The sequence below is a fragment of the Plutella xylostella genome, chromosome 9 (genome assembly GCF_932276165.1).
Source record: "Plutella xylostella chromosome 9, ilPluXylo3.1, whole genome shotgun sequence".
In the NCBI taxonomy this organism is placed as follows: Eukaryota; Metazoa; Arthropoda; class Insecta; order Lepidoptera; family Plutellidae; genus Plutella; species Plutella xylostella.
In genome coordinates this window covers 7,625,934-7,770,112 of record NC_063989.1, presented here as the reverse complement: position 1 = coordinate 7,770,112, position 144,179 = coordinate 7,625,934, and the positions used below count along the sequence as shown (strand labels likewise).

The window sequence follows — 144,179 nt, the reverse complement described above, 5'->3', positions numbered from 1 at the left end:
CACTCTTAACTAGGTACCACTTTGTCAGTAGCGCCGCTGCAGTATCCATTACTGGCGTAACGTTGACTTTTTTCTTTACATTTTATGAATATGGTGTTTGTACCAATGGAGGGTGTTTCCAAATGCAGATGTGTTTTGACGCTCTGCCAGTAATATGCAAGTGAAAATTGTGTAGGCTTAAAACTATTTTTTAAAGAGCTCCACCGAAATGAAATGGTGTGGAAATATGACTTGTTTCGGTTCCGTGCCAAGAAATATTGTTGACTTTATAAAATATTTACGTGGGCTTTTTACTTTTATTTTACTTATATTAAAGAACTATAAAGAAACAGAGCAGTCTCCATAAAGTGCTATAAAGAAACAGAGCAGTCTCCATAAAGAGCATAAAGTGCTTATATATATTATACAGGTTTAGTCGCTTTAGTCGCTGTAGTCTGCAAAAGATATATGTATACATATTTTATCATCGCAAACACTTTAATTTAAGTAACAAGGACGTGTGATGAAAAGTAATCAATCAATACCTTGATCTTGTTTGTACCTATGTATCGATAAAATAGTATTTGATTCATCTATCATCTACCCCTGAGTCTTGGGATTAAACTGTTCACGATGGGTGTGGTTCTTTATCTTTTTGCTGGCTGTACCATGCGATTTAGTAAATCCACATCCCGGAATGCCCGTGGGAGAAATTTATAATTTGCTGGCAGCTTACTTTGTTATTTCATCAGTTGGTATGTAAAACGCTTCCCCTCTCTGGAGGCCGCAAATTTTGTAACACAAAATATAATAATTGGCCACAAGTTCTCGGTACTAGGATGTTCATGTTTAAATTGTTTAATCCAGTGTTTTTCAACCTGTGGGTCGCGACCCCCTGGGGGGTCGCGAAGCCTCTGTTGGGGGTCGCCAGGTCTCAGCTGTTACCTATAGCGAAAATTTAAAATAAACTTTAAAAAAATAATCTTCAAACAATTTTAGATTGAGGTCTTTGAAATTAATGAAGTATCGTTTATTTTGACGTACAATTTAACAATTACTTGTCAATAGTCATAAAACATACAGCATTACTCGTTATTTCTTGGACTGTGATGTAGGATTATACAGGCAAGACATGGAAGACATGCAACATCAAAAACACCTCAATATGGAATTTTGTACCGGCGCGGCGGCACGCAAAAACCGAGGTGACGATTTTCAGCAAATTTATATTTATATATATATACTTAGTGTCAATATATCGAAAATTATGGATTTTTTACTAAGAATATGTTCTGGCCACTCCTGAGCTGGTCTATCAGCCGTTCAAGGCATGACGTTGACTTTTGGAACAACCTGTATATGCCTTGATGTTCTCACAACAACCGACTTCTTCAGTAAAAGATTATGACGACGAAAAAGCATCAAAATTATTTTGGATATAAGACGACGACCACAAGTTTTATTGATAAAGCTATTTATTTTGTCTTTTGTAGTGATGACATTGCCTTTGAAGACTTAATTGTAAAATAATGTGTTTTTATATCCGATAAGTATGTACTCATATCCGAATCCTTATCATGGATACCATAAATACGTCGTATGGAATGAATATTGGTAAATACTGTAACATAAATAAGTACACATACATGATTAAAAAAAACCGAAGGGTCAAGGGGGTCGCGAAATATTTTTTTACACTAGGGGGATCGCATCACGAAAAAGGTTGAAAAACACTGGTTTAATCTATCAAAATATTATGGATGCTGTCGGTTTCTTTGTGAAATTATAACGTGCGCGAAACCTTCCCGACCCCAAAATAATACGGCTCATTTCCGTATCTCCAAGTTTAGTTCCCATATATATGTAGGTGCTTAGAGGTATATGGTATGGTAGGTATGGGTACCCTCCGCTTTTCAATAACAATAACTATATTATGATACCGCCTATAATAGCGGAGTTGCCCATATTTCTGGATCAACTTGTTACTCTGCAAGATAGTTTAGATTGCAAGTTGACAATTGGTAACGATTCTGTCAAAACATAAAATTCGAATCTATGCGTGTTTTCGTGAATCTCATTTTTACAGTGGCAAAATGTATAGCTTGACATTGATAGAATTTAATTTTGTGTCTTAATTAACATCTACGTCATCTGTCTGTCTTTAGTGCATATAAAAAAAATACAGATACTTGGAACTCGCGAATATTGAAGTAGTTGGTGATAACAATGACGATAAAATAATTTTAAAGGCATTTCGGTTCTAGTAGGTATGATAAAAATAAAAATGTTTAACTAGTAATCGAAATCTCAATGTAACCGTATGTATGTATTATTTCCCGCAACAAAGCCAACACTCTCTCCAAACCCCATTAACGAAACGCTGAAATAATAAACAAGCACATAAATAAAGGCAACACGAAAAACACACAATAATCAGTTAGTACCGGAGCTTTAGCCCGGCTTAACCCAAATCCTGTAATCGTGACATATCTCCGAAGGGCAAAGTTGGTGAAGTCACACATTTATAATTAATATATCGGTCCTGAGAGTCGCGTGCGCGGGGACTGCTGTATACTTTCTAATGAGAATGAACGAGAAAAGACATAGGAAAGAGATAATGTTTGTCCTTAAAGTGTCGGAGATACTGCTAAGTGATTTATTTCCGCTTCCAAGTAAGCGTGCAAGAGTATCTTGCAGTTTTTCACATCGACTTTAACTTAAACACTATACAGGCTTCCATGCAAACTCTCTGTGTAGTATAGGTATACACCTAGTACTTAAGCAATTTATTAATAAATTCCTACTATTTTCATTACACATAAACAAATTAAATGAAACAAAGGCTACAATTCCGAGCCAGCAATACTGAAACTAATCTGTATTCCGGATCGCGTGACTAAAAGAAAACTTTAATCAATTTATTCGCTCGATCACTTCTTATCCTGTGACACGTTTAGATTAACCGGCTGAGTTGAAATGTACACTGAATATAAGGCGCTGTTTCAAGGCTTAACATATAATTAAAATAACGCAAAAGTTTTGTTATTGTTGTATAGCAATTATTTATGTTACGAGTATATCATGTTGTCACGAGTTATGTTGGTTTGAATTCGATGTATTCAGTTAAATTCGCGGACTTGCAAAATAGGTATTGACTCATCCAAAACCTACAGTTGGAGTTGATGGTATGTATGTTTTTAACTTTATTTATATTTCAGGATTCATAAAAGAGTTAGGGCGTCGTCTTAGGGATCGAGGACATGACAAGCGCTCTGGGGCGTACTTGATGCAGAGGATCTCCCTCGCAGTGCAGCGCGGTAATGCTGCCAGCGTGATGGGAACCTTTGGGTCGGGTGCGTCCTGGGGCGGGCTATTTGTATAATTTTGTATACTATCTATAATTATGTTTTTCTATGTCTTTCAGGATTAATATAAATTAATGGAAAGTTTAATGGAGCTCTTGCTGGTTATTTATAAATAACCGCAGATACACGTTATAACCCATGTAAAGCAATGATTCTTTTGATATTATACACAGACTTTGAATAGCCTTTCCACATAAACAAGACTATGTATTTTTTATTCAGTTTATACGTAGGTACGCCATAATTTCAGCAGCTATGAAACGCGCCCTAGGAATAAGTTAAAGTGTACATGTAATTTGTCCACGCTAAGTTGTCACACGCAGCGCTCTCAACTTGCCGACTACTGAAGGGCTGGCGCGAGTCTGGCGATATAAGTTCTCGCTACACTTTGCAAAGGCCAATGTTGCTACAACTTTCCGTTCCGACCCATACTTTGTTGTGATACACTTTTGAGATCATATTTTCCTTTGAACGAGAATTTTCCTTGAATGTCGGGCCTCAACGTCAATTAGGCAATGAAATAGATATTGGTACTTAGTAAAGTATAAATTCACAGTATAGTAGAGGTACTGCGCGCATTTTTCGCCAGTGACCAACTTGGCATCTTCAAAGTGAAAACTACAAATTCCCTTAGGTATACATATACAATTATACATATAAATAAATTCTTCGTGTTACCAAATTTGGAATATTGTTAATAACGCCGTTAACACAATATTTGTTAACACAACCATTTCAATAAAACATGACAAATGAAAACGTGACGAAACCCCAAAACGTTGGCGCGATATCAATAAACACTCGTACTCCGATCCGTGGTTAACCAATCGAATTATTTAATTTAATTTGAACCATACCCAGAACTCGTTGAACTAAGTATTACACTGTCGGGCAATGAAAAAGTTCCACTCACAAAATGCCAATAACAACTTACCCAAAATTTTACAAAGATTTAATTTAAAATTACAACAAAATATTACGAATATTAGCTGGTAATATCCTGATACTCTGTTATATGTACTTCAGTGTTGCAGAAGACGGCATTAAGCTATACTTTTCCATTTAGAAGTAATTTGGTGCCTTTCTCAGTGGAACCTTTTCATTGCCCGTGAGTGTATCATATACATATTTATGCCATGCATCTCTATCATTCCAGGGATAAAGAATAAGTTCTACAAAGTGCTGATATGACGGCCGAATGGCGTAGTGGTTAGTGACCCTGACACTGAGCTGATGGTCCCGGGTTCGATTCCCGGCTGGGGCAGATATTTGTTTAAACACAGATATTTGTTCTCGGGTCTTGGATGTGCCCGTAAAATGGCAATAGGCCCGCCCCCTATTACATCGGGACTAACATAACACTCTGGCGAAAAGTGGGTGCAGCAATGCACCTCTGCCTACCCCGCAAGGGAGTACATTAGTACAAGGCGTGAGTGCGTGTAAAAAAAAAGTGCTGATATTAAATGAAAAGCAATAACAATTTCATCCAAAAATATATTATAATGACGACTGAATGGCGTAGTGGTTAGTGACCCTGACTACTGAGCCGAAGATCCCGGGTTCGATTCCCGGCTGGGGCAGATATTTGTTTAAACACAGATAATTGTTTTCAGGTCTTGGATGTGCCCATGAAATGGAAATAGGCCCGCCCACTATTAATAATAATAATAATAAAGCCTTTATTCAATCATAAGTTTTACATACATTGACATTAGTTTAGACACTATTACATTATTTTAAATATGGGTGTATATGTACGTATTTTAGTTCGCATATGTGCGTCGATCATAACTATGGCTCACATCCATTTAAAAATAGCGTATAATATATTCACAACATTGTACGGCTCATTTTCTTCAACCTCTTAACTCAAGCAATCATGAAACGGCGAGCAGAGCTATCGTAAAAGTGAAATTTTTTTTTTTTATCTTATCTTTAAAATTATTCTACTAATAGAATTCCCAAGTATCTAAAACTTTCGTGGCCAACTTTTTTAATAAGTGCTACGACTAGTTTGGGCGTAAAAAGTGAGAATAAACGGGACCGTTTCAGTTCATCGCGTATTCAGTAAATCATTGTTCGGTAAATGTTGGAGCCCAGACACGTTGTTTATGTATGAACGTGCGCCGAGGGAGCGATATCAATACAGACTTGTAAGCGCTACAAAAAATCCTGTTTCTCGGAGCGAGGCTCTTGGTATACCTACCCTCACCTTCACTGGCCGATTACAGCGGCCTATTTTGTAAGCCTTTGTACCTGCTGACCTTTCAGTAATGGCTAAACTTATAGATAAATATTGAAAGGTTTTTTTTTTGTTGTAATATACCTGTGGATATACTGCTTTTATTCACGTGGTACTAGCTATTTACATTTAGATCGCTTATATTATGATAGTAATAATGTGGAAATAATAAAAAGGTACCTATAACAGTTCATTAATGTGTAGGTCACAATTTATTTGTTCCACGTGTATTCATAAATTCATAAAGGTAAAAGTAGCAGTAATCTGACGTGAAAAAAATTGGTAATATAATTAATTCTATACGGAAGCCAAATTTTATTTCTAATATTTTTTATCAAATTAATTAACTGTTGTAATATTATGTGATAGACATCAAAGACATTAATATCTAAGTTCATTCAAATGCTGAGACGCTCTAGAAAATTCCCGCACTGTAGTGAAGTAACATTGTAAAATCTACGAGTACATGGCAACACTCTTTGTTCAGAAAGCGAACAAAAACTATTTTCCCGGAAAAAAGTTCCGTTAATTATATTCGCGAACCAACTTTGACCGAACCACTTCTGACTTTAGTTAGCCTGCGTATCATAAAAACTTGGCTACCTGCATAAAATCTGATTAAAACCCGATGAATCCGTTGAAAGTGTAGACAGAATAAGTTCGTTAGCGAATAATACTGTGAAGTTTCTGTGGGGCAGAGCGAGGCAGAGCGAGGCGGAGCGAGGAGACGTGAGGTGGAGCGAGGTATGTCAAGGCAGAGCTCGGCAAACTTTATAATTTTTCTTCCCCCTGTATAACCGCACGAAGTTCTCTCACGCTGTGAGACGGAAACTTTTGTATTAATTCTAACTGTAATACGTTAACTGGTGTCGGTTTGTAGCTCAAAGAGAAATGCGCCATGCGGAGTCTGCGTGTGAAACTACTGAGTGAGATCTGTTGACTGAGATGTGTTTTCAAATTTACAATGTAAAAGCAATTTTACTTGTCTTTCTAGTAAGTATCAGGCGTTTTACAATATTAACTCTAAGTAAAGCGTTCTTGGTACGACGAAATACATACATACATACATACATCCATCCTGACGTCCCTCAGCAGGGAAAAAGGACTTTGAGAAGATTTCTCCATCTGGCTCGATCTTGGGCAGCGGCTGCGAGATCCTCCCACTCCATCCTCATAACCTTTGCCTCACTCTCCACAGAACGTCGCCAGGTTGTGTTTTTGGGCGGCCTCTTTTACGGCTTCCAGGTGGCTGCCAGGTGAGTATGCGCTTCGAAGGAGTTTCTCCAGGTCTTCTAAGGGTATGCCCCAGCCACCTCCATTTTCTAATGAGGATTTCTTGGTCGATAGGTTTTTGCTTAGTCAGTCTCCACAGTTCCGCGTTCGAAATGGTTCGTGGCCAGTAAATCCGCAGGATTTGCCTTAAGCATTTGTTGACAAATACTTGTAGCTTGCTGGATAGGTCTTTCCGAACGAACCATGTCTCGCAACCGTATAACAGGACTGACTTCACGTTAGACTCGAAAATCTTCACTTTTGTTCGCCGGGTGATGACGCTGGAGCTCCACACTGGTTTCAACTGGGCAAACGCGCCTCTTGCCTTGTTCAGACGACTCTCTATGTCCAAGTCTGTCCCACCTGTTGGATCTACTACTCCCCCTAGGTAAGTGAATTTGTTAACCCTTTCAACGTCGACGCCATTGATTTGGAGCGGCTGGTCATCAAGGGACATCAAGGGACGAAATAGACTTATATATATTAGACGAAGTATACTAGACTTATAGATACGGTACGACGAAGAAGACTTATAATTATGTACGTATACGCACATGATTTTATACACATTTAAAAAACTTAATATGCAAGTTCATCACTGTGCTACCACAAAAAACTTTAAACACTGTTTAACTAGTGTTTAAAACGATTTTTTTTTTTTTTTTCATTTTCCATTGTATCTGCAATCAGTCCCAGAACTATGAGCAGATTTCTTTTAAGTTTAGTGGCATTGAAAAGAGTCCCCCAGTGGGGACCCCTCTTTATTTCATCGCTAGGAGTGTGCTAGCTCCATAGGTTCCCTTCTCTTCAAACGACGCTGGAAGTTTGGTGTGGTCAGCTGAGCAGCTAGTTCGTTCGGGTGGTTACAGAGACGGTTTCTATAAGATCCAGCCTGAGTGCGAATTTCTTCAGCTACTGTAGGTATCCCCAAGTGCTCATGTAGTTCGCTGATCCTTATAAACCAGGGTGCCTTACCAATTGCCCTCAAGATGGCATTCTGTATCCTCTGAATGATGTTTACATTGGAGATGGCTGCGCTACCCCAGAGCTGGATTCCATACGACCATACAGGTTTTAGCACTGTTTTATAGACAAGCAATTTGTTTTCCACTGAGAGCCTAGAGTTTCTTCCAAGAAGCCAATTCAGATTCCTATATTTCAGATTGATTTCGTCTCTCGTAGTCTTCAGGTGTTTCTGCCAGGTTAATCTACGATCAAGATGCATTCCGAGATATTTAACTGTGTCATGGTGTGGTAGCTCCGTTTCTCCAAGTTTTACAGGAGGACAGTTTCCCTTGCGTAGTGTGAATGTAATCTGCACTGATTTTGTTGCACTAGCTCTAATTCGCCACTTTTCAAGCCACTTGTGAATATCATTCAGACTTTCTTGCAGATTAAGTGAAGCCTTTTCAGGGATTTTATCACTTGCCAGAATTGCCGTATCATCCGCATACGTTGCTGTCGTAACACCTTTCCTTTGAGGGAGATCTGATGTAAATATTAAGTAAAGTATTGGGCCAAGCACAGATCCTTGAGGAACTCCCGCATTTATCTCATAAAACTGGGACATACTGTCTTCTTCCTTTACGTAGAAAATTCTATCCTCAATGTTAGATTTTATAATGTGGAAGAATGAGTGCGGCAGGAGCATTTTTATCTTACACAGCAGTCCAGTGTGCCATACTCGATCAAACGCCTGCTGGACGTCAAGAAAAGCTGCTGCACAGTATTCTTTTTCTTCAAGAGCACATCTGATGGCACTACAGACTCTGTGGACTTGCTCAGTAGTAGCATGCTGTTTTCTGAAGCCAAACTGGTGCTTGGGTATCACTGATCGTTCAGTAAGGACAGGAGTTATCCTTCGCAGGATTACTTTTTCAAAAAGTTTTGATACCACTGGTAGGAGACTGATTGGTCTGTATGATGTAATCTCATTTGGAGGTTTGCCGTCTTTGTGTATCATTGTGATTTCAGCTATCTTCCAAACAGATGGGAAATATCCTGTTCGAAATTTGACAAATGTTGTAGGCGTTTGACAGCGCTAAACATCTGTTAAATACTGTTTAAGTTTTTGTGGTAAGGCCCTCAGTGTTTAAAAGATTGACACTAAACTACCGACACCGAAATAGAAAGTCCCGAGTCAGCAAAAACAAAAAATGATCAATTCAAACATTTATAGTACCTATACCTAATTACCTACACAAAATAACATTATACGAAGTTATTAGTGTCAAATTCAATACATGTCATTTTGATTCGAAAATCGTTGTCAAAACCAGTTTGCCACAGATACAAAGTACAAAGGTACAAACGTCTGTAATAACAACAAAATAAACATTTTCCGTTAACTCATTATCGTGTCGGGTGCTAGGGACTAGGGACCGACAGACAATCAATACAACAATACTTTGTGTATTCATCTCACGCACAACTTTCGCAGAAATATTTACTAAATTCTGTTGCTATCATTTCGTTATTTATCGTTGTTTCAAAATTCGTTCCTAAGAAATTTGCCATTCTGTCATAGTTCGAAGAATGCCTAATTATTATCATTTCAACATTAAAATATTTTTTTACCTTTCATAGGTTTTCTTAGCAACTTACATATTGGTAAATATCCTGTATCTGGTACTTAAAATGTTTAAAATAACGGTACATACGCATAAGGGCACACGCATAAATTGATGCCACATAATAAATAATTACGTACGTTGAGAAGAGTTTATTAATTGGTGTATATACATTAAAATGCCTTTAATTCTTATCAAACCCAGTGTGGAGACAGATGGTTTATTTTTTCGTCAATCTAGTGTACCTAACCCTGCTGCCCCACCCCGCCGACACCTCCGTGCACTGTCTCGGGTCACTACACCCAGACGCCTCTTGAAAAGTATTCGGAAAACACCGCACGCGCGAGGGTAAATGTGTTGCAGAAAAAACACTTTACGCCCACTGTACCTATGTGATTTGGAAATTTTCCTTTACGGTATTGTTTTGAATAGAAAATGATTGTTTTCTAATACTACTTAAGTATGTACGAGTATAATATTTACAAAATAAATGAGTTTTGCTACTTCTTAAATCGTGCAATCGATCTGTCTGCCATTATATTTCTTATTGTGTATATGACGAACACTAGAGCTGTAAACTAGGATTTGTCAACGTGGTCACAGGATTGGCTAATCAGATTAGCTTGATTCGGTGACCGTTCAGAAGATTCATTCGTGCACTGTTGCACTCCCTAATAAATCAAAAAACTAACCGGCATTTTACCGGTTTACGTAGCTATTTCTGTAGTCGAATTGCATTGAACACATTCATATAGGTGTTTACGTCTTTCAGCTTTATCACGGTACAGTTAACAAGGCGGCGTTTATCGCGGGATCGTGCGCCGCATACCGAGGCACCGTCATAGGCGGCGCGATAAACTTAGCGGGTTCATAGTACTGGGTTACGTACACTGTGAATCACTGTGTACCTACCACAGTCTGTGATAGTATGTGCAAGTGTGCAACACGAAAGTAGCTGAGAATCAAGGAAGCAGGAGAAGTTCGAGTATGGACTCGTTAAAGGTATTTTAAGTGTATATGAATGCCGAGTTTCAAAAAAGAGCTTTAAGGTAATTTATTTATTTTTATTTATTATTTTTCATGGAGAATCAACAGCATGTTCTTATTTATAATAACTTAAAATAGCAATTTAATATAATATTAGACAGGCCATTAACAGATTCCCACATATAGAAACAAACTTAAAGTATACAGATAAAAAACTACGCTAGTTACAAACTAACAGCGGCAAGCGCCACTACGCCTAGTTAGAATTAAGTGCCTACTGACTTATTATTATTGGCAACATAATATTAGAAGAAAATAATAAAACAGAAAGCTACAATATTTGTGGCATTTGAATATTAAATACCAAATGCAAGTATGACCCCAGATAATTGAATTAAAAATAAATGAAAATATTTTATAAAGTTATTCACTTAACTAACTAACTACCTAAATACTTATATTAGTAGTGTACTATTTTAGTTCAACCGACTCATCAATGAAAAAGTTTTTAATTTTAGAGAGACTACTGCAGAATAGGTCAATTTCCGATTCGGTGAAAATTCTGTTGTACGTGTTGCATGCCCTTACCAAGAAACTATTTTGCCGGTAGTTACAGTTAGCGGAGGGTACATGTAACAGTGGCCTTTTACGAGTCAAGTGATAAGGAACCCTTAATGCTATCTTGGATAATATTTCCGGACTATCAATGATTCCCCTTAGAATTTTTGCAAGAAAGAGTACATCGGAGATATCCCGTCTCACATACAGAGGCAGTAAATGCAGCTTTGTGCATCTCTGCTCGTAAGGTAGACGAGGTAATTTAAATTTAAAACCTAGGAACCGAGTAAATCTCCGCTGTACTCTTTCGAGCCGATCAATATACATATTGTATCTAGGGTTCCAAATTTCGCTCGCATATTCGAGATGACTCCGGACATATGCACAGTATAGAATTTTGATAGTCTTCATTGATCTGAACGGCTGTGATACCCTAATTAAGAAACCCATGGCCTTGCATGCTTTACCAATAATGTTGTTTATATGGATATCAAATAGTAACTTACTGTCATGCGTTACTCCTAGGTCTTTGGTGTGCAAAACTTGGTTCAATGCCTTATCTTTTAAACTTAGACTAATGTGAAAGTGATGGCGTTTGCGTGTAAAATTAATAAAAAAACATTTATCCACATTTAGGTCTAGTTTGTTAGCACTGCAGTAATCATCCAGCCTATGGAGATCATCTTGAAGGAGCATCGCATCAGGTGCGTCATTCACGACTCTAAACACCTTCATATCATCTGCAAATAAGAGATATTCTGAATTTAGAAAACAGGATTCGATGTCATTGATAAAAATTATGAAGAGTATAGGTCCCAACAGGGAACCTTGCGGCACACCTGATGGGATGCTCATCCAAGATGAAGAGAACCCATTCAGTACGACTGCTTGACTACGGTTCTGAACATAGGAGACAAACCACTTCAATAAGTTACCTCTCACACCTACGTTCCGCAGCTTTTTAATAAGCAATTTGTGATCAATCCTATCAAAGGCCTTGCTGTAGTCAGTGTAGACAGCAACTACCTGATTTCCGGAATCCATTTGCTCAGTAATAAAGTTATTAAAAAGTATAAGATTGGAAACTGTAGACCGACCCCGAAGAAAACCATGCTGCGCCGGACTGAAAGAGGTTTTTAGTTGATTGTATAGTTGCCTATATACTATACGCTCAAATACTTTAGCGACTAAGCAGAGTTTCGAGATCGGTCTATAATTCCCAACGCGGTCTTTAGGTCCTGCTTTATGAATAGGTGATATGAAAGCGGATTTCCATTTCCGAGGTACCACACCTTCATTCAACGATCTGCGGAAAATAATAGCAATAGGAAGTGATAATTCTGTAGCACAGTTAGTAATAAATGAAGCTGGGAGATCATCAGGTCCTGCTGCTTTGGATAAGTCGAGTGACTTAAGTAGTCTTTCAATTTCAGCTATGTCAATGTCAATAGAAGCTATGTCACAAACAGAAGGAATATCAAGGTGATTGTCAATATCATTGTCTGAAGTGTCAACTACATTATTGAAGGTTGAATGAAAAAATTTAGAAAATAGCTCACTAATACCTTGTCCTGAATCGCTCACTACTCCTGCATAAGACATACAGGAAGGAAAAGAGCTACTCCCACGTTTATCCTTCATATATGACCAAAACATTTTAGGATTTTTCGCTATGGAGGACTCGATACCCCTTATATAACTTATATAACAATCCTTCTCCACCTTCTTAGCTCGATCTCTTAAAATTTTAAAAGAGTGGTAGTCTGAGTTATTTCCGTGTGTTTTATATTTTCTCCAATGTTTATACTTCTCTTTTAGAACCTTAATGAGTGCTGTATTAAACCAAGGTGGATGACACTGTTTAACAGATGGTCGCATAGGTACATGTTTATTCCTGAGATCATATATAAGTCGATAAAAGGTATCAGTGGCCGTGTCTACGTCACCATGTGAAAGTTTATCAGTCCAGTCTATTTGTGCAATATCCTTAGAGATTGATTCGTAATTAGCGCGGGAGTATGCAAACTTTTTCCGAGGCTTAACTGGGAGTGAGCTAGAAATAGGAATTACTAATTGTACACATATTGACTTATGATACTTATCCTCAGTTACCAGTGGGTCGGGACACTCTATGACCTTAACATCAATATTAGAAAGCACTAAATCCAATATGCGACCAAAACCATTACTAATACTATTGTATTGTCGAAGATTGCACAAATTAAGCGTATCAATGAAGTCAAGTAAATAGTTCTGGGACAAGACGGAGGGTGACATTGCGTCACCTTCGCTTGCCAGCCAAGTTATATCACTCATATTAAAATCACCGACGATGAGAAAAGTGTCATTACAGTTAGAGTTTATTAATGATGTCATTTTATCCGAAAAAATATTTAATTGTTCAATAAAACTATTGCCTAGATTCTGTTTACAAAGATACAAAGTACAAATGTTCAGTTTACAGTTTAAATTGGAACGTCCGTCGTGATACTTTAATGTCACCCATATGTCTTCGGCCGAGGATTGCCATTCATAACAGCAAGACGAATTCAAACTACGCTTTACGGCGATCAGAACACCACCACCCATGGACTGTCCAGTAGCCGCGTAGTCGCGGTCCCGGCGGTATACCACATACCTACTGTCTAGGATCTCTGAGTCTGCAATACCACTGACGAGCCAAGATTCAGTTATAGTAATTATGTCGTAGTCATTGAGTAGCACGTTGCGAAGGCACTCCTCGGTTTTAGTTCTGAGTCCACGTACGTTCTGGTAATAAATACTTAAATTAGTCATTTATGGATAATAACCCGAAATCTGAATAACAATACGGCACACTATTGCAGGTGAAAGGCTTAGTAACACTCAACTCGGATAATCGACTAAAAACTGCAGCAATCTTTACAAATATATAGTACTTAACTACACATACATTAAACACCATAAATATGTTAAAAGCATTTGTTGATCTGCGTATATAATAATACAATACACAGTCTTTGTATACAAAAACACAACGATTGTATACTTGTATTGCAGAAGCAGGCATTATCACTGCCATCTTATATAAGCGGCACACAATACAATACAATACAACACAAAACACTTTATTTGCACCAAGAATAAAAATTACAAAAAACAAAACTTAAAAATAAAACAGTACAAAAAGGCGGCCTTATTGCTTATAGCAATCTCTACCAGACAACCTTACACATTTATTCTTAAAATAATAATAGTTATTAAATGATAAAAACCCAGCAAATATGTATATATTTTAGATCTAAATAGCGCCCTAGTTATTAAGATAGTATATGCAATACAGACAATAAGAATCATCAACAGCAGTAAGCATAGCGGAATGCGCAAGCAAGAGCGAGACAGATGATTAACCATATGCGACACGGCAGGTGTGTGTGAGCAGGCTAAACGATAACCGGCCAGCGACCGGCACTGATAACAGTAGCGGGGGAAGTACATTTTATAAATTCTAACAAAAAATGGCAATGCAGGGGAGTTTAACCCATTACACGCATTTCTAGACAGAGGGAGGCACACGTTATAAGTAAACAGCATAACCCATAGTGGTAAGCAGGCTAAGTAAGCTTGTTTAAATCACTAGCCGAATTAATGACATAAACCGGAGAAGTGTCATTTTTCCTGACATGAATTTTTGCAAATTTGACCCATACAAATTGATATCCTTTGTTTTTAGCAATGTTTTTGGAGTCGTTCAAAAGTTTTTTCTGCGTAGATGACAGGTGATCGTTGACATAGATCCGGTTATTGGAGTCCGCAAAGCCTATGTCGCGCGCCTGGATGGTTTTCACACTCCTTGCTGCGGCGACAAAGTCCTCCTTCGCGTAGCGATTCACGAAGCTTACGAGTATGGACTTCTCATTAGAGTTGAAAGTTGGTAGCCTGGAGACGTAATTGATTTGCGTAACTGGGATGCTACACTTGACGTGGGCACCAATAGCTCCAACCAGCTGGAAGAGATTCTCCGACTTCCTCATGGGCACCCCTTTGATCTCCACATTGTTAGCTCTGGACCACTGATCACGCGCTTGGAGATTCCGCTGGATGATTAAGAGTTGCTCCTTGGTAGATGCAAGCTCGACCTTCGTAGCCTCTAGGGCTTGAACTCGCTCGTCGACCAGCTTAAGCTTACCAACAAAGTCATCCAGCTGTGAACTCATGAAGGAACAAGATGACCTCACATCCTGAAGTTCTTGCTTTACGCTTTTCACGTCCTCGACCAAGGCAGGCAGGGCCGTGAGCTGGGCAGTGAGGCCGTTCAGCCTCTCCATGATAGCCTCGAGCGTTACCGGCTCGCCTTTTTTCGCAACGGGCGAGGAGCTCCCGCGGCTGCATGCTGCGCACCGCCAGGACAACCTCTTCATCTTCCGGTAGTTGGCCTCGGAGATACCGGCACAGTTAAAATCGTAGGTCTTTTTACACGCGCCGCACTGTGACCCATCAGTGAAGTCATGGTTACACTCCGCACAACGCATATTGATTTGGCCCGCGAACGCAAGGGTTGACAACCACTGGATGAAGACAGCAGGTAGTGGACGCGACGTTTAGAGACGGGTGCTTGCGCGCTACTGTCGACATTAGATCTATTTATGTCTCTTTCTGCCCGTATACAGTCAAAGCATGGCAGAAATACATTTAAGATCAACATTAACTTCCAACGTTTTTGCAATTCAGCGACATTTTTTGTTTTAATATTACTGTGATTTTAATAATTACCATTAAAAATAGGTTTACGTTCTTAATTTGCTTAGACATCTCTAATTTAGGTTAGGGTTGTAGAAGAGCGGTGGTAGCTCAGTCGGGTTAGCGCCCACTTCTCACTCCAGAGATGCGGGTTCGAATCCCGGCGCTGACATGTACCAATGAGTTCTTTTTTTAATTTCTTACAATGTATACCATCGCTATTACGGTGAAGGAAAACATTGTGAGAAACCTGCATAGTAGTAGTGGGTTCACATATCTAGATTTAGCACATCTAGATATGTGAACCCACCAACCCGCAGTGGACCAGCGTGGTGGGAAATTGTCCAAGCTTAGGAAGGCAGTTTAAACCTTGGGGATATGCACAAAGGTTCCACTCGAGAGAGCCAGGTGCTGGTACTTTCATCCCCACAGAAAATAGAATAGGTTAGGTTTTTTTGAAATTCAATTGTCTCTCACTAAATATATATGTAGGTAGGTATACGCAAGTACATATTTAATCATTTTCTTCTTTCCTAAATACCTATTTACAAATAATATAAAAACATATTTCACCTATCCATCCTCAGGTACCTTACCGCACATAACATGTAAGCTACGTTCGCGAATAACAAAGAAACATGAAAGGGGGTCAATAAAAAACTTATTTCTCCCGGCTAAATCATGGAACTAAACTATGAGATACAATAATCTTCGGTTGGAAGCACAGTGAAAGATATTCGCGTCGCATAGAGATCGCTACGTGATCGCATATCGCCCGGTCGTGACCAGAATAAGGAGTCGGCCGACTCGATACATTCGTCTATTAACTTCTTATAAAATCGCGTCAGTTAGTTAATTAAGTTGATGAAGTTTATTGCTTTTGATATAGAACTATTCTGAGTGATATAATAAATATGTTAGGAGACAAAATTTGTGAAATGGGGGAAATCAAATGATGGTTAGGTAGCGTCTGATGGGTATGCAATAGTATGCATGTTGTGTTTTTTTTATTGGACTACACATTGGTAAACGTTCCTCCCACAACGTAATGTTTAATGATAAATAAAAAAATAATAGAAACTACAGACTTTAAAATAATAATGTCAATTTTCAATAATATAACGTACTAGAGACTATTTTATGTATAATGTGAATTAAACGCATTTCAAACGCGTTTAACATAAATCAAAATTGTAATTAAGCATACCTATACTAATTTATTTATTTTATCGCTCAATTGAGCTTTATTCAACTGTATGAATGCATTTAAAAGTTCGCCATAAATTGTTGTAGGTACATCAATCTTATTTTTATTTAATTTTAATCCATTCTTTTCTGTATACGGATCCCAAATACATCGATTTACGTCTGCTTAGGTGGTTGGCACCAACCCTATAAATATAATAGTATAGAATCATCTCTTTATCACGATTCGTCATAAATTCAGCGCAGTGATTAGTGGAACGTGCATTAAACGTGTTTATCGACATCGATAACAGACCTGTGAAGTGGCTGCAGAATAGCCGCGTATTTTAGGCGGACCCTAGACGTACAATAATATTGTGCAATATATTTATTGTGTGTGTGCAATAAGTTTTTAATCCAAATGACGTTTGCGACGTATCTTCAATATTAGCCCTAGACGATAAATTATATTGCACAATTGCCAATATTGCGCAATATAATTGATCGTGTAGGGGCCGCCTTACGCGCATATGCAGTCGTTTCATAAGCATGTATCAAAAGAAGCGCGTATACGTGCGCTGATACTCGTATACGCTTTAAAATACGAGCTTATTGAATACGTTAGTCTGAAACCGCTCATAAGGTTGGTGCAACCTTGGGTGCTAACCCTTAAATGTAAATAAACAATACCGCCTATCACATTTCTCAAAGGCTTCGGATTATGATTAGGATTATAATAATTATTATGTGTTCTTTCGAAACACACAGCGTTGAGTGAAGAAGCAATTATTTGATTTCTTAGTATAAATAGGAGAAAATGGGTTTTTACATACCAATCTGCTGTATTTTCCTCTCTTTCACTTTAGCCAGTGGACAGTGCAGTCTAGAATCTGGATTCTACTCTGTGACGCGCTGTCAAATTTCTGACATAGCTTTTTGATTTCTTGAATCAAACGCGTTTATATATTTTTGGAAATGGATTTTTTACTAATAATCCATGATAATATTCGTGTTTGTGGAATAAAACAATCAATAAAAGTGTTAATTCACTTAATGTATAAAAAACTCTGTATGAGACATCGTACTTTTCGTAAATGTACAAAAAAAAAAAAATTTCGCGCCGCTACCGACGACGCTCCGCCCGCGGGCCGGTATTAATATTTTTTTCAGAAAACCGAGAAGATCACAAGATTAAATGAAGATATTATGATAAATCTCTGTGATAGTGTGAAATATGCTATCCAGCAATTGGATTCATACCTACCTTCGAAGTCTGAACTGAGTAAGTCAGAAAACTATTTCACGCATGAATCTTTTTCGGTACAAAAACATTGCAATTTACAAATGATATTTTATCTTTGTGCTTATACCTTTAAACCAGAAACCAGCTCTGTTCAATGGTGTTTCTTTATTCAAATAGTATTTACGTTGTTACATACTGTATTTACATAGTTTAACTCCATTTGGTAAAGCTAAAAATTCTCATAAGAGAATGCTTACTTATATGAGAACATTTAATTTTGTTCCTATTCATTTAATGCCATGTTATCTAGCATTAGGAAGCCTCTCAGATGGGCTACAGATGCTTGTTAGACCTTTGGTTGTTGGGTTTATAACCTTTACACTGCTTACTTTGAATTTAAATGTTTCAATTCTAAACATGGTATTGATTCTTGGTTTCACAAGTTTGAAAATATTTTTACATCTGGTATTAATTAGTTAAAATGTACCTACCTATCTACATAATATACCAACCTTTTGATTGCTGCATGCATAGATGTGTTGTCGCAAAATATTTGTAATTTGTTGATTACATTATTTATTTACCAAGTGTTTATGAAGGGTGACACAATGAAAATAAGTCACTATTTATGCCCTTATGTGGGTCACCTCTGACTACCCCTTCGGGGATTTGCAGTCGTGTGTATATTATACAGAGAACTTTACACTTATATTAGCAGTTTCACTATTGAGACTGTCATCTTAAAATAAATTAAATATGACATGCAGTGCTGTGGTTGACAATATTGACTTGCAACCAATGGCTTAAGCCAGTAGCATAGTTTGACCTAGCGGATGGGTTGATGAGATTATAATTTATAAAATCTCTTGGCTAATATTTATCCCTATATTTACTATATATACTTTTGTTGTCTTATAGGTTTTTTACCATAATACCTTCTTACAACTTATATGTATACATGTTGTTTTATGCTCACATAGCATTTAAAACTGGCTCGGGGCCCCTATTTACCATATTGACTTAGTTATTAACCATAATAACTTCTTACAACATGTATGTATACATATAAATATGTTGTTTTTGCTCACCCACAGGATTTAAACTGGCTCGTGGCCTTTTTATTCCTATTTACCTATTACCTAGGTATACATATTATGTCCTTTTACATGCGGGTGTAATGGACAGAGCAACAAAATACATTGCCAGTCTAAATGCTGATAGGCACTGGCTATGATGAACTCATGGATCATCTCATAATGTATTTTAACTTTGCATAATTTCATTAAACTTTCGGAAAGTTAAATGTAGCAGTTACTAACTGCAATATTATTGATGACACACACATTGGTGGTGTCGGACCCATCTTCAAGTACCTAATTATTGGGGATTTTATGCAAAGTTTATGAAGGTTTGAACTTATAAGTTCATTGTAATACATTGACCAGTCGAAATGCTGTTTATGGCACTGGTGAAGTAAAATGTATTATATTATATTTGCATAATTGCTGGAACCTTCCTCGCGGAGAGGTAAAATCTTATATGGTATCTGCAATTATTCACACACATTGTTCATGGGATACCTATATATGCGAAGTTTATGATGGTTCACAACCGCTTTATATAGCATTTAACCAGTCGAAAAGCCATGGGCTCTGGTAAACTAAAATGCATTGCCACCAAGTTTTTGCAATTATATATGCAAATATTATGATGTTTAACAACCATTTGTATAGCTTTTAACCAGTCGAAAAGCCATGGGCTCTGGTGAACTTAACTGTACTTATTTTATTATTACATAAAGATAATTAACTATTTACTTTCTATCTGTAATATTTTTTCATGATTATAACTTTTTCAAAGTTGTTCATGTCATACCCTTGACTTTGTAGCTATTTGGGGTTTTTAAGCAAGAATTTATGGGAGTTTCAATACTTAATGCTCAATCATTTATTGCATCCATAAGTCTTACAGTTTAAAACTGATAATAGGCATAATCCACTCATAAAAAGGTGAATTACCAATTTTTTCTCCTGTTTACCAAAGCAGCTGCCCGCCAGAACAAAGCACAGCCCAAACAGGTTGGGAGATCCTCCCTTTCCAGTGGGGATAGCATGGGACCACCATCACATCCCTATTTATTTTTACAAATAACACCACTTAACGGTTTCTGGCTAAACCCATAATGACAAGATTGTTGCCGCGGAGGCCATGTGCTATTGGGACATTTGATTATTGTTATGCAGTGGCCAAACATAATGAAAGCTGATGAAGCAGCTTTCTAGGCCCAAGCCCTTCCTTCATTGGAAGGAGACCCGTTCCCCAGCAGTAGGGACGTGATGGGTTGATGTTGAAGCGTCTGCGCCTTGGCAGCTAGAGTTACACATTTTCAATCTAATATATTGTGTTGTAACTTGCTTACTTTTTCAGGGGTCTTTTCTTGAAAGACATAACCTGAGATCTCATATCTTCTATCTTAAAGGTGAGCTCTTGTATTGTGCCTATACTTAATATTGCATACAATACATATTTTTTCTGAATTTAATTTGGTCTTAATAGCTGACACAGGCTTGCCATAAGGAAGAGCTCAGTGATTACAACAGTAAAGTTGACTTCAGAATGAATGTTTATTCAGTAGACATTGGCATTAATATCACCTATACAAGGTGTACGCCACGGTTCTACCTTTTTTGGCATAAGATTTTTTTGCCTAATCTCGTATTGCATAGTAACGTTTGGTCAAAGTCTCGTTACGCCGAAAATCGTATGGCATAAATCTCGTTTAGTAAAAAGTTATTTCGCATAACATTGTTTAGCCTAATAATGGTATGGCCAAATCTTGAATAGCCTAATAATGCTATGGCATAGGTATATATACAAAGTAATAATATTTGTTTGGCTTTAACTTTGACGGAGCGTCTCCCTACATAGCGCAAACTGGTGCCTTGTATTGTTTCCGCTGTTTGGAAAACGCTCCGCTCCGCTTCGCTGCGCTCCGCTTTGGTTTTGATGAACATGTGCACCTAACACGCTCCTCCTCGCTTTGCTCGTCGTCGCACCTATTTTTAGGTTTCGATCTCATGGGGTTTGTAATAATTATATTGGTCGTTAACTTTCGATTTTTTGATCATACAATATCGTAATTTTCGGGATGTAGGAGAAAAATACCACAATTTGTACATTTACTACATAGTTAATATATTATTTATTAAGATAACATTAGGAGAAACAAGATTATACATAGGTATAGACGAACATATATTTGAGCAAACGAAACTTAGGTGTTTAAAGATTGTGCCTAAAGAGTTTTAGACGAAACGAGCCTTATGCCACATAAGTCTTGGCAAAGTAATGGTTCGGCCAAAAAAGTTTAGACCATACGAGTTATGCGAAATTAGTTTTGGTCAATAAAGATTATGCCAGATGAGCGGAACCCGTATGCCACAGCACATATTTTACCACTATGTTGGCTGATATTGTTTGAGCCCGGATTTGAGTACTCCTCATCTAGTGTACCCACATGGCAGGTGGTTGTCAAATGATTTTGCCCAGGTAGCTTTCTATTACCCACATTGCACAAGTTTGTAGTCTCTGGAGAGTACAAACATGAGATAGCTACAAGTCTAAGTGCCTATTATTGTCCTGGACTTTTGTTCACCAAGTTGTGTTAACATTTGGCCTTTATGAGCCTTTCTAAGGATCTATCTGGTAAGGTGCCTATATTATATTGATTTTAATATGTATACCATATACCTACATCATGTGGAGCCTATGACTGATGGCTGTGAAAATACCTATCCAATTATCCATATTGGTTGGGCTATTGAATAGTCCCTATAAAGTGTTTACTTGCATTTATGGTGGATTATATTGCAGTAGTAAATTGTTTATCAAGTATAGATAGAGATGATGTGCGGCTCTGAAACTTAGAGAGAGAGAGAGAGAGAGAGAGAAGGGTGTAAGCCTAATAGCTGTACAAAAGCTGTTTCTATTCTAACTGGCCCTTTACTTAAGTAGGTTGCTACCTACATGCAGGCTTGACTTTTTAAAGACTGTTGGTCCTGTAAATTCTTGGTAAAATTAGTCATGTTTGATTGAAATTGGTACATCTATAAATTTTTCCGTGTACCTAGAGACTAGTCATCAATCACCCATGTATATCTCAAAAGGAAAATTATGATAGTGTACACATAGACAGCTGTCATGTAATCCTATAGCAGTAGGCTATTCAACTACCTAGCAAGGGTGGTGCAGTGACATAAGTCTAATACAATCCATATTTCTGTGCTTTATAAAGTTCAATTTTACTTCAACTAAAAAGGAATACTACGTAATAATATGTATGACTACCTAATAGGTACAAATTACCTATGGTTATGTATTACCTAGAGGGCCTATGTAATACAAATTGATAGGTACTTATATAAAGACAATGATGTAAAATTTTATATTTTCTATTGTCTGTTTCTATGCTATTAGGTATTCCTCACACCTGGATTGGTCCTTTACTAGTTCTAACTTTAATTTGATAAGAAATTGGCTTATTTATGTTATACTTACTTACTTAAATTAATAATGGTATGATTTATGATCCCATTAGCAACATACTTACAGATCATAAGTGTAGGTAAGTATGTGACATGTTGTGTATCACACTAGGTATGTAGTGGATACACACCTATTGATCATTAACTAGAGTACCTATGTACTTATAAATTTTGTTTTTAATTAATTTTCTTTCTTTTAGGTGCAAGTACCTTTATGATGAAGGTGCATTTTAAGTATGTTTCCTTTACAACTAAGATGTTGTCTAACAGGAATCTTTATTATATTTTAGGTATATTTTACCTAAACAGGAGATCACATAGCGTTTAGATTTTCTAATCTCTTTCACCAGCAGATAACAAACAAGTCTTCACTCAACGCTGTGTGTTTCGAAAGAACACATAATAGACCTGTTTTGCATTACAACAAAACAGATATTATGTGTATGAAGAAACACACAGCGTTGCAGCAACGGCTTGCAGGTGAGTTTTGAAGACTACTATGTCAGAAATTTGACAGCGCGTCACAGAGTAGAATCCAGATTCTAGACTGCACTGTCCACTGGCTAAAGTGAAAGAGAGGAAAATACAGCAGATTGGTATGTAAAAACCCATTTTCTCCTATTTATACTAAGAAATCAAATAATTGCTTCTTCACTCAATGCTGTGTGTTTCTTCATACACATAATATCTGTTTTGTTGTAATGCAAAACAGGTCTATTATGGTTTGTGATCTATCATATTGCAAAGTGCAACATAGATACCCTTATTATAGAAGGACATCCTAGGTTTCCTCTTGAATGCTTGTTACTATAGAAGTATAACTAGAAATCACTATATTGGCATATTCTAGAACACTATCATAGGTTTCTAATATTGTGCTTACCATAGTCAAGAAAAAATGGAGGTGATGATAATTGATGAACAAATCGTCGCAGTCGTAGAACAATGACGGATCTGCAAAACAGCAACTTTACAGGAGAGCCAGTTAAAGTTTTTAAACAACGTTTTGTTCGATAAAATGAAAACGGCTGAAGCAATTCATTTGAAATTTGGTCTCATTATTATACGAATGGACTTTTGCAATATAGCCTGTATAATTTGTCTGTAATTAGTCTAGGTTTAATGAAAAATCAGATAGGTCATTGTTCTATGTATCCTACTATGTCGCATTATATGATACGTCGTTTTTTTACGGACTTTTATTGCGTATCTAATGGCGTATTATACTTTTTGTCATTGTTTTAGGGAATATATGGAAAAATTCAAAGACGGATCTTTAAATAACCTATTTAGAAGGGTGCTGATTGCGCTACATTAGGTCCTAATTTTTTTTTCAAAATACAATTATTTTATAAAATGTTTTTTGAAGACCCCATTGTGTCCAAGCATCAGTCAATAATCATCCAATGCTAAACATAGGCCTCTCCCAAGGAGCTCCACAACACTCGGTCCTCGGGCTTCCTCATCCAGTCACTACTGGCTACCAGCCTACGGTTGTCCTTATTTGTGACTCGAGAATTCGTCGACCCCAACGGTTATCAGTTCTTCGGCAGATATAGCCAGCCCACTGCCACTTCAGCTTGCACATTTTGACAGCTATGTCGGTAACCTTAGTCCTCTGACGGATACCGTCATTTCTGATACGATCCATCAGAGAAACCCCAAGCATAGCACGCTGAGCGACTTTAAATCGGTGGACCAGTACTACCGTCAGTGCCCACCAATCTGCCCCATACGTCATCACTAGCAAGATGCACTGGTTGAAGAAGACTTTTGTCTTCAGGCTCTAATGATAAAAGTCTTCTTCTCTGATCAGGGATGGCCGAGGAGAATATGTGACGGAGTTTCCCAACTCAATTGCGACATTTGTGATGCTTTGCTGCGCAAAGGTCTCTTCCTGGGTCTTCCAGCTATCCCTGTTCATGGCCTCCTCATTCCAGTTCCTACTACTCGTAAACACGTCTAGGTCATTCCGTTATCTTCTTCTGGGTCTGCCCCTGTGCCGGCGGCCGTTATCGGCTACCCACTTGGTAGCATTTTTACCCTACCTATCCGGCTGCATACGACAGACGTGCGCCGCCCAGTCTCATTTCAGTTCGGCGGTCTTAGCACCCACGACGAAGGACGCTATCTCGCCCAAATAAATTACTCATTGACATATTGTATTTCCTGCCTATCTACCTCAATCCTACGTTTCGTGCTGTTGGTCATGTCTGTTGTCTTCGAACGGTTCACCTTTAGTCCAACTTCAAGGCTTGCCGTGGATAGCTCTCGCAACATTTGTTGGAGCTCTGAGCTGGAGTGGGAGAATAGGGCAATATCGTCCGCAAAACCGAGGTTTGACTATTTTTTACTTCCGAAATTGATGTGCTTGTCCTCCCAGGACTGTGTCAACTTCTTGAAGACCGCTTTGAGGAAAATTGTAAAGCGTGTACAGCGAGGGTCGCCTTGTATCACACCCTTTTCAATCGGAAACGTTGGACCAGTACCAGGTGTTTTCCAATTTCACGTTGGCTGAGCTGTTTATGTAGATAGTACCAACGATTTCGATGTAGGTTGGATGAATTTTGTGGTGTTAAGGGCGGAAAGTATTGCTTGATGTTAGATACTGTCGAAACCTTTTGTATAGTCAATAAATACATGGTAAAGTGGTGTGTTAAGCTCTATGAACTTTTCAATAATCTGATTGACCGTGTATAGAGGGTTCGCGGTAGAATAACTAGGTCGGAAACCGGCTTGTTCTGGTGGTTGATGTTAGTTCAGCAGAGAACGGATGCGATTGTGAATTATTTATACATGTGTGTTGTCAAGCTAACGGGTCTATAGTTTCCGAGGGCGGATTTCTTACCCTTTTTATGGAGAAGTAAGTATAATGTGAGAATTACAGAATTTACGGGGAATTTTTACTGAAATTAATACGTGAATAAAGTGGGCTCACCTATTTTTAAGAGGAAAAGCCCCAGTATCAATCGAATGCTGATGATTGTGAAACAGCTGAGGAAAATTATCATCCCCAAGCAGTTCAAGATGATCCTTACATAGCTACGGATAATATGATACCAATTTCCTTAATTATTTACTGCCCGCAAACAGTAAATTCACTGCTGTACGATCACGTTGACTCCCCCGCGATGCCATTCACCCCTAGAACTAGAGAATTTACTGATTGTGGTCAGTCAATGAAGGAAATTGCTGTCATCTTATCCGTAGCCATGTAAGGATCCTCTCAAACTGCTTCGCGATGGTCATTATCCTCAGCTGTTTGAAAAGCACCAGCATTCGGTTGATGCTAGGACTTTCCCTTTGCAGTTGATGTAACGGTAGCTGTTAATACAGAAATTTAATGTTTGATGTGGATTCTGCGGCTGACTTGGTTTGTATGTTTGGTAACTCATGCAAATGGCTGGAAAAACATAATTCCAAACCTACCCGCATGGTACCGTGCTCCCATCGTCACCTGCCTCTGGCAGTAGAGTTGATGAACAAAAAAAGTACTTAAGTACATAATTTTACATTGTTTTTTAGCACATAGTTTTAAAAACATAATAAATTAGCAAAAATATACTGAAAAATCATAAATTTATTTATTTTCCATTGAAAATTCGTAATATTATGAAAGAACAACGACGTATCCTAAAATAATTCCAAAGAATAACGACGGTTATCTACACACGTCTACCACTTATCCATAGAACAATGACGGTATATACAAAACACCGATAGTTAGGACAAAGAACATAGTCGCATTTGAAATACCGTCACTAAATTTAACAAACAAACAATATTGTTTTTTTAATACACCGTACCTAATTATAACTAACTTCTCAATGATTTTAGCGAAAACTAGGGCTTTTATTTTTTTTAAACAAAGTTCCAAGAATAACGACGGATTTAAGAGACCGTCTTTGTTCTATGGGAGAAGTATTAAAAAAATATTTACTTGGAAAACAGAACTTTTTAAATAATAATTATAGCAAAAAAACATTTTAAGTACTCATTACGTGTTCCATGTGCTCCTACAGAGAACACTGACATAACAAATAAACCGTCGCGCGGGAGCGGGTTGCGGGGGGTGAGGTTCACCGCAGAACATCGACGAAACAGCACAAGCGCCCATGTTCTACGCGAAAAAATCAAAACCGTCAGTGTTCGACTCTGTATTTCGCTTATTATAAAAGATTTAAAAAAAAACTTTTGTTGTATAGGTAAATAATGAAATTTTAAAGAAGAATCTGCAATAATCCGAAAATCGAAAAAAATCAGATCCGTCACTGTTCTACGACTGCGACGAAATGATAGATGTCCGAACCCACCAACCCGCAGTAGACCAGCGTCGTGCAAAGTGGTCCAAGCTTATATGGGACACGTACTAACTAACACCCCCACAGAATAGACTAGAATAGGATATTTATTACTACTGGTCCCTAAGGTTAAGAGGTTAAAATCACTCAAAAGTCCGGCTAAAGACGAAACCACAAAACTCGATTTGTAAAGGTAGAAACATGAAGAAAGTTTTACACCTTGGCCAAATTACACCTTTTAACTTATTATCTAAGTACTTAACTGCTTGACTTTGTAGTCAAGTCACAAGACTTAGTACTTAAATAAAACTTTTATGCTAACTTCTCTTTAAGGACGACTGTTGTTCTGGTAGAAAAAACAGAAGCTAACAATAAAATAACATGATGAATCTACTCTATAGGGAAGTCTGCTGAAAAATATTTCAAAGTATAACTTCTGTAAAGCCTTGTTTCAAGTTTTATCGCTTTTGTTACAATAACCATAAATAACTGAACAAATAAACTAGGACAGAAATACAAATATATCTATGTATATTACGTACAAATATACATGCACAAACAATTGTGCCTACAATATTCTTTTAAGTGTAAATACAAGACAGATTTTTACCCATTTACGTTTATTTAAGTATGAACATACGTTTTGTTTTCTGTTTGAAATTTATAGTTATAGAGAAATATTCTATCATTCAGGTCTCAATACTTAGATAGTTTAACAAAAGAATAGACAAAACGATAAGATAGAGATTTTTCTATCAGTTTTCGTTTCGAAGTGTCTGAGAACTTTTTAAACTTAAATTGAATTTTGTGTAAAGTTTCAACAATTCCTACTGTTAATAAAGTTGAAAGTTGTATGCGATGAGCCCGAGCAACTCAAGTTATTATGAACTTCTACATTCTAGCAACACAAAGAATAATAACCCTTGACGCGTATGCAAGTGGGAGAAAATAATCTGCGAACTTGTAGAATAAATTTAAATTTTGTAAGAAGTTTTCCACAATTTTTTTCCTCACAAAATGTACGTAATTAATTTCAATCTTAACTTCGTGCTTTAATATTTTATTCCCGCTTTTGAGACTTGCTGGCGCAAAACAGACCTACAAAGCTTATTTAGTTGGCTAAGCACGTCATGAACACACAATAAATATCGACTTTATTGAATTCTTACGACATGTGTTGGTTATGTCGTCCACCCCCCTTACTCTAACCCCAAATGATAAACTAGGCAATACGACTTCGACTATAGTTTCTCCCTTAGAAATAAAATATTAGACTTTCAGTAAAATAAAATATTAAATTCAGTGTGCGGGTGAACAGACGACACAATAGCCAGAGGCAATCAGAAAATGCATCCCTCTGTAGTCTCCACAATTCACTCTTGATGTAATATTTTATATATAGGGTAGAATTTTATCCATGAACTCCCGGTCTTCAGCAATTTCAGAAACAACAAAATAATACTTACTACAATATTCGCTCCAACTATCGATGTTGCTATAGAAATAATTCGAAACATTCTTAAAGATTTCCTGAATAATGTTTTTTAGTTATTCATATTTTCATTGTTTTGGTACTGGTTTAGTTGCCGAACTATCACAAATTGATGCAAAAGTAGATTATAATGCCCAAGTGTGCGCACTGCAAAAAGGCACTATCAGTCCCATTAAGTCGTGAACACAATAACCTAATGGGACGTTTGATAGACACGACTAGAGAGCGCATGGATTTCAGGTATCGGGTGGGTAATTAATCAATATTTTTTTTATATAAGTATACTTTAAAACTAACCGAGCTGGAAAATAATAGAGGCGTGAGAACCACAATTTTTAAAGTGTGTAACCCTTTTCAAATCCCTGTCTAACATAAAAATATTACAAACTTTTACAATATTTGAGTGAAATACCAAGATATTAATCGAATTAGTATTCTAAAGAATTTTAAAATATTTAACTTCTTTAATTACTGGGATATCTTCTATTGATTACTTAAACTATTTCTACATTAACAGCCTTTATATTTTTGTCTTTGATTAACTTCTTGACAATTAAAACATTGATAAGAATGTAAAGTTTTGCGTTGCAGATTATAATACCATCTTTGAAACACCCTATTGAACGTTACAGTCATGTTAGGTAGTACATGAAGCGTTAGCAAAAGAGATCCACTCCGTTGTGGGAGTGGATGCCTTTTGCTAGCGCTTTCATATCTTATCCACACATTCCTGACAAAACGTTCTTGTCAGACGGATAGACGGATAGATAAACAGACGGACGTCCACAAAGATCCTATAAATAAGGGCTCATTTTAACCTTTGAGCCACGAAAACATTAGAACTCTAAAACTATAAGTGCACCGTATAGTTATTTTATTTTAAAAATTCCGTACTATATATTCTATGTACTGTACTAGCGATCTCTGATGATGAAGGGACCAGCTACATCTGTTATAAATCCGGGGACGTGTTGTGTGTGATGTGTGTAGCAGTGGTGTTATTGTGGATGCGCTTGAGCAGCATGTGAGCTTGAGATCGCTATTTTAAAAACTCCGCCTGTATACTTTTATGTGCAGGCCACCGTACATACTCTGTACACTTTTTTGCTGCCAGTACGTCATTGTCAGTGTATTTGAAACAACACTTGCTCGTTCCAAACATCCTTACCCGCTCGAAAACGACCGCAGTAAAGTGAAAAGTTGAAATACACCGGGCGTGTTAAATTAAACCACTCTATTTTATAATACAATACTATTATAACCGTGTTGTAATGCTATTTGTCTGAAAAAAGATACTATATTTGGCACTTAAAATTAATAAGTTAAAGATTTCTAATACTTCCAAAGTTTTAATAATGAATAGCGTTTTACCATCATAAAACCTTATTTAGCCGTACTTATTAGAATTTGGGTCTAATATTTTATGCACTGGCCCTTTATTTTACTACTATGGTTCATTAAATTCTAAATAAATAAGGTTTTAATGTTTACAACAGAATCAAGAACATGATTTTATGATTTCATATTTTTATTCTTCATGTCACTGTACCTATTGATGTTGTTTTGTAATTATGATGTGTATTTTTTCTAGTAAATAAATGATGTGTCTGTGTTTGTCTATGTCTATGTCTATTTTTCACTATCATGGCGCAAGGACACTGTACATGTACATTGTTATTTAAAAATATATATTTATGATTTCGCCATAACATGACTAGTGTATATCCTACCTGACCTATATCCTTGCGGTCTTAAAGCCTTTTATGAGTATCATATTATTTTGAATATTTTGTTCAAAATGTTTTCGGAACAATGTAGTTTCATATCTATTGAATCGTTTACCCAACTGCCACGAAGCGTAGTATCTAAGAAGGAGTCTTAAACTTACTTTGTTTCTCTACAAAATGTAATACTAATAAAGTAAGCTTATCTTTAACACTTTGGTTCTTAACTGTAACAAGGTAATATGAAAGTATCTGAATGGATGTAACGTTTTGTTGCACTTGAACTTTCTCAGAAATAGAAGAAATAATAATTACGAGCAACTAAAAAAAGTATTATTAAAGCCTGATGATTGTCTTGTAGACATTAAGTTCCCTATCATACACTCACGCACAATGAAATAGATCCACCCACAAAATGCTGACACCAATCGACCCCAATTTATGGTAATATTCTGATGCACTGTTAAATGCACTTTTATATCGCAGACGGCGTTAGAAGTAATTTCGTCCTATTGTCTTAATTTGGATCTTATTCACTGCTCGCGAGTGTATTAAATATTTGGTACTTAGTAGGAAAAAAAATGGAATTTAGAAGGTATACAATACATGTTAACAATGTTCTCAAGTGCTACTTTATGCATTGTTTTCAGCAACTCAATAAAGTTGGGTCCTTAGTACTGAACACTTACGATTAAATGAACTCTTAAACTGAGCTGTAAACTTTTGTTCTACATTTTAAATAGTTGTTGAACTTTGTTACAAGATTTTTACAAATTGTCTAGTGAAAATGATAAATTAATATGTATGAATCATCATCATCATCACGACCCATCAAGTCCCCACTGCTGGGGCACGGGTCTCCTTCCAATGAAATAGGGATTTTAGGCCTAGTCCACCACGCTGGCCTAGTGCGGGTTGGTGGACTCCAACACAAGCAAGACTGTGCTGGGAGAGTACCGAAGCACAGAAGCGTCCAGAAAAGAACCAATTGAAATCGGTCACCCATTCAATGACTGGCCGTGCCAGTTGTTGCTTAACTTATCCAAGGCCAGCCACAACACCCGGCTTGGTCGAGGGATCCTCTCTTTGCTACTAGGTGAGGTGCACCACCACTATTTCACATCTATAACGATGATATTGTAATACAAAAATAACTACTACTCAAATTAATAAAAAGCCCATATGTACTTTATTTTGAATTTAGATAAAGATAACAAAAATCTTTATTCGGTGTCCAGACCAAAAAATACAAAAACAAAGAAAAAAAAAGTTAAAGAAATAAAAAGAACTTATAATTAAAAACATAAAATGGTGTTTGTTGTCGAGCACCGATATAATATGTCGATGCAACGTTAATCTATAACTTTTATAGGTATACCTATTGTATAAAAGTTCTAAACGATAACATACTACGGCAAGCCTACGTCGTAGCATCGTAGCGCGCTACGATAAAGTGGCGTAGCAATGTAGCGCGACACGTAGCAACCAAAATATAAGGTATCATAAATAAAGAATTATGTTATAACATTTGGTCCTATTGATCTGCAGTGAGCACTGAGAACCATCTGTATTTCAGTGGAATAAAGGCTTAATCAGATTAGAAATAAAATACTTTCTAAGTAATGTCATAAGTGCCCGTAAGGTACATAGGTAATTAATGCAAAATAATAAAAGTATGCATCAGCATCATGCATGTTTAATCATCCTGTCATTGTGTCCCTTCGCTATCAGCTTTTACGGTTAGCCTGAGAACCTCACAGCACAGTTTCAATCTTACCATTCAACCCTATACATATCTAGCCAAGATTTCCTATCAAAATATTAAGTTGCACTCACTGCCAAAGTGTCCAAGTACTTTTCATAGTAGTGGATCTGACGTTGATTTCTCTTGGGTTTTCAAACTTATACCGTGCAACAATCTAAGTTGAAGTTGCCTCATAGTTGGGAACTGTTGCCGTCTCGCTTCGTTTTGTGGCAAAAGTGCACAGTCGTTAGCGGCCCCGGCTGACTCCGGCATCAAATCATGGAAATGGTCGCCGCAATGATAACGCTTTAAACTTGTATGAAACGAAATATTAAGTTTTTATTTTCCTTTTACTGTTATTCGGATGCACTCAGAGAAAATGGAATTTAAATTTTGAATTATTGTTATACTTACTTTGGGTTATTTAAATGTATATTAATTGTTTTAGGTCACAACAGCTAACGGCAGGATATTAGCACAAGTTTCCCTTGTGTCAATTATCACTACAATCTGATATATGAAATAAAGAGCTAAATATTATTATATACAAACTTTGCATAATATATTCTATTGGTTATATTTAATGCGCAGAGTCCACGGATCTAACAAAGAGTACTAAAACTGGGTGTTTGGCGATAAGCCAGCCACAGTGCTCTGCTCCATTCACTCTGTATTTTATATTTTATTTACTATTCCCGTCGGTTTCTAACCCAAACGAAATATTTATTGGCGCAACTTGAAATATTGGCTTGATCATTCGGTTCAATGGTGGAGTTGAAAATGTCTTTTAAACTCTTTCTAAAGTTGGTGTACGAATGTAAATGAACTGAGGACATGAATTACAGTTGTATATTTTTAAAGAAAAAAATCAATAAAAAAATATAGATATCTTTTATGAAATTATAATTTTGAATAATATAAAAAAATTGGTTTACACAGCCACTCGTTTATTTTTTACGGATTTCGAACAAATAAATTTGACGATTTGACATTGCTTAATATAAATTTGATTTGGTGCCTTCAGAATCACTACCTACGTGTAAAAGTTTATCTTAACTTTTACCGTGGAAAAGTTTAAAACTAATAAGTATTGCTACGAATATTTTACAAAAATCATAGATTTAATCTGCATTAGGTGTACGTGATTATTATTAAATATATTAAAAAATCTGTGGATGTGGTCCATTTTTACTTATAAAATCATTCCACCTTTCGCAATCAGCCTAGTCAAAGTAGAAGTAATTAGCTTAAGCTTAATCTAATAATATTCAAAGATTACCCGTGATGTGTTCGGCGTCGTCGGAATCAGAGATAATGGTCGTCGGATGAGGTGCCTCAGAACTGTAGGTTAATCGTCTTGCTCTAATGCGAGTGTCGGCTCGCGCACACTTAGCTAGATTATGTGCAATATTTTGGAAGTTATGTTTATTTATTTATTTCAACTGGATGTTATTTTAGTGATGTTGAAATTAATGTGATAATGTTCTCGCGAGCGATGAAAAAGTTCGTCATGCATGCCATATTGTTTCATATGTCATTGGAAATTGTTCATTGCTTGCGTGTGTAGTTAGTTTATTGAATGTAAAGCGTATGTTGTAGCAGCTGAACTTATATCGTTGTCAAGATCAAGAGTAATATACACTATCTAAAAAGTATAGTGCCATATTATATCAATTTCAAATAAAAAAATATTTGAATGTATGAATAGCCACGACGATGAAAATTCTGTTTTGAAGAATTAAGTAAAACATAGCCAGGTAATTTTACCTGATGTCATGTTTAATCGGAAACACATTTATAGCCATACAGTTTTATCGTTACAATTTTTTTTATAACTTCTTTTATATTTATTTTAGTAAAAAGTGTCAGTGAGCGTCTCTACCTTTCCTCTAATTACTGCAGACAAAAGCGGAACTTTTCAACAGAAGATTTGTGACTCAGACCTCTCTCTGCAAAGATATCGGCGTTAAACCTGGCTTCAAATAAGACGTTTGCACAGGGGGAAATTTTATCATTGTACATGTCATATACTATACTAAGGGCTGATTTTTCAATAGCCAGATAAACATTATCTGGGGAATAATTATGATGCTGTTGCGTCTGAATGTTTGTATTAGACAGTGACAGCAATAATTTTATCCGTCAGATAATAATTATCTGACTATTGAAAAATCAGCCCTTAGATATTTATTAACTCAGACTATCTCAATCATTCCATCTATTGATGTATACAGTTTGACTCTGCAAGTCTTGGTCTAATCGAAATAGGGTAGGGATAAAGGACATAATTATATTCGGGTGTCATTTAAACGATCGCCAATTAAATCCGTTTTGAATTTGCTAAATAATAGGTTTGAAGGCAAAATAGTAGATTTGCCAGCAAATTTTTGCCCCCAAACAATTTTAAATCAATTCAACAATTATTCACTTAAAATTGCCGGGATTTATGATCAAGTGGCAAGTTAACATTTATGTATATATTTTAATAGGTATGTCCACATAACTCGATGTTATGTTTAATATTTAAATGAAACAAAAAATTAAGTTTAAATCATCAATATTCTTAATTAAAAACAACATAAACAACCTTCTTCTAATTATAACTTAAACCTTAATCTTCTTCTAATCAAAAGCAATCTTATTGTAATTAAAACTTAAACTTCCTCTTTTCATCATCATCATCATCAGCCAATAATCATCCACTGGTGGAGATAGATCCGCTCCCAAGGAGTGCCACAACATTCGGTCCTCTGCCTTCCTCATCCAACCACTACCGGCTATCCGCCTAAGATCGTCAGTCCAGCGGGCAGGAGGGCGTCCTACGCTCCGTTTGCCTGTTCGTGGTCTCGACTCGAGAACTCGTCTACCCCAACGGTTATCGGTTCTTCGGCAGATATGACCAGCCCACTGCCTCTTCAGCTTGCATATTTTGACAGCTAAGTATGTCGGTAACCTTGGTCCTCTGACGGATAATCTCATTTCTGATACGATCCATCAGAGAAACTCCAAGCATAGCTCTCTCCATAGCACCGTCTCCGCTAATTTGTAAACTCATGTATTAAATTGCTAACGAATTATATTTTTTTAATAACTGGACTAATCATAATGTAACTACTGCAATGCTGATAAAATATGAATTAAAAAGAAATCGCAACATGCGACCTAGAGTCAATATATTTGCTGGCAAATCTACTATTCTGCGGGCGCAGTTATTATTTGAGGAGCAAAAATAATATTCTGCATACAAAGTTTTTATTTATGTAATGAACTCAATTTTTTTGGCAATCCATCTATTATTTTAGATTTTTGTATTGATATTATTTGCTGATTCATACCAGAGGACACTTTTTATTTATTTGAGGACAAAAATATATTGTTGCGGTTGATCTATTAATTTGTTGATACAAGTTGATGACAAAAATAAACTTTGCTGGCAAGAAATATAGTTCCCATTATATTCATAACAAGCAATTCATTATAGTACATCAGCATCTCTTGTACAATAATTCGGCTAACCTAGAAAGATGTTCGTCCGCCTAGCTCACTCGCTAGCTAGCTGGTTGTGTTACCTGCGCTAGGCTTTTCCACCAGAGATGTGCTATTATAGGATGCTATGGATGCGTTTGGTATCCACCAATCATATTCATTGGTGGACAAGCATATAATTGGATTCATTCTCTGGTAGAAAGGCACTCTTATACTCTGATTACACCTACCACCAGTATCTTAGGCCGGGCACTCGTTCATTGGCCGAGGATACTGTCCCGCCCCTCTACTCGGTGGGTATAATGGTAGGTGGATATGAAAACGACAGTCATAAGTCATAGCAGGCTCAAGCTGAGTTGTAACCGTCCTAACTCACGCTAAGCATAAGCCCCTTTATAGTTACAGGGCTAGGTAAATTAATTTATTGCCATTGTTTCGCTAATTTCCCCACTAGTACCTGAGCGAATACGGGTTGAATAACTACCTTCTCATATAGATTAACATGCTTTATGAATCTGGGTGGCTATTTTGGGCATAAATTGCTATTGTCATTTTTACATTAATACTCAGCTTTGTTGCAGTTTAATAATTAAGTGAAGTCCATTTCTTTTATCTCAGATACCTACTAAATTGACAGATTTTTAAACCGTAAATCAAAATTCGATTATCGCATCGAATGGTCGCGACTTCTGTTTTTGAATCTGTCAATTTAGTATCTTAGAAGATACTAAATTGACAGATTCAAAAACAGTTCATCAATAGTCGATGAATGGTCCTCCAATAGAACGATACGTCACTAAGTCGCGACCATTCGATGCGATAATCGAATTTTGATTTACGGTTTAAAAATCTGTCAATTTAGTAGGTATCTGAGATAAAAGAAATACTAAATTGACAGTAGGTATCTATACCTACTTATAATTAACAAACAGCCAGGTGGTTCATTCTCATTATCCTCCTTTCGGATTACAGCACTAATTCTGCAACACCCTCATATAATCGAGTAACACTGCTCTACAGTGATTACGCAGCAAATTGTTCAAATGATTCTTTCACATACCTCAACTTTCACACACATAAATTAACTTCGATTTATTTCGAAACTTGGGGGTTACTCTTTAAATGTGCGAATGAACGAATGAGAATGGTCATGAAATCGGAACGCTTAATACAACAAGATAGAGTCTTGGTTAGCTTTGCTAGCCGCCTAACCACGGGTCCATCAACGACAATTATCATTCGTTCGAAAGAGTGACCTCCCTGGTGTTAGCATACGCGTATACCTGTCAATAACTCTAGTTTACGAAAATTGACTCCACTAGGTAATTAATGCGAATTGGCAGGCTCAATATTGATCGTATGTCTGTAAATTATTAATATTAACACGGCTCGTACTTAGAACGTCATTGTACCCCTTGGCAATCGATTTAGGACTAATTAACAGATTAAGCGAAGCTGAAACGTGTTTACTAATTTCGCCAAGCGATACTAATGCGTTAAGATATATACTTAAGTACAACTACTATACTGTGAGTGAAATACCTACAGACATACATTAAGATAAACTTATTTGATGTTTGAATATGATGCGAAGCACTTCAGCCTGAAGCTTATTTGTTAGCTCAGGTCAGGTATAAGCGTTATGCGTAGTGCAGTGCATACATGTTGCAAAAGTGGTGCAGTAAGCCGTAAGGGGTCTCAGTAGGTCATTCTGAACAATTTTTGTCTTAATATGATGGTTTTTAAGGCGTTGATAGATCGAGATGGAGAGGGTGCTTGAGGTTATGGTGCCCCAGTATAGAGGGTTCAGCCCTTCAAATACCTTGACGACTGACTTACGGACCTCAGAGATGAACAAGATTTCGTGCGTGCAAGGAGAGTTTACAAACATGACTGTGTATTGTTTGTACTGTGTATTGGTTGAATCACTAGCGAGTTCATTGGATGACGACGTTCAGTCAAGACGTCGAACTTTACATTCAACGACTTGAAGTTGTCCTTCAGTCATACAATTGAATAGCGCCATCCAAAGATCGCGCTATTGATTCAACCAAAAATGAGAATCAACCAGATGCCTGCGACGTGTACATACACGTTGAAGAGATCTAGGTATGTAGGTACGTTGTACACTAGTAGACGAACGGATTAAAAGGATTGAGTCAAAACTCTTGTGATAGCCCTCGGATTTACGCATCTCTCATCAACCATCTATAAAGTCAGTCATTTTAATCAGTAACGTATTTTATTAATGGTAGGTGTAGGTACCTACCGTTATTAACAAGAAATAAAATATAACTTACTGTGATTGTTACTTTGTTGTGAATAAAAAATAAATAAAATTACATTATATTGAACCTCAGTCAATAAAATTAACTTACTTTACATGTTTGAATTATATATTTGTATATTTGATACGATTTTCTCATATTACGAACGTGGAATAGGCAAGGGCCGGATAAAATATACATACATTGTAAACTAATTAGGTTGTCTCGCAAACATAACCCTAGTTAAATTGGGTCTTCTGTTATGAGATTAGATAAATACCCACTAGTTTACGGACCACTATAGCTATACTCAAAAATGTATATGCACGTGTACATAACTATATAATAACATAACTATGTATACCTATAAATATTTCGGTAGTTTTTAGAGGCTGTGTAAAATCATACAAAACAAAAGCTTCAGTAAACAGAGAGTGATAATATAATACATTTTAAAAACACTCCCTTTTTGTTATTGACAAACGGTTTTTTATGATAAAAAATTGTTACAAATATGGAAGAAAACTTAATAAAACCTGATGAAAATACTCAAAGTGCTGGATATCAATCAAATTATGTACGATCCAAGATCGTAAAAGAAAACAGATCGTACTGGCATCATAAAACCAGCCTGGATCAATAAACAACATTCTTCGTATCCATTTCAATCAACCCTTTATTAATATTAAGTTCCAAACAAAATTTCATTAGGTATTTCAATATCATCCAAACAAAGCCAAAAGTGGCAAAAGAATCTTTTGAGTGATATTTAAATTACATTCTGCTTCGTCGATATGTAACATATTATATGTACTCGTATAACGTACATACGATGTGATCTGAAAATTCCACACAGTGGCCATATTCTAAGAAGACAATCTAGCGGAAATATGAAATCTTTCTTGTTTGAGCAACTTGTTGAGGAGTCATAAAAATCCTTTTACTTATTTATGATTCCTATAGATTAAATATTAATAAATAACATGATTAATAAATAAGTATGTAAGGTGCATCTCTGCACCAACTATTTAAGTACCCGTATTATGTTGGTATCACCATATAGGAGATCACATGCCAAGTCCTTGCCCCGAGAAATATATCTACTCAAGTACGCAATCAAATAAAAAAATCTGGTATGAGCGTTTTGTTGACTAGGAAGAAACCATAAAAAAATTATAGTCCACGTAAATCTTCTGCTTTGCTCCGATAGTTACGGATAGTAAGTGACAGTTGCCCATCTTTACAACTATGATAAAATGATGATAAACACTAAGCGTCAATTCACACGTACCACAACCACACCATGCACGTCGCAGCGACAAAATGTGGTCAAGCTGTGGTTACGTGTGAATTGTGTGACAGCGGCTTTTTGCAGTTGCGTTGTGGCAGCGACAAAATGTCGATGTGGTTGCGTTGTCGCTGTCATTGCGATGTGGTAACCACGTCGTCGTGTGCAGTTAATATGGAAAACAGGTTGCCGCGGTGCCGCCGCCGCGTGGCGGCGTTGCCGTTGCGATGTGGTTGCGTTGTGGTTGCGATGTGGTTGCGATGTGGTCGTATTACACAGGTGGTCGATAACAACGACAAAATGTAGCACGTGTGAATTGGATTATTCATTGTCAATACAAAATATACGCCCGACCACATCGCGTGGTTGTGGTGTGGTTGTGGCTGTGGTGTGGTTGTGGTACGTCTGAATTGACCCTAAGCGTCAATTCACACGTACCACAACCACACCACGTCGCAGCGACAAAATGTGGTCAAGCTGTGGTTACGTGTGAATTGTGTGACAGCGGCCTTTTGCAGTTGCGTTGTGGCAGCGACAAAATGTCGATGTGGTTGCGTTGTCGCTGTCATTGCGATGTGGTAACCACGTCGTCGTGTGCATTTAATAGGGAGAGGAGGTGGCCGCGGTGCCGCCGCCGCGTGGCGGCGTTGCCGTTGTGATGTGGTTGCGTTGTGGTTGCGATGTGGTTGCGATGTGGTCGTATTACACAGGTGGTCGATAACAACGGCAAAATGTGGCACGTGTGAATTGGATTATTCATTGTCGATACAAAATATACGCCCGACCACACCGCGTGGTTGTGGTGTGGTTGTGGTGTGCTTGTGGTACGTCTGAATTGACCCTAAATTGTCCATAGGCGAGAGACAGTTGGTCCATGGTTAGTACTTACCGTTGGTCCACTTCTGATCAACCAAACGATCTCTCATTTAAATTGATAGATATTACAGCATTTTGTACCCAAGCTATATACCTACACACTCTGAGGGACACAATATTGAAACTCATACAGTCTCATCATAGGTCTCATACCATAAACGCGTATCGTTACAAATAATAAAATTATACTTCTTCGCGCCATCTGTGTTATTTGTTCAGGATTAATACTAACTGTGTTGGACCTAGTAGGTACACAGAATGACTGAAATATTATTATAGTACACAAAAGATCTGGTAGATGGCGTTAAATCGTGTTTTCATATCAATTAGACGTTTCCAATTAGGCGGCCCCTTAAGCTGGGCTTCAGGTGTCCTAGAGGACCTAGACTACGCGGACGACATCGTGCTGATTTCGCCAACTCTCGACCTATTACAAGAGAAACTCGCACACCTGCAGGAGGAAGCCAGAGTAATGGGTCTGCGAATAAACCGACGCAAAACAGTCGATATGCGTATCAAGGCTAAAACCTCGGACGCCTTAATACTCGATGACCAACGCTTGGACTCGGTCGATGCATTTACTTACCTCGGAAGCACGGTCACCCATCAGGGAGGAGCAGATGAGGATATAGAGAGCAGGATCAAGAAGGCGAAGGCTGCGTTTGCCCAGCTCAAACCTGTTTGGGACTCGAATGTGCTCACAAGGCGGATAAAAATCTCCCTCTTCGACTCCATCGTGAAGTCCGTATTGCTCTTTGGTTGCGAAACGTGGAGAGTGACGAAAGGGCTGACGAACAAACTGCAAGTGTTCGTCAATAAGTCCCTCAGGTCGATTCTACGCGTTTTCTGGCCGAAGACAATACGTAACGAAAATCTGTGGAAGCTGTGCCGACAATCTCCCATCGGCAAGGAAATTGCGAAACGAAAGTGGAGATGGATTGGGCACACTGTACGAAGAGGAGCTACGAATGCCGCAACTTTTTAAACTTTGACTGGAGGCCACCAAATGGCAAGCGCTCCCGGGGACGGACGCCCTGTCCAAACATGGCGCCGAAGCGTCGATAACGAGCTGCGAACCGCTGGACTAAGCTGGAGTGAGGCCAAAAGTACAGCCGAAGATAGACGGAAGTGGCGGACGTTAGTGGAGACCCTCTGCACCTCTGGGGTGCCATAGGACTGCAACAACAATTAGGCGGCCCCTAGACCAACAATAACATTGTACTATATACTCGTTACTCGTATTTAATTGTGCAATAACATTGAAATTTGTTTTGAATCCGAACGGTAAATTATATTGTACAATAAAATAAGAACTACGCAAATTGTGCAATTTTTTTCTTGTTCAGACAGACAAAAGATTGATCCTGAAACACATTGAAATATTGCGCAATACTGAATGAGTACGGGGTACCAATTTTCATTAGATTTTCGATATCTCTTACGGTTTTCGAGAAAAAAAGAGAAAATGTGACAAGTGCCCAATGGGGACTACCGTTTTTTTGCTCACCAGTTGGCGCCACTGTCGACTGAGGTTAAGAGGTACCATAGCTGTCAAACTTATCAAAGGCGACTTTATCAAATTGGCGCGAAATAAAGTTTTAAAATCTTGAATCTTATAAGCTTATTAATTATAAAATAACTATCATCATATCGAGTTACTATGCCGCAATGTTGTGCAGATCCGTTATGTTCGGAAAGAAAAGGAGGACATATGTTATACCATTTTCCAGAACCAATGATATGGGGGACGTTTACATGACGTTTTGAGTTTGGCAGTTTTAGAGATGTCCGAGAGTAAAATTCTATCGACTTGTACCTATCGATATTTGTACGGGTCAATTTGTATGTGTCAGATTAAACACCGACATTGATGATCAGTTCATCTTGCAAACAATCTATCCGAGCCAAATAGTCACAGTCCTGTAATATAATTATTTTCGTTCTATCAACCAAACTCAAATGAATTACAAACTCACGACATTTCGAGTTTAAAACAGCCTTTCTCGGCATTTTGACAAAAATAACTAACAAAATGACAAAAAACAGACCGAAATTTTCCAACAACAATAGGATAAAAAACCATAAATTAAACTTTACTCAAATTATACGAAGGATATCGATGAACTACATGAAGGTAGATTATTAATAAAATATATTAAAATTGTTATTATTCTGAGAGGCAGCATGAGAGAGATATGCACTCTGATTAAAAACATCATAGTTTGTTTTAAAGCTGTTGATGAGAAAGTAAGTAAGAAATACTATATCCCTACTTACTATAATACAATGTAAAAATTCTAATATTTTATCGATTTCAGAACGTCGACTTTGATGTGTCCCGTCTCTAGTACGTTCCATTTTACCAAAGTGTGTACTCAAGAAATATACATTATCTGTGGTCGTTGTCAATAAAATGACAGATTTTGCAATAGTATTCATGCGTTAAATGGAAAATTTTAAAGTGTCACCCAAATCATTGGTTCTGGAAAATGGTATAACAAGTGATAAAACTGTTCTAAAACAGTGGCTTGTGAAATAATTATTATCCGACAATCTCGTGTTTGTGAAAATCATTATAACCAATTTCAGAAAGAACATAATGTAAATAAGGATTAGGCATTTAACAAATACAATAAAAATAAAAGAATTACACACTTATTTAACTTTTATTTATCCTTTCCGTTTAAACACACTGCTATTAACACATTAGTAATCCACACAATGAATGCTGGTTGAGTTGAAACTAAATAATGGTAGTATAGTATACTATTCTATTATTTGTGGGGGTGTCAGTACCTGTCTCACTCGAATGAAGCCTTTGTGCATATCGCCTTAAGGTCTAAACTCCACTCCTAAGCTTGGACCATTTCCTACCACGCTGGTCCACTGCAGGTTGGTGGGTTCGAAAATCTAGATGTGCAGGTTTTATCGCGATGTTTTCATTCACCGTAAGAGCGATGGTATACACTGTACATAAATTCCAAAGTACTCATTGGTGACAATATCTAGATCTAGAGTTTCATTTTTAGTGTTCACACTGCTATACAAAGTTTCTGAAGGCCACTCAACAGTATACACTGAATCATTTTGTTGTAAGATGCTGTCCTCTACGTTTCCAACCAAGTTACTGTTACGGTCATAGTCTTGGTGTCTGTAAAAAGAAAAAACATAGCTGTTACCTAAGCAAATAAGCATACACTTCGTAAAAAATAAGTTTGTAAACAGTAAACAAACTAACCTCTGAATTAGCTGCTCTTTGAGACCGCTTATTTTTGCGCCTCTTTTCCTTAATTCAGCTTTCAAAGCGTGCACATTCATCGACAAATAATCCATATTTGCGATAATTTCTAGAAAGTAGATCACTTTTCAACAGGGAAATGAACGAAAATATAATTTGTTACGAAGCCCGCCAAATTATACCAGTGAAAAGTAAATGTCACTTGACCGCAGTCGACACCAGCGCCCCTAGCGGCAAATTCACACGCGTTACTCCCCATTCAAAAAGTTTCCGATTGTAGTTGACAATATCTTTTATGTGCAGATTCTAACTTGACCGTTATTTAATGGGTCCATGATGTAGAGAATCCCTCGTTGCGGGGGTGTATCCTCGTACGGGGTACCAAATTTTTATTAGTTTTTCGATATCTCTTACGGTTTTCGAGAAAAACGAGAAAATGTGACAAGTGCTTCGATTCAAAAAGTTTCCGATTTCAGTTGACATATTTATTTTCTTTCAAGTGCAGATTCTAACTTGACCGTTTTTTCATGGGTCCAAGTTGTAGAGAATCCCTTGTTGCGGGGGTGTACCCTCAGGAGGGTACCAAATTTTCATTAGTTTTTCGATATCTCTTACGGTTTTCGAGAAATTGTGACAAATGCTTCGATTCAAAAAGTTTGCGATTATTTATTTTCTTTCATGTGCAGATTCTAACTTGACCGTTATTTCATGGGTCCAAGATGTAGAGAACCTATTTTTTCTGTCATATGATTTACTTTTAAATTTTGTCGACTTTAGCGCGTTGCATTATTACAATTACTAAATTTGTATTTCTTTCTACAAAAAAGAGAGCACGGATTTTTCCTCATGTGCAATGGGCATCCTTACATCGATATTATGTAGTCTGAGCCTATCTGAAACCTAGTTAAACATTGTGAGATATGGCGTTTCGACTTTCTCCGTGTTCGGCATCATAAGTGACAGTTAAATAAAGTCCATTTTTCTCTCCACCTTTAATTTGCAAGGTGCGGGTGCCTATATAAATAGAGTGAGTCGCCCGCGCGCCTCAGTTGGTTTTTGATTTTTGAAGTGAACACTTCGGCAAAATGGCTCAATGTAGCCACGGTTCTCGTCGGCTTCGCTCCGACGGGGAAAAAATATAATATTGAATTTGCGGAGTCTTCGCTGCCGGGAGCTGTAGCAATGGCTGCTGCGCACGCAGCCATTGCTGAGGATTTCGCAACGAAGGTTTGAGTTGATAAGCCGTGAGTAAAATGCTATTATTTACTGCTTTTAAAAGCTCAGCCACTGGTCATAATGCTCCGGCGCTTGGGGTTTTTATCCCACGCAGTAGGGTCCGATTCAATAGTCATGGTGATGATTGATCACATATTCCGGTCCTACTAGTGGCGCTTGAGCTAGATACTTACATGAATGACCGCTTTAAGTAAAGCATATGTTAATTTTATACAGGAAAAAATTATAAAAATATATTTTTCTACCCTCAATTTCTAATATTTTTAGAAAACAGTTAATAAAAACTTTGCTATTACAATAATGCACTTGATTATAGCTTATGTAAGGCTTTACAAACAGGAGCTTTCCAGGACCGTCATAGGATTTTTTACAGGAAGCACGTGGCTCCGAGTTTCAGTATGTTGGGACATTGTGGCATGTGCGGCGAGTAATTTGATCCGCCGGTACCTACCCGCTGAGGGTAGGCAGGCCGATTCGGTGAAATTGAAGTTTCGTGTAACCTGCACCCGGGCCTGTGCTCCTGCGCTGGCTCGTGGCACCTGCATCGCAGCGTACACCCGGCCCTGCGCTCCTGCCCTGGCCACCGGTTCGTGCCACCTGCATCGCAGCATACACCCGGCCCTGTGCTCCTGCGCTGGCCGCCGTCTCGTGCCACCTACATCGCAGCGTACACCCGGTCCTGGCCCTGGCCACCGGTTTGTGGTACCTGCATCGCTGCATAGACCCAGCCATGCACTCCTGCCCTGGCGGCTGTACGCCCGGTCCTGGCCCTGGCCACCGTTTTGTGCCACCTGCATCGCAGCGTACACCCGGTCCTGGCCCTGGCCACCGGTTTGTACTACCTGCATCGCTGCATAGACCCAGCCATGTACTCCTGCCCTGGCGGCTGTGTTGTCCCACCTGCATCGCTGCGCACACCTGGCACTCCTGTTCTGGTTGCCAGATCCAAACGCCCCCTGTCTGGGAAGAGATTTTATGCTCAGCAGAACCGCCTGCACTATTGCTAGCACGGTCATCATCATCATCATCAGCCATCATTATGAGTGACTTATTTAGAAGGTATCGAGTAACGTGCGCTATTCATCAGTGATTTTGGCATATGCAGACGAACGTTTACTGCCAAGGTTGGTCATGTTAGCCATACAAGGGCACACCAACGAAGCCTGAGTAACCACCTGCAGTCGCCGTAGCCGCATCGGCATGGATGACGACAAATCGGGTAACGTGCACCGCTTCTAAAAGTGTTATAGCACTTCAATTTTATGCCTCCGCTGAGGTAGGGTATTCTATTAAAGCAGCTTTCTTCTGAGTGACCTGTAGACTGCTCCTGGGGATAGTTGTGCAATAATATATATATTTTTTTTTTATTTTATTTCGATGTCTCTGCTGAAGAAACTGTCTAATGCAGCTTTTGTTCTAAACTGCCTAAAGATCATTGGACTGCTCATGGGAATGGTCACCATTATGGCACGGTAAGTACAGGAGCGTTACTCTATACTGATGAGAAACGAACGAACGAGAGCTGTCGTGCAATCGGCACGTTTAATACATACAAACAGATAGAGCGGCTCGCGCCGCAGTGCACTGAAAGTTCGTTTTTCGTCATATAAAGTGACCCCCCAGACACTATCTTAAGTGTCATGACACATCGGCAGATTCCAGCTTTGAGTCTTTTCTTTTCTCGGCTGTGAGCAAAGTGAATCCCACCGGCGAGTGTTCAACCTAAAAGCACTGAGCTAATTCCTGATTTCGTGAAAGTCGCTGTTGCTATACCATACCGCTTCACAAGTTACCGAATTTATTATGATCCTACTGTCGGGTGATCATGATCGGAGTATCATCGCGGTTTCTGAGTGGCACCATATTAGCTGTCTTCGTTATGTCCCAGTGGATTGTGAGTGTGTATCCGAGCTCTTTGTTGAAAAATGCGTGAACCTCCTACGCAGCAGCTGTCTACTAGTTGTGTATCGAATAAATCGAGTAACGGTGCTCTTGCACGAGACGACTACCTTTTGGTAAAATTATAACTTCTACTATTCTGGGAACATGCATATACCTACTGTGTACTGTGTATCACATCACGTGTAGCCGCAGCCCTACTCAATGTACGGGGCTAGATAATAAACAATGGCAGTCGTCATTAAATTTCTATGAATTTCGAAGGTCATCATTTGGAGCACAATCCAAAGTGTGAAAGTACCTATTCATGCCTAAACGGCTTCTCTAATGAAAATGTATTTTTAATTCGATTCTGGCGCAAACGTTTCATAACTATTTTTCAACACTGTATCTGCTGAAACTACTTAGACTGACTGGTTAAGATGAAGACGTGCCGTTTTCACAATTCCATTTTGAGTAATCCTCAACTGTTTTATGGATCTTTCAGTTAGTTATGTAACTAGTTACCAAGTAAAAAATTACTTGTGTCATGCTCGTACTCGCATCTCATTTAGGAGCTCTCTGGCCTCTAGCTGAATGCTAGAACTGGTATATATATCTACTAAGCTAGTACAGAGTTATAACCGGGCAGCGGTGACGTGGTAGCTGCTTGATTTATTAGAGTTTGCTGAAAACTTTCTAAATAAGTAATAATTATTAGTCATAATATTAACTCTTCGCAGTTCTTTCAGAATGCAATACCAGGTCGCTGAAGTAGGTAACCTTCCTTAGCTGGACAACAACAACAACAAGTAAAGAATGTCACAGTTATTCGCCGTTCCACTGTCATATCGATGTCCAAGGACTTTTTCTTGGGTATAGCTAACTACCTAAGTTTACCTATAGATAGCCGCAAGCTATCTGCTGTTGGCGAACTGTCAGTTCTGATTGATAAGTCAGGCTCGAGGTGGCTCGTCCAACTGTCCATGTTCCCGCCACCATGATTGTTGCTTCCACAGATTAGAGAGTCTATGTTGGCTGTCGTTGCATCAGGTCTGATCAGGTACAACTAACATCTTTACGTACCATCTTTATTTAATCGAGCTATTTTATTTTGTTTTATCTAGGTTGACTTAATGGTTTCAAAATCGAACCTACAACAATGTAAGTAGGTACCTACCTACGTACCTTTGAAGTTGCAACAAGGCGAAGCCTTAAGGTTTTGGCCGAGACCTGCCCGTAGTGTTGACGAACATACCTAAAGGTGACCTTGTTAATGTTTTTCATATGAAGTACTGAACATTTTACTTATCCTGGTGGCATGACTGATCATTTACTTACCCAGTTAAGACATGTTAGCCGGGTTTCATTTATCAAGTATTACCTATAATTGTTATTGTTGTGTTAATCAATCTTTATTAATTGATGTCATCTACCAAGGAATGCTGCCAGAGCTCATAATATTCACACATGATGATACAGAATGATAGTAGCCCACAAAATCGGTGCAAAGGCTTATAAAATAACTTTCCTTCCTAGTAGGACTGCACAGGAACTCGTTAACCGCCGAGTTAGTTAGAATACAAAATTAGACTGTGTGTTACTTGTCAATCTAGAATATGAATATAGTGACCTGCATCATGTTTTGAAAAACTGAATACTTAGTTATCCGCCAGTGTCACAGCCTTCATCTAATCTTTTCCAGTAGCTGATGAGGCTGAGATATTTAGTAAAATTATCTTCCCTTCAAGCACCACTCCTCGTTCCAAGGACTAGATGCCGCGCCAGGTGTTGCAGGCCGTGTCGTCGTACAGGGCTGACTGAGCAGGTCCTCGAGGCTCCAGGGTTGGCTGCTGCATTTCTGAAGTCAGTCCAGAATTACATACCCTAGTCAGCATGTGCTGACCTGAGCCCCAGCGGCCTGGATCGATATTCTACAATTTACAGCTTTTAAATATTGTTGCAAAGTATTTCACTGGTTCCATCCATTCGGCTAGTGTATGTTAAAAATATTGCCTTGACAATAACAAGATTTTGATCAATAATTACTTATAAGTATTGCTTTCGAAGAGGCACTGTGTGTATCCATATGTATAAATACCTACATATATGTAGGTATAGGTACATACCTTCCATAACTTTCTGACAAGTCAGGAATAATAAAGAAGTACTTAAGTCTTAAGTATACTTATACCTTTCTTTTTAGTATATCTATTACCTAGAAATCTATGCATTATAAATTTATAGATTCAAATATTTATCTACTGATATACTCATCAGTAGCTTATGGGTCACAGTTGGTTTTCCCTCCACCATGCGATAATAAACACATCTCACAATGTTTAACTAGGTTTCAGATAGGCTCAGACTACATAATAGACGCATTTTTCCTGAAATAAAAATGACATATTATGTATCTAGCCTATCTGAAACCTAGTCATTTCTGCATGGTGATATTACAACTGAGGCGCGCGGGCGACTCACTCTATTTATATAGGCACCCGCACCTTGCAAATTAAAGGTGGAGAGAAAAATGGACTTTATTTAACTGTCACTTATGATGCCGAACACGGAGAAAGTCGAAACGCCATATCTCACAATGTTTAACTAGGTTTCAGATAGGCTAGATACATAATATGTCATTTTTATTTCAGGAAAAATGCGTCTATTATCGTTGGGGTTGCCAACGTTTGAAGCTTATTGTTAACTTACTGTTTTAATGGGAGATTTTCAACCATAGACAACAACCATAGACAAAAATCGATTATAGATGGTGCTTGTAAAACTTCATAATCAACAACACTGCATTTTTTTAGCCGGCATGGATTCCCGTCCTTTCAGCCAATACAAAAACCCAATGGATGTAAATTCAACCATATGCAATAACTAGCTGTTATATTATGCATAATATTTAGAGTTAATTAGTTTAAGACAGCTTTGTACCATTTATGACATCTTCCGTCCCCTCAGAAAAATGCAGCTCTTAAAAAACGACGGGCCGGATGCCATCTATTGGTCGAATTTGGTACTTTTAAATGTCAAAAGAAAAGCTCCCATTGTTTCATGAAAGTAACTACTTATAGGGATGTATGTGTTGGTGTCAATAAAACAAACTCATAATTTTTACATTGTATTCAAGTTAAATAAATTAAAATTCAATTAGGTACCTACATATATAATTTAACATTTCTGTGGATATGAAAAACAGATAAGTTTTTTTAATACAATTAGTATCTACTCGAGATACAGCTGACAAAATTTTAATATAAGTTAAACTTTTTAAAATATAGCATGAGCCCTATGACAGCAACTGTCCAATTCATACATTTTATTTGTTAGTTTTCGAGTGAAAATAAACTTTATTCAACATGTTTTTTTTTTGTATAAGCATCTGTCAATGAAACATCATAGGACCATTGACTTACATAGGACTCTTGCTATATTTAATTTACAAAATAAGTTTTGTGAGGAATTATAGGTTTATAGAAGACGTTAAGTGTAAAAGATTTGACAAATTAAATTTAAGTAAGTATATGTATCTATAATAAGAATAAAACAACAGAAAACAGTCCTTTTAAATACATGACATTGAATTATTGAGTATCGATGAATAATTATTCTAAAATTACAATTAACGGTATAAATAGTGTTTACGATTTCTGTACTTACATTCAACAGCATTCTATTGATAGGATATTATTGATTAACTTAGGTATTCAAAGATGACTGTAGAAATATTTTACATGCGATAGTAAAATAAAACAAGTTCAAATGGACGTCCAAGCATCTACCTTTCGGCTTCGTACGCAGCGGACGCTTCGCATTCAGTATTCTTTGTAGGTATAGAAATTGCGTCCACTTCATCGGTATTGCCGTCGCCGTTTCTCCATACATTTATGAGAATCGGTTTGGTCAGATCCGTACATTACCGATAGGTGGACACTTAGGGTCACTTTTACCAACCGCTAAATGCATTTAAAATTGTATTTGAATCAAATTTTAAATACATTTTGTACTAACTGACAGACGTTTGACAGGCTACTAAATATGTTTAGTGTTTGGTGAAATTCCACCTTACTGGAATGTTTATTATGTCTTATATTATAAATTTATTGCCACCCAGACAGTAACAATGTCAGCCAGGAGTGACTTTAACCACGGACGCGTGTTATCTTACCAAAACATGGTAAGAAGTAACCAGTTTTTCATAATATTTATATCTGCACAGACGTCATTTCACTTGCTTTTGCTATTTAAATACCTACACTCATCCTTGAATAGTAATCCTAATTTTTGTTTAGACGAACATAATATTTTGCATTTATAAATTTTAAAGCCATGTAAATACAGACTAATGGATGCAATTTATTTATCAACTTCTCTAAATGTTACATAATATCACAAAAAGCAACCAGCGATGTATGATCACTACTAAAGTGTACTTATTCTAGAGTTATAAAACATCATGTGACTACTGCGGTAGTCACAGATGTCACAGATGATGGTTCTGCAGATTTAGCAAGTTGATAAATAAACATCAACACCTATTAAAGGCAACTTGTTTGCCATAAAATTGTGACGCAGATAATATTTTTACTTAATGCGTACCTAATTCATACAAAGCCAGTGTTTCCTAAAATCTTCGTTTAAGGACTAGAATTTCCTACTTAAAATCAAAGCGTTATTGGTTAGATCCTAATTTATGTTCATTTACAATTCCTTTATAACATTGACTTATAATTTTATTCATTTAAAAATTTGTAATCTTCAAACATTTTGTATGATACAATGATTTCTATTTATACATCTTTGCGTAAGTACAAAATTCTAGTTGCGTATTTATCACAATTATTTATAAAACTATTCTTAATAACAGTAACTAGACAACACACAATAATTTAATGACTCCTCAACATTAATTAATTTAAGTATTTATAAAACAAAGCATTGTGATTATTGTATGATGTATTTACACAAAATAGTAGCGGCTCTAAGTGTGATAACAATTTTATAAATTGTATTTTTTTGTTGTATGCATGATTTTTTATAGGAATACGGAATACTTAGATAGACATTTACTTATTTTTTTATACGTTAAAACAGCCTTTACGTTATATTTTTTATATAATTAAATGAGGATTATGCTGTTCTTATTTTAATTGTGTGCCTAGGTATACACGAAAGTAATGATGATTTATAGTCGCAGGCTGACATTAATTTGTTTCATCAACAGTTATTCATCTTTCTTTTTTTTCTACTTGCGGCTTTGTTACTATAGTTTATACATATATGGGGTATACTTGAAAGTGTTTCTCTACAATTATTCATACAGTAGTTTTATGTTTTTACCGCTTTTGTCAAATTAAATAATTGATATTAATATAGAGCAGGAACTGGTAAAAAATTCACGCATTGTGATGTTTTTCTGTTATTAAAGCAAAATTCACAATGCATTTATGAGATTATGCTGATACTTATCTTAATTTTTACAGTCTTCCCATTATTGACTCTTTCAAAGAAAATCTTTCTTTTCCTACAATATTGCCATCCCAGCTTCATTGATTGCTAATAGGTATGATGAAAGGTATAACAACTAATACCATACCGCATTAGTCCAAAATGTCTACACACTTGCTGGTCGCTGTGGCACCAACTATGCTGCCATCATCATCAACAAACTTAACAGCTGAACTCTATCTATGCAGTAAAACTATACACTTCATCCAGCCAATGACAGCAAACCTGGGCCTCGATCACGAGTGATGTCAACTCAAATCGCTAGCGTAATTCTATACCAATTTGCTGGCGCTGTTCTTTTTCCATATGTGTGTGTGCCACGTTAGCCCGTGATAGACACACTGCACACACATCTTCACTCCCTTATTTACAATCTACCAACAGTCACTTCACACGTCAAGTTCGCACATGGAGGTTGAGAAGTCCTGCCCTACGACCTAACAACAGCCGCTTCACACGTCAAGTTCACACATGAAGGTTGAGAAGTCCTGCCTGGCGCTGTAGTCCGGGTCAGAAATCCGGTCCAGGTCAGCGTGGTCGTGACGCGCGTACGAGGGGTTGTAGCGAGCCAGCCACAGCGGGCAGGGTAGCAGCTCGGGCATCACACTGTGGTGGGTCACCAGAGCTGACAGGGTTGAGAACTCCTTTGTGAAGCCCTGGAAGTGGAGAGAGATTCTGTTTGAGGGTTGGAAGTCTTGAAGGGAAAAAAGGGAATGCAATAAACACCACTGCTACACACATCACACACAACATGTCCCCGGATTTATAACAGATGTAGCTGGTACCTTCATCATCAGGGATCGCTATTTTAAAAACTCCGCATGTATACTTTTAGGCGCACCTACTCTCTTTTGGGGTCAGGGGCAGTGAAGCATTAATAACGCCGCTTTTTGTAAGTGTTATAATAATCCCAATTCAATAGGTGCCGAGCCTATTGCTAATACGTCTAAACTTGAGAGTAAATATCTCAATTTGCCACGGCCAGAAGTCAGAGACATGTTACTAACCAACCAAACCTAATGCTAACCACGGCGCCATTTGGTTCTCAAAAACATTGAAACCATAGATCTTAAAGAGCAGATCATGTAGAGTTAGTTATTAAAATATCCTCACCTTAATCTTGTACCCCTTAGGCGTCCGCAGTATAAGGTAATGCGCTATGCCACAGGGCTGGAAGTCCCGTGGCACACGCACTGACAGCGCGAAGCACCCGGCCTGGGTAGTGCTGCATCGCACCATGAAGGCTCCTACCGGCTGGTTGCTTAGCACTTCGAGCGCTATCTGGAAAGTGGAGAAGATTAAGGTATTAGTATTTTCTCGCAAATACAGGCTGCCAACAGACATACAGCTCGTAAAATTGCAAGATGAGTAAGCCTTCGGTTTATGTTGGCCGAGAATATCAGCTAAAGATTGAGGTTATTACAATTTAAATCTGTTATCAGACTTATTATAAACCTAGGATTGCGGCTCGAAGGCAGATAGATTGGGTTGCATGGAAGGTGCCTCCCTGATGGGTGAAAGGTGACGTATCACCTGTTTATGACATACATTTGGCGTACCCTGGGCAGTCATCCACCGATGCTACTGACGCTAATCTGACTGGGCAATCCTCTCACCACAATGACAAACCCTAGGGTTTGTCATAATCATCTGCCTATAACAGTCCACTACTGGACGTAGGCCTCTCCCAAAGCACGCCACTGGATGCAATCTATAGCTTTCCGCACCCAATCATAACCAGCCACCTTTCACAAGTCGTCACCCCATCTAGCAGGAGGCCCTCCCAAACTAGGGTTTGTCACGGACACGTAAAGAAGGGAGATAGATTCGTAGCTGATTACTACGAATCTATCTGATTGCGTTACCTCTCTCGGTATGCCGGCTTGGAACCACGGCGCCTGCTTCAGCTCGGGCTCGAGCCTCGCGAAGTGCGGCGCGGGCGGGGCGGCGTTGTTGTTGCCGGATCTGGAGGAAGCGCCGCAAGAGGATGCGCCTGATGAGGATGAGGTCGCTCGACTGCAGGTCGCTGATGATGTGCTGGAATTGAGAGGTTTGTGGGTGAGAAAAGTTCAATGAGGAAGATGTAAGTAAAAATGAAATGGAAACAAAGGACGGGCAAAAATTTATGGTTCGCGTACCCACCGACCAATATCGAAAGCTCTTTTCATGAGCTCTTTTCAAAGCTATATTTTTTGGTATCCGTTAATACTCCAGTCGACACTTTTGTTACGTTAGTCACGCTTTAATTCGCTGTTTAGTACAAGAGTTCACAGAGCATTTTATATGTGCCGTGTACCTATGCTCTCTTAATAGGTCTTAAATTATGAGCTCGGTAGAAATTCCCATTATCTGTAAGTTACTTCCCAAACTAGACTACTCACCAATTCTTAACATTACTATGTTTCTTCATCTCCACATCGGAGTCATTATGCAGCAAGTCATGGTGGTGCGTGCGGGGGGCGGCGCGGGGCGCGGGGGACTCGCGGTTCGACTCCCGGGTGCGGGCCTCCGCTTCTGAAGCCTCGTTGATGTAGCCGCCGTTCATGCACATGGGCAGGTTGGTGGGCCTGGAATTGGAAATAAAATATTGTTATTAGTTGTTTAGGTTAACCAGCGTCCTCTTTTGGGCACAACTGCGATCCAATGACGACATAATATACCTACATAATATATTGGGGCCTTTAGAAGAACAGTTAAGTGGTACATATATTATTACTACCGCTGATTTACCGATGACTATCTATAAAATTTATCTCTTTTTCCATCAATAGAGTATCATCATCCTCCGCCTGCAGTAGGGCGCCGCTGAACCCCAGTGCCAGGCGCTTCAACAGCGGCTGCTTGTCCCCGAGCCGCCGGTAGCAGTTCAGCGAGACAGGGGGTACGCCGACTCATATATCATACTTATTGTGTAACCCGAGATCCAAGGGCAGGAGATGATCATAATGATTCAACCCTAAGCGTAATCATCTGGAAGATTTAAAGCCCCCATATACTTCCAAAACTACCTGTTCAGCATACCTATTACAATAAGAAGACGAGCGGCTTCGAAAGATTTTTGTCACCTCTTGTTTTTCGCGTCTATCGCCTCATGCTGTGTACCTGTGATGGGGCGCAAGACGCGAAAAAGACGACGCGACAGCTTCGAAAGATTTTTGTCACGTCTTGCGTCTGGCGGCCCGTGGTGCAGAAACGGCTATACATTACGCTCCAACTTACGTAGTAGGCGTGTCAGTGACGAGCGGTGTGGAGTCATCATCCTCGGCCTGCAGTAGGGCTCCGCTGAACCCCAGCGCCAGGCGCTTCATCAGCGGCTGCTTGTCCCCGAGCCGCCGGTAGCAGTTCAGCGAGACGGGAGATGCTGATTCCTCGGAGGAGCTCGGGGACACCTCGCTGAGACGCGAGTTGTTGAGCAGCTCGCATTTTGTCGGCGATCTGGGGGTTTGGTTTGAGGATGATTATTGGGTGTAAATGTAAGTGGATAAGTGTTGTATCGAAAATTATTTAAGAAAAAACTATTAATGAGCCTCCCTTTATCTTCTTCTTAACGTATTGGTGATTTATATTAGACCAGCGTTTGTCAACATGGTGAAATGATTTACCAATCGGATTGGCATCAGTCGCTGTTTACCCATAGCGTGAAATACACATAACAGATTTATTTCATGCACCCTTAAAAATAAGTACCTACATACTATGCCGTGAAAAAATTCTTGCGCTGCTCTGGCGCTCCATGCCGACGATGTGAGTGAGCAGGAAGCAAGATTTTTGTCACGTCTTTTTCTCTATTTTGCGTGTTTAGCGCTTTTTGCTACGTATGACCCTATACATAAGAAAAGCTGGCTAAAGCTGGTGGTAGACCTGCGCGGATCTGTCATCGTCTGATTTCCGAACATTCCTTCTATAATATACTATTCCCTAAGCCATATTTCTGTATAGGGTATGTATTTATGCTGACCTGTCTATACAGTGCGGGTAGTGGTGGTTGAGGCCAGGCAGCGAGTCGGGCGCGCGCACCCCCATGCCGCCGCGGTCGGACCCGCCGCTGCTTATCTCCTTCGTCTGGAAATGCATGAAAAAAATATGTATTAGCATCGTTTGTACCCATTTGATAGGTATAGGTATGTTATATAAAAGTAGTCGCTCGGGAGATTTAATTTAGTTTGTCAAAAACGAATGATCAGTCATAGAGTCGTGGTTAGCAAAGCAGAGCTGAGAAACTATGTTTTTCGTAAGCTGGAGTAACCCCCAGATTCCAGACAGGCTGCAAAATGTTTTAGTATAAAAAAAATGATGTAGCCTGTAGGTGGGTATTCATATTTTATTAATTTGATTCTAGTCCAGCTCTAAGAAATTAAACAAGTATCCGTAACACATCCAGACTGTCTGTTCAAAGTATGAGTCAGAAGAAAGTAATAACTATAAAAATATCTGTCCCAAGTACCACTCGTAAGATTTGTGACATTCCGTGTCTAAGTCACAGCGTGAAGTGAGCTTCCGTAAAAGTTCCGTAAACTTTATAACATATTCTTCGTTTCCACTCGATAATCTGCCTTATTGTTATTTTATTAGAGTGCTGCTTAACTTTTTCACGCATACAGAAAAAATACGATGGTCCAGTAGAGCAATTTGTGCTTTAAAGCAACATCATTAAGGTGGGTCATGTATGCATGATCAGGTTTGTAATAGTTAGCTGTGTGACATATCGGAAATAATAACGGCGTTTCTTTGTTTATATTTCTAGAGTGCGAGAGTTTAAAGTTTTACTTTATCTGTTTAGGCGAAGAAGGAATGTGTGTGGGCCGACAGAGACATTCTGTGGGTAGATCTTTAAATTACACATTTGCTGCATTTACCTTCTTATAAATTGAAGTATAACGGCTTAATTTTCAACCATGGGAAATAAATCTAAAGGGCTATGCCACACAGTCCGCATATTTTGCATACAAACGTACCTAAAATACATACATAATACGTAAGTACATAATTGATGATATCAGATAAAGGCCTAGATATAAAAATGTAACAAGAATAACATATATATTGCAGAAAATTATTAAAAGTAAATTTTCTTTTTATTTATTTAGTTTTTGATTCTATAAGTACATATTATTTTAATACAAATTCTTATCAGTTAGCACATTTACTCAGTCGTTATTTACACAGTGCAATTAAGTAATTCAAAACTTAATTTAAGTTCTGAGTGATCCTTTTAATTGTAATTTCAATGTTTTACGGTCCAAATTGGTCGTAATTCCACTGTACTTGGCCATAAATATCTGCGCGGCCATGTCACCGCATTATATCAAAATTAAACCGGTAATTTTGTAATTGCACCGAAACCTGTATGTATACAACGATCATTATATTAGGGTGCTACCACACTGGTTCAAGCCAAGCAGACGCAAAGCCAGACCGGCATCGGCCCTCACACAGAAAACTTAAAAAAAAAATGCGTAGTATTCAACTTTGAGCAGTAGATATAATTCCATCCTTTGATAACTACCACATTTATAATCAACTTCCTATCCTTTCCCATGTATATTTAATTTTTCTGTAGATAAATGACTGTAAGCAAATGTGTAAAAATAAATAGAGTTTATTCGCAACATTCTCGTATCGTTTACACATCAATATGACATGGCCTTTATCAAACTTGTCTCGAAAATGCGGCGGGACAAAAACTGCGCCATTCTCAAAGCACTCATCAATCATGTAGCTGTAGGACAAAAAAATATTTGCCGCAATGCCCCGATGGGCCTGTCCCTGGTTTCGGTGGAGACCTTTGATAAACAATATTAACTAGATGGAGTGTCGGTGCGAGTATTGGTTATCAAAGTTAGAGATAGAGTAGCTTAAAGTATTAGATTCCTACAGCATAGCAGTCTTATTTGGTATTATAATACGCAAAAGAATTGATTGATATGAGAATGCTAATTAAATTTCGTGTATAAATTATAATGATTAAAATTTGGTCATCGCTCTATAAATAAAACTCAATGCGTTTTATAATATCACATGAATAATAAACAACGCAACGTGAACGACATTCCTATGGTTCCTCATTCCTTCCGCAAAGCGTCCCAATCTGTTTTCGGCTATGTTTTAAATAAAGAACAATGCCACTGTTTCCGGTTCGGCTGCCTTTGTTTTCCGGCCTGTACATTCTGTGCCTTAACAAACAACGGATTTGAATTCAGAACACATAACACGTCTGTGACTCGTATCTTGCCGCGCCGTCACAGGCTGATGAAGATTATGGCCAAAAAATGACGCAAGTTTTGTAGGTAACCACATTTTTTTCATATTTGCTTGACTCTTATTTATTTTATTTATCTCTAAGTATAGAAAATGATTTTGATGCAATCCAGTTACTAATTTTATAGAAAATTTTATTTTTCTATGAAATGCTCAGACCCTTTAAAGCTTTATTGATTGCCAGGTAATTCTGCCACAAATATAAGTATTTTTTTCTAGGAATTCAATGAAACAGGCGTGTCGTGTCTAACCACAATAAAATAATATAAAATGAAGCCGCGCACGCACCGCTGTTGTGTCTGCCGCAGAGATATGAGGGGTATTTCCGCTATTTTCACTTTACATAGGGTGTCTTTCTTACACATTATATGCATGTACATAGTTTAGTTATGTATATTTAAGCTAATCTTAGACTAATGCATTATTAGAAAAAGACATATTTTTGTAGATTTTATTTTTCAACTCGTATACAATCAGCTTCTCCTTATGAATTCCGTTCTATTAACCTGCTGTGTCAACAATAAAGTATTTTCAAGAAATCTGAATTTCGGAAAATTTACACTCGTTCTGAAGCTCAGCAACTAAGCGGGGTCACTCTATCTTACGAAAAACGAAGTTACTGGTTCTATCTCGTTGCAGTTATCGCTGCAAATGGCTCCTCTTATTCGTTCGTTATTTCCAAGCTACAGTAAGCCCTCTAGGTTATAGCAAGCGACGCGAAGGCGCTCATTTCGTTCGCAGAAGGGTTCCGCCGTCCCGGCAATCAGTCGCACCCGCACGTTTTCTATCAGCGAATAAACCGAACCGGGGCTGATTCGATCTCGCAAATGTTGCCGAACATTTGAACGACATTTTTTGAGAGTGGTCTAAATGGGAAAGTGGGTCGAGTTTGTATTTTTTGGATTAACTACTGTACCACTCAATTTATAAGGATTAAGGATACAGTGATTAATTATTATTAATAAACATAATAAAATTAATCTGTTAAACATATAATCAGTCTTACGGCCGCCTAAGTGCGTAAGGGTTTTATTACTAGTGTGACGAAAAAAACATTTTTCACATTAATCCTTTTAGAACCAGGGACTTAGTTAAACGTTTCAAACATAGTGATTAACAATTTTTTACAGGGCCCAAAATAAAATTTGTGATAAGGCGGTTTTTTTTTATTTCCGCTTTCGCTTCTTCTTTCTACCCCGACCTAAATTTGAACTGCTATCTTCTATCCAACAATGAGGAGCTCCGATTTGCGTCCCTCGACCTAGAACCAGCCATCAGACGATTGTACCTTCCTGAACTACAATAGCTACCAATAACTGGCATTCCTTAAATTTAGAGAAATCTAGGTATCTACATAATATACATTAATATGTTTCAGTTGAATATATTTTATATCCACTTTTTTTCATGACAGTGAGGTTTTGTGTAGATATCATTGTGTGTGTGTCGGCAACATTAAATTTGCATCACGCTATATAATAAACGCTATATATAACAATAATTAAAAATCATAATAACGTCCAAGATTTAGAACTCACAAATCGGACATTTTAATTTACCATATTTGCTCAATAATGTCACAAACGTAGTATTTTCCGCAGATTTATGTTCTGTAATTAAAAGTTAATAAACGCCTTTCCCTGCGAGCGAACAGTTTATAATGGCGAGCCTACACTCTGTGTTTTATACGATTTAATAGTCGCGAGTGGCGGCGGCGCCTAAATTACTGGCCAAGTCAGGTACCAAATACAATTTTATTTTTAAAACGGGAGTATAAATATTTATTATTTACATATATTTTTTTAAACATGCCTTTTGTAACATTTTTAAACCTGCTAGGGATAGATAAGGAAATATTAATCTAGACTAAGAAATATTACAAAAAAATAGTAGTTTGTTTGTATTGGATTGGATGTATGGAAAACCTACTTATCCGATAAAAAAAACTTTTTGTTATATACCTATTACTTTAAGTTAAGTATATAAAGCTACATAGAGTGCTACTGGCTACGTTTCATCCCGAAATACCCTAACTCATGGGTAACACTTTTTGATACAAAGTGACGCGGAAAAGCTAGTCAGTATATTAATACAAAAAAGTGTATTGTTTAAATGTTTAATGCCATAAAACAAACCAAAAAGTCTGCAACAAAAAATCTTTTTCTCTGCAAAATTTTACGTAGGTATTCCTTTTTGTGGATGAATAAAATAAAAAGGGGTGCGTATTGCGACGTATAAAAACGAAATGTATAATTTCACATTAATAACGTTCACAACATATAATGAACGTTAAGTATAACAACAAAATCTATATTTTCATAAGGTATAAGATTCAATTGGTATAACGTACATTTTATATAATATCAAAATATATAATACTTACGAGGACTAATATCAATTCGTATAACATACATTACGTATATCGTTTAAAATATATACTATCATTTAGTATAACGTTCATAAAACATACATAGGTGCACATGTTCGTCGAAACCAAAGCGGAGCGCAGCGAAGCGGAGCGGAGCGTCTCCCCACATAGCGTCAATAATAATAATAATGTCAAAACCCCTTAGCACCAAAACCTAAAGATAGGTGCGACGACGAGCAAAGCGAGGAGGAGCGTGTTAGGTGCACATGTTCGTCGAAACCAAAGCGAAGCGCAGCGAAGCGGAGCGGAGCGTCTCCCCACATAGCGTCAATAATAATAATAATGCCAAAACCCCTAGTACCAAAACCTACAGATAGGTGCGACGACGAGCAAAGCGAGGAGGAGCGTGTTAGGTGCACATGTTCGTCGAAACCAAAGCGGAGCGCAGCGAAGCGGAGCGGAGCGTTCCCCCCACATAACATCAATAATAATGAAAATACGATACGACAATCTTTTATACTTTTTGTGCATTATGCATTATGATAATTATATCCGTTGTAGAATATATGTTATAAACGTTATATATTATAAACGTTATGCATTTTAGTCGTTATATCAATTGAAATTATACTTTTTGAACGTTATTCTTTACGAAATTATGTATTTAGTAATTATGCCTTTCGTTTGTTATGCACAGTGATCGTTATACTTAATAAATTTATATCATATGGGCGTATACCTTGTGAATGTTATACCATTCGTTTTTATACCTCGTATTACTTACCCAATAAAAAGTGGTTGGTTATATTTTTCGGAGCGTGAACGAGAATAAGCAGAATCCAGAATCTTATTATTATCATAATACAACTTTATCCTTCTCAATAAACAAGATAAAATATGTGCAAAGCTTCCTCCAAATATAGAGGCTACATCTTGTTTGGTAAAATAACCAGACCACGATTTTTCAATTTTCAACTAAATTTCATAATTCAATTAGTAAGGAATACGAACAGGCAAACGTAACTAGAATACCATCTTGCAAGGTGATTTATGGTGAGGGTGATAGACAACTAACAACTTAATGGTCTAGCTAATTCTGAAACCACGGTGACTAACCCTAGTTAAGCTCTAGTGTTTATCAAATTAGAAGCTTTGTTGAAGTCGGATTTTCTGTGACCTTTAATTACGACCTTAACTAAATAAAAATGAAAGTGAAAAGTTTCTTTGGTCATAAAATTTGTATAACATAGAAACACTTTCTAAAGTCACATTCCGGGCAGGCCGGCACAATTAACTCCAAATGTCGCGCGCCGTTGAAATATGCCTTATGGCCACTACGCACGGCAATGTTCGCTGTAACTTCCATCCATCCCTGTCTACCTAAAACCTCCAATAATTTTACTTCTCTCTCACACACATGGCGACGATCGAATGGCGTAGTGGTTAGTGACCCTGACTACTGAGCCGATGGTCCTGGGTTCGATTCCCGGCTGGGGCAGATATTTGTTTAAACACAGATATTTGTTCTCGGGTCTTGGATGTGCCCGTAAAATGGCAATAGGCCCGCCCCCTATTACATTGGGACTAACATAACACTCTGGCGAAAAGTGGGTGCAGCAATGCACCTCTGCCTACCCCGCAAGGGAGTACATTAGTACAAGGCGTGAGTGCGTGTTTTTTTTTTTTTTTTTCTCTCACACATCACTTTTAAATGGAACATATTATATGGATTTTATACGGGAAAGCTATACTTGCTTCCAGACACGCTACTGTGATCGTTTACTTTTAACCTTCACTTCTCCAACTCAAAACATCAACAAACCAAAATGTCATTTTCAAAGAATAGGCCCAGCTCCACCAAACCTAGTTACGCAGGTTAAACACGCGAACGCACAAAGAGGCCTCACTGAAACACCAGCGCGGTGTCCTTGGCTGTGGCCAAGGGCGCTGCAATAGCTGAGTGGACGCCTTTTTGGCGGACAGCAAATTTATACGTGAGTTTATATATTATGGTGTATAATTAAGTATGATTGCTGTCATTGTCAAATAAAGTTTTATCTTTCTTTCTTTCTTTCTTTCAAAGTAAGTTTAACTAATCTGTGATCTGGAGTAATCGTGTAATTAATAGCTATAATTAATATATAAATTCAATTTTATTTTATTTTTAAAACGGGAGTATAAATATTTATTACTTACATATATTTTTTTAAACATGCCTTTTGTAACATTTTTAAACCTGCTAGGGATAGATAAGGAAATATTAATCTAGACTAAGAAATATTACAAAAAAATAGTAGTTTGTTTGTATTGGATTTGATGTATGGAAAACCTACTTATCCGATAAAAAAAAACTTTTTGTTATATACCTATTACTTTAAGTTAAGTATATAAAGCTACATAGAGTGCTACTGGCTACGTTTCATCCCGAAATACCCTAACCTAACCTCCCGAAATAACTCATGGGTAACACTTTTTGATACAAATTGACGCGGAAAAGCTAGTAAGTATATAATACAAAAAAATGTATTGTTTAAATGTTTAATGCCATAAAACAAACCAAAAAGTCTGCAACAAAAATTATTTTTCTCTGCAAAATTTTACGTAGGTATTCCTTTTTGTGGATGAATAAAATAAAAAGTGTTTGGTTAAAATTTTCGGAGCGTGAATGAGAATGAGCAGAATCCAGAAACTTATTATTATCATAATACAACTTTATCCTTCTCAATAAACAAGATAAAATATTGGCAAAGCTTCCTCCGAATATAGAGGCTACATCTTGTTTGGTAAAAAATCCAGACCACGATTTATAAAATTTCAACTAAATTTCATAATTCAATTAGTAAGGAATACGAACAGGCAAACGTAACTAGAATGCCATCCTGCAAGGTGATTTATGGTGAGGGTGACAGACAACTGACAACTTATCGGTCTAGCTAATTCTGAAGCCACGGTGACTAACCCTAGTTAAGCTCTATTGTTTATCAAATTAGAGAAGCTTTGTTGAAGTCGGATTTTCTGTGACCTTTAATAACGACCTTAACTAAATTAAAATGAAAGTGAAAAGTTTCTTTGATCATAAAATTTGTATAACATAGAAACACTTTCTAAAGTCACATTCCGGGCAGGTCGGCACAATTAACTCCAAATGTCGCGCGCCGTTGAAATATGCCTTATGGCCACTACGCACGGCAATGTTCGCTGTAACTTCCATCCATCCCTGTCTGCCTAAAACCTTCAATAATTTTACTTCTCTCTCACACATCACTTTCAAATGGAACATATTATATGGATTTTATACGGGAAAACACTTGCTTCCAGACACGCTACTGGGATCGTTTACTTTTAACCTTCACTGCTCCAACTCAAAACATCAACAAACCAAAATGTCATTTTCAAAGAATGGGCCCAGCTCCACCAAACCTAGTTACGCAGGTTAAACACGCGAACGCACAAAGTAAGTTTAACTAATCTGTGATCTGGAGTAATCGTGTAATTAATAGCTGGTCTGTGTTCCTGCACATCTCATAGGCTCACTGCCGGCCGGCACGCTTACGAATGTAGCAGATAAACAAAATTTATTACAGACCTCATTTTGCTTTGTTTTCTCTCTACCCACAGTAATGGATTCTCTTAAATGGGACTGTAAAATACTCAGCCCTTTTTTTTGTATCTTATTTACTGACTTTTTATGTTTATCAATTTAAATTTAAAATTTATAGAATGTGGATCATATTGCTTTTTTACGATTCCATAAATGACCCGCCCCATCTATGATATAAGAAAAATATACTGAATTATGTTTGACAGACAGTTTCATTAATAAAACGAAACGTATTTTAGCGTCTTTCAGATTAAAATTTAGTGGTATTTTCATAATTTATTCGAAGCTATAAATTTTTATAACCTTTTAGAAGCATTGTTGTTTTTATTAATGGCCGTCATATAACAAGCTGTTGAACAAACAGAAAGGATAACGGCTACAATATTTTATGGCCCACCGTTTTGAGGTAAATTATAGATCATAATAATATGCGGATCAGTGGCTTCTTCGTCTGAGGAGGGGTACTCTGACATTACAAAAAAGGAACGATCGGGAGTGGTTGCTCAATCTGTATTTTTATTGCAAAAAGATAGGTTGTGATCTGGCCCAGAAGATCTCCGAATCTTCGTTTTTTTTAAGCTGGAGTGACCCGCCCTGAACTATGCAGTTATAATAATATGGTGAAGTGGTTGTAAATCACTGCGGTCGCCATAAGTGATTTAGATTAGCGGTTTCGGTCCGTTAATCTGACCACGTATTAGGGCCGTGGTAATTTGGGTGGTTGCTACCGGGCTATTGTTATATTTGGTTGTTATATGCCTAAGAACCAGCTAGGTACAGTCAGCTTCGTAAGTATGTAGCAATATACGATATACTACTCTGTGTAAAAAGTATCGGGACTGGATCAATAAAACACAAAATGTTTGTTATTCATCCAAATTTATTTTATCATCTTCAAAGTATGCTTCTTATGAAACGATTCACATTCGCCAACCAATTATCCAATCATCACAACATTTTTTTAAATGCTGTTTTCAGAGTTGTCTTCTGTACTCGCGGCGAATTTCCCTTTTTGTATTCTATCGATTGTTAGTCAAAGTCATGTTGACTGTTTTCTTTCACTATCGTGGTGTTGTGTACTCAGAATTCTTGCCAGAAAGTCAAACGGTAAGTAAATAGTATTATTTGCGGGTTGTGTGGAATTTAATAGAGCAAATTCGACGAAGAAGGCCAGAGTTGTGGGAAAAAATCAGAATAGAATTGCACCACGATAATGCGCCTTCGCACAACGATCATCATTGTGAATGAATTTTTGAGCAAACACTCAACAAATGCCATCGAGCATCCACCGTATTAACCAGATATGGCTGCAGCTCACGGCTCTAGCTTATTTTTTTCCCTAAATCCAAATTACCACTTAGAGGCACTGTTTTCCATCGATAGAAGACAACACCGGAAAATATAAGGAAAAATCGCCGCGAGTACTAAACAAAACTCTAAAAACAGCGTTTAAAAAATGCTATGATTGGATAATTCGTTGGCGTGTGTTTATCGTTTCAGAAGGAGCATACTTTGACGGTGATAATATAAATTTGGATGAATAACAAACATTTTGTGTTTTATTGATCCAGTCCCGATACTTTTTACACAGAATGTACGTACCACGTCAAATTCACAAACCACTATCATTAAATAATAATAATAAATAAATATGTGGGGACATCTCACACCCAAACTTGGCAGAGTCTGTGATATGGGACAGCTGATATATCTACACAAATACTCTGTACATAATTAGAATTACGATTAGCGAATTGGAGGACGAAATTTTCAACTATTTCTGTCATTTATGTTTTTATTTTTTACTGTCCTCGAAGTTGAACATCCCGTATTTACAATGTACCTACTATTAGGTATTCATTAAAGGCAATCAATACTAGAGTTAAGTATCTTCTCGTTTTAAAGTAAAGACTTAAATAAATAAATATTGACCCAATAAAGACTGGGGTCTACTACACGACTTCATACATGTTTAAAGCACAAACGGTAATTTAAATTAAGAACTTTATTTTTTTATTACCATTGCAATAACTCGGAGGTCGGTTCGTGTACTAAAACAATCAACTGTTGAATTATGAGCCACAGTTAAACTACGGTCAGGTGTGTTTTGGATACAGTTTTTTTTAATGTGAAGACTAAATTTTGTAATTACAGTTTTCGAAGTAAAGCTTAAAATCTGCCATCGTGATTATGATGATTAATGAATGAATGGTTAATTTTGAGACCTAGAAGTATGAAATATTTAACCTAAAAGTTAGTAACTTAGTAAAACCTCTTGGTCAATAAAATAACTTGATATTTCTCAAACAACAATAAAAATTATCATATCAGCCCTTTCCTTGGTATGGATCTACACAGGTTCACAGTAACATACATAAAATATGTACGTACATATACCAAATGCGTGTCCGAACGTTGCTAGAGTAGTAGTAAGTCTCTCCGTTTGTAAAGTTTAAATATTTAGGCGGTTCTCACACTGCCCCGGATGACGTTGTGTTGCGTGAATTGTATGCGTTTCCTTTGTGACTGTGCGTCTGTGCGTATGCGTGTTTTCTAAACAAACTATAGATCTTCCACTATGTTATTATATTTTTGACGTTTCCTTATATCTGGTAAGTAAAGTTGGATTTCCTTTGCATTCGTCAAATATGTATGGGATTTCGAATGTCTAAAAACCAATAATATAATGGACAGAGTATAAGATACTTACAAGCAACGTTCGCACACGCATTTACGCAAGAAGAAGCGTGATGCGGGGCAGCACGAAACTGGCTATAAAGCTAAGTTAAACTAATAGTGCGGTGCCACTGGGCCATTAAAAGGGTAGCTAATATGTGTAACTACACCTTTAAATCATTTAGTTTTAAGTGAATTTAATTCAGCTAATAATAGGCTGTACGAGTTTAATGCTTGGTAATGTTGTTGGTAATTTTGTAGAGCGGTTATGGATTCATATGAGTTATTCTTCAGAGGAGTTTTACGTATTTTATGCTGAGTCATTAAATTTTATTCTTGGTTTAACGGTTAGACAGATATGAATTAAGTAAATTAAGTAGTCAGATTGTAACTTAATCATTCCGGGTACCTATACTCCGGAGTACGGTAGTCGGTTTATATAGTGTCCAAAAGTAGAATTATCAAATTAAATCAAAACTGGCAGTCAGTTACCACGACTACGACTTGAATAAATTTTTCCGTCGGTGTGAGAGGATTTCCCAGTGATCCTGAGTTGCACAAAGGAACTATAAGCTAACGCCGGCATCAAATCTATGTCTGCCCCTTTCTGCCCGTATACTGTCAAAGCAAGGCAGCAATACAATTAAGGTTGCCATAAGCTTAAAATTCCTTTGTGCAACTCAGTGTCAGACCAGTCTCAGTCGCTGACTGCACAGGGTGACAAATCTCTTTTCGAATCCTAACTAATATTATAAATGCGAAAGTAACTGTGTCTGTCTGTCTGTCTGTTACTCTTTCACGTCAAAACTGCTGAACGGATTTGAATGAAATCTAGTATAGGTACAGATAGTCTAGACCCTGAGAAAGAACATAGGCTAATTTTTATCACGGTATTCCAACGGAAAAACTTTTTAAGGCGAAGCGAGGTTCGCGGGAACAGCTAGTATGTGATAAATGTTATTTCGTGCCCTGAGTGACTCGAATGCGACTCACCCACAGCGGCGCGGAGGGCTGTAGCTGCGACGCGAAGGCCATGCGGAAAGCATCGCCCACCAGCGCGTTCAGTTCCTCCGCCTGGAAAGAAACAAACACACGTAAGCAAAGTTGGTACTTTTTATTTCCACAAATGAACATGTTCAAAATGAATCTGTATACTCAACATATATCCAATACTTAATAGATCAAAAATACTAAAACATACATTATTTTTTTAGGTAATGTAGGTACAAGGCAGAGAAATCTGACTGAGAGGGGGGTCAGGTTTTTCTGCACATGACCCTACACTTAGTACCACAAAGGACAATGGGTACTTACTATTTAATTAATTAATAGTACCTACCTATTTTTAGTATGTTTTATTTTTTACTTTTTATGTTCTAAGTATTTAATTCTTGTGTTTGGTGCAAATTAAGTATAGGTACTGTACTTTATTGCATCTTCATAAACATCAGTTGAAATATCGAATATAAATAGATATCAAACCGGAAAGCCAAAAAAAACTTCTTTTAAACTTGATACACGACAGATCTGGTGTCAGAGTCGGCGAGCGAAACCGGCTGAATCAGCAGGCGGCTCAACCCGGATAATCAAAGACATATTATGCAGGAAAGAAATTAACTAAATTATAATAGTAACATATTGAAACCTTTGCAAAATTGTACAAGCTCTAAGGATAGAGGATTTTCACCACCATCTTCACGATTAGCTCGTAACTTTAATAACATAATCTAGGTTAAAATTTACACAACCTCTGCTGTGTTCAACATTCGTACTTGGTCTGCTAGTTTAAAAAAATGGAGGCGATTGCAAATGGCCCATGGTGTCGGCATTTTGTAAGTGGAACTTTTTCATTGCTCGCGAGTGTAATCCTCGATCGTACTATCATACACGACACGAGTGTCAGACAGACACAGCGTATGTCACACGCCCACTGGCCGCGTGTCGCGCTCAGACAGGCCATATTTTGTTCCTATTATTGTATTACACACTCTATAATGAATTGGTGACATGCCACTCATTTGAATACTGGTTGCGAAGTATTATTTGTAGAGTTGGAAAATAATTTATGAATGATATAAAAGTGTTATATGAGTATAGTGTCTGATTGAAGTTTCGTGACTTTATTTATATTTAAACGGCATTTTATATTACATTTTAAGTTTTTATCTCCTTGTACAACCTGTAGACCTCCCACACATACGACTTATACTCTTATCGGCTATTAAAAAGCAAGTAACACCGCAAACACCAAGCGAATTCCTGTTTGTAAATAAATGTACATGGCAGAAAATTATCTCGTCTCCATTATAATAATTGCCAATGTAACCGAACTACTGTACTGAGCTATTTATTTACCTAATTACATGGCTAGAACGATGCCTGATAGCCACCATCAATAACGATCATCTTTGAGGGAATATGACATTTGTTACACAAGAGTTAGAGATTAATTTAGGTGAGTTCTAGGTTGGTAAGCAAGACCCACAGGATGGCCGTAGGCAGCTGTCTTGCGATCTTGAAGAAACAATAATTATGAAAACGGTTGGCAATGATTGGTGTTTAGAAATGCGCTACCGGCGACAGAGAGAGTTGATGGCTTGAAACGTGAACTGGCAATGTGAAATTGTTACTTTACTCTAGGATTAATATACTTAGGTTACTCTAGGCATAACACATAACTAATTAGGTATTAGCACCGTGGCGAAGGGTATTTAAGAATTTTTGTAGAGGAAGCTGGGAAAAAATATACATGGCCTGAAATATTTTAAGATGCATAAATATTACTTTACCTAAATTGAATATTATCAAATCAGTCAATATTAAAGGGAATCCGGTTAGAATTACGTTGTTCTTGAGCCAAACTCAATGAGAACATTGGGAAAGTTGGAGTAACATCTTAAATTCAAAGTACAGGGTCTTACAGCCATAATAAGTATTCTTGGTAAGTAGTACTTAGCTTCACTTGTAGCGACTTTAGTACCCAATGCACCGCTAAAGTTATATCAATAAAGTTCGCTTCTTAAATGCATCATAACTTCTAAACAACTGGTCTCTTACTCTTTTACAAGTACTATTAAGTAGTACCTAGTTAGACTATGTACCCCAACTATTTGATACTAGTACTATCAGCAAAAACATTTTGGGGCCCAAAGCTTATAAAATAGGATTTAGAAAAAAGCTCCGCTTTAAACAAGTTAGTACAATACAGATTACACGCATGCTTATCAGTTTGTATACCAATGGTAATTCACCACAATCCAACATCGTTCATAATTAGGTATACACTACTATGGTCACCATAGACAAAATTCCGTCTACTTTTCTGTCGGTACTTGTACAAATAACAGGTGTAGTTTACGGCGGAGTGTACTTATTACCAGGTTTATCCGGCAACTGCAGGGAATGCGGCTACCGAGGATCGCTAATCACTGCGCCCAGACCTGACTGGCCATTACTGCGGTCTAAGGCATGAACTTATACAAAATTCATAAACGAAAAGAATGTGAGCTTACTTGAATGCCGGGAATTCAGACACGATAGAAATCAATTGTCTTCATGCGTGATATCGTAACTTCGGGACGGACGTAAAAGGATAAACAAACTACAAAAATAATAAATTATCAGTGAATATTACACAATATAGGCGCAATACCGCTAAAATCAAATATGTAAATCATTTTGAGAAGTTTACTGAAGATTTTAAAGTGCCCAGTCCATTTAGCACGGCATACACAAATCCTGGAGCTGGACTTGAGTTTGTTACCGTGGTTAGGACTGGTCAGTGAGATTAGTTGTATACTCGTATTAGTCGCTGACTACCCATGCCATGATGCGCCGCACCTATGTAAGGTAGAATTAATACGTCACTGGATCAGACTTATAAAGTAACGTATATTGGTAGTGTATAAAAGTTTTTACAGTCAATGATCCTTTAAAAGTCAATGCCATAACCCTGTACATTGGGCCTCCTGGAACTACTGGTCGAGTAAGCATCTAAACGAGCTTCTGTCATAGATACCAACCAGGTACTACCTAGAGAGTAATTCTACAATGTTCAAATACCATTAAACTTGTTCCGACATCTGCGGTGGCCTTGTTTATCGACGGCATTCTACTAAAGTACACAGTCAACATTCTTATTTGAACTAATTATCCAAACTGAACTTTGTTGTAAATTGTAAAGGTACGAATAGGAAATACTTTTGAATTATGAAAACGTTTCCAAATCGATTCAGAGGTTGACTTTAATGACGCGATGAAGCACGAATTTCGACTGTTTGTGGCAATGTGACAAAGTGAAATTTTGTACTACACACACAACGTAATTTATAAATATTTTAGAAGTGACAAAAAGCTTTATGAATTGGGGGGTAGAAATGGTAGAATATAGAGAGTAGATTAGACTAAAAATAATGCAATACACTAAAAAAATACCCGTGTACTTTCCAATAAGCTATAGCAACGTTATTTTGTGCTTCTATCAGCCAACAAAAGTGGTTTAAATGAAATACAAACATTATATATATCCCAAACAGGCTAATTTCAATGCCACTTAACATAAATTAGTGCGCGGTCATCAGAAACCATTGAATAGTTAACTGAAATACAAGCTTTACCGTGTTTTAAATATGGTTTATTTTTATCTGCCCTCTATTTCGGGTGTAATGGTGACTGCACCGCACGAGATAGATCTTAATTACTGAATTAAGCCACGGCTATGGCGCCTACTGAACTCGGTTTTGTAATGGTTTTTTCGACCTGTTTGTATTTTTATCCGGAAGCGAAGTGGAGCAATCAAGCGTTACCTTATTATGATAGACGGTTATTATTAAAAAAGGTCAAGAGTTTAGTTGTAATATTAAATTAAAGAAATAGAAGATTTAACATAAGAATAAATAAATAAATAAATAAGCCTACTACCTACGAAGGAGACAAATGAACGCAAACATTTTAAACAGAACCAGAGAACCGATTTTGGTAATCCACCGCTTAGATTCTCGATAGTGTCATAAAGTCCGGAGTCAAGATACAAAAGTGTACACCATAACAGCTCTTTATTTCATTCCCAAGGTTATAAAGTTAATAATGTATATGTCATGTTAATTTAATGAGTTTACCATGATTCATAATGATTATTCCGTATGAGCTTTTGAATAATGTTACTTCAATAAAACAGCCTACCACCATTACTAAAACCAAACTCATTCTTATAGCGATGGTAATACCGTCGTTTGAGTGGTAGCTATGAAATCATTGTTTTACAATGCATAATACTAATGAAGATGTTAACGAACTGAAAGAAAATGTATGTGCATTACTGAATATTCATAGTTGACAGACAGTGGGTATCATAATTATAATCAGAAATACTACTATACTTAATGCAGATAGAAACATGACAGTCGAAAAACTTAATATGAATGATTATCGATCGTGCCAAATTATACTCCTAAACGGAAAAGGCCTAACCTACCAACTAAAAACGTAAATATTTTATCCAAATGCCAATTTTTTTTTTCTTTTTTAATGGGCCATTTGGTGTCAAAATTTTGTGAGTACAACATTTTTTATTTCTCGCGAGTGTAGAACACTGTACAATAAACTACTTCATTATGTTGATTGATATGTTGATATAGTAATCAACGTAAGCTATAAGTAAAATTTAATTATTTCTTCTCTAGAAAACATGGAGTTCTATATTACTTTATCACACAAAACAACGCCTCTAAGTATCTCGTTGTATTCGCTTGTTTTTTATTCGACAAACGTTTCGGTGATTCAATTCGGCTTTTGGTTCAACGTGCCAATGTGTTTTCGGGTTTTGGATAATCCATAGTAACGTTTTCGGCGACGCAAAGAAATAAGAGTGCGGTTCGCTCGCTGTATGTAAGTATACGTCACATACACCGTAAGTACAAGGTACATACAAGCAATTAAAAAAATTCAGTGATTAGCACTAAATTACTCCTAAATGGAAAAGACTAGCCGACACCGTCACCGACACGTCAGTTGCATCAGAATATTACCAACTAAAAACGTAAATAAATATGTGGGCACATACAATAACACTTCTTTCATTTTAATTCTTCATCTTATTGTATGAGGTTTAAAAAAGTATGCTGTTCATAAGTGTAGTGTAATATTTGAAGATATATTTTGTTAAACATTTTCAGAGCCCCAACCGAAAAAGCTGAAACGGGATAGGATAGGAAAATGGTTCCAAAAGAAATAGCTAACCCCGCGAATGTGTCTCCATCTGTTTGTGTTTGAGCACAAATTGTTACTCTACGTGATGGGAAATTTAAGAGAACACGAATAATTCGAATACAATAACTTGCAATTTTTACAGAGGGTAGAACTGGACTGTCAATTAACTGTAGGTCAGCTGTTAGAAAATGGTTGCTGCTTCAAATTTCAATTTACAAGGCTCAAATTATTTTTTCGTAGATAAAAATATCAATTATTACTTAAGACTTCTAATTTTATATCGCTGAATTCTGATTCGCTGAAGTTACTACTAAAATACCCTAAAAAAAATATTATAGGATCAGTGCATATTTTAGAATCACAATTCAAACCCTTGTCTGTATTTCATATCAACTGTTTACACATGTAGCTAAGCTCATACATTCAGTGAGTAGAGTGTTATTGTTTCATACACGCGAGTATAGGAAGACGTGTCTGGAAAATTCATCTGAAATTCAGAGAATTTCATGTCACTTTATCAGCCGAATTTAACTCACTGGCATCCTAAGAATAACAGCGAGTAACAAATAACTTACACAATATTGAAGGATATAATTCTTGGATTGAAGCACCCAAAATTGGCGGTAATAATTTTAGTAAGCTTCTAACACGTAATTAACCATAATGAATTCCTATACTACATACTTAATTCGTCGCTTTTTATCGTTTTATGAATCTTGTCGCCAAATATTTTGTTCATCTAGATTCCTCACCATTGACAAATGTTTACACCCTACGCGCTGCAACACCGAATGTCAGTATAGGCGGAACTTGTGTGAAACCAACGGAAGCCGTTAAATGAATCATAAACATTGTTCCTACCTCGAATAAACAAAGTCAAGAGGTTGGAACATTCTTGCTTTTTATTGTTTTAGACACGACCACCGTAGCATTTACTGGAATTTACCCCCGCAATAAAAAATATATATACAATAACTCAAATAAACAAAAATATGGTTTTTGTGACGTATTTTTTTGGATTAGGATGTTAAATTACTTAAAATTTACTTGTAACCTACCCGTTTTTCGGTAAAGAAAAAATATTAGGTAAAAGTATGTTATTTAATCGATGGGTAGTTTAGCCTCAGTTTAATTGAATGCGACGGTCATACATTACCCGTGACTTGGCGTCTGCTACATCAAACGAACTAACAGACTTATTTTGAAACATTCCTTTCTGATGTTTTACGGCTTTAAGATAATGTTGTTCCCGATCGAAAAATACGGGTTTAGGTAATAATTTGTTAAATATTTAATTGAAATTGAATTTTATTTTGGACGGATTCGCGCTTCGGCGTTGTGGTATTGCTGATTTGATTTCATAAATATCTATAAATGTATAGATCCAAATATCCAAATATATGTAAAAGCAATAAATGGAAAAATTCAAATGTGTTGCTGTAATGAAAGTAAATACGTCTTACTCGTGAGCATTCAATTTCCTGTGATAATGATTATCGTAAATGTTATATGTGATTGTATAGAGTACCTAAAGTAGCTATTGGTCATATTATTAAGTTATAACTAAATACAACAAACTAAGCATTTTATTTATAGTCCAATCCGCAAACTTTTCCGTTTCTCGGTTAATATTTATAAATTAAAGTTCAAAGTTGGAGTTCAATTTTAAAGTTAAATACACGTCCTGAATGTTTCAGTAGTACTAAGATCTATCTATCCCATGGGCTTGCAACGTAGGAGCTAGCTAGCTCACATATGTTGTAAGACTTGGCTCTAGTATAGTTGCAAAGTGGGTTACAAGGTTATACAAGGCTGTGTTTTAAATTCAGTACGTATAATAATAATGTAAGGGAAACATGGATACTTATACAGGTAACTGAAATCAGAATTTGGATATTCGCGAAAATAAAAAACATTTTCCATAGTAAAAAGTCACGTGACCAACAAAGTTTCTATGGAAAATGATTTTTTTTTTTTGCGAATTTTCAAATTCTGATTTCAGTTTCAGGCTTAGATATACCATGCTGCACATGTAGGTTTCGGCTTAGTATACCCTTTTTGCAACATCCTGTATAACAATGATTTTTTTATGCCTATCCATTGCCATTTATGCCTTAGCTTATCCATTATTGAATTTGGGCGACATATTGCTCTGCCGCTCATTTTTGCAGTCCAGTGTAAGGTAATTTATCTCGACTAATATTCCAAGAGTGCATAACTTTAACTCCGTTTTCCTATATTCATGTCAGGTCAGGCGGAAACAGCTATGAGTGCTACAACGGCTATTTATATCACCTAATAGGCCCTTTGATCCTAAACGATTCTCCGTGAAGAGGAAACTTTACGAGGTGCTTCCGTTTAAAACAAATTTATACGCCTTTTACATTCCTTTTACCAAACCGTGTTTTACTTTTATTTATAAAAAACGGACTGTTTTTGAATGACAGATATCTTTATTTATAAAAAGTTTTTTTTTATACACAAGCAACAATTTATTTAAAAAAACGATTGGTTTTTAATGACAGATATCTTTATTCATAAAAAGTTTTTTTTTATACACAAGCTACTTTATCATAGTAAGTACATGGAGTTGTACATTTAGATAAATTTTGTTTTGACAACCATTTTCGGCTACAAAATGTATTGAATTTGACACGAACTTAAATGTTACTTCGTTTTGACTTCGCGAAAGGCCCCCTGATATATGGATACATATCCGACATCACCATACATCACAGTAGTCCAGCTGAACCCACCTGCTGGCCGATAGTCGGTGCTAATCTACTCTATGCATCTCTGTCCCGGTAAGTGATTATACTGGCAACTTGCGAATAGGAAGAGTTATACTTTCGTCGTTTATCTCTTATAACTTTTACCGACTGTGAGCTTTCATTTTGATAAACTCTTCTCGTGTGTTTTCGGAATATAATAGTTACAAGATTGTTCAAAGAGTGACAGTATTGTCACTCTTTTAGGGCCTGTTCCACAATGTCTGGGTAGTGGCTACCTGTCGGGTAAAATACATGCTGTCACTCTCTGTTATTATTTTTTTGACAGTGACAGCATCAACTTTACCCGACAGGTAGCCACTACCCAGACATTGTGGAACAGGCCCTTAACATTCTTGTACTTGTAACTCTAAAGTATCCACAAATTATTGAAGAGTTGGATAACTTTATATTTAACGTATTTTGCCATCTATAATATGTACATAAGCTTTTAGTTTAATTTTTATAAAAAATAATGTAGTTATTTCAAATCCACCAGATTAACGCTCGCTCTTCATACTACTACAACTTTGCTAAGTAAAATATATCCGGGACTGTCCGGGAGTAAACCCTACATTTGTAACGTTGGTAAAACGGCGGTGTAGTAGGTAATTAGCGAGGCATCGGTAATAGTAGGCCCGGGTTCCGATCCCGATGGAGCCATTATTCAATTTGTTCTGCTCTACTGTGTCCGCTCGTGGGATGGTGGGAGAACACTTGGAATCAAGGTTTACGTGTGAATATTTGCATTGAATGGTGAGATGGATGGTTTTGGTGTGTGTGTTTCAGGGTCATTTGGTGGTTGTAGTATAGCGTCGTAGCATAAAACTTGTGTGCTTGGTGATATGGTTAGAAAAAAGCGCAAATGTATACAGGGTGTTGCAAAATTGGTATACTAAGCCGAAACCTACATGTGCAGCATGGTATATCTAAGCCCGAAACTGAAATCAGAATTTGGAATTTCGCGAAAAAAAATATTTATTTTCCATAGTAAAATGTCACGTGACCAACAAAGTTTATATGTAAAATAATATTTTTTTTCGCGAATTTTCAAGTTCTGATTTCTGTTTCAGGCTTAGATATACCATGCTGCACATGTAGGTTTCGGCTTAGTATACCCTTTTTGCAACACCCTGTATATGCAACAAAAATCTGCCACGGCGGCGGTCAAACCCGAGACCTTCGGCATAGCACGGCTGTCCAATTTCAAAACACAGTAGGCGCCAACTTTTAAAAAAAACGGGTCTTTGATTTATACATTATTTTAGGCGATTCCGCACATTCCTGCATTGTCAGAATATCAAAAAACGGCTTAGAAGCGAAAATTAAATTTCTAAAAACCTAGTAACTCCACCCTGCGAAATCAAAAATGCCACGAAAACCATTTTAAAACACAGTAAGAGCCACCAACCATTTTAAAACACAGTAAGTGAAAATGACTTACTAGGTTTTAAAATTGTCAATGGCGCTTACTAGGTTTTGAAATGGTCAGCAAAGGTCAATTTTTGCCCGTTAATTTTAGTAAGTCACAAATGGCATACATTATTACAAACACTTTTTTCGAAAAAATATCAGATATTTCAGAACCTGTATCTTTGAACCAATGAGACCTAGAGAGGTGAATTAAAAGTAGAACATAAGGAAATTTTGTCTTCTTTATAAAAGCCACAGAGACCTTTCTCGTCAGAACCTTTCTACTAGCCCTATTTTGCATAAACCAAAAAAAACTCAAACATTGTAAACTAATTTTAGCTCAAAATTTAGGAAATATTGTCTAATTTAAGGCAGCCATAAATAATGTTCGTGTCAGACATGCCTTCTTAATATGGCGATTTGGTTCATTTAGATAAAACTTAAAAATATGCCGGTATTTCAGCTATTACTTAGTGCGGTCGTGTGAAAGTGCTGCAAAATTTGGTTTATATTATGTGAAGGATCCAAAACATATAAAAAAATAAAAAACATATAAATTATTACGTTATTATTGCAATTTCAATATACTTTACTTGTCTTAAATTACACAATAATGGCTCTTACTAGGTTATAAAATGGTCAGTGAGGGCGGTTTTAGGGTGAGAAAACCATTTAAAACCTAGTTAGTGTTTTCTTTTGTGCATTACAGCAAAAATATTTGTCATATTTAAATGAAATAGTATTGTATGTAAAGCCTAGGTTCTGCCGGTTCTTTTAAGCTTACATTCGTTTAGATATGTATCATAGTTTTACCAGGGCATTGAAATGAAGGGACAAAAACGTTTTTTGGCTCTCCTGAACATTTTGTCTCTTGGCTGTTACTGTGTTTTGAAATTGGACAGCCGAGCAGTCAGGGCTACTAAACACTACACTATTCGGTCGTGAGATATCTACATGAAAAAAGTCCGGTATTTTACTTGTTTCATAACACAATCGTAATCATAAATCACGATGGAATTTATTGGTCAGAAACAAGCATAACATTAGATGTGATTATGATTGAGGAGTGGTACCAATAATGACTTATGCAAATATGCAAGCTGGTTTCTTATAAACATTTTAAAACTATGTTCATAAACACATTATAACTATCACAACACAAACAAAACGAGTCAATAAGATCGAATAACAAGACGGTTAAAATAAAATCGACTTCTCACTAGCTAACATAATTATTTATGGAGCAGGATTATGTTGAAAACGTCGGTAGTCCTAAAATCTGGGATAGGTACAATGCTTTTTCCCAGAAAGGCACAACATGAAAAAAACATATTGTAAAGAATGAAAATATTGTAAACCATCGTGAAGTATGTATAAACCTATAAATATTTGAGTATTTCGTACTGGATTCGGCTTTATGAGTATAGCCGATACGTACGAAGAAGGGCGAAATCGTGATACGTTTGCAGATGGACTGACAACAAATTCTCATGGAAAAAGTTACTCAGTAAGGTTAATCATTTATTCAGTGAATTTTGATTTAAGAAGAGTTTAATTTTTACTTGTTCTGTGTTTTTTATAGACCACAGAGTCCTAAAACACTAAGAAGCTGAAGGTAGGTTCCTGCCTAGTAAATCAAGTAACAAATTCATTATAAATAAGCCATGCTATGTAGATATTGTACAGTTTAGTGACATACACACATTTATAGCCTAAGAAAGATTTAGGTTACATAATGTCTTATAAATTGGTCATAAGTCCCGCCCAGATCTGGCTTGCCCATTTATAAATGCACTTTAATAAAAAAAAAATGCCACCATGAAAAGACAGACAATCAGTAACACAAAGGTCTTTGACAAAAACTGCAACAGCATGCCTTGTAATTAACAGATCAGGTAAACAACAGACCTCCCATAGCTACCCCTCTCTTTGAATATGCTTTGAATGCTCGTCCATAGACTATTGTTTTTTTTTTTACAGTCACCCTCGTAGTGCGCTTTGGAAATACGATATGTAGCCAGTGGATGTTGTACCCGGCGCAAACAAAGCCTTTGACCAGTCGAAACAAGGCAGGAGATCAGATAGCTTACAGCTAAATTTTATTGGTAGTGATTTTTTTTACAGTATATACTGTGCGATGAATGGTATTGGTTGTAAGTACCTAGTTTTTACGATTAAAGTGCATCAGGAAAGAAAATAAATACCCATTCCTTAATCATAAATCATAACTAACTAACTGAACTTGCATCTTAACAACGAAATAAACTTAAAATATGATATTGTAAAACCAGATAAAAATCTAAACTACAAAGTATAGGGCCTTTTCAACAATCTCATTAGCTTCGCAACATTCCCACACACAACACTGCTAACATACCCTGTCTTCACAGCATCAATCGCAACAAAAGAGAGCCGCGTTCCTCAGGTTAGGTCCCACGATTGATTGCTATTGTGGATACTCTCTCACCACTACCGGTCAGTCACACGAACGAAACACTTCACGCAATTTACAATAATCCATCACTTTAATCACGCATCCAACTTATCCGATGATACGCGTAACGATGTTCGTAACGTAACCTGACGCGCGACTGCTCGGCACGGGGTTAACCACGCGACTGGCAAGTTTAAGTTCTCTATACAAACTCGTTCTATTTGAAGTAGCTCGCTTTTTACTGGTGGTACCTGCGGCTGAGGTGGAAAAACTATAGATGGACCATCAATTCTGATTGTTGTAGTATAGTACAGGCAGTGGGCAGTGTAGAACATGATCTGTCATGCCAATATTTAGAAAGATTCGTTTATGAGTACAGTAATATGAGTACCATCAAAATTTAAGTTTAACACCTTAGCTATTATTTTCGACAGATTTCAAAAACATAATTATTATCATGTTCATCAGTTTTGTGACGTACTTATTTATGTAGTTTTTTTTTATTTTACTGTAATTAAGTATTTTGTTTTTGAGTTGGCAATACAACCTATAGTACCTATACCTACCTAGTAGACCACCTGCACCTGTATGCTTGGGTTTTTATACTTTTTTGTTTTTGAATTGTAGCATAATTTTATGGAGATCCGCATTTTTGCACCCGCCGCTTAGTTCAATAACCGCTTACAACATTTGCAGCACCGCAATTGAACATCTCTGCAATTAATTAAGAAGAATCGAACTAAGCTCCGGACGTTTGTTATAATTTATCGATTCGTATTCAATGGTAATATCTAGTCAGCATCCATTTAAGAGCAATCAACTGTTTAGTTAAATTGTGGGCCTCAGAACAATGACTGATTCATCACGTTGTTTTTCAGTTTCATTGTCGCTAATTTAAGATATGGTGACAAGTGAATGGGCAAAGAGACGTATCAAGAGTTATGGCTCACAAAAGGGAGCGCAAGACGAAAATATACACAAATGAGAGTTCCATGCTTCATTCATGTTCCAAACAATGAATTCGAAATACGACAACGGCTTTTGTTTATTTAGTTTCCGGCAGACGGAATGTCTGCACATTTATCAGTAAATAAAAAACGTGATAATCTCGGTAGGAACTGTAAAATATCCAAGTACCAGATGTCTTTAAGTAATCAAAAGTTAACAATAGAACCACAAACAGACAAAAAAGAAACAGATACATTCTCAGATAACAAATCATGGTTAACCAGCAGAAATCATCGGCAATTTGGTCAAAATGAGAGCGGTGATTACTATGATTATTTCCTATTATAAAAGACTAAAAGCGTCTGAGCTTTGGAATGCCGCCCCGCCCCCGCCCCCTTTCTTTCCCCCCTCGCCGCAAGGTCGAAGCATTGGAATGCGCAAGAGACGGTAATCGCAGACTAAACTTGTGACACACATTCCAAGTTTAAGCTTGAAAAAGAAATAATTCTAGCGCTGATTGATGCTGCTAAAATAATCAATGATGTTGCAGTTTTTGAATAGAATTTTAAAGAATACGTGTGTACAGAGTGTACACTTACTTAGAATCAAAAGAACACCTAAGTAAGTACTTACGTGTAAGTCCTGTACCTAAGTAGAGACTTACATACCTATTATTCATCCTATTGCAAAACATAAAACTTGCACTATCATATTCAAAAATAACGAAACCATACATTGACAAGAGAACCCTAAACAATCAAATACAAATAATAATCTTCCGAGTGTTAAGTAACTATCAGTACAAGGATAATCCCAATTGTAATTCTAAAGGAAAAAAACTTGAAGGACGAAACCTTTTCACAGTATAATGCTTTGACAAAGAAAGAAGAGGTTTATCGTAATGAAGTGAGATTGTATCTTTCATCTCATAAAAGTTACGACGGCAAAAAGTATCGGGCGGACGGCCGGCACAAAAAGGCCGGGAGTTGATTACCTGGACCAAATTTTAAGCAATGTTTTTATGCGTTTCATGCATTGCTTGCGTTTTTATGTAGCTGTTTTTTTATATCTTTGTTGTAAGAATTCATGACATAATTATGAGGTAACTTCATTGATCACCAACAAAATTACAAAGATAAAAATATTTTTATACTTACACTTAAAATACAATTCAATGTCTATCTTTATAAAACCGTAGCAACAGCTCAACTAAAGTCTCCAAGTTTGAAAGACTAGACAAGATTTCAGCCTAACACTAAAGTTAGCGTCTAGTTAACGTCTTAGAGCAGAGCACAATAATCCTAGAACATTTGAGCGTCGGAGTAGTTTCAACTTAACTATTGCCTTCAAATCTATAGATTTTAATGTGGCACAAGTAATGCGAGTGAATATTAATGTATTTCTGTAAAAAGTAGGTACTGAAGTAAAAACATGATGCTTCTGTCTAGAAATAACTTCTGAAAGTATCTATGTGACTTTTATCCTACAGATAACAGATATATTGTGGAAAGGATATTCTAAATTTTGATGTTAAACTCATGAACGTATTGTTATTTGACTACCTATGGCCAGTAGCCATATTTCCTATGACTCTCATTGTTGAATTATGCGAATTAAAAACCCAATAAGTTTTTGACAAGTCTTTACTAAGGATAACCTGCCCTCATTCGTCCCAACCGTTGACAGGTGGATACGTCATCATGTTTTAATTGTTATGTGTGTTCAAAGGTATACAAACCTCTGTATCTCATTGTTTGTGCCAAGCGCCGAGTAGCGAACGGAGCGAATATCTAGGCTGGTTCGCTCCACCGACTCTGCCTAGCTCGTACATTTGATACCGACGACGCCTATTTCTTCACCCGCAAATTAAATTCCTATCGCATTTCCTGCCTTACTATTTTGAGCTAAGTCAGTATTATTAAATAAAAATAAAACAAATTTTGTGTATAAAAATTATACGACCCACAAATAGGAGGCCAAAGTAAATAATATAATACTTGCTGTGAGACAAAATAACCAACACAAATCAATATAAAATTTAAAAACAAAAAACCTACAGATTTTATCTGGTCAAAAATTTGAATACAAAAGCGAGCAAATTTGTTTTGAAACACACATCGCGAATCTAGATCTCTATGGTCACAAACATTGTATTCATTTGAATTTAACCCAGCTTTCCGATATTCTTACCGCGATACGTGTGAAATATCGCTCTCAGATACAAAGCACAGCACATTGAAAGCTATCGAGGGAGCATCTATGCATGAGCTAATAGGAAAATGTGGTCCAGGTATGCACGCGGCTGTTGAAATATTTGTATAACTACGGTACGGACGCGAGAAAACAGCTAAGTGTGTTATAATTATTTTTAGAGGCAGGTATGTAATATATTTAGTTAAACTAAGTAGGTAATACTGGCAACTACTACTATAGAGTTTCCACTATGTTATTGTATTTTTGACGTTTCCTTATGTCTGGTAAGTAAAGTTGTCCATTATGGACAGAGTATTAACCTATTACAAAACCAGTGATACCAAAATTTAAACCACCGTAAAATATAGGTGAAGCAACTCCATATACATAGGAGTGTTTAGCGCACGTTTTTATTTTATAAATTACCTACTTATTATGTTGAGCTGTTTTAAAACATACATGTTAGTTTAATACTATGGTCATTGTAATCACAAGTATCACAACTTTAATATCATTTTAATTATCATTTCGAACACTTCAAATAACAGAACTTCAAATTGTCTGGTAAGTACCGACATAAAATCTCAATAATTAGGGTAACGTAACGTACCTTGGGACGCTTGTACCTCGGGACATTGATTGTATTTTAAAAACCGGCTAAATAAACACATTAAAATTCTACCCTAGGCATAGTATTTTACTCGCTTGGCAAAACTAGTGAGTCTCGTGATCATACCAGCATCGAGTGTGTGGTGAAGACAATATGAAGTTTTTTGGAGTCAAAAGTAGCTTTTGTATAGTTTTTTGTGTTGCTTTATCTTATTGAGGCATGCTCAAAATAAAGACATGGATGTCACGTATAACTTTTCAGTTATTTAATTTTATGACATGGCAATTATCTGAAAGATTCCTAAATTAAAAATAAAGATATTTAAATTTTGGCTAAATATTGCTTTTTTATACCTTGGGACACGATTAAATTTGTACCTTGGGACACTGTTTCCTATGGCTTTGTACTATGGAAAATGCAAACATCTAAATAACGCCTTATATCTCTGTTCTTATTAGTGCCAGAGTGAAACTAGACAGAAGAGAGATGCAGTAAATCAATAAGAACAGAGATATAAGGCGTTATTTAGAAGTTTTCATTTTCCATAGTACAAAGCTGTAGGAAACAGTGTCCCAAGGTACAAACGTGTAACGTACCTTGGGTCAAAACAAACATTTTTACTTTTATCTTAATTTAATAAAATCTGGCCACACTAAAGCTTTAGCACAAATACTAGTGATAATAGATTATATATCCTACCGAATAAAGATAATTTCACATTAATATCTTAGTTGTACGCTGCGATAGCTTCATTCAAAGTTGGGGTAGTCGAAAATGTCCCTAGGTACGTTACGTTACCCTACGTAGAATAGTATATTTTAGTTGCCGTGAAAGAGGGCCAGCAAGACTGTATTGGTACCGTTTTACGAGGCAGTCAAAGTTGTATTTCCGTACATGAAACCCGAGGATAAGTTTCCAAAGCCGCAGTTCCAAAGTCTTTTGAGGTTACGGAAAGATGTGGGAAGTTAAGAGCTCTTTAGTCTTTTAAACTGTTTCCTGTGTTATATGTGTGAAAGTATAACTCACTTTTAAATTGGGTAGCTTTACTCGGTCGCTTTTAGAAAAATAGTGATGTCTTTAATTTCAGAAAACTCATGTTGCGTTTGCTGTTATCCTGAACTTCTGATACACGTGAATGTTACTACCAAAAAAAACCTTGTTTAAAGGGTGTCGAATTCAAAATATTACTCATTAAGGTGTTCGACAGTCAACTGACATCGTTTAGCATATTTCTAAGTTTTTATAGTAACGTCTTAAATGTAAATCAATAAATTAAAAAAGATACACATTATAAATCTGACCTGATGCGGCGTGTCTGTGGCGAAGGCGTGGCAGTAGTGCGCGTCGGCCGGCGGTGCGCGCGCCACGAACGCGAACAGTGCGCGCGCGCCCTCACACCATGCGTACGAGATGCGTCGCAGCGCATGCGCCATGCGCACTGACTGGAATTAAACACGCAATGTTAGACGGACCCTAGACCTACAATAATATTGTGCAATATGTTGATTGTGCAATAAGATTGAATGGTGTTTTGAATCCAAATGAGGTTTGCGCAATCTTCAAAATTAACCCTAGACCATGATTTTCAATATTGCGCAATATAATTGATCGTCTAGGGGGCGCCTTTACTAATAATTTTGATCAAATGAATTCAAGTTTGATCCATAATTATGCGAGCAGCATTATTCTACGCTATTAATATAACATTGATACGGCTCGCGACAGTATGTCTATAATGTAAGGTGCACGAAAGAAGCTTGCGTGAGTGACGTATCAGCGATACTTTATAGTATACCTATGTCTGTCGCACTCTGGGCAGTCAGGGACTGGCGCTATTCTGACGCTATAATCCATTCAGAACGGTGACAAACCTTTAGACACCTTCTGGAGTTAAAGTTAAACATGCTAAGATGAAGACTATTTCTAACAACCCTACATTTTATAATGGATGTGTATACACTCACGGGCAAAGAAACAGTTCCACTCACAAAATGTCGAACCCAAACAGCCCCAATTTTTTCAAATATTTAAATTATAATTTTTACGAAATATTATCGTTTTTAGTTGGTAATGTCCTAATGCTTAGTTAAATGTACTTCAATGTTTCAGAAGGCGTCATTTAGCTAGCCTTTTCCGTTTACGAGTAATTAGTAATTTGATGCTTTTCTCAGTGGAAACTTTTCATTGCCCGTGAGTGTAGTTATAGTAAGTACATACTTATAGTTATAGCATTGATTCTAACCTGGTCGTGCGGTCTGCATATCTTCACTCCTGAAAGCGCGACCACCACTAAGACCGGTTGGGCACGCCCGTTTTCCTGTCGACAAAATAACATACGTTGAAGCATCGTTACATTGTAACTCAATGCATGTGTTATATATGTACTTATAGATATAATTATAATGATTAATTTTAATATAGATAAAATGTATACATTTAACAACATAGAAATAATGTATTCACACTTCGTATTGTTGGTTCGGTACAAAGTACGGAGTGGGATTTTTACTATAAAAGCGGTACGACTGGTCGTTAGATTCTCAGTCTTGGTTGAGACGTGGACGGAGACAGTCGTGCCGCTAATGCAGTGTGCTGCCAAATTATAAGATAAGTACTACTTTTGATTGTTGTTATGTTGGTTTAATAATAAATTTATAACTATATATTAATCACTGTTTTTACTTATTAAATAATTTAATTGATTTATCTATTTATTTCATTAAAATTAGTTGTTTGATTATTGTGATTTTACTATTTTCATTAATGGTTAAGTTAACTATTACACAATACAAATATCAATTTTAATTAACTGGCTTTTATTATTATACCTCATTATCTATATGATACCTGATTATCTGTGATATGATAGAAATGATCTAAATCAGGTAACATCAGAAGTGGGACTGACTTGTGTTCACAATTAAATTAAATTAAATTAAATTAAATTAAATTAAATTAAATTAAATTAAATTAAATTAAATTGAATTGAATTGAATTGAATTGAATTGAATTGAATTGAATTGAATTGAATTGAATTGAATTGAATTGAATTGAAGTGAATTGAATTGAATTGAAGTGAAGTGAATTGAATTGGATTGGATTGGATTGGATTGGATTGGATTGGATTGAATTGAATTGAATTGAATTGAAATTGAATTGAAATTGAAATTGAAATAAAATAAAATAAAATAAAATAAAATAAAATAAAATAAAATAAAATAAAATAAAATAAAATAAAATAAAATAAAATAAAATAAAATAAAATAAAATAAAATAAAATAAAATAAAATAAAATAAAATAAAATAAAATAAAATAAAATAAAATAAAATAAAATAAAATAAAATAAAATAAAATAAAATAAAATAAAATAAAATAAAATAAAATAAAATAAAATAAAATAAAATAAAATAAAATAAAATAAAATAAAATAAAATAAAATAAAATAAAATAAAATAAAATAAAATAAAATAAAATAAAATAAAATAAAATAAAATAAAATAAAATAAAATAAAATAAAATAAAATAAAATAAAATAAAATAAAATAAAATAAAATAAAATAAAATAAAATAAAATAAAATAAAATAAAATAAAATAAAATAAAATAAAATAAAATAAAATAAAATAAAATAAAATAAAATAAAATAAAATAAAATAAAATAAAATAAAATAAAATAAAATAAAATAAAATAAAATAAAATAAAATAAAATAAAATAAAATAAAATAAAATAAAATAAAATAAAATAAAATAAAATAAAATAAAATAAAATAAAATAAAATAAAATAAAATAAAATAAAATAAAATAAAATAAAATAAAATAAAATAAAATAAAATAAAATAAAATAAAATAAAATAAAATAAAATAAAATAAAATAAAATAAAATAAAATAAAATAAAATAAAATAAAATAAAATAAAATAAAATAAAATAAAATAAAATAAAATAAAATAAAATAAAATAAAATAAAATAAAATAAAATAAAATAAAATAAAATAAAATAAAATAAAATAAAATAAAATAAAATAAAATAAAATAAAATAAAATAAAATAAACTAAAATAAAATAAAATAAAATAAAATAAAATAAAATAAAATAAAATAAAATAAAATAAAATAAAATAAAATAAAATAAAATAAAATAAAATAAAATAAAATAAAATAAAATATAAAATAAAATGTTTTTTTTTTTATATACAATAAAAAGTCTATAAATAAATTAATTATTCTTAATTATTATTTACAGAATGGACGCTGAAACTATTTCAAGTCTTTTAGCGGCGATTCGTGATGCTGTTGCCAAACCAACCACAAACGACGACGACATTGCTCTGCCAGTGTTTGATCTTGACAAGAATGATTGCGGTGCAATAAGTTGGTGTAACAGTGTCGACGCTCTCGCTAAGGACCTCAAGTGGAGCAGTATTAGGACTGCAGCAAAAGCTGGTAAGGCTCTTAGGGGTTCAGCTACCACATGGTTCGAGTCATGGGAACCGTCAGAAGGCAGATCATGGGAGAATTTTAAAACTGATATCCTTGACGCTTATCCTGAGAAGAAAAATTTGGCTGAAAAACTTACTAAATCCGTACTATATACATCGGATTCGTGTGAATCATATAGTGAATATTTCCGAGAAAAATTAAGATTGCTACGCAACACTAAAATCTCTTTTACGGACCCTCAGCTTATTGAATTGATTTGTGGAGGCATTAACGATGTTAGTGTTAGGATGGCATCCTTAAATAGCGGTGTTACTACAACGTCTGGTCTGGTTGTTTTGTTGTCAACTTATATTAAGACTAAGAAACGATGTTTAGAAAATAATGATGAGAGTTTAAATGGTGCAGGACCTAGCGGGGTAAAACGTGCTAGATTTAACATGGAAAAAAATGTTACATATGTAATCAAAGTGGGCATTTACATTCACAATGTTTTAAAAAACAACCACAGCAATCTCAACAGTTCAAACAGCAAACTACCCCGCCGGTTTCTAAACCAAATAACTATCAACAGAAAGTTTGTACCTATTGCAAAAAACTTGGCCATACAGAATCCGTTTGTTATCACAAGCAACGAGCTGAATCTTCCTCCTTAGTCACAGTTTCTGCCAAAGGGAGCAATTTTTTAGGAAAACCAAATTGAATCTCACTCCAGTTCATATTAATGGAGTAGCAATTGATTCTTTGATTGATACAGGAGCCGATTGTAGTTTGATTAAAGAGTCTATTGCAAACAAATTAGGATGTCACTTGATACCGGTATCTAAATATATAAAGGGCATAGGACCAAATCAAATACATATCTTTGCTTTAATTACCGAAATTGTTCAATTTGAGGGGTTAGCTTTAGAGCTTGACATAAACGTAGTCAGAGATGACGCTTTTTGCTACGACCTTCTAATAGGTAGAAATGCTGTTAGTTTTCCAGATATAGAAATCATAACTGATTCAGAAGGTTGTCGATTATCTAGGAAATTATGTGCACCTCTTGCAGAAGTAAATTTAGTAAGCGAACCTTGTGAATTAATTTCAAGAATAGACCATTTGCCCGTAGATTTACAAGACAAAATTATAAATATTTTCGAAAAATATCCATTAGTACTCGGTGAGACAGGGTCAGTGCAAACTGGTGAATTAAAATTAGTTTTGAAAAATAATGAGACAGTCAGTTACCGACCCTATCGATTGGCACCTGTTGAGAAGGAAAAAGTGGATAAAATTATTCAGGATCTTTTAGACAAAGGAATCATTCGGGATAGTGACTCTCCTTTATCCGTAATATTGGTTAAAAAGAAAGATGGCGCAGACAGAATGTGCATTGATTTCAGAGCACTAAATAAAATTTTAGAAAAGGATAAATATCCACTTCCTCTCATCGAGGATCAGATCGATAGACTCGGTAAAGCAAAATTCTTCATATCGTTGGATATGAAAAACGGTTTTTATCAAATTCCTGTTAGTCCAGATTCAATTAAATACACCGCTTTTGTAACTCCTACAGGGCATTATGAGTTTCTTAAAATGCCTTTTGGGATCTGCAATGGACCAGCTGTTTTTCAAAAAGCTATTACAAAAGCAATTTCACATTTAAATTTTGTGTTAGTATATATAGATGATATACTTATTCCATTTCTAACGATTGATGAAGGACTTGACTACTTAGAAAGAACCATACAGGCGCTAAACACTGCTGGTTTTGCTATTAATTTAAAAAAAAGTAAATTTTTTGTGGACCATATTGAATACTTGGGTAGACATATATCCTCAGAAGGCATTAGACCCAGTGAATCTAAAATTGCTGCATTAATAAATGCTCCTAATCCAAAAAACGTCAAACAAGTTCGTCAGTTTATGGGTTTAGCAAGTTACTTTCGAAAATTTATCCCAGGTTTTGCCACCCAAACCGCTTGTATTAGCAAATTAACAAAGAACAATCAAAAATGGGAATGGGGCCCCGAACAAAACGAAGCTCGAAATTATATCATAAAACATTTGTCAGATAAACCATTGCTTACTGTTTTCGACTATGACCGACCGACAGAACTACATACTGACGCCAGTTCTTTAGGTTATGGGGCTGTCTTAATACAAATTGTTGATGGTAATAAAAAGGTTGTTGCTTACTACAGCAAAAGAACAACTCCCGTTGAGTCTAAATACTGTTCTTATGACTTAGAAACTTTGGCGATCTATAATGCTCTTAAACATTTCAGAGTCTATCTTTTAGGCATTAAATTTCAAATATTCACTGATTGTAATTCTATCAAATCCACTATGAACAAAAAAGATTTATCTCCACGTGTAGCCCGATGGTGGACTTTTATGCAAGATTTTGACTTTGACATTGTATATAAGAAAGGAAAATACTTGGGACATGTAGATTTTTTGAGTCGTAACCCTGTAAATACAACGTTTTCAGACAACGCAATTGATCCATTAGAAACTACCGTGTCCACATGGGACAGCGACGAATTGCCCCACCATAATCACACTAGTTTGGTTAATCTTATCAATGATACACCTTCCTGGTTAGAGACAGCCCAACAAAATGATCCTGAAACACAAAATCTAATGGGTCTAGTTGTAGCCGGAAACCTAGATCACAACCGGTACTTTATACAAAACAATTTATTGTATTATAATATTCAACCTAACTTACCTAAATTGTACATCCCAAAAACAAGTAGATTTGAACTATTAAAACTTTTTCATGACGAAAACTGCCACATAGGATTTGATAAAACATTGTCAAAACTTAAGGAATATTTTTGGTTTCCCCGTATGTTTGCTTATGTTCACAAATACATAAAACACTGTTTAATATGTATCGAAAGAAAAGGTCATTCCGGGCCAAAACAAGGTTTTCTCCATCCGATTGAAAAAACTCCTATACCCTTTCACACAATCCATTTGGATTGTACAGGTCCGTTTAATCAGACGGAGGGATATAAATACATATTACTTATTGTAGACGGCTTTACTAAATATACCTTACTCAAACCGTTAAAAACTCTAACGGCCCAAGAATTAGTACCAATAATCCGAGATACCATCACTTTATTTGGAACCCCTTCTAAAGTTATTACCGATAAGGGTACGAATTTTAGTTCTCATCAAATAACATCCTTGTTTAGAGATTTACAAATTGAACACCACATGATTGCTACAGGTACCCCAAGGGGTAATGGTCAGGTAGAACGATACGTATCCACTGTAATAGATATGTTAAACACCTCTTGTAATGGTTCGCCAGATTGGCCGAGCAGTTTGTGGAAAGTTCAACAGACAATTAATACCACTGTCCAAAAATCTACAGGATTCAATCCTATTCGTCTGCTTATAGGTTGCAATGGTAATATACCTAGTATCCAGGCTCGTTTAGATGATGTAGTTGTTTCAGAACCTACTACCCAAGTAACATTTCATTCGAGCTTAGGTTGTAAGAAATGCCTTTAGGTTTTATAAGGGTTGTGAAAAGGTTAATGCTTTGCTATCTGGTCATATTGAGTACTTGAGAATGATTACTAAGTCCTAAAACTAATTGTTTATTAATACAACCTTGTAGCTGCTGATAAGAGTTTATATTAACGTTATTTTAACATGTATTTCAGGAGTATATAGTTCTAGGATCTTATAGTTGTCGTAGACTCCTGATTTACTTCTAGAAAAGCTAGCATTAATGCTAAAGTGAGAGCTTAAGGTTAAATTTTTAACCTTGATACAACCATAAAGTTATGGAATATTTAAATTACTTATAAGTATTTTTTAAAACCTATCTTAAACCTTTAGGTTGATAAGAGTTGTCTAGGCAAACAAATTAGGACTACTTGGTGAAAAACAAAAGCATTAAGCACTGGCTATGAGCTAAAGGCATGATTTAAGTCCTACAAGAATATTTTAAAGCTTTAGAGGCATCCTCAAAATATGTTTAATGCTTTTTAGTAATTTCCTAACGGCCGCCATATTTTTTCACTGAAATAAAAAAAAAACTTACCAAAAAGCTACATTTTAATTAATAAGGGAAAATTCAGTAGCGTTTCCTATACTATTCCAAATATATGTTTTTTTATATAGACAGTACTTTTATTTCTAATATAAATTTACACCAAACATAAAATTTTATCTATTTTTTTTAATTAAAATATCTTCAAATTTATCATTTACAAAAGGCCCGTCACTTATACAGAACTATTATCCGAAAGTATCACAATAAAGTGCTAGTCGCACAAGGTTTTCATATTTCCCGACTTCAGCCTGACTACTTACTGTATTTTGTATTAATACAACACTTACAAGTTAGCCATTTTGAGTCTTGGAAAGTGTCAGGTAATGGCGCCATTTATTATAATTATTATAAAATCTTACACAGAAACATTATAAGACCCGAGAGTCCTGGGAAGGCATTACAAATATCCATCAAATATGTTTCAAGTTATAGAAGAGTTACATCCAGAACTAATTTAGAACTTAAAAGCTGTCTTCCAAGGTTATGTTAACGTTAAATTAAGGTTGTGAAGGTTTTATTTAGGTTCTGTGTAAGTTGTTCAAAAGGTTCTGGGTTTGAGCTATAGGTTTTGCTGTAGCTCTCAGAAAGGTTCTAAAACGTGGGCCCTTTTTGCACTCAGGAGGTTAATATAAGGTTAATATAAGGTTATCGAGCCTTCTAAGTCTCACGAGTTGATTTCCATACAAAGGTTCTAGAACCTTTTCAAAACCTTTTTAAAACCAAAAATGTTACTTGGGTATTGATCTAAGAGCAGATCGAGAATTAGCATTTGAACGATTAACACGTGAATCGGAAAAATTTAAAAATCGCTTTGATAAAGTTAGAAGGGATAATAAAAACTTTGTTTTAGGAAATGTAGTATATGTGAACCAGGATCATAGGCGTCACAACAAACTAAGTCCACGATTTAAAGGTCCTTATATAATAGACGAGATACTTCCGCATGATAGGTATACTTTAAGAGGGGTAGGCAATCTTAGAAATATAACAGTGTCTAAGGATAAATTAAGGTTATGGCCAGGTGAATGGAGAGGTGAAGATTTGGCAAATTGAGCCTACAAAATTATGATGATTTATTTATGTATAAGTAATATAAGTAAATGTTTTTTTAATGTTAATGTTTATTATATGAGAAGTTCCATGAAGTAAATGTAAGCAATTATTGATTGTAACATAGGTCTACTTAATGTAAAAAGTGAGACTGTGATAGATTTAATATTAGTATAGGTTTTTATACAGATCATATATCTACTTAATGTGAGAAGTGAGATTGTGATTTATGGTTGAAATCAAATCTACTTAATGTGAGAAGTGAGATTGTGATTGATGATTGAAATCAAGTCTGCTTAATGTAAGAAGTAAGACTGTGATTTGGTGGATTATAATTAATGTACCTACTTAGTTAGTACTTCGGGGAACGAAGTACAATTCAGAATGGCCGTGTTATATATGTACTTATAGATATAATTATAATGATTAATTTTAATATAGATAAAATGTATACATTTAACAACATAGAAATAATGTATTCACACTTCGTATTGTTGGTTCGGTACAAAGTACGGAGTGGGATTTTTACTATAAAAGCGGTACGACTGGTCGTTAGATTCTCAGTCTTGGTTGAGACGTGGACGGAGACAGTCGTGCCGCTAATGCAGTGTGCTGCCAAATTATAAGATAAGTACTACTTTTGATTGTTGTTATGTTGGTTTAATAATAAATTTATAACTATATATTAATCACTGTTTTTACTTATTAAATAATTTAATTGATTTATCTATTTATTTCATTAAAATTAGTTGTTTGATTATTGTGATTTTACTATTTTCATTAATGGTTAAGTTAACTATTACACAATACAAATATCAATTTTAATTAACTGGCTTTTATTATTATACCTCATTATCTATATGATACCTGATTATCTGTGATATGATAGAAATGATCTAAATCAGGTAACACATGCAAGTGACCTCAAGAATAGGGTGAACAAGTTCCATTCGAATAAGTCCATCTTTTTTTTTCTATATCATACGGATAAAACTTTAAGTTCCGATCAAAAAAAAACAAGTCAAACATACACCAGCAAAACAAGTCCAGAATTAGCGATTTTTCAGTCTTTCATTAAAGAGATTACCTACTCCAAACAGGTGGCCAGTACGCGACGGAAGAGGGAAGGCATATTTCACTTTATTAAAAGACTCAAGCAATCCGCTCTTGAGTTAACATCAAGATGTTTTTGTTAAAAATACTGCCAGAGTTGCCAGAAAGAAGACGTTTAATCATTTTTTAGACTGTCTGGGGGGAAGTCGGAAATCACCGACACACTTGTACTAGTCATTATTAAATTTTTGTGTTAGTTATAACTATATAAGACAAAATACAAAATAACCTAACTAATAAATATTTTCTTAGCTACTTGGTTACATGTAGGTAGGTATACCGTCTTATAAAATCGATTGAATATAATAAATGAATATTGTTTCGGAAGCACGTGAATCACGATAGTATAATAATTGTACCTCTAGTTCTTTAAATTCAGTGAATCTTGACCTGCTTTATAATTTTAACATTATATCTAACCCAGTTAATTTTTGCTCTAACAATTTGTAGTTTTAAAATCAGAATTTAAACAAAATCCTTGCAGGCTCATCAGGCGAAAGGCCGTGCCCGTAAAGGCGAAAGGGCGACCCTCATTAGGCGTTTTAATTAAGACAAGGCCGAACCACGAAGTCCTAACGAGTAAGATACATGTGCTCTGCTGCCACGAAACTAAATTGATTTTTATATTGCATCATTAGTGCGCTGAAACAAAAGATCATTTTAATTTTCAGAGAGAGAATAGAGTCACATATTTTAACCAACAATAGAAAGTGTGACACGGAGGTGACCTGATTTCTTGTTTTATTGTGCAGTACTCGTAATATTCTTAATGGAAGAGAAATAAGAGCATTTACACCTTAATTTACGACTGGCGTCATTAAATTAATGGAAGTGTACGTATAATTTGTATGAAAGGAAATTTTCACGCGAACTGAAATCGAAGCTTCTTTTGCAATCTCGCTATGAAAACAAAATCTTCGTTCGGTAAAGCTGCTACATAATATATGAAAATGCATGCATCCCCCCTCAAAAGAAAACACATCTGCTTACCTGGAAAATTTTATACTCAAGATACGAGACATTTCCACGATAAGCGCACTCTACCGGTGTCTAATTGAAACTTTACGTTTACGGCCACTTCACATTTTAAGCGTGCATCGCTCGCGGTAGATGAAGGTTGAAATTGGAGTTTTCAGGTGGAGCAGCGATGTATGCGTGGCTAAGTGGAGTTTTCACTTAGCACGAGTATTTTCAGGTGGGTAATGGTGGAGACAGTTTGCATGTAAATGTTGAGACTGTATTTTGGAGGGTCCCAATTTGATAGTCGCTGCGCGGCGTGGCTCGTGTCGTGTGCATTCGTGAAATATTTCAGCGATTGTCGCGTTAAAAGGGTTATTGTTCATTCAAGTGGCACGCGCAAGATTAAAAAAGCTGAAACAGCGGGGGTTGCTCAAAATAGTAAAATACACTTTTTATGTGAATGTGACATGAAAGTGGTGCCAAGAAAGGTCATGCTGTCTGAACATAATTCATGGTTATCGGGTTTAAACATGCTATGTTATGTACCTACCTATCTATCCACAGATAAACATGATGTTTATAAAGCCAAGCCTATTTTTTACATCGTAGGTAATTGTAAGTCTCAAGGCGACAAGTGACGAAACGATGGAACATTAAGTGCCAATTTCTCTATTGTCGGTTATCTAATCGTCAGGGATTGATTTATAAATTAAACGTCATCTCCATATAAAATTTATGACAGATGTGACAAAAGTTAACCACTACTCCCTGTTTATGCTCGAACCGAGAATAGAGAAATTGGCAATTACCTAAGTATTCGCTAATATTGAATAGTTAATAGTGACGCGGTTAACATTAACCGCGTCACCCACATTCAAATAACAATAAAAATATTTATACAATAATTTACCACAAAATCTTTGTTTATTAGACCATACATCTACAAATTCCATAAACAAACCAACACCCAACAAAGCGAAATTGACAAAGCTGGCTATTACAATTTCCAACCAGACAACTTGATTAAATAATTCACTCAGGTAACTTTACACTTAAAACTTTGACTCCGCAAGTACCTGAAGCTATCATTGAGACCAATTCATCCACGATTACAACCGACAGGGAAAGTTCTAAACTTTGTCACTCTTATTACAATAATTAGATCAGCTTTCTTATCAAATGTCTCAAGTCTAATGTATTTTGACAAAGTTTCATATCCTCCCCGCCTACCCCTCCTAAGACATTACCCCTCTGATGCCCGTCCGTCTTCGTAGTTCATACAGCAAGCCTAAGTACAGTTACCAACTTATGCCATGACGCCAAATGGGTCTTTATGCCAGAGTGCTAAGACTCAAGTGAACGTAAAATATAAGCGGTCCTCAATGTACCTTTTAGTACGAAGTTACGCTCACGGGTGTCATCATAATTTGCGTTGTACTTAGCAAAAAAGTTTGCTGATGAGGATGAGTCTATCTAACTAATTAAGGAAACTTCAATTTTACGGTAATAACACTGAACTTATGCAAATTACCTCTATACTATCATGCACATCATTTTTAGCAACTTTAGCAACTGACCAGTGAAAAACTAAATATGAATTTTATTAAAATTCGAAGGTTGCACCAAGCGGAAACCGCTTATTGATTAAACAAAATATTAAATAACTGAATGCTAAAAAGTCACATTTAATAACTTTCATAACTTTAAAAAGTTACTAAAAATAATGGCTTATAATACGAAAAATCTTCTTCTAAAGTTGCAAACGCGTAGCAATCTCGTAGCCGACTCGCTACCAGTTTAAAACAAATGAAAAATTGTAACATCGAGCATAAAACCGCACTTGTTTCTCCCGCTCCTTACTGTGAAGTGTGAGTGCATCCATTAGCGAGCCCTCGGGAGCGATTGTCGACTGCGAGAGCTTTACGCTTTCTCCAAACTGGAGCAACTGTAATTGTTCCTTCGATTCTGGAATATCGCAAAAATGTGTCATAGGTTTTGATGGTCTATTTTGGAAAGAATAGGGAGTTTTCTTGATGCGCGATGCAGTTGTAGCGAACATCTATAGGTAAGCACTCTGTATTATGATAAGTATTTTTATTGTTAACTATTAGGAATAATAAAAATGTAACACACTTTCTGAACACATTTAGCAGTTTTCAGTTAGAAATGTCATGATGTTTTCATTCAATACGCTACTTTATATTATAGTTCACTTTATGAAACTGAAATCTTTATAAATAGTTAATTTATTCAAATTACTAAACTACTAGATCTACTTTTTCATGTGTGGTGATGAAATAATGTCCATGGGGGAATAAAAACGCAAAAAAATACTAAACTGGGCGGTGATAATGATATGCCTTTTGCCCTGACCAACATGTTCATCAAAACAAAAACGGTGATCCCTGAATGAGTCAATCTCTGTCCTCAACAGAGTGAGGATTCCTTGGGAGAGGTTTGTATAGCAGTAAATTGAGTGAGCCAATGTTGACGAATTCTTTCTACTGTAGTGTGGCAGATATTCAGCCTCTGTTAATAAAGACATTCGCACATCAACCGTTGCTTAACTAGCGCGCGTCCTTACACTACTACTTTAAAGGAGAATGACCATTTCTCTATGGCGCCATGACCCGCCAGAGTAGCCATTGATGAAACATATACTGATGTGTAGCCCATGACTACAGTATACCTGGTGTAAATTTTATTATTATGAGGCATGGGAAAACGAAGATATTAGATGCTAAAAAATCACGTCTTTGTACTGACTAGATGTTTCCCTCAAACTAAGTATTTTTTTAACGGATAGATTTTTTTATATATTTTTCCCTCATCTAGAACACTTTCTATCATTGAATAAAAATAGGTTTGGTTAGTGGCTGCAAAGTGGGTCAGATTTGGCCATTCTCATTTAATATTATGAAACGTATGTAATGTAAGTATGTAGTATTTTCCTGCTGCATTCCAAATATTCCCATACAGCTACTATCTAAAATGAATGTCGGAAGTATTCGCGCAAACACTTGAGCGCGATTAACTGAACGATTTCCAATCGGCTCCAAAACGAGGTAAAATTCAACATTTAACTTAAAATCGATTTTATATCGGTGGATATAGAGGTGAAAATTGTAGGATAGTTAGTGTATGAAGATGACAGTAGGATTGTAGAATTTTGCTCCTGATTATTAAGTATTTGTATTTGCCGTTCAAAGCAAATATGCATTGGAATTGTTGAAAATTTTATGCAAGTGCATACACGTTATAAGTTCCGATTAGAGCATACTCTTTACCATAAAATATTATTTTCATATTATTCTAGGTACATCACTTACTCTTGCGACTACATACCACTACTATTACTTGTAAAGTAATGAGGAATAAAATGCGCGTTAAAAGTTTCTTAAAAAATATTCAGAAATCTTAAATTACACTTCTGCTGACCTAACCTAACTCTTGGCAAGTCCTGAAGGTAATGGGTACAAAAACTGGGGTCTCATTACGGGTCCTTATCTCGATGAGATGATCCTTCTCACGGCTTCCCATTTGGTTTGATGTCAGCACTTTGAAGTGAACTAGTCTACTACAGTCTTGTATGGAGAACGACCGGATAACATAGTTATGTAAAAAAATTAGAAAAGTATTTTTCCCGTTTGAATTTTGATTTTTTTTACATAGTTAGGTAAGTACGTTGGTGGAACAATAAATAAATAAGTACTTGAAAAATGGTCGGAAGATGTATTTTTTTTTATTCTGCTGGTTTTAGTAGTACCTATTTTGGTTGTATGCATTTATTATCATGCCTACTAACATTAGCCGTAATCAGTACTTGACTGAGGCCATAATATTAAACACTTTTTCAATTTCAAAAACAAACTTCACTAATTGCCATAAAGTATGTATATGTATTTATTATTTTTACATGATTAACGGATGCTGAATTTATTTTTCGACAAAGTAACTACAACTATATTTATGTAGTTGTAGATGACCATTAACATTATCATAAAGCACTGCCAAAGTGCAGTAATTCAACTCAGTCTGCCCAGTCTTGTATTACAGGCATCATTATTTATCTATAAAGGCTAGTTGAAACTAAATACCACATTCGCATGCATTGCAGTATTGGAATATACATATATCTTACTTCATGAACTAAGTTTTGTCATAGTTCGGTTTACCCTCATGAGATTCTTAGTCGAGCAATGAGGATAAATTAGATATTATATAGGTACATACATAGGTATAATATCACCGAATTTTCGTAGCCCACTGACCGGATTTAGTCCACATGTACACAAATTTAAATTATAAGTACTTATACCTACTTGCAGCACTAATTTTCATAAAGCAAACTCTAACAACTTTAAATATACATACGTTGTAAATAAACGTGTATAAATCCTTATGGTGTACGCACACATTCAATAATGCACCCAATTCAAGCCGGTACTACGCCTAATAAAAGTATTATGGCTCAGGGGGCCTAAAGGAACTTGTTTTATAGAAATGTGTTTTTGGTAACTTTTTTTTGTACAATGGGAAAAGTTTCAGAATTACAGACTTCACAATCCACACCAAACATAAATCAGAACCAAAGCATTCAACCTTACCGCTTACAAAATAAAGGTGACTCCTAAATTGGTCGTTTATCTATACGCCAGTTGTAGAGATTTATGCGCATAAGACAAAAGTTTGTAGCAGAGACATGCTTTATGAGCCGAAGACACGGCACTTTTATTTTCGTTTTATGTTTTTCCAACCTCTTTCTTTTATTTTATTCAGGGGCTCGGTCGAATTGTCACAGCAAGAAAAATACATTTGATTAAATTTAAATTGGCTTTCCTCCAAGGACCTTTGCCTGTGACTTTTTATTATTCTGAGCCTTTTCTCCGTACTGCCGAAGTTACCGTCCTAGTGGGGCGGAAGGTAAATCCAGTGAACTAACTTTACAAAAGTATTGTACTGCTCTACCTACCAACCCACATAGCAAACCACTACTTTCTTGCTTAGATAATATATTTTTGTAGAGTATTACCCCCTACTTCTTAGAAAAGTTATATAATGTTTTAGCTATTTAACTGTCTCATCCCTTTCTGTGAAAGAGTTAATTAAATTTTCTTTGACAGAGAGGTTCAATAGCTAAAACGTTCTCTTTTCTATTAATAAGGGGGTTAGACTACAGGGATTTGCAATCTGTTAAATTCAAATAATTAGGTATGTTATGTAAAATTTCTTCACAGTGCATACTAATATCAATAAAAAATTATATAATACAGGGTGTTGCAAAAAGGGTATAAGCCGAAACCTACATGTGCAGCATGGTATATCTAAGACCGAAACTAAAATCAGAATTTCAAAATACGCGAAAAAAACATTTTGCAACAACATGTAATTATTTTATCAGAAAAAAAATTAACCCATTAAAGCGCTTACCCCAACTTCGTTCGCCGCACTTTTGAATAAACTTTATCTTCGACAAACTAGTCCGAGAAGCAGTACACGTAAGAAAGTAAGATGAAACCGAAACGTGCTGACGAAGCGGCGGACGCGGCGTGACTGAAGTCTCCCTGTCCTGTATATTGTGACGGAAAAGTCGCGCACCCTAGCACAGGGGTTGACGAGTTGATAGTGTGATTAGTGTGTATGTCTGTTTATTTTATTTTTATTATTATAAATTCTTTATTGCATATTTTTAAAAAAATGTAGAAAGGCAACCTTAATGCTACTATAGGCATTCTCTACCAGTTAACCTTTGGTGATGTTGAAAAAGTGATTGGTACTGCTTACGATAGAAGATGGTCTACATTGAGTTCTATCTGAATCTATTTTGTGGGTGCATTTTTGGGTTATCGCCGGGTAGGTGGTCAACCAGGTTGCAGGTTCAGTCCCAGTGGATCCTAATTTGTGTATTACACTAATGGGTACCTTTTTTCTAGAACAAACGTTGTTCAACATGACCCCACGAGTCACCGCCTTTCGGCGTATAATTTTTATGATAACTGTCCTGTCCGGATCCCCCGGCTTGTTTTTTTTTTATTTGATGGCTGATGTCTTTAGTATCGGTACAGATTTACGGGGATTTTTATTTATTTTGATCAGTGTCAACCCTCTCTACTAGGGTGTGTAGGATTTCATGGGTCATAGATTGTTGATGTGTATCGTACCATCGTTTCCACTCAATCAACACGCAATTTTATAGGTTTACTATAAGATTACAAAAAAATATACGATCGATGATCTGATGCGGTGACTCGTTTTGTATACTACCTACCTACTTATTTACTGTCTAACAATGAAAAAATTTTACTGACTAACAAAAAATATACACCAAAGTAATCGAATAACCAACTTAATAGATCACATCCTGCGATTGCATCTCCACGACCAACGTCGTCGTGAGTGGAAACTAAGGACAAACGCACGCATCTATCATAGCAACCCCTTATCTCCTCTTGTGTACAAAAACCAGACGTTTCGCTATAAACTCGCATTAATCACGCGACCGCAACATTGGACACTTCGCGATGTGTCCGGAATTTTTATATCCTTTGATCCGTTGTTGTTTTTCAGTATGAAATAATAATAAAAACATGTATTTTATCGTGCGCATATTTTTCTGCATATCAGCAATTTACGCATTTCAATCACTATGTAATTACGAGTATCATGCTTTATACGATACGATCACAGTTTTATTCAAAAAAGCTTGTCGTATAAATTAAAGGAAACATCTTCCCACAAGATGGCCATATCTTTTCGCGGCTATGGTGTTATTTTAATTAAAAGGCCTGCATTGATTGCGCCACACTGAATAATGCATACGGTACGCTCAAAGTGAATATTTTGTTATTTATATGTTAACGAGACCAGGTTATTAGGACCCGGCAACGCGGGTTAGGAAGCTAAATTAAACGTGGAAATTTATGAAAATCATCATTCATGTTTCAGATGCTGTGTGTGTGTGACCTGAAAACGGCAAAACAATTTAGATATCTTAAAGAACATTGCTACAATGAAATAGAAAAAATAATCATGGCCACATACAGCAAGTACAGCAGAATGTGTTGTAATCTCTTTATATTCCTCGTTAGTGGATAGTGGGAATTTCATTTTGATTAGTACCTCATAACAGACGGCAACAGTCTTACAAAAACTCAAAGAAAAACAAATAGCACCTTTAATACTTCCCGAATGAAAACATCTTCAATCGACGGCAAAGTCCGTAGTACACTCGAGTACATAATTTCATAAGCGACCCGTCCCGGCTCTCTGGGCTGTGTTTGCGAACACTGAAGTGTGCTCCAGACTGGAGGAAACTGTAAATAACTTGCAGACGAGCGCCTTTTCCATGCGACAGTACCGACGCTTGAAGGACGCTGAGAGGGTTTTTAAGTAAATATGACTGAAAAATTGTCTACGTTATGATTTCGTGCATGCATTTGAAATAACAATGAAATTCGGTTCGTTTAAGTGGTCCGTTTTAAATTGATATATTGTGTAAAAAATTATACGGTTTGAAAGGAACCTGGGTCTTATATTATGTACCCAGTATTTAATTATGTGTAAAAATAATTTAAAAATGAGCTACATAGAACCAATGATGAAAAACTGAGTCACACGCTTTTTACTGTATCAATTTTACAACAACCTGTATTTATATTATGATCTCCAGTACTAAAATTCATCCATATAATATTTGCACCTACATAGCCACATACATATACAGACGCATATACAGGTGCACTTTGATAATACTTATATCTTTTCTTACTAATGAAGCAACAGCAAGATTTTACTTATCTATAAATGTTTTTTTTTTCTGGTAATATATATAATGAATGATAATAATATACATAGAACACAATAAATATAATAGTTTATCTTTGATTCGAACACAGTTATTTTTCTGCTTTTATAAATGAATGGTATTGAATATTGTTTGTACCAATACCACCAGTACCAATACACACACACTATATTACTATACAACATTAATCGTTTCTTGATGCATGATCTCCACTCTAATTAAAAAGTAAAAACCCAGTAGCTTTTAAGTTTAGTTAAGTTTAATTAAGATTAGTTAAGTATTAGGGGCAGTCTGAAAACCAGCGTTGTGTTGTTGTTACACAACTCGCAACATGTCTGAGACTGTTCCTTTTGTCACTATATGCCTAGATTACTAATTAGTTAAGTAACCTAATTTAATTTTGTATTATTGTATTTCGGTGTGCATTTAGTGGCAATAAATACCTTTTGAATTTGAATTTGAATTTAACCCTTTATTTCATTAACCCGGAATGATTCATGAATACTACAACAGCTTGAAGCTAGTTTTAATAAAGCTAGTTTCCCAGACACTGTGTAGTCGGTAAACTAATATCGGCGATATTGTGCATGCCGCTACCGGGGCGGGCGCTGCATACAATAGGCCTGGCGAAGTTGACCGACACTGCATTGGACAGTGGTCAGTGGTCAGTGAGTATATAATTGCCGCTTTAGAGGATATTCTGTTTGGGTAGTGGTAGTCTATATGAAACTATATATATAGGTAGAATATACAATACAATTTCAAGATTAATTACAACTTTCAACCTAGGTACTAGTATATGATATTGTTATACTATACTGTATAATACAGGTGCTTTTGGTTCGGTTCACCTTCTCGGAAAATCTGAGGAAAGACATATGTACTCGAAATGAGACCATGATTTTGTGAAGTCAGTCAAGGCAGCGCTTGAAGTATAAGGTAGTATAACGTAAAAATTAAATTTACCTACAGCTGGTGTTAAAAACTACAACTCGCTACCTACTGCAGGCCGTAAAACTTCTGAAAACTTAAAATTATCACGCTAACTTGGAAAAAAAACAATGGCCGATTAAACCTCTTGAAAACTTACAGAGAAAGTTTTCTCATAAAAATGTAGTTCTTTCAAGAACATTAAATTATAAGAGCTGCCTGCTGGGTGTAATTTAATAAAAAAACTGTGATTTATGTGAACCTATGTGAACTTTTTTTAACTATAATTTTAATGATTTTTAGCCAAAATTGTTTTCTTCTTCTTAGATATCATGCCGGTGACAAGCACTAGATGGGGTTTGTCACCATAATGAAATTCGAAATACAAAATACAAAAATAATAATTTCCTATGTTTTTATTTAAGTACCTACCTAAATGAATAAATGAAATCAGTGATGTGTTTGGGCTAGCTCGGGCCTTCAGAAAGTCAGTGGTCAGACATCACGTTCGCTCCATGAAGCTGAGTTGAGATGTTCAAGGGCCTCATTATGCGAACTAAATTCATTTAGACTCAAACTCTGCGGACCCGAGAGAGCTGTAAATGAGCACTGCCTTCATTTGGGCTACGATATACAACGTATACAATGTGTTATGTTATGTTTTACTTTATAGTACGACAGATAAGTGATGAGGTTATATTTAAACTTACCTACGACGTCTACTTCAGCTGATGATAACGATGCTGGATATTAATATGTTTGTTAAACAATAGACGAATAAGATGAAGTGTCGGTGCAAAAGAATTAGATCAGCCATTCAGGTGAGCCCGATTACATAGTTTTCAGTCGCTGACTGCCCAAAGTGCACTAGCCGTATCCTACATAGGCGGTTGTAAAAATAAATTAATTAAGTAAATTAATAAAAAAATATATATCTTAAGGTTCGCAGGCAATCAACTAACATTACTGATAACAATCGCGGTAGGCCGTAGACATCTGGTGCGGACGCGGCGGCGGTAATCTCGGATCGATCGCACTCCAATAGGCCTCCACCGGGGTCTGAGCCTCCGCCAGCCTCCAGACGCTATTGTTGTAGCAGAGTGGATTGAAACCATTCGACCGAGGCTTGCAGACGAAGATCGGGATTCATTGCGATTTATTTATAGACTGTATAAATATTATATTACAAAATGAAAACACAGTAAAAGCATACAGGGTTATGTTAGGGCATATTATTGCCAAAAAGCCATTTCTTTGTTGGTGGTCAGAAGAGTCACATTATTAGCTATGTGATAAAAGGTATATAGCTTCAAGCGCTTTCTATGTATAGTATTGTAATGTTTTGAGATCGCATAAGAAAATAATATATCTACCTACTTGTAAATAAGCACTCATATATTGTACTATTTACAAACACATCACAAGTAGTCACGACCCATTACATTATACTATTAGGTAGGTCACGTGACTTTTTAGTAAGTACTCATCATAGTAAAACGTTTTTCAGTATAAGAGTATTTTTTTCACGACTCTACAAAATTCTTAGAATAAAAGTTTTTAAAAAGTTTAGAATGACGAGCTGAGTCACTCCCTTTCAGCTTACGATAAAAATATTTGTAACCAAACAAATCCAAAGAGTGCAATTTAATTTGCAATACTATCCATCCATAAAAAATATAACCCTCCAAATCCCAAGATCGTACAGGGACGTTTACTCAAAACCCTTATTATGCGTGAAAAAATCAAGGTTAAAAAGGCTAACGCAATTATGAACCAAAGTAATTAACATAGCCGCGACTAATTTTCAAACTTAAAGGTCCATAACTTAAGCAATATCGTTACCAAGTTACTTTAATGCCCATACTTGAGACTAGGCTATAAACAAGTGATCTAACTTTGTTCATAAACATTAAACTTGACCCCTGACAACTAAACGGTATGCAACAAAAAATATTTACCGCAGCATCTTAAAAAAATAATACTGCATGCTTAATTCAATTCAATCTTGTTTGTGGCTATATGTCGTGTGTGACTAACACAACAAATCCGGCCAATTACGATAGTGTTGAGATACACACAATGTTTTTAACTGTCTTTACGGTGGTGATTTAGAGATATTTACAAGATTAATACCTGAAACAGACGTACACAATTTATACAAGGACATCACAAATATAGGGTTAGTAAAATTTTAGTATATATAGTGAACACAAACAAATTTATAGTTTAATATTGATATCGATTCTGAAGGCAGAAATTTTAAATTTAGCGATGTCAAAACCTTAATTTCTTTGTTTAAAATTCGACTCTATGATTGTTTCCGTAAATGTCATTTTATGCTAGCAATTTTTTTAGTTTGACAGCGTTAAAATTAGAATTTCTGCCTTCAGAATCAACATCATTGTTAGTTTTGAGGAATTTGTACAGGATGTTAGCGATTACTGCATGCTAATTGGTATTCTGTCACATACACTTGTCTCAAAATTAAATTATTTTTTGCAAATTTTAAGGCGTAGTGTAGCGGGCAATGGCAAGTAATAATAATAATAAAGCTATAAGTGGTGTTAATATCCGTCCATGACTATAATAATATTTAGTTTAGATTTATGATGTGTGGACAAGCGATGGACATTAATTGAACATTAAGTACCCACAAAGTTACACACACGTACAGTGCCACAAACTTATCTGTTCCAGTGACAGCTCACATAAATGTGTAATATTTCTTAATCCTATAAAATTTTAAGTTTGCTCGTATTGTTAATTCGCTCTTGCGGTGTTAATAAACCCATCTAATGTTTTACAATATACAATTCATTAGTAATTAATGACATATGGGTCAATTTAGTTCGCTCTCACCGGAACAGATAAGTTTGTGGCACTAAAGTATATTGACACATCTACCTTATAAGGGCTGATTTCTCTATGGTCAGATAGGGGCTATCTGAGGAATAATTCTGATGCTGTCGCGTCTGAATGTTTGTATTTGACAGTGACAGCAACAAATTTATTCCTCTGCTAACGTTTATCTGACCATAGAAAAATCAGCCCTAAATAAATCTATGTTTACTTTTTGACAATAATTTCATATTTTTTTGGTTTATAAACTGTACAGTATATTTATCTTATATCTATCGTATATCTATCTTAAATTTAATATGGTATTACTATAACTTAGATTTTATAACTCAACATATTTCTACATAGTTTCAAATAATGTTTATTGCATATGTAACGAGCCACAATGGTTCAGATCCTAAAGACGTTAACTGAATGAATCGACTTGAGAGAGTTTTACGTAACTTTCGTACGAATTAGAGCTCTATGGTTTGATCTTATTATTCAGATATTATCGAGTATCGATAAAGTTTATTACAACCAAAAAATAAAACCAGACCACCAGAAAATATACAGTACCTATGTAATGTAATGCATGATAACATACTGCTAACTTAGCTGTTGAAAGATTTGTCATCATCATCAGCATATGTGAACCCACTACAGGGGGGTATACATCTATACATCTCTTCCATGTTACGCCAAGTCCGATGGCCATGTGAACGGCCTCTACAGTTTGGACTGAAAGATTGAGTAATAATAATAATTAGGATTTTTTATTTATAGTGGACCTATCACCAAGCATCATGTAACTTGGATTCTATCGATATAGTATCCTACAGTGCACCTCTAAGCCCAATAGTGAATAAGCGATCCCGAGGGCACACTCAGCGCGAGCTCACTCAAACCGCATCACGTGATTTCACGTCCGACGCCATTTATATACGTACCTTAGTATACTCTCTTTTGAAAACTTCTTTCTTTTTGTTTTAGAAATAAATTCTTTGGGTTAGATTTTGTAAGGTAAAATACCACTGTGCAAAATTCGCGATCTGTAATTGATTCACTAACTTTTCGCTGTAATTTTTTTTAGACTACATTCCATTGGTCGTGAGCCGTGTTACCGTTTTCAAATGAATACAATTCACTAAGGTAAAGGTACACACTTGGATTAACGATATCGTTAATGTAAGGGTACACAACACAGCAAAACAAAGACTTTTATTAGACATTTAAAACATCAGTGTAGCGCGCGGCTTTAGGGGCTAGAACAATAGTTATTGCTATTACATAAGTGACGGCTGTTTTACAGTATACCTACTATGGTAGACATACATACATAGAGGTGCAAATATTCTGTGTGTCCGTCTGGTGGCAACAACGGAGAGCTCTCCAGATTAATCTCGAAGTCGCCCCGAGCCAGCCATTCCCGTCTGAGAGTACTATGTATTTACGAGTATTTATCAGTATAAAAGTATGAGAAGCTAAAATTTTTTGATATCCTCTGAATTGCACATTTTTTTCAACTAGACGTTAAATTATTAATTATTCAAGAAAAAAATATTTTACAGATGAGAACCTACACTCTACTCCGCAATCAAAAATCAAGTCAATTAAAAAGTTCACATCCAAAAAAAATATGTTGTTGGGACATAAATTTTATTTACTAAACATACATAAGTATTGGAAGGTACCTTATCTACTTATACTAAACTACCTACTATATATTTTAATAAATTAAATAAGTATGTTAAATATGTTGTTTAATTTTCTAGGGGAAAATTAATCAATTAAGTAGACCAGAATATCATGAGGTATTTTTTTGGAACATTTAAACCCTGTTATCCTGTATTATTGTAAGTAGGTAGGTATAATATACTTATGAGGTTTATAATATAAAGGGAGGACACAATGCTATAAGCATCTTCTACCATACAGCCTACTACAGGAAATTTATGTGACTAGGTGCCCCATTTCATTTTCATTTCAATGAATACTTACTATAAAGAGCCTGTGCAGTCAAAGCTTTAGGCACTCGTGAATGATACTCGTACAGATTTTCTTAAAATCTAGACTTGAGGAAGTAAGTACCGTAAAGGAACGCACCGCCAGTGAGGGTAGACATAGAGAGGGGCCTAAGAGTGGAGGGGGTCTAAAAGGAATAAAAATCTGGGAACACACAAAAGTGGGGTTTTTAATACTGACTGCGCAACCCCAGTCGGTTTTTGTATTGTCCCTGTCGTTTGGCCGTGTTCCCTTTTGGCCTTATACTTTGACTATTATGTAGTTATTCCTGTTAATAATAAACCTGTATAAAACGTAACAGATTTATGTATATTATGTAAGTATATATTTTATTATTCACTGTTAAGGATGCTTCTCTGCAGTTTTTATTTATTTTAATAACCTCCTCTCAATCAGCATCGACTTTCTTTGATGTACAAAATGTTAATTTACCTAATTTAAAAATACGATCATCCTACTTTTCACGTTGATATGCCTTATATAGCTACGATATCATAATTATGATTACGATTATTAGTTATTTATTTAGTAAAAATAACCTAGCGGGACAACTTTGTGAGTACCAGCGCGACCTGCCACTATCGTTAGTAAGGGGAGTTGGATTAATACAGTATTTGTGGCCGGAGTATGAATGTTAGCTTTGTTGGTGAAATTTTACGCGTTGTGAACAGTCTAGTGCTCTAGGTATATGTACTTAGTACTTAGTGTTTGCGCACAGTATCCGGTCTAGGGTAATAAATCTTATAGCTTTCCTTTTTATTGCAATTGAAGTGAAGCTACAAAGTACGTGGAGTTTGTTTACTTTAGAGTTATGTATATATTTATAAAGGTCTAGGTGGATCCTTTTAATTATATTAGAAACTTATTATAATTTATATATATATAGGTAGTCGAAAGCTATAAATGTTTGCGTCTTCTCACATACAAAGTGTCGCCTCTAGCGGAAACTACCTTGCAACTTATGACCAATAATGTATGCAGGTGGCAGAAGAAAACGTATGTTTTTTCATTTTCGTAAATTGCGAAATGAGTAATAGCGGCTCTGCCGGATTATAAAAAAACCGGGTCTACAAGTCACCTTACCTACATAAGTAGGTATATAGATGAAATGAAGCTCTTTCACAAGTCACAAACGCATAACAAATTCTCAAACGTCCTCACAAATTTATGTGACGAGTCGGTGAGTTTTTCAACTAATTTGAAAGCTTTTTAGAGTCGTTGCTAAAATGTCAGTGAAACAAAAGACTCGTCAAAAACGTGAGCTCACAGCATTCGCGAGATGACCTATTTCCTATAGTTCTCTACAAAGAACACTGAACATAGTGGGTCAAGAAGCCTAGTTAAAACTTAGTTGTCATCTTCACTACACAAAATAATGCATAAGTATCTTGTCAGCTTGCATCCATTGCCCAAAAGTTACATAAGCATACATAGGTACCTTTCGGCTTAGTATAACTGTTGCAATACCATGTATGTGCATTAATTCAAAATCTACAAAGCAAACCAATTTTAAGGATTTCACTATTACAATTATTCTAATGCCACATTATTACTTGTATCCCGGAATTACCACAGGGAAACCTTACGACTAATGCGAAGATAACATTAAAAAGCTATAGTTAGCTAAGTACATAAGATGAGAATCGAAAGGCGCCCGTTGTAGGTAGAGCTAGAGTCAAGTGAAACGTGCTTTAGCCCCATTTAGCCAACCTTGGGTCGACGCGTTGTCTAGATTTATGCCCGTGCCCCATTTAGCAACTGTGACAGAGGTGAGGTCGCGCCAGGGGGGTCACTCTATACTGACGAAAAACTAACCAACGATAGCTGTTGTGCAATCGGCACGTTTTACGAGATAGAGTCGCGATTAGTGTACCGCTCCGAAACTTAGTTTTTCGTCATATAGAGGGACCCCAAGAACACAGGCAGGAGGTAGATGTGCTTAGTGGACGTAGGCCACTGCCCTACGCAGCAGAACGGTAACCCAAGTGAAATTTACCGAGCAATGCTGACAGAATAAAATAATAATTAAAAAAATTAAAAAACCGACTTCAAAAAACCTCTAAAATGTAAGAAATAATTTAAGGTTTACACAAATTCTACTCGTATGAGACAGTACAAATATACCTAAGCAGGAACTGTTCTTTTTTGATGTTGGTGCGGTGACAAAGTAATCTGAAGAAATATGGCACCAACTTCAAAAACAGCCGCTCAACAAATACGGGAAGCCGCTGGATGCAGATGGCGGGTGACCGTTTGGGGTGGCGATCGTTAGGAGAGGCCTATGTCCAACAGTGGACTACGGAAGGCTGAGAGAGAGAACTTCAAAAAAGAACAGTTCCTGCTTAGGTATATTTGTACTGTCTCATACGAGTAGAATTTGTGTAAACCTTAAATTATCTCTTACATTTTAGTGGTTTTTTGAAGTCGGTTTTTTAATTTTTTTAATTATTATTTTATTTAATAGTTTTTAGTTTATTTGTAATAATTTTCAATCAAAAGTAAGGTGCAAATGATACCAAAAAGTCCTACTGTTCAATACGAATCATTCAAGCCTAAACACGAAGTAGTTGCTATATACCGTTGAGGAGTTCCCCTGACTGCCTTCCGTTTCCATCATCAGATCAGCTCAAGGTCACCATCATATTTTTTTGTTATAAGAACTATATTTACGTTCTTAATTTCATTAGAATCGGTTAATATGTGCCCAAAATGGAAATTCATACCCTGTTTTTACCCCTTTACCCACCCTTGGGGGTGAGATAAAATTCTGAAAAAAAAATGGGACCACCTGGGAGCTCAACCCAATACAACAAAAAAGAATTTTCAAAATCGGTTCATAAACGGCGGAGTAATCGGTTGTTGTTGTTGCAGTCCTATGGCACCCCAGAGGTGCATAGGGTCTCCACTAACGTCCGCCACTTCCGCCTATCTTCGGCTGTACTTTTGGCCTCACTCCAGCTTAGTCCAGCGGCTCGCAGCTCGTTTTCGACGCTTCGGCGCCATGTTTGGACAGGGCGTCCCCGGGAGCGCTTCCCATTTGATGGCCTCCAGTCAAAGGCTATAGTTGCGGCATTCGTAGCTCCTCTCCGTGTGCCCAATCCATCTCCACTTTCGCTTCGCAATTTCCTTGCCGATGGGAGATTGTCGGCACAGCTTCCACAGATCTTCGTTACGTATTGTCTTCGGCCAGAAAACGCGTAGGATCGACCTGAGGGACTTATTGACGAACACTTGCAGTTTGTTCGTCAGCCCTTTCGTCACTCTCCACGTTTCGCAACCAAAGAGCAATACGGACTTCACGATGGAGTCGAAGAGGGAGATTTTTATCCGCCTTGTGAGCACATTCGAGTCCCAAACAGGTTTGAGCTGGGCAAACGCAGCCTTCGCCTTCTTGATCCTGCTCTCTATATCCTCATCTGCTCCTCCCTGGAGTAATCGGTGAACATACATAAAAAAAATATAAAAAAAAAAGATCCCGACGAATTGAGAACCTCCTCCTTTTTTTGAAGTCGGTTAAAAAGGTAACTAAATAGGTAGCATCTATTCAATTTAAAACAGATTCATTATCATCATCATTCATTAGTACATAATACTATTTTTTTCAGAAGCAACTGAAAAGAACACCATTTTATTACTTTTAGAATTTCGGAATTATGATAGCCATAGCATGGTTCAAGAGGAGAAAAGATCTCGGTCCGAGGTCACCTACTCGTGACCTTTTCTTTAGGCCAAGTAGCCTCTGGCTATTGATCAAAAGCGCTGTGAAAAGAGGTTATGGTTATATTGAACTTCAAGAATGGCACCAATATACCACGGAAAAATCCTTTTACCAGTAGTGATCAAACTATTTCCACCCCAATTAAATACACTCACGAGCAATTAAAAAGTTCCACAGCACCAAATTACTCCTAAACGGAAAGAAGCTTAGCTCCAATTTCTCCATAGTCGGTTAGATCATAACCAGGGAAAGGTTGATCAATAACCAGGGGAAGGTTGATCAATTATACGTCATCTCCATATTAAATTTTTGACGGATGTGTCAAAAGTCAAGCAATAATCCCTGGTTATGCTCTAACCCACTATGGCGAAATTGGCACTTAATGTCGCCGTCTGCAATATTCCACAGCACCAAATTACTCGTAAACGGAAAGAAGCTTAGCTCCAATTTCTCCATAGTCGGTTAGATCATAACCAGGGAAAGGTTGATCAATTATACGTCATCTCCATATTAAATTTTTGACGGATGTGTCAAAAGTCAAGCAATAATCCCTGGTTATGCTCTAACCCACTATGGCGAAATTGGCACTTAATGTCGCCGTCTGCAATATTGAAGTACAATAGGGAATATGCAAGCGATTCAAATAAAGGTCAAATATTATTATTAATAAACTTGGTTATTTCAAAATTATGCCTCCATCAATATTTTTAATTATAATTTATTTTTGACCGCGTAAAGAATTGTTGAAATGTACACAAAAACTTTCGTAAATTCAAATCTTTGAAACATACCTTTTCATAGAGCGAATGTGACGTAAACAATGTTGATAATATGTCAATCTCAGAATAATCTATGCCCATAGAACTGAGCGTCCGCGCGACTGGGGAAACTCATTACTCTGAGCTGAAAAACGAGGTGATGACGTCACACAAGTTTTGTGTGTTTTATGTGGTCGTGTCGGTTATAATTTTTTAACATTCTTTAAATTACCTTAATTTTTTTTTGGCGTTGAATTTACTTATATACCTAATAGAATAAAGCAATGTAAATCTATAGATTAAGAATATAAAAAAAATTATGCATATTCCCTATTATAACAACACATGACTATATCACCAAACTAACAACGCTAAATATTGTTTTCAAATTAATTTTAAATTACGTTTCAAATTATAAATTACATTTTGCGAACCGGACTTTTTCATTGCTCGCGCGTCAATTTTAAACAAATCAGAGATCAGAGAGATCATCATCATTTATCAGAGTATCAGTTAAAGCGGTGATAAGTAGGATGGTCTGGTTACCTTCATGAGCTGCAGCTGCGCGGAGACGGTGTCGGCGTGCGCGGCCTGCTCGCCGCCGCACACCGGGAACGAACCCAGGTACTGGAACAACACAACACATCATTATTATACCAGATATGGGGGTCTACCAAGGAACATTAACAATTAACAATACGTAAGCGTATGTATGTATGTATGTATCATGTATTATATTAATATTTTGGTTAGGTACCCAATTTAGACCATCTTCTATCGTAAGCACTACCAATCACTTTTTCAACATCACCAAATGTTAACTGGTAGAAAATGCTGCTAGCATTAAGTTCGCCTTTGTAACAATTTATTTTGTTCAATAAAGAGTTTAATAATAATAATAAGCAGTTGGCACTCGCTTGTCACGTCTGACGAAACTTGTATGGACATGTAGCACGGGGCGCTATTAAGACGAGACAAAAGTTCTCTGTCACGCTCGCTCTTGACTTTTGTCACGTCTTAAATGCGCCCCGTGCTAGCCCTTTTGGCATATTATTATGTTGGACAGGCGAGCAACGCTGCTTATGGATTGCTAATGTATCGGTATCGGTGGTGGTCGTACGGCAGCTGTTTTCGCAAGCCTAGTGCCAATTTCACCATTCTCTGTTAGAGCATAACCAGGGAGTAATGGTTAACTTTTGACACATCTGTCATGAATTTTATATGGAGATGACGTTTAATTTATAAATCAATCCCTGTCGGTTAGATAACCGAGAATGGTGAAATTGCCACTTAGCTTTGCTTTGCTTTAAAAAGCTTTACCATGGGAACGTCAGAATACAATGTAGCCATTATACACTCACGGGCAATGAAAAGGTTCCACTGAGAAAAGCACCAGATTACTTCTAAAAGGGAAAAGGCTAGCTTAATGCCGTCTTCATCAACTTTGAAGTACATGTAACAGAGCATCAGGATATTACCAACAAAAATCAATAATATTTTGTTCCAATTTTTTATTAAATCTTTGAAAATATTGGGGTCGTTTGTTGTCGACATTTTGTGAGTGGAACCTTTTTAACCGACTTCAAAAAAGGAGGAGGTTCTCAATTCGTCGGCATCTATTTTTTATATTTTTTATGTATGTTCACCGATTACTCCGCAGTTTATGGACTGATTTTGAAAATTCTTTTTTTGTTGTATTGGGTTGAGCTCCCAGATGGTCCCATTTTTTTTTCAGAATTTTATCTCACCCCCAAGGTTGGGTAAAGGGGTAAAAACAGGGTATGAATTTCCATTTTGGGCACCTATTTACCGATTCTAATGAAATTTGAACGTTAATATAGTTCTTATAAAAAAAAAATATGATAGTGACCTTGAGCTGATCTGATGATGTAAACGGAAGGCAGTCAAGGGAACTCCTCAACGGTATATAGCAACTACCTCGTGTTTAGGCTTCAATGATTCGTATTGACTAGTAGGACTTATTTGTATCATTTGCATCTTACCTTTGATTGAAAATTATTGCAAATAAACTAAAAACAATAAAATAAAATAATAATAAAAAAAAACCGACTTCAAAAAAACAACTAAAATGTATGTATAATAACTATATATAAGTATAGTAAAGTAAACACAGAATCTGAAATTAAGAACAGATACATTAATTAAATTAGAGCTCTTAAACATAACATAATATTCGTGCACAAATATGTACATTAATCAATTTCATTGAAACAGCAATCATCAACCACAGACGTTAGGGGTCCCTCGGGATCACAGCACATGTTGAGGGTTCTTTGCACCCCGCTGTTACTAAATGACTAATTTTACTCAAGGACCCTCGAATAGCCCCGCAGCCGCGAATACAAAGCATACAATCATTACAAATTATTAACGTTTTCCCTCACAAATAATACTAATTGCCATTGATTTAAAGAGAGTTGTAAGGTTCATTATTAGTATTTCTCTGCTTAGAAATGATGATTATATACCCGCATAACTAAATTTCTTGGATGTTCTAACCAGTTATACTAATTAAGAAATTCACAAAAAGATAAAATTTGGCATAACCAGTAATAGACATTTTATGGCATCAGATCTGTTTATAAATAAATAAATACAATAAATATGTGGGGACATCTCACACACGGCCGTCCGACCCCAAGCTAGGCAGAACCTGTGTTATAGGTGTCGGACAGCTGATATATCTACACAAATACATAGATACTGAATATAAATATCAACACCCAAGACCCGAGTGCAAATATCTGTCTTTAAACAAATATTTGCTCCAGCCGGGAATCGAACCCGGGACCTTCGGCATAGCAGTCAGGGTCACTAACCACTACACCATTCGGCCGTTTAAACACACACTAAATTTTAATAATTATTATTTCCTTTACTTGCTCATATATTATTATGTTTTAAATAAACCAAACTGTTCGCATAGTTTTAGCATAGGTCCAAGATAAAACTAAAAACAAATTCGACAAGATGGCCAAAAGCAATTGGGATCGCCGCTCTCAATTTGGATGTTATTTCCCAGAGGGCATTAGTCACGGTCGAAAAAGACTAAACTACCATCCTTGTAAAGACCTTCCACATGCCGTATTGGACTTTTCATATTAGTATTTTGGTATTAACTAACACTTGACCTACAAGAAAGTTATTTAAAAATAATAATAAACATTTACCCCCGAATCCATAGAGCTTTTTGGCACTTTACAATGGTATTAAAATTTACATTGTGATATACGAATTTAAATTTTTGTCTCACGTAAAGAGTCAAACCCATGAGTTTCAAAATCAATTTTAACCTTGTTGTTAATTTACAATACGGTCTATGAATTTAAGGGTTAATTTTAACTTGATATACTTGGATATCCAGTAGAACAAACTACACCAATCTAAAGGCATGCCAGTAGCCATTTCCTTCCAATCACGCTACATCTAGCTCTTCAAGGAGAAACGGCCTATAAAGTGGAGGAAAACTCGGCTCAATGTAATAGAGGGCCCGAGGTTTTATTTTGCGTCGAAGAATATCTACCGCCTACGCCTAACCTTGATTGGACAAGCCTTGAGATGTTCGATCATAAAACAACTGACGAAAATTGAGTTGTGATATCTTATCTATGTCTAGATCATGAATAGAAAACAGTTCTATTTGTTCGTCACACCGAAAAAACAGGAAAGTCATCTATTTTCAACAGTCGGAGGATTGAAGGATTGTTTTCAGGTTCTTTCTACGAGTACCTATGTATCAGGGTGCTGAACAAATAAATAGGTTTTGAGAAAACTTGATGGAGAGTATTGTGTAATTCATCAGTCGTCAAAATCAAAAAGTAATGGTAAAGTTTTATCCTGGGGTGTTTAGCCTACGTCTATTTCTTCATGTCGTCAGTTCTCAGTTAACATTTTAAATCCAGTCAAACTGAGCTAACTCGAACTAGCCAGGTGCGTAGTACCTAGACATACATAGTACATACATATAAAACAACAATGGTTGTACAAATGGCAAATGTAAGATATCTGTTGCGGTGGAGCCGCGTGGTGTGAACACGAATACTTGGGGAGGACGATGACATATGAAAGCGCAACCACAAACCGATGCACAAGGATTGTGTTACCGCAACCCTCTTGCAATGCAGCTTTAACTCAGCTAGTCAATTTAAATACATATAAGTAATGTGATGTTTTGTTAATTATTATTATAGTCATACCACATGAATAAGTATGAGTTTCAAATTACATTATAACATCAACAATAACATATTTTTATTATTATCCACTAAGAGCACAGTATTACAGATATAAGATATCACTACAATGAAATAAATCAAACTAAACAGATGGATTACAGTTGGTTACAGTTAGGTTACAGTAAAACATATTTACAGAACAAGTTTGACCGTCAGCGCCATCTGTTGGGTGGTTGAAATATTACGAAGCAAAGTGGAGAGCTGCTTCCGGTGTCCGCGCCCTTTATAGATTACTGCCAGTACTACTTCAGACTGTCTACTTTATCCTAGTTCACGTATTAAAGCATAGATGACGTTGTTTGAAAAATAAAATAAAGGTTTTAAAATAAACTTCAAATTACTTTTACGGTCTCACTTCTCGTAGGTATTTATATTTAGTAATCTGTGATAACACCCAAAATATAATGGTAACTTTACAAAAACTACCAATCAACACAATATTTAATGCAGATTGCATAGGTATTTAGTGAACCAGCTTCATAATTCACATGGCATTACTAATCTAAAATCAGTGTTAACGTGAACGGGCACCAGAATGTTCTACAAAACTATATGGATTAAGCGACTTGAATTATAATACGTGCTAGGTACATGTTGCCCGCATATGCCTTTTTTCAGCTCCAGCTATTTCCACCGTGTGCAAACTTACACAAACAGCGAAATCCAGATTTTTGTCCCAATACTGCGAATGTAGGGTAATACTGTAATACGGTGGGATTTGGGCGCAGTCGGTAGTGTGTAGTTATGAGACGCACGTGCTTCGCTTCAGGTCGCACGTATCGCTCATTTATTGCCCGCTTACCCTATGCTGCCCTGGTACCAGATAGGCAGTATGGAGAAAACAATCAAATTCAAATAGCTATTCTCATCGTTAAAGCATAGAGCAACATAAGGTCCTTGGTTTTACTTGGTTTACTACCAAGAAACCGAATACGACCTCGATATGCGTCTCGTAGAAACATTCCGAGACACCTTAAACTTAGACCTGTATGGCTCCATCGAAGATACCTACAGAGTAGGTAAATACCACAGCAGAAACCGACCCCTAGTTGTGGAACTCATTAGCAAAAAAATGGTAAAATATATAATAGACAATAATCACTACCTAGAAGGAACCCAACTATCAGTTGCCGAATACTTAGGAGAGAAAGCAAGAAAAGAACGGAAATTATTAAGGGAAAAAATGCTGAAAGCCAGGGAAAACGGATTGCATGCAGTAATAAGAAATAATATACTGTACATTAAAGGCAAGCCAGTCACAGCCAGTGATGATATATACCATATAATCAAAAACCAAAATAACGGAGGAGGCCGGGACCAGAGTAACATAAACAATAGCAGCTCCCACGATACCAACAAACAGAACTGCACTAAACAAAATAATAGAAGAGACCAAAACCCTACATTTCGCACAGGCAAATCAATTTGAAGTTCTCTACCAAAATATGCAGAGCCTTAACAATAAAACGCACTTACTTGAGTCTTTTCTGGAAGAAAATCCCAAAATTCAAGCTATATGTATCACAGAAACATGGATGAAAAAAGAAAAAATCGACTTACTTACCATAAACAATTATACAGTACGATCTTCATTCTGCCGCAAAAACTTTGAATGTGGAGGCACTTGCATTTTATTATCAAATGACTGTGAAGGTAAAGATAGAGTAGATTTAAACAATTTATCTTGCGAGTATATTTTTGAGGTGTGTGCAGTAGAATTATATAACTTAAATTTATTACTAATCTCCTTGTATTGGCCAGACTGTAGTAGAGAAATTGATGTATTCTTTGATAAACTTGAAAAGCTCTTACATACTATTTACACTAAAGATAATAACAAAAACATTATTATAGGGGGGGATTTTAACGTTGATTTTATGCCAAAAAGTAAGCAAAACAACCTAAAACAAAGAATCTCAAATCTTATGTCAACATATAACTTTAAGCAAAAAGTGAATCACCCAACAAGAGTAACTTCTTCTACCTCTACATGCCTTGACTTATTGTTTATAAATTTCAATGATAAAGACTGTTTCACCGATGTAAAAGAATTAGGGTTTTCAGATCATAAAGGAGTTATGTTTACGATGCCTATAGAGCAACCACGCATATCATACTTTTATGTAAATCGTCGAATTTTCTCTGAAAAAAATATAAATAAATTTAAAAACGAACTCTTAGCTATAAACTGGGAAGAAAAAATAAGACCTAATAATTCAGTAAATGAAAACTATAATTCATTCATTGAAACTCTACAGAAAATTCTTGATTTATGTATACCGCGAACACAGATAAAAATCTATACCAAATCAAAAAAAACCTACCTAACAAAAGGACTAAAGATATCTTGCAAGAATAAAAGATTACTAAAAATACTAGCCTCTCAAACGAAAAGTACCGTTTTACAGGAGCACTACAAAACCTATTCAAAAATACTTAAAAAAGTAGCAAAGAAATCGAAAAAACTATATAACATACGAAAATTTAATAAACAGGAAAATAAAACTCAAATCATGTGGCAAATAATAAAAAATACAACTAACAAGATGCCTTCTTCAATTAAAAACAATATTCAACTTAAAATAAATAATACTTTAGTGGACAACCCAAAAACAATTGCTAATACTTTTAATGATTTCTTTACATCGGTAGGAAATTCAAAACCGATCTCTCCACAAACTAAAAATAAAACTAAACCCGTAAATATAATAGAAAATACCTTTTTCCTTCATCCAGTTGATCCAAAAGAAGTCCATACAATTATAAAAAACCTCAAAAATAAAAGTAGCTCAGGTATAGATGAAATTCCACCGACATTAATAAAAAAATGCGCAGCTGAACTAACTATCCCATACACTTATCTAATAAACCAATCTTTTATCGAGGGTGTTTTTCCCGAAGCACTTAAAACAGCATTAGTTAAACCTATCTATAAAAAGGAAGCTAAAACAGACCCTAACAACTACCGCCCCATTGCCCAGCTAACTACATCATCAAAGATCTTTGAGACTGCGATGGTGGTACGACTCTACTCCTTCTATGAAAAATTCAATATATTTTGTAACCAACAGTACGGTTTTAGGAAAAACAGGTCAACAATATTAGCTGTTTATAAATATGTACAAATGATATTAGACTCAATAAATAACAAAAAATACGCAGTAGGACTCTTACTAGATATGAGCAAGGCATATGATAGAGTCAATCATGAAATTTTACTGAGCAAACTTAACGGGACCGGGATTCGCGGAGTGGCTTATAAATGGTTTGCGTCTTATCTTGAGCGAAGACACCAGTATGTCGAAGTTGAAGTTGCTGACTACAGGACGGGAAAAATAGAGCAAATTAGATCAGATCTTATCCCGGTCACTGGCTCTATCCCGCAAGGTAGCGTCCTCGGATGTATATTATTTATAATTTACATAAATGACCTGACAGCTGTATTAAATAAACAATGCATCTTATTTGCGGATGACATTTCCATTTTACTTACTTGCTCGGAAGTCGGAGAGCTAAAGATTAAACTAGATGAGACCCTAGATATGATAACGGAGTGGCTTGACGACCACAACCTTACACTTAATTTTTCCAAAACAAGTTTAATACAATTCGGCCCACACCAAAGAAAACCTTTAGAACTAAAGTATAAATATAAAAACGCACATATCAAAACCGTTGAGACAGCTAAGCTATTAGGTATTGACCTAGATCACAATTTAAACTGGAAAACACATATTGAAAACTTATCAAAAAAGTTATCGTCGTTTACCTATGCACTATTTCATTTAAAAAAAGTTACGAATTTCAAAGCAGCTCTCGCATCATATTACGCTTACGCTCACTCTAGACTTTCATATGGTATAATTTTATGGGGAAACTCTACAAATATAAAAGATGTATTCACACTACAAAAGAAATGTATTAGAATCTCAGCTAATATAGACCAAATGGATTCTTGTAAGCCTTATTTTATAAAATATGGTATTCTTACGCTCACGTCAATCTATATACTAGAATCATGTAAATTTATTATAAAACAATCAAACCTATACTCCCCAATCAAGTTATCTAGAAGAAATAACAGATACCAAAATAAACTAAAAACTACCTTCTCAAAATTAAAGATGTATACAACAGGGCCCCACTCTATGGCTATCAAGATTTATAATTCAATACCAAACGTAATTAAAAATTCAAAAACGTACGAAGTATTCATAAAGTCTTTAAAGCGATACCTAATTGAAAAGAGCTACTATACAATAACAGAATTTTTTGATGATAATGGTGAATCATAAGTAGTCGTAATTTATTAAATAGTCTCTTCTTAATTAAATGTTAATTTGATGAATAGATGATATTTTTATTTTTTATTTTTATTTTTTAACTATAATAATTCAATGTTGGTTGGGTTGGTTGAGTTTTTTTGTTTCTTTGCAATATACTCTTCCACATGCTGTGTTTATTACGATCACGCAGCATGGCGAAGCTGGGTTATGGACTGGCGATAGTCTCTGATTGTGAGGTCAGAACTGTCTAAAAAATACCAGAATTCCTTCTGCTGTGTCAGTGGCGGGACACAATTAATTACCAACTAGCAGAACCCAGCCAGTCCGCTCTATCCACGTCCGCGCCGTGCACCCTGGATACTGCTACAGCCGCACTTCGGTGCGACCGCCACCTAGTGCTGTAGTTGCCGAGGATAGAAGGGCAAAGGGCGAGTATCCTGCGCCCTAAAACAGGATCTACTCACAGGGAAGGTTACCCGCACTAAACCGAGCCGGTCTTAAGGCTTTGAGGTGGCAGCCCCACTAATAGACTAGGGTACGACGGGCTGATAACTCATCTACCTGAAACACCATTATCACAGAAACCGAAGACGAAGAAAAAAACCGGACCGCTAAAAAAACGACGACCTTTGGCATGAAAACGGACACCCGAATTGGATGCTGGAATGTTAGGACAATGCACAGAGATGGAAAACTTGAAGAAGTTCTTCGGGAGGCCAGACGGTACAGTCTTGACATTCTCGGCATCAGCGAAGCTCGTTGGAATGGTTTTGGTGAAGAAACAGTGGGTGATGGCTATACACTGCTATACTCTGGAAAACCAAATGAAGAGGATAAGCACGAACATGGAGTAGCCCTTCTCCTAAACAAGTCTGCAAAGCAGTGCCTTCTCAACTGGAAACCAATCAACGAGCGTATACTTACCGCGCGTTTCAAATCAAGAGCTAGGAATGTCTCCATTATACAATGCTACGCCCCAACAGAAGATACTGAGTGCGAAAAGAAAGACCACTTCTACCTGCAACTCGACGAGACCCTTCGCGAAATAAAGAGGAAAGACATTGTAGTACTGATGGGAGACTTAAATGCCAAAGTAGGGAGCCAGAATAGCAGCTTAGAAATGATCATGGGGAAACACGGTGTTGGAACCATGAATGACAATGGCGAGCGTTTCATTGAAACTTGCGGGATGCATGGCCTAGTCATCGGTGGAACCTTGTTTCCTCACAAGGAGTGCCACAAGGTAACTTGGGTATCACCAGACGGACGCACACAGAACCAGATCGACCACATCACGATCAGCAAGACCTGGAGGAGCTCACTACTAGATGTACGGAACAAGAGAGGGGCTGACGTTGGCAGTGACCACCATCTAGTAGTGGGCAAAATCAGACTGAAGCTTGCCGCTGTTCATAGAAGAGTTGAAACTCAACCCAGAAGATATGATGTAGCGAAACTTCAGGATGATGAGACCCGGGAACGATTCGGCGAAGCGGTGCGAGAAAATCTAAGGAACCTCAACTTCGATGAGGAGGATTCTCTAGATGTTATGTGGGGCAAGGTCAAGGAGGGATATCTCGAAGCCGGACACAGTATTCTTGGCACCACAAGGAAAACTACCAAACCTTGGATCACAGCTGAAACATGGCAACTGATAGATGCGCGAAAAGAAGCCAAATCTCTGCTGCACGGGAACACGTCTGCGGCGCAGTACAGGGACATGGAGAGAAAAGTGAAACGGGGAGTACGACGTGATAAAAGAAAGTGGGGAGATGACTTGGCTAGAAAAGCCGAAGATGCAGCGTACAAGGGAGATACCCGTACACTCTACCAAGTTATAAAAGAGATCACGCGGAAACCAAGAAAACCCTCTCGCCCTGTTAAAGATAAGACAGGAAAGCTACTGTGTGAGCCTGGCGAAGTATTGCGAAGATGGAAGGAGTACTTTCAGGAGTTACTCAGAGTCGACCAACACGATGGGGTGGAAGCCGAGCTGAACTGCGTGAGGCACACTCAAAATATAGACTTCGACGCTAGTCCACCTTCCATAGCTGAAATATTAGCTGCGGTCAAGAAGCTCAAGAGTCACAAGGCACCAGGACTCGATAATATTTCAGCGGAAATGCTCAAAGCCGATCCGCTTGCAACAGTAGGCATCCTGAAACCAGTCCTCGAAAAGATTTGGGAGACAGAGAAGATACCCGAGGAGTGGAAGAAGGGGGCAATCGTTAAACTCCCAAAGAAGGGTGACCTAAGTGACTGCAGAAACTGGCGAGGGATCACATTACTGCCTATAGTGTCCAAGATACTGAATGCCATCATCCTCTACAGAATCCAAAACCGGGTAGATGAACATCTTAGGAGTGAACAGGCAGGATTCCGCAGGGGAAGAAATTGCACGGACCAAATCAACACACTCCGCATAATTCTGGAAGCATCAACAGAGTGGCAAAAGGCCCTTTTCCTGACATTTGTGGATTTTGAGAAGGCCTTTGATAGGGTACACCAATCAGCGATATGGGATACGCTGAAATATTTTCACGTTCCGAATAAAATGCGAAACCTTATTAAGGAAGCCTACAATGGCTACACTTGCCAAGTAATCCACGAAGGGAAGCTGAGCGAACCAATAAGCCCCAATATTGGCGTCAAGCAGGGCTGCATGTTATCCCCACTACTCTTCATCATGATTACCGAAGTAATTTTGGATATGATGGAGCAGAATGGCAAAGGAGGTTTGGATTGGTCCGATGGAACATCTCTGGAGTATCTCGCTTTTGCGGACGATCTTTGTCTTTTCTCCGAAAATAGCGCTGATATGCAAAGGAAACTCAATGACCTCGTCCATTTGGGTAACCGAGTGGGCATGCATGTCAACAGAGAAAAGACAAAGTCAATGCGAGTAATGACTGCGGACCGTACTCCATTTAAAATCAACGGCCAATCAATTGAAGATGTTGACACCTTCACCTACCTGGGAAGCAAAATCACACCAAATGGTGGAACTGACGAGGATATCGGCAACCGCATCAACAAAGCCCGCGGAGCTTTTGCCATGTTAAGCCCAGTGTGGAGGTCTTCCGCATTCCGTCTCCAAACCAAGATCCGCCTGTTCAACGCGTGCGTAAAGACCGTTCTCCTCTACGGTTGCGAAACTTGGAAGAAAACGGTCCAAACCACGAACAAGCTACAGGTTTTCGTAAACAGATGCTTACGCAATATCCTAGGGATCCGTTGGTTTGACTTTGTCTCCAACGAGGAACTTTGGCGCAGAACACATCAAAAACCTGTAGCAGAAACCGTAAAAGAACGCAAATGGAGATGGATAGGACACGTTCTAAGGCGTACTGAAGACGTCCCAAAGGAAGCGCTGACATGGCACCCCGAGGGCGGTAAACGAAGACTCGGCAGACCGCGAGAGACATGGCAGCGCTCTGTGAAAAAGGAAATGGGCCAGGCGGGGATGTCTTGGGCGGATGTCTCTGAGCTGGCCCAAGATCGTAAAGAATGGCGGCGCCTCACTTCGGCCCTTTGCTCCCCAGCGGAGATTGGGAATAAGTAAGTGAGTAAGTAATTCAATGTATATTTATATCATTATTTAGTAGTGCCTATCAATATTATTTAAGATTTTAATAATTTATTATGATATTATAATTTTTTGATGAATATTGTTAATTTGTTTGTATAGCTATTTATAAAAATTGTTATTACCTTATTCAAAATATAATGCATGTTATGAGATAAGTAGGTACTTAAGTAATTTTAAGCCCCTCTGGTTGCTGCGCCCTTACAGGGTGTCACATTTGTAACTAATGAACTCATTACCACCTAATTCCACAATGTGACTTGCAATAAATGAATTTGAATTTGAATTTGAATTTTACTTTGTTATTTTGTTGACATTTGGCTACTCATATTGTTTCGGGAGGCACAAGACGTTGCTGTATCTTGAGTTTCATTATCCTTGCTTCAAGCATCACAAAGACACTGGTATGGTGTTGCTGTCCAGAGCGGAAGTGGACTCATTCCAGCATGTACTTTTATCAATCAAGGCCGCAGCGCTTGTTGTTGCCTTCAATATCTTATGTTAAGTAGATAGGTATACCATACTAACATACACCCAAAGTGTCTAACTCATAAGCCTACCGTCCAACTGTGGACTACAGGAAATCATCTGAACATATTCCAACTCCACTCGAGACCTAACGAACCACACCGCGCGTCCACGCGTAACAAGTAGCCAACTCATTGTAGTGAAAATAGTTTACCCACAACACAGTGTAGCATGCCGCGTAGCAGCTATTGCAAGACGTGCAACCTTCCGCGCAACATACCGAGAACTTCCTAGTTTGACAATCACGTCGAGAGTCGAGCGAGACATTCATAGTAGAAATTACAGGCAGTATGATGAGCAGAATTCCTAGATCCAATTAAGGAACCAAAATGATAGTGCATAATAGTAGATACAGAGTTATTGTTCTATGAGTATAATGCGAGAAAATGACTAAAAGGGAAGAAGTTCAGCAATTAATAAATAAATAGTTAAGTAACCCAGGAGTAAAAAAAAATAAGAAGCAGTTAATAAGTTAATTATTCACCAACCCTACTTTTTAAATCTATTAAAGCACCATCTCTGTATAAAGGTTATTCACATGATTAGCAGCAAAGCCTGCTGCGCTCTACATCGCTCATCTCGATTAAATTTATTATGGTCATTGCATTTACAAGGAATGCAGGTCACCTGTTTCTACAGTAGCGTTAAAAAGCGGCCAAGTGTGATAACGATGAGTCCGTGTGGGTCCGAAGTAAGCCTACATAGTAGCAGATACTTTATTTATTTGACAGCTTATGTGTTTGTTTTTACGAGTATATTAGATTTTTAATACTGTTAATAGTAGGTATAAAGTACAAGAAGAGTTTTTCATCAGAAAAGGGATTTCACGAATGGTCAACTCTTCACCATTTGAGCTCTACCTATTATTTCATTTCAAGTATAGTGCAAATTTTTCCTCTTTTTAAAACCATTTTTAACACCATATTACAAATCATAACTGGCTTGCTAAAGTTGTTAGTTAACAAAAACTGCAATTTTCGTGCCGAAGTTCTAGGTGGTCCTAGTTTACGCTCTGCGCTGGTCATCTAGAATACATTACGTATGCTAATCTAGGTTTCAGATGCTAATAGTTAGTTAATATACTTAGTTTACGAACTAAAACGAACAAAAAAGTATGCAGATTACCGATGGTAAAAAAAATATTGTCAACAAGATGGCCAGCCATATTTGCAAAAAGCAGTAAAAATATGTAAGTATAGTTAGTTTAGTGGGGTTGATATCAATCTACATAACTAAGTACTTACTTATTACATAATTTAATTGTGTACTAAGTTTAGGTGCATTAATTGTACTTTATTCAAATTACTCTACTCACATTTAAAATATGTATACTTATTCAAACTATCCATTCGAGACCACATAATAATAAATAAGTACCATATTGTAAGGGTAGACACGATTGCGCTATTTCCTATAAGAGCTCATCATTATACAATAAATAAAATCATTTATGACTAAAACAAAACATTTAAAATTATAATTATCTACCTAATCAAAAGGGAACTTCAAGTAATTTAAAGAGCTCTCACCAAGCCGCTAACAGTGGACACTCTGCAATATTGAACAATGGCGGCACTCGAGATGACAGTCACAATCGGCAACAAAACCTTAATATCAAAGCATAATTTCCAAAGCCATCCTCACAACAGTATACTTGGCAACTTAGCCCAAAAGATGCTTCCTTCTGTCCTCACTCAAAATTCTCCCTTCACCGACCGCCTTAGAATTGATAATCATCTGACGAGCAGAACCGGACGGATCTCATCTCATGGTAAGTTAAACTGTACCTACAGAAATGGTGTTAGAGTGGATAATCGGTTGGAGGGGGTGGATGGATGTTATCTGCAGATTGCGAAGTTCTGCCAAACTGGAGCAAACAGTGAGCAGCTGACGACACGAGTGTTTGGGACCGGCGAGCGGCGGTGGCGGCGGCGGCGAGCGGGAGACAACATCCCCCTGCTATATCTATTGGGAGTTTAGGTGCTGGATGCCATAGAGTTACTAAATGTTTTGAAAAAAGTATAGATAGAAAAAATGTCTCAAAGTCCAATAACACTGTAAAGGGAACGAAGTAGTGGAATTTTTAGTCATCACTAATAATAGCGTTTTCTCTTTGGCAATCATTCCATATTTTCTGCCCACGACGTGGAGCACCTAACTCACAAACCCTAATATTCTCACATGGAATCATAGGAAAGTGGTAGATCAACTTATAATTCTACATTGGTATGTAAAATTCATGGTGAATGTTTGTCAATCGGTTCGGTACAGTATAATAATATATGTATAATTGCCGATACAACGGAGACACTCGTAACTCAAATAACTACCCCAAAAGTCCTAAGGCATATCCTAAACAAACAGAACTAATGCAATCTTAATGTTTACAATAATATTTATACTATCTACTTATGCAGATGATGTAAGCTGATAAAATAACGGAGTAAATTAGAATTGAATTAGATTAATAGGAATGATTAACATTTTTTCTATATATAAATACACTCGGGCAATGAAAAAGTTCCAGTGAGAAAAACACTAAGTTACTCCTAGACAGAAAAAGCTAGTTTAATGACGCCGTCTTCAACATTGAACTACATTTAAAAGCTCACCAGAATATTACCTACTAAAAAAGTAAACATTTTATTAAAATTTCATATAAACTGTTTAAATAAATTAAGAGACTAAACTGTCGAAATTTTGTAAGTGGAACTGTTTCTTTGCTCGTATGTGTATTTTAGAGCAGTCACTGAGTTCTTACTCATAAAAAAGTTATAGGATGCTGTAGCTTTTGAACTGTTCTGCCACTCTCTGACAGAGAACAATTTGTTCTATGACAGACAGGGTGAAACAGTTCAAGAGCTAAAGCGTCCTATAACTTTTTTTTATGAATAAGGGGGTTAGATACATGAAATCACTTTAATTGACAGTAGGTACCACCAAGGTATACCTGATTCAAAATATTTATTGTAAACATTGACTACTGTACTTATTTTTTTTACTAAGTAACACTTTAATAAGTTATCAAAAATGCAAGTCTCAAAATACCACTCTTTTATCGCTAAACCGCAAGCGCGCAAAATAAAACAAGGAATTAGGTCAACAAGCTACTTACTTGAAATAATGAATGGCGTTCGAACTGTCGATAAAAATGATAGTTTAAGCGGAGCCGAAGTAAATCTGACGAAGTGGCGCGTGCTCCTGCCAACTTAATTAAAATCCGCACAAGAAGTTCGTTGGCGAAGAGCAAAGAGGTTTAAGGGAAATCGATTAAACCTTTTCTACACATGAGTTTAGTGGTTTGTTTTTTAGTGAAATATGATAATCATAATGCGCGATTTGGAAAATTAAGTTTAGCAATTACTGAAATCTGCGGAGATTGTTCTTATGTATTGGCTTTACTAGCTGTACTTGATTTTATTGTATCTCTATATTTTTTCTATGATTCGTTGCAAACAAATGAACTTTTAACTTATGTCGAGTTTAAATTATTTTTTGTCCCCTAATAAATTGACTATACCAAAAATACTTACGTTGTACACTATACACCTGATGACTATAGTGGTTACTTATGTAGATAAATACCTATATTGAAGTCTAAAAGGAACCATCTTGTACTAAACAAACCACTAACAAAGCGAAGGCGCTCGCTCCCCGCACTCAAGCCTTATTTGAACAAGTTTCAATCAAACATCTCGTAAGAACATCGAACAGTCGGGCCAACCTGACGGGACGAAATCTGGAATGCATAATTCATTCAAATATAGAAACCAATGCAGCCAACTTTGAAAAACTTATGGATTTAAAACAATAAATGGCAACGTAAACACTCACGCTCACGTAATTTATTCATGTTGTACTAGCTTATACCTAGTACTACTTGAGAGCATTGCTCACCCACTTACGACCAGTATTTTGTAAGTACCAATGTTATTTTTCCAGCCAAGAGCAAATATTTCCTTTAAACAAATAACTGGTACAACCGGGATTACAATCCGAAACCTTCAGCACTTCAGTTTCAGGACTATTACGTTTGTCAGGTCAATGATATAATTTACAAACCACATGATTACATGCAGCCCCAGCAGAGTAATCGCTGCTTCCCACTTAGTGATTACCCTCTTGGGCATACTCAATTACCCACACGCCTACACATAATTAATTATATTTTATGTTTTTAAACATCATTGTGGTATAAAAAAAAAATTGAATAAGTATGATTTTTTCTACTTTATCAGTTTGATTTTTATTATTTTAATCTATTAAATATGTATTGCAATCATTTGTATATTAGAAGAAGCTACGTTGTTCACACGTTCCCATAACACCTTTGAATTTTGGTAAAGGGTTAAAAAATACCTACTGAATCGAACAGAGTTGAGCCACAGAAATATTTATAATCCAAGCTTACCAGGCGCTCAGGAAATTTGCACAACAATCAACAGGGAAGCGGCGTAATGCAATTTAGCATAAAACAGTCGGTAAGCTCTTTCATAGCGACAAAAACAACATCATCATAATAACAAAAGCGCACGCTTTCAGAAAACCCTCGTTTCCGGAACAAGAATATGAGAAGTTAGGTAGTTCTTCGTGTGAATGCCTTATAATTTGTGTTAATTGCCTATGTATTAATTACGTATTACATGTATCGTGGTCTGTAGACTCCTATATAAAAAGAGTTTGATGGGAGGCATAACTCACATTTTCTGAAATGAGTTACAATTACAATAACTAATGCATTATTGTTAGGGACTAGATGATTGTTCAGAACCCTACTGAGATATAAATTATACATATATGTATATATTGAAATGTGTTATACATAAACAATGCAAAATGCATCATTCTGTAGAGAATTTAGCGTGATGTTTGTATTTCAGTAAAGTGCGGCCACACCTCATCAATACATCTCACTTCTCCAAAATTTTCATGTTCAGCAGACGTAAATGCGCCGTGCATAGGACACCGTAACGTCACGTGGTGCCCGTGGTGGTAATCCCGTGGGATCATGGGAGAGACGCTAACTCTTTGGGTTAAGGGAATTTAGTTGTATAGTCTCTTGTAAGTTAAGCAATTTTAGAAGTAAATGAAACTACTGATTAATACCTATAAGAATTTCGTCGTATATAATCGACTGCAAGCAATATAATTGAAATAACTTATCCATCTTCGAAGGAGTAGGTAGATTATACAGGGCATTGAACAAGTGTTATAAGTAAGCAAGAATACATAATGTATTTGCAGTAATTTCCCAAAACAAGCAAAATATGTATGTACTTATTTCATCTTCACATGTTCCATCTCACACAGCAATTTAGTTAATACTTAAACAAACAATTCATATTTCAGTGAACACGAGGCGAATCTTTCATTGCACTGTAGACGGGATGCAAAAGGACGCAATTAATTTAATTTTAGCAAAACGCAGTCATTCACCAGCAAAAGCATCTTGCCTAGAAACAATTTACTGTAGTTTTGGCAATACGGGATGGAAATTTATCAGCGATCTTCTTAAAGTCAGGTCAATGTATCTAGTACTTTATATCATAAAAATAGTAATGTGATCCCGAGAGGAGGGACGGGGTCTCTGTAATACAGGTCTCGACATAGCACAGGACCCCGGCGCTAAGTTTTCTTTGTAAAATGTTTTAATGAATAAAGATTTTTTTTTTTAATACAGGTATCAACAAATATATTTTTTAATTTTACCTACTTCGATTACCTACCGATTCATAGGTACGAAATCGAACTTATGTTTGAGTAATAATAAAATAACTCAATAAAAAAGCTTTGGAGGACCTTTCCATTCATGCGGTTCAATGGAATTTGGACAAACTAAAACAAATTTCTAAATTTTAAATTAACTTTAAAACACCTTCCATAGTTGCCTACCTTAATTTTATTCAAAATTCTGACTTGTATTTGAAACCTAGCATTCTAGCCGCCAAAATGTGACTAAAACTAAATTTACATACACCGCTGTGAAGCCAGTAACAAGTTACTCAGAAGTAGGAGTCATACATAATCACAAAGATGTATGCATAAGTTAATTAAATATGGTGATAGATAAAGTTTGAGGTTGAATGAGAAAACATAGTTTCATTAAGTTCACTGAAATGATTGGTTTTTTTAAACAAAATCATAGCTATCTTTGAGTAGTACGTACGTACGGTGGCCTGCGCCTCAAAGTATACAGGCGGAGTTTTTAAAATAGCGATCCCTGATGATGAAGGGACCAGCTACATCTGTTATAAATCCGGGGACGTGTTGTGTGTGATGTGTGTAGCAGTGGTGTTTATGTGGATGTGCTTGAGCAGCATGCGAGCTTGAGATCGCTATTTTAAAAACTCCGCCTGTATACTTTTAGGCGCAGGCCACCGTACGTATTATGGATGTGTTTTCCTCAGTCATAAATCACATTTATTAAACTAATCCTAACTAATATTATAAATGCGAAAGTAACTGTGTCTGTCTGTCTGTCTGTCTGTCTGTCTGTTACTCTTTCACGCCAAAACTACTGAACGGATTTGAATGAAATTTGGTATACATACGGTCTAGACCCTGGGAAAGAACATAGGCTACTTTTTATCCCGGAATTCCCACGGGAAAACTTTTTAAGGCGAAGCGAAGCGCGCGGAAACAGCTAGTGTTCTTATAAAATAAACTGTAAAATACACTACGCCTTTAAAGCCAATAAAAACAATACCGACAAAAAGCTTACTGAACAGAAACAGATTGAACACTATAATAGACTGTGTGCATAGGTACAGTGTGTGTACGCACACATTCACACGTTCATTAAGCGACATTCAGGGCTCCTCTGCCGCGTATTGCAAAAGTTTTTTTTTGTTGTGACTTTAAAAAAATATAAAAAAAAAATATCCCGACGAATTGAGAACCTACTCCTTTTTTTGAAGTCGGTTAAAAAAATAGTAACTGGCATGCTGCGGCATCAGCATCAGAAGCAGTCTACGAAGAGATTATGAAAGTGGGTCAGATATTTAAAGTTTTATTTTCCGATCAATGTTTCGCTAAGTTTCATCAATCATTTCTAAAGACTATGAAAAAATCGCGTATACTAAACTTAAATCTCACAAAATCTCTAGATTCTGGTGCATCGACCGAGTACGTGGCAAAATGTGCGGTAAACTATCACCACGTGACTAAAATGGAAAGAATCCCATATCTGATACTCGAGAAAATACTTCCTTGAATTTAGGCCGTAGCCTTCAGGAAATAAGGGCTGAAATATGTCAGACCCGACGGGTTATGAAGCCGATGATAGATAGTCGCTGTGACGGTGGAATATTATTTATCACAGTATCGGCAGCGAATTTTAAAATAGCAACCTGATATTGAACTTTATTGATATTTTATCCCGTGGAGAGCTGCACCGCAATTTCGGTAATCGACCGGGAAAGTAAATATACACTCACTGTTATCCTCAGGGGTCAGTCACGGAGGTTAATGTGCATGTTTTGCTGTAATTTTACTCGGACTAAGCGTTATATTAAGGGCGTGAAGTTCAGAAATGATAATAATTTAAAGAAAATATGTGCCTCATTTATGTATTATCCTTTTATTAACCTGGCATACGGAGGCCTCTTTAGAAATCGGTCATCTATTACGATAACGACCATAGAACAACGCGCTTCGATGATGAATACGACTTATTGCAATAAAAGACTGTTTGAACAAAATGTTATCTTTTAAAAATACGAAATGACAAAGAAACATTCATTCTGGTTTTTAATAATTTGACTATACGAGTATTTCTACGAATGTTCCGAGAAAATGGAGAAGCGTTTCAGGATTCAGCCCGCGGGCACTTTCCTTACATCGCGCGGGATGTCGGCCAAGGGGGGTCACTCTACAGGGTGCTTGTTTATTAGTGGCTATCCCGATGAAGGTGATTGTACTCGTCATACTGTATAACTTTCATTTCATGGGACCAACTCCGAAATCGAGAAAAAAAAAACGTTCGATACATTCTGATTGAGTAGGTATTTAAATTACTATGAAAGTGCTTTTTTCCTGCTTTCAGAGTTGGTCCCATAATAAAAGTTATACAGTATGACGACTACGACGAGTACATCCACCAGCCAAAAGGATAGCCACTAATACACAAGCGCCGTGTATATGACGAAAAACCGGCCAAGTGCGAGTCGGGCTCGCGCACAAAGGGTTCCGTTTACAGTTAAATCAACCTATCTCAAAAACTATAAGAGATACTTTGATCAAACCAAAAATCGTTGAAAGAGTTAATTAGCATGCATCACCTCTATTTTTTTTAGAATTTTATACCCCGTAGTTATAAAAATAGAGGGGGGGGGACATACTTTTTACGACTTTGAGAGCTGATATCTCAAAAACCGTTCACTTTAAGAAAAATGTTTTTTAGAAAACTTTATATCATTTTAAAAGACCTTTCCATTGATACCCCACACGGGTATGTACATCGAAAAAAAAAATTCATCCCTCAGTTACATGTATGGGGGGCCCCACCGCCAATTCTTTTTTTTACTATTTAGTGTCATATTTTTGTAGCGGTTCATACAACACATATTCCCATCAAATTTCATCACTGTAGTACTTATAGTTTCCGAGTAAATCGGCTGTGACAGACGGACAGACGGACAGACGGACAGACGGACATGACGAAACTATAAGGGTTCCGTTTTTGCCATTTTGGCTACGGAACCCTAAAAATGAACGAACGAGAGCTGTCGTGAAATTGGCACGTTTAATACAACGAAATATAGTCGAAAACTAGTTCTTTTGTCATATAGAGTAACCCCCAAGGATGTCGGCACCCAGCAGTACTCGTAGGTACAAAGTTGCAAATGTAAAGATTCTATTTCTCAAGTTATCTGCAGTACACAAATGTATTCCAATATCAGCTGCGCGACTCTCCTAATGGACTTTATGGACGCAGTCGGGAAGTTCACAAACTAGCCGACAGATTTATGAATATTGCCAAGTATACATTTTCAAATGGGAAATGAATTTTCATGACATCGTATAGGGGTATATAGGCAAATACAATTCATTTCCGATACCACTTTGTAAGTGTTTAAAAAAGCTATATTCACACTTATTTTATATTTTAAACTATAAGATCAGAATCAGCATGTAAATCCAAATTATTAGGAGGTAACGTTAACTGTCGATGAAATAAACGAAGTACATAATATCGTACAGAACTTTGTACACTTTCTGTAATATTTGTAACCTTTACAGAAATATAGGTTTTAGACAGTTTTCATTTCATATCTGCATATCTAAATAGTAAGATTTGCCATCTTGTATAATTTCTCTCAATTTGCAGTGCCGTGTTATAATAGCATATTGCTATGACCAGGTTTACTTTCCGGGAAAATGCCCGTAGTTTGCATTCGAGCTACCATAGGGTTCCACTCGTATATTATGCTCTTTGATCATAAATAATCTTCAACCCTAAGGTTTTTTTTTTAAAATCACTTAAGCGATAACACCGGCATTTTTGTACATAATATATGTATGTTATATACCAATCACGTGAGTACAAATGTGGTGCGAAAAGTGGGTGGCTCGCTTTGTGAGCCACCTCTGACTACCCCTTCGGGGATAACAGTCGTGAGTGCATATACATATACATATATTTATGTATGTGTTAGTATACATACAAGTTTTTTTCATGTGTATTTGTATACATAAAAAATATTCTATCTATCCATCCCAGTAAAAAAAAATATAAAAGTACACTATTACTGCAATACAATGTTAGAACTTGCAATACAAAGTGGACAATCATGATAGAGTAAAATGACGGATTTTCGAACAGCCCTGCAATTTTGAGCCATGCTCGACATGCGGTAGAAATAGGTTACCTAGCTCGCAAACAGGTGACGCTGAGTACGCAGATATGGTAATGTTATAGTACAGGTTGCCACAGTCGCTGTGTGGGCAGGTGGCGGCGCCAGTGGCGGCTTAGGTTTGATGATTCACATGAATAGAATACCTAATGGATTCCGTTAAAAACCAAGACGAAATTATCTTTAATTAAATTATGTTGTTGAAGCAAGCAGTGTTGATATGGGAATTTGTGGCTACCTAGTACGCGGGGAAAATAAACCTAACTCCTCTCAGAATGGCAATGCTACTTGAGAGGACACAGGTTTATTTATCCCAAATTGTACCGAATAACTAACAAGATTGAGAAACTGGCGAGATTCACCTTATATCGCGCTCATCGTTATTTTTGTTTTATTATCGTTAATATTCTTGTATATGGCTAAAATTACTTGGTAAATCTGTAAACTCCTGCCAATTCACCGGTAGTTCACTGAGTACATACGACGTAGCGCCAGAGAATAAAATTACACAAATGTAAGATATTTGTACTATCTGTGATATACGATTGAATTCCAGAATTAAGGACTTTAAGGATGAGTGATAAAGTGATATGTATGCATATTTATTTGTTAACTTTGAATGAAAGTTAACTAAAGTGAGTACTTAGACTACTTAGCTAATAGAATATAAGTACCTGATTGCATTAAGTTTTTTATTGTATAAGCCATTGAAAAAATATCTGTCTATTGTCCAAAACGAAAATTAGACATTAAATATCTCTTTACAAACACAACAATCTCTTTTTTAAATCATTCATTGCAGTATCATGCTTTTCTAGGTTTAGGTGCTCATGTGCCTGAGGGGTCAATGAAAACATTATGTTCCTCGTCACAGTATCGCAGGTAATAATATATCACAGTATCACATGTAATGTCACCTCACGCATTAAACCATTCACCCGAATCGCAAACAAAGACTGAAAAAGCAACATATAAAATGCAATAAAACGCGAGAAATGCCGAGCGTATACTGTCCGATTTATCAGACGCGGGAGCGACACACCTCTTTTATTATCTTTCAGTTCAGCTGCCGAATAATGCTGTAATAGTAAATGTTACGAGTACGCTCTGTAGAGTACAACGTAGGGTATTTTTCACATAAACTAGGTGGTAGAGTGATTGAACAACCTCATGATGCTACAAGCTGTGTGGTTTGTCAAAATCAAAAGCTTCTATTAGGTGATCGCAATCATATAATTTTAATTGTACCTACTTGATAATAATTATAACTTTGTTACCCATTTAAGTATTGGTTCCGCCTGAGGACATTCCCAAAGTGTTTAGTATTTGACTGCACAAAATTGGACCATTAAGATTCTATTCAAACTTTCAGTAACGCTAAATTAACACAGTGAAAAGGGGAACCTTTTCAGTGAATTCATGGAAATCGTTCCTCTTTTGGAACACAAAGATATTGTAATTGCACACTATTCATTATGAGGGTAAATTGATAGTTGTAATCAATTCCAACGAATAGATTAAACGTTCAAAGTTTGTTTTGGTATATCAGTACACTGCTAACGATTTTATTCAATACTTAGCAAGAACAAAAGCTTACTTAACAAAAACAAAATTAATTCGAATTTTATTCGATCACCTTACCGTACCTGTCTTTTAAGGTAATGGCGACTCGTTCAAGCATTCCTTAAATTCTGTCACGTTCTTCCGCTAAAAGTGTGAGAGTGATGGCATATAATTAGCCATTCGAATGGTAATGAGGAAGCCCGAAGCCGGCAGGTTTGCGACCTTCACTCGTGCGCCGAATTGCAGCGGTCGACGCCCACAGGCTGGTCTTAGGACGACATAATTTGAGGGCGCCCTGCCCGATCGGTGGTTGACCCGAGCCGTTATAGTAGATTATATCGATATATCCCCGGGACACTGAGTTTACACTGAGGGCCTCGGGTTAGTCTTTATTGATTCCCTATTCAACCTACTGACTTTATTATCCGTAATAGTTGCCCCTACCATGGAACCTTTACCCAGCTTCCGACAAAATTACCCGATGTTATGGTACAATATTTCGGATGCTACAAAATAGCGCATAAAATGATCAGATTCGAATAAACCTTCGCGGAGCAATGATGGGCTCGTCGTTTTCGGAGGCATAAAAAAGCGTTTTAGGCTTTTGACGGGTAAACGGTGGACATAAACTCGGTTGACAACAAATGGCATATAAATAAACAGAGTATTAAGGAGGCCGGGCTGCTCCTTTACGAACCATTGAGTTAAAGCCCAGATTATGTCGACTTGTTATCTAGATCCTTTTGTGATCTATATTCATAGGTACTGCTTGTCCCATTTGTAAAGTAAATTGTTATTTATTTTAAGTCTTTTTGTCGTCGTGTTGGTAAGTAGCTAAGGCTAAGTAGTAGTAAGATAATTGGTTAAGTTAGTTTTAAATCCATGTAATGGGATATGACATAATTTATTGGTATTGGATGAGTGTATTATAAATAAATTACTTACTATTTTGTAAAAATATAAATCGTACACTGCTAACGAACATGTCATTAAAGATTTAATCATCATTTAAGAGGTGGTGCCAGTCTACGGATTTCTAACAGGCATGATTAAGATAGGTAACACAAAAAATAGTCCCAAAATAAGGGGTTAAAGGCCGTACAAGAGCATTAAACCCGAGCGACCTTCACCCAAAGCTTACCCTGGCCACGCGCGCTGCAAGCATCGTGCCGGCGACATCACTCACACGCCACACACACGACACACACGCAACACAACACACATCACTCACCACCACTTCACTATCGATTTTCTCGCCCGTAATTACTCGGTAAACATTACCAAAACAAATGTGCGAATGGTTTTTGCGAGTGGAGCCGGCGCAGAGGCTCTGCGAACTGGTCCCCCCCTTTACCGCCCTCCCTTCCCCCTCTTGGGCTCGAGGGAGACCGGTTAGGTGCGCTCGCGCCGCTCGTGACGTCACCGTGAGAATAACGGCCAAGTGCCTTATTGCTGAGGAGTGAGCTGAAGCTCCAGTTCTGATGCCAGGGGAATGTAGTTCTTAGTGTCACTGGTGTGGGGTTTGGAAGAAAAGAGAAAATGTTTTCGAATATTATGTGCGATGCGATATATTCGCTAGCAATGATAAAGTTCCAGTGACATATGGAACGGCAATGAGAGGTGGAACTTTTTCATTGCTCGTGAGTGTATTACTAAAATAACATTAAGTTTACATCTATATCTCCCTAATATCAAAGAGGGTAAGTGTTAGTTTACGTTTACGTTTCACAATAGACGGTGTTTTTACTAAAAGAAAAGGCGTAAGGTTAAACTGTTTATTACAAAGCGAAGCTCGCGTGAAAAAAAAATTGTAGAGTAATGTGAAATTTATCCATTCCAGACTTCGCTACAGCAAGTTACTCGATGTTTCTTACTTTCTCTAATAGGTATCTTTTATAGCTAGCAATAAACCTTAAAAGGCTATTCCAATGCTGAGCAAATTTGCATTCTTATCATAATGCATTAGTTTAACTCGTCAGTGTTAAACGAGCTTTTATTCCAAGGCTGTAATTATTACTAGTCATATATAGGCATTTGGAATTTATCGCTTCTGTGTATTTGTAAGTTACTCATATTAGAACACGGCTGAAAAGATGTCCCCACATACATAAATATGACTATTATTAGGACACGTTAATTTAATTCCTTTTTCGAAACCACAGAATTTTCCACACTATTTTGTATCAGAGTGTAAATTACATATTTCCCAAAGCATATTTTCATATTATTAACGTTATTATGGCCTTGTCTTCTTGTAACTAACACACTTTTGTAAAATATAAAGCAGTCTTCGATCTAAACGAGGCATCTTTCAATTACTCGCTCCAGCCACTGTGCAGAGAGTGGAGCGAAGAGCTGCTGCTATTTGTCTCATAGTTACTCTTTTGTGTAATAATGCAATTTGATAAGTGGGAACAGAAAACACTTCAGTAGGTGCGGTATACATTACACTTATTATTATTTTTCACTTAAGGCTTAGGCACACAAAAACAGTAGCCAGGGTAGTAGTATTGCATAGATCTACGTTTGTAAATTATGTTATGAGTTATACCGCACTAAACTACTTTTGGTGTGCCAAGGCCTTTATATCATAAAAGAATAAAAGTAATTAACAGCCTTCATCTTACAGGTGGATTTTTTCAACGTGATTCCCGTTGGCAGCGCTGTGTTTTTATACCAATAGAAGAACATAATACTAAAATTATTTTAAACAGGATAAGGTTCAACATAAATATTAGTATTATTATTAAATTCTATTCTCGTAAATAGCGTCCTCCAGTGTGGGGAGGCGAAAGCCAATTTCCCAAGTTCTTAGCACATCCAAGCAGCTTCCAGAGACTATTCTAGAGCTTACACGAACTTTCCAAGTCACCCGACTCTTCGGTATTACTGAAAGAAAATTAATCTGGAAAAACATACAGGTACCCGTAAAGTAGCACAGGTTTTATAGAATCAAATTTAATTTTGATTCCAAAACTTGATATATATTTTTACCAATAAATCTAAATGTTTAAGTTTTTACATAAAACGTTCAGCTGAATGAAACCAAATCTACGCATACAAAACTGTTAAGACTTTCGCCAGGCTATGTACTAATATTTAACCTATTTCTAAGGTAGTCGTACCATAGGCAAACCGACTACCTCTTTAGACTTTGCTACGACAAGAATAACCTTTATCCTTCATAACCCAAAGATCACAATAGACCGCCTTTTTATCCTGAAGGTGTAGGAACCTCTCGTATTTCAGTGGTTATCTCTCTATAGAAAATATGAGCAGCTTTTGATATAAAGCGCCAGAAAGAATGTTTAAGGTTCTCGCTTTTTAATGGTATATGTTGAGTGTGAACAAAGACTTTTTGAATTATTGTTAATTTATTAGAGCAAAATCTAAAATAGAAGTAGCAAATGCCCGTATCAAGTAGTAAGGGGCCGTCCATTAATCACGTGAGGCTCAAAGGGGGGGGGAGGGGGTACGGAAAACCTCACGAAACATCACGAGGGGGGAGGGGGGGTCTCGTTAGACATCACGTGTATTAATTTTTTGACAAAAAGCGCTAGGTATTTCTGAACCGAACTTGAGAACGGCGCAATATTTTCTAAAATAATAAATTTTATTGCAAATACACATTATAAATGTTTTTCAATTCAAAACGCAATTTTCAATAATTTTTTTCTAGTCAAAATAGCCTTTAGATAGACTTCCAAAAAAATACACGTGATCCAGGTGGGGGAGGGGGGGGTGGACCCAAACCTCACCAAATATCACCAGGGGGGAGGGGGGGGTCAAAAAATGAGAAAAACGACCTCACGTGATTAATGGACGGCCCCTAAGAGAAATAAAAAAACTTCTTATTGCCCTTTTAACTCTGCAAAATCTTGACCGATTACTTATTTTTCCCTTATAATGCAGTCTTATAATACGGTCTTGATTTTTGTTGAAATTGGTAAGAAGATATTATAATGATCAGACAATACATCTTGTTACAGATAGTTAAAATATACCTACCAAGCAACTACAGAATTCAACAGAACTTTTTCATTGAGATTGTAAATCCCCGCAAAGAAATAAATCGCTCCAAAGTAGGTCAGAGATCAATTTGCTTCTGTTCTGTTAGTCCTGTAAGAGTTTTAATCGAACTTGAATCATGACCTCAGTCAGAAAGAATGGCGGAAGAAAGTTTGCACCACCTGCACTCCTGAAGACTACAGGACTTAGCGGCGAAATTTATTCAGTTTGTGTTTTTTATGTTAAATACCACATAATCGCAACATAGGTATTTGCTGGAAATAAAATTACGTCCGTAGTCAAGCCAGCTACAATGATCGTAACTGATAATTGAAGCGGTTGTTTTCAGAGCGCTTCCGTGCTTTGGACGGCACGGCAAAATTACTTAACTACTTACTAACCCTTATTAATTTTGGTCTCTTTAAACGAATGTTAGTTAATGATAAAAAACCATTGGTAAAGTTGGGCTACTTTTTTCCAATATTTCAGTCATAACAGCATAAGATCAATTAATTGCGTAAAAGCTTTTATTCATAATCTTTTCTGATGGTACCGTAGTCTTTCATAATAAATTTTAATCCCTCTTAGGGTCGCCCCTCGCAAAATTAAAGTCGTCTAATTTATAAATTTTATAAAATATCTCCGCGTCCCAACCCTTCTTTACACAAGTAGCCCATTCTTAATAACCGAAAAGTTTTAATTTGTGCAGAGTGGAAGTCGAAGTATAATACGTAACTGGTGTAGTTTTAATTAGAATCCATTAGCACAAAATGTGGTCTATACTATACGATTTCCTCTTCTTAGCGTCTCAGACACTACAGCTGAGCTAGGTTTTGTCACCGTATAAGTATGCATACTATTTATCTACTTTCATGACATTTTGATATTCAAAATAATAAATCCAGCCAAGAAACCGTCGACTGTGCAAAAAATACCTGGTAGGTAATATTTAAAGAGTAAATATTAAAAAAGTGTTCCGTAAAATGAGAGGAATCGCAGTTTCATCCCGGCCTACCCGATCGGATAGCCGGCCGAGACGATCGCTCGTTACGTGGTCTCGAGGGAAATTAAAAACTGCCTTCGACTCAAACGCTCCTACTTATTGAAACGTCCGCCCCGCGACAGCACCAAGCCCTGATAAGATAGCGCGGAAATCATCGCGCCCAACGTAAATTGAACGAAGCTTGAGTTATGTGTGCTTATAGATGGGTACCTACTTACATGTTGGTATTTGGTTCCGAATCCGATCCGATTTCCTGGAGAGTTAACATAGGTATAAATCCTATAAACTACCTTAAGTCACGAGCAGTTAACCGTGTGTTAAAACAGACCATGAGCATCATACACAGCAAATTTCATGAAAATTGGTTCAGCTTTTCACTGGAATATTTAAAACTGTAAATAGCATTTGTAATATTATTAGGGAGAGCTGTGAAATGCTGTCGCTTAAAACAAACCACAATATACCAACCTTACCTCATACCAACAATAAACGTGAATCGTAAATTGACCCCATAAGTAGCCTCCAATAACTCATAACACTTTATACCTTAAAGCAACATTTTCCAACCCCCGAAGCGAGGCAATAAAATGTAAATGTACTAAATAGAACAAGAAAGAGCATAATGAAATATACCAGCGGCAGCGCAGCCGAGACCCACTAATTATAAACAACAACGATAAGTCAAACAGTGAAGCAAATTAAAATTAATTTTAAATCTAACAAGATAAAGCGACTCGAGGAATTTGAATTATGAAACTGTTGTCAAAATGAGCTTTTCTAGACGATTTTCGTTGTAGGCGACGAATGACGCAGACGACGAATGCCGTTGAATATCGTCAGCACTGCGCGTGAGTTGAATTTAGTTAATTAGTCTTGATGTGTGTGCTTTGTTCACCTGTAATCAGGCCCTCCTTTTTAACCCCCGACGAAAAAGAGGGGTATAAGTTTAACGTGCATGTGTGTGCGTGTATTATCTATGTGTGTGTCGGTAGTTACGTATCTCCAAAACGGCAAACCGATTTTGGATTAGTTTTTCATTTTAGCAAAAACGGCTGAGTTAAATATCGGGGTTTATCATTGGTAAGATTATATTATTACAGTGTAATTAGTAATTATGTACATTATACGAGAGTACTTTCTGTAGAGCAATGACTGATGTCTAACACAACTTGTGTGTTTTCAGAGGCACATCTAGCAGTCTTAGTGATCTGAAAATCATTTAGTTTTTAGAGTTTTGATATATTTGGAGAAGGAATCGTTTATTCGCAAGAATGCATTTTAAAATAAGTTAAGCAGAGACAGTGTATGTATTCTATAACTACTTACTTAAAATTATTCCAAAGTATTCCCGGAACAGTTAACAGTGGTACCATGGACGGCAACGACCTAAGGTGCAAACATTTAAGCAGCTTAGGCCATTTTCTACTATTTAATAAATACACTCACGAGCAAAGAAACAGATCCACTTACAAAATTCCGACACTAAATTACCAAAATTTTTAAAGCACGATAAAGAACGATGTGGAATAAACATGGGGAGGCCTTTGCCCAGCAGTGGGAAACTGAATTGGCTACTTAAAAAAAATAAAGAACGAAATGTTTACGTTTTTAGTTGGTAATATTCTGGTGTGCTTTTAAATGTAAGGCATCAATAAGCTATCATGTTGCGCTTAGGACTAATTTTGTGCTTTTCTCACTGGAACTTTTTCATTGCACGTGAGTGTGTATAATATATGTATAGTATATACATAATTATCCGCTAAATTATGCGCTCTTTATGTGTAACTGATTTGTATTACTTACTAGCTATTCCCGCGCGCTTCGCTTCGCCTTAAAAAGTTCTCCCGTGGGAAATCCGGGATAAAAAGTACCCTATATTCTTTCCCAGGGTCTAGATCGTATGTATATCAAATTTCATTCAAATCCGTTCAGTAGTTTTGGCGTGAAAGAGTAACAGACAGACAGACAGACACAGTTACTTTCGCATTTATAATATTAGTTAGGATTAGGATTAGGATAGTGTACGATATGAGGTTTGTTAGTTTGTATTGTAGCGTAGTATATGTACGTGCATAGCTTTCTTTACAGGAGTGGTTATGTTGATGGCAACTTTACAGCTGTAAATTAAGGATTGAAGTACCTAAATGTTTGTAAGTTTGGACTTTATTTTTTTTATTACACTGACTAATCACCACATTATAGATAAGTA

The 144,179-nt window shown here is 36.5% G+C and overlaps 1 protein-coding gene across 2 annotated transcripts; it reads right to left on the bottom strand.

Moving 5' to 3' along the window:
* Window positions 1–51,449: 51,449 nt before the first annotated feature.
* Window positions 51,450–138,313, bottom strand: LOC105392563 (tensin-4). Of its 2 annotated transcripts, XM_048622920.1 has the most exons (11): window positions 138,101–138,313; window positions 113,433–113,513; window positions 85,430–85,504; window positions 84,489–84,629; window positions 67,608–67,688; window positions 55,670–55,773; window positions 54,931–55,146; window positions 54,093–54,278; window positions 53,577–53,748; window positions 52,825–52,992; window positions 51,450–52,367 (listed from the first exon to the last, which is right to left on the bottom strand). In XM_048622920.1, exons 1-11 carry the CDS (start codon window positions 138,122–138,124, stop codon window positions 52,164–52,166), a joined length of 1,452 nt encoding a protein of 483 aa, XP_048478877.1. In that variant the 5' UTR covers window positions 138,125–138,313; the 3' UTR covers window positions 51,450–52,163. The 2 variants fall into 2 exon arrangements, with proteins under 2 accessions (XP_048478877.1, XP_048478878.1); XM_048622921.1 differs by lacking the exons at window positions 113,433–113,513; window positions 138,101–138,313 and adding an exon at window positions 100,244–100,355.
* Window positions 138,314–144,179: the final 5,866 nt, after the last annotated feature.

Excerpts from the sequence above, each read along its gene's own strand:
- LOC105392563 (XM_048622920.1), bottom strand. The coding sequence starts at position 138,124 with ATGCTTGCAGCGCGCGTGGCCAGG. Across the intron at positions 55,147-55,669 it reads TACCCGCACTGTATAGACAG|ATCGCCGACAAAATGCGAGC; the intron begins GTCAGCATAAAT and ends CCAAACCCCCAG. Across the intron at positions 54,279-54,930 it reads GTCACTGACACGCCTACTAC|GCCCACCAACCTGCCCATGT; the intron begins GTAAGTTGGAGC and ends TTCCAATTCCAG.